The sequence below is a fragment of the Pogona vitticeps genome, chromosome 3, assembly GCF_051106095.1.
Source record: "Pogona vitticeps strain Pit_001003342236 chromosome 3, PviZW2.1, whole genome shotgun sequence".
Lineage (NCBI taxonomy): Eukaryota > Metazoa > Chordata > Lepidosauria > Squamata > Agamidae > Pogona > Pogona vitticeps.
In genome coordinates this window covers 117,499,931-117,643,212 of record NC_135785.1, presented here as the reverse complement: position 1 = coordinate 117,643,212, position 143,282 = coordinate 117,499,931, and the positions used below count along the sequence as shown (strand labels likewise).

At 46.3% G+C, this 143,282-nt stretch overlaps 2 protein-coding genes and 1 long non-coding RNA gene across 5 annotated transcripts; 1 reads left to right on the top strand and 2 right to left on the bottom strand.

The window, feature by feature from the left end:
- Window positions 1-37,223: 37,223 nt before the first annotated feature.
- PKD2L1 (polycystin 2 like 1, transient receptor potential cation channel) lies at window positions 37,224-81,498 on the bottom strand. The gene is made up of 15 exons (XM_020791196.3): window positions 81,122-81,498; window positions 72,160-72,273; window positions 63,692-63,819; window positions 62,615-62,868; window positions 61,459-61,683; window positions 59,858-60,086; window positions 57,376-57,546; window positions 54,955-55,136; window positions 52,901-53,021; window positions 52,014-52,112; window positions 51,154-51,275; window positions 43,176-43,293; window positions 42,236-42,372; window positions 38,809-38,935; window positions 37,224-38,071 (listed from the first exon to the last, which is right to left on the bottom strand). The coding sequence occupies exons 1-15, from the start codon at window positions 81,432-81,434 to the stop codon at window positions 37,856-37,858; spliced, it is 2,556 nt and encodes an 851-aa protein (XP_020646855.3). The 5' UTR covers window positions 81,435-81,498; the 3' UTR covers window positions 37,224-37,855.
- A 4,159-nt stretch (window positions 81,499-85,657) lies between these two features.
- On the bottom strand, window positions 85,658-115,967 carry LOC140705846 (uncharacterized). Of its 2 annotated transcripts, none has more exons than XR_013543453.1 (5): window positions 115,829-115,967; window positions 101,381-104,925; window positions 100,763-100,820; window positions 90,877-91,052; window positions 85,658-86,093 (listed from the first exon to the last, which is right to left on the bottom strand). It is a non-coding gene; the product is annotated as an uncharacterized LOC140705846 (long non-coding RNA). The 2 variants fall into 2 exon arrangements; XR_013543454.1 differs by lacking the exon at window positions 85,658-86,093 and adding an exon at window positions 88,081-88,470.
- Window positions 115,393-134,352, top strand: SCD (stearoyl-CoA desaturase). 2 transcript variants are annotated; one of them, XR_012085416.2, is made up of 7 exons: window positions 115,393-116,098; window positions 121,759-122,032; window positions 123,190-123,320; window positions 125,000-125,205; window positions 125,829-126,061; window positions 128,491-129,602; window positions 129,901-134,352. XR_012085416.2 is itself a non-coding variant. In XM_020791191.3 (6 exons), exons 1-6 carry the CDS (start codon window positions 116,072-116,074, stop codon window positions 128,688-128,690), a joined length of 1,071 nt encoding a protein of 356 aa, XP_020646850.3. In that variant the 5' UTR covers window positions 115,393-116,071; the 3' UTR covers window positions 128,691-134,352. The 2 variants fall into 2 exon arrangements, 1 of the variants encoding a protein (XP_020646850.3); XM_020791191.3 differs by having other exon boundaries at window positions 128,491-134,352.
- Window positions 134,353-143,282: the final 8,930 nt, after the last annotated feature.

Below are 143,282 nucleotides of genomic sequence, written 5' to 3'. Positions count from 1 at the left end.
TAGCGCGCAGGGAAGCGGCTCCCCGGGATCAGGCCGAAAGCCCGCCCCTCGGGCTATTCCAAAAGGCGACATTTTGGGCTGCGCGCAGGGAAGCGCCTCTCCGGGAGCAGGCCAAAAGCCCGCCCCTCGGGCTGTTCCAAAAGGCGAGCTTTTGGGCTGCGCGCAGGGAAGTGCCTCTCAAAAGCCCGCCACTCGGGCTGTTCCAAAAGGCGAGCTTTGGGGATCCGCGCAGGGAAGCGACTCTCCGGGAGCAGGCCAAAAGCCCGCCCCTCGGGCTGTTCCAAAAGGCGATCTTTGGGGCTGCACGCAGGGAAGCGCCTCTCCGGGAGCAGGCCAAAAGCCCGCCCCTCGGGCTGTTCCAAAAGGCGAGATTTTGGGCAGCGCGCAGGGAAGCGCCTCTCCGGCAGCAGGCCAAAAGCCCGCCCCTCGGGCTGTTCCAAAAGGCGAGCTTTCGGGCTGCGCGCAGGGAAGCGTCACCCCGGGAGCAGGCCGAAAACCCGCCCCACAGGCTGTTCTAAAGGGCCAGCTTTGGGGCTACGCACAGGGAAGCGCCTCTTCAGGACCAGGCCAAGAGCCCGCCCCTCGGGCTGTTCCAAAAGGCGAGCTTTCGGGCTGCGCGCAGGGAAGCGTCACGCCGGGAGCAGGCCGAAAACCCGCCCCACAGGCTGTTCTAAAGGGCCAGCTTTGGGGCTACGCACAGGGAAGCGCCTCTCCGGGAGCAGGCCAAAAGCCCGCCCCTCGGGCTGTTCCAAAAGGCGAGCTTTCGGGCTGCTTGCAGGGAAGCGCCTCTCAAAAACCCGCCCTCGGGCTGTTCCAAAAGGCGAGCCTTTGGGCTGCGCGCAGGGAAGCACCTCTCCGGGAGCAGGCCAAAAGCCCACCCCTCGGGCTGTTCCAAAAGGCGAGCTTTTGGGCTGTGCGCAGGGAAGCGACTCTCAAAAGCCCACCCCTCGGGGTGTTCCAAAAGGCGAGCTTTTGAGCTGCGCGCAGGGAAGCGCCTCTCCGGGAGCAGGCCAAAAGCCCGCCCTTCGGGCTATTCCAAACGGCCAAGTTTGGGGCTGCGCGCAGGGAAGCGGCTCCCCGGGAGCAGGCCGAAAGACCGCCCCTCAGGCTGTTCCAAAATGCCAGCTTTGTGCTAGCGCGCAGGGAAGCGGCTCCCCGGGATCAGGCCGAAAGCCCGCCCCTCGGGCTATTCCAAAAGGCGACATTTTGGGCTGCGCGCAGGGAAGCGCCTCTCCGGGAGCAGGCCAAAAGCCCGCCCCTCGGGCTGTTCCAAAAGGCGAGCTTTTGGGCTGCGCGCAGGGAAGTGCCTCTCAAAAGCCCGCCACTCGGGCTGTTCCAAAAGGCGAGCTTTGGGGATCCGCGCAGGGAAGCGACTCTCCGGGAGCAGGCCAAAAGCCCGCCCCTCGGGCTGTTCCAAAAGGCGATCTTTGGGGCTGCGCGCAGGGAAGCGCCTCTCCGGGAGCAGGCCAAAAGCCCGCCCCTCGGGCTGTTCCAAAAGGCGAGATTTTGGGCAGCGCGCAGGGAAGCGCCTCTCCGGCAGCAGGCCAAAAGCCCGCCCCTCGGGCTGTTCCAAAAGGCGATCTTTTGGGCTGCGCGCAGGGAAGCGCCTCTCAAAAGCCCGCCCCTCGAGCTGTTCCATAAGGCGAGCTTTTGGGCGGCGCACAGGGCAACGCCTCTCAAAAGCCCGCCCCTCGGGCTGTTCCAAAAGGCGAGCTTTGGGGCTGGGCGCAGGGAAGCGGCTCCCCGGGAGCAGCCCGAAAGCCCGCCCCTCAGGCTGTTCCAAAAGGCGAGCCTTGGGGCTGCGCGCAGGGAAGCGGCTCCCCGGGAGCTGGCCGAAAACCCGCCCCTCAGGCTGCTCCCAGAGGCCAGCTTTGGGGCTGTGCGTAGGGAAGCGCGGCCCCGGGAGCAGCCCGAAAGCCCGCCCCTCAGGCTGTTCCCGAAGGCCAGCTTTCGGGCTGCGCGCAGGGAAGCGGCTCCCCGGGAGCAGGCCAAACGCCCGCCCCTCGGGCTGTTCCAAAAGGCGAGCTTCTGGGCTGCGTGCAGGGCAGCGCCTCTCCAGGAGCAGGCCGAAAGCTCGCCCCTCAGGCTGTTCTAAAAGGCCAGCTTTGGGACTGCGCGCAGGAAAGCGCCTCCCCACGAGCCGCGCGAATGCCCACCCCTCAGGCTGTTCCAAAAGGCCAGCTTTGGGGCTGCGCGCAGGGAAGCGCCTCCCCGGGAGCCGCCCAAATGCCGGCCCCTCGGGCTGTTCCAAAAAGCCAGCTTTGGGGCTACGCGCAGGGAAGCGGCTCCCCGGGAGCAGGCCGACAGCCTGCCCCTCGGGCTGTTCCAAAAGGCCAGCTTTGGGGCCGCGCGCAGGGAAGCGGCTCTCTGGGAGCAGGCCGCAAGCCCGCCCCTCGGGCTGTTCCAAAAGGCCAGCTTTGGGGCTGCGCGCTGGGAGCGCCTCCCCGGGAGCCGCCCAAATGCCCGCCCCTCGGGCTGTTCCAAAAAGCCAGCTTTGGGGCTGCGCGCAGGGAAGCGGCTCCCCGGGAGCAGGCCGACAGCCTGCCCCTCGGGCTGTTCCAAAAGGCCAGCTTTGGGGCCGCGCGCAGGGAAGCGGCTCCCCGGGAGCAGGCCGAAAGCCCGCCCCTCAGGCTGTTCCAAGAGGCGACCCTTGGGGCCGCGCGCAGGGAAGAGGCTCCCTGGGAGCAGGCCGAAAGCCCGCCACTCAGGATGTTCCAAGAGGCGACCCTTGGGGCCGCGCGCAGGGAAGCGGCTCTCCGGGAGCAGGCCGAAAGCCCACCCCTCAGGCTGTTCCAAAAGGCGAGCTTCTGGGCTGCGCTCAGGGAAGCGCCTCTCAAAAGCCCGCCCCTCCGGCTGTTCCAAAAGGCGAGCTTTTGGGCTGGGCGCAGGGAAGCGCCTCTCGGGGAGCAGGACAAACGCCCGCCCCTCGGGCTGTTCCAAGAGGCGAGGTTCTGGGCTGCGCGCAGGGAAGCGCCTCTCCAGGAGCAGGCCAAAAGCCCGCTCCTCGGGCTGTTCCAAAAGGCAAGCTTTGGGCCTGCGCGCAGGGAAACGCCTCCCCGGGAGCCGGCCGAAAGCCCGTCCCTCAGGCTGTTCTAAAAGGCCAGCTTTGGGGCTGCGCGCAGGAAAGCGCCTCCCCACGAGCTGCGCGAATGCCCCCCCCTCAGGCTGTTCCAAAAGGCCAGCTTTGGGGCTGCGCGCAGGGAAACGGCTCCCTGGGAGCAGTCCGAAAGCCCACCCCTCGGGCTGTTCCAAAAGGACAGCTTTGGGGCTACGCGCTGGGAGCGCCTCCCCGGGAGCCGCCCGAATGCCCGCCCCTCGGGCTGTTCCAAAAGGCCAGCTTTGGGGCTGCGCGCAGGCAAGCGGCTCCCCGGGAGCAGGCCGACAGCCTGCTCCTCGGGCTGTTCCAAAAGGCCAGCTTTGGGGCTGCGCGCAGGGAAATGCTTCCCCGGGAGCGGGCCGAAAGCCCGTCCCTCAGGCTGTTCTAAAAGGCCAGCTTTGGGGCTGCGCGCAGGAAAGCGCCTCCCCACGAGCCGCGCGAATACCCCCCCTCAGGCTGTTCCAAAAGGCCAGCTTTGGGGCTGCGCGCAGGGAAACGGCTCCCCGGGAGCCGCCCGAATGCCCGCCCCTCGGGCTGTTCCAAAAGGCCAGCTTTGGGGCTGCGCGCAGGGAAGCAGCTCCCCGGGAGCAGGCCGAAAGACCGCCCCTCAGGCTGTTCCAAAAGGCGAGCTTTGGGGCTGCGCGCAGGGAAGCGCCTCCCCGGGAGCAGGCCGAAAGCCCGCCCCTCAGGCTGTTCCAAGAGGCGAGCCTTGGGGCCGCGCGCAGGGAAGCGGCTCCCCGGGAGCAGGCTGAAAGCCCGCCACTCGGGCTGTTCCAAAAGACGAGGTTCTGGGTTGCGCGCAGGGAAGTGCCTCTGAAAAGCCCGCCCCTCCGGCTGTTCCAAAAGGCGAGGTTCTGCGCTGCGCGCAGGGAAGCGCCTCTCCAGGAGGAGGCCAAAAGCCCGCCCCTCGGGCTGTTGCAATAGGCAAGCTTTGGGGCTGCGCGCAGGGAAGCGTCTCCCCGGGAGCTGGCCGAAAGCCCGCCCCTCAGGCTGTTCTAAAAGGCCAGCTTTGGGGCTGCGCGCAGGAAAGCGCCTCCCCACGATCCGCGCGAATGCCCGCCCCTCAGGCTGTTCCAAAAGGCCAGCTTTGGGGCTGCGCTCAGGGAAGCGGCTCCCCGGGAGCAGGCCGACAGCCTGCCCCTCGGGCTGTTCCAAATGGCAGCTTTGGGGCTGCGCGCAGGGAAGTGGCTCCCCGGGAGCAGGCCGAAAGACTCCCCGTCGGGCTGTTCCAAAAGGCCAGCTTTGGCGGCTGCGCGCAGGGAAGCGCCTCCCCGGGAGAAGGCCGAAAGCCCGCCCCTCGGGCTGTTCCAAAAGGCCAGCTTTGGGGCTGCGCACAGGGAAGCGCCTCCGCGGGAGCAGGCCAAAACCCCTCCCGTCGGGCTGTTCCAAAACGCGAGCTTTTGGGCTGCGCACAGGGAAGTGCCTCTCAAACGCCCGCCCCTCGGGCTGTTCCAAAAGGCGAGCTTTCGGGCTACGCGCAGGGAGCGCCTCCCCGGGAGCCGCCCGAAAACCCGCCCCTCAGGCTGTTCCAAGAGGCGAGCCTTGGGGCCGCGCGCAGGGAAGCGGCTCCCCGGGAGCAGGGCGAAAGCCCACCCCTTAGGCTGTTCCAAAAGGCGAGCTTCTGGGCTGCGCGCAGGGAAGCGCCTCTCAAAAGCCCGCCCATCCGGCTGTTCCATAAGGCGAGCTTTTGGGCTGGGCGCAGGGAAGCGCCTCTCCGGGAGCAGGCCAAACGCCCGCCCTTCGGGCTGTTCCAAAAGGCGAGGTTCTGGGCTGCGCGCAGGGAAGCGCCTCTCGAGGAGCAGGCCAAAAGCCCGCTCCTCGGGCTGTTCCAAAAGGCAAGCTTTGGGGCTGCGCGCAGGGAAGCGCCTCCCCGAGAGCCGGCCGAAAGCCCGCCCCTCAGGCTGTTCTAAAAGGCCAGTTTGGGGCTGCGCGCAGGAAAGCGCCTCCCCACGAGCCGCGCGAATGCCCGCCCCTCAGGCTGTTCCAAAAGGCCAGCTTTGGGGCTGCGTGCAGGGAAGCGCCTCTCCGGGAGCAGGCCGACAGCCTGCCCCTCGGGCTGTTCCAAAAGGCCAGCTTTGGGGCTGCGCGCAGGGAAGCGGCTCCCCGGGAGCAGGCCGAAAGCCCACCCCTCAGGCTGTTCCAAAAGGCGAGCTTCTGGGCTGCGCGCAGGGAAGCGCCTCTCAAAAGCCCGCCCGTCCGGCTTTTCCATAAGGCGAGCTTTTGGGCTGGGCGCAGGGAAGCGCCTCTCCGGGAGCAGGCCAAACGCCCGCCCCTCGGGCTGTTCCAAAAGGCGAGGTTCTGGGCTGCGCGCAGGGAAGCGCCTCTCCAGGAGCAGTCCAAAAGCCCGCTCCTCGGGCTGTTCCAAAAGGCAAGCTTTGGGGCTGCGCGCAGGGAAGCGCCTCCCCGCGAGCCGGCCGAAAGCCCGCCCCTCAGGCTGTTCTAAAAGGCCAGTTTGGGGCTGCGCGCAGGAAAGCGCCTCCCCACGAGCCACGCGAATGCCCGCCCCTCAGGCTGTTCCAAAAGGCCAGCTTTGGGGCTGCGTGCAGGGAAGCGGCTCCCCGGGAGCAGGCCGACAGCCTGCCCCTCGGGCTGTTCCAAAAGGCCAGCTTTGGGGCTGCGCGCAGGGAAGCGGCTCCCCGGGAGCAGCCCGAAAGCCCGCCCCTCAGGCTGTTCCAAAAGGCGAGCCTTGGGGCTGCGCGCAGGGAAGCGGCTCTCCGGGAGCAGGCCAAAAACCCGCCCCTCGGGCTGTTCCAAAAGGCGAGGTTTTGGGCTACGCGCAGGGAAGCGCCTCTCAAAAGCCCGCCCCTCAGGCTGTACCAAAAGGAGAGCTTTTGGGCTGGACGCAGGGAACCGGCTCCCCGGGAGCAGCCCGAAAGCCCGCCCCTCAGGCTGTTCCAAAAGGCGAGCCTTGGGGCTGCGCATAGGGAAGCGGATCCCCGGGAGCAGGCCGAAAGCCCGCCCCTCAGGCTGTTCCCAGAGGCCAGCTTTGGGGCTGCGCGCAGGGAAGCGCGGCCCCGGGAGCAGGCCAAAAGCCCGCCCCTCAGGCGGTTCACGCAGGCCAGCTTTGGGGCTGCGCGCAGGGAAGCGGCTCGCCGGGAGCCGGCCGAAAGCCCGCCCCTCAGGCTGTTCCCAGAGACCAGCTTTGGGGCTGCGCGCAGGGAAGCGCCTCTCCGGGAGCAGGCCAAAAGCCCGCCCCTCGGGCTGTTCCAAAAGGCGAGCTTTTGGGCGGCGCGCAGGGCAATGCCTCTCAAAAGCCCGCCCCTCGGGCTGTTCCAAAAGGCGAGCTTTGGGGCTGCGCGCAGGGAAGCGGCTCCCCGGGACCAGGCGGAAAGCCCGCCACTCGGGCTGTTCCAAAAGGCGAGGTTCTGGGTTGCACGCAGGGAAGCGCCTCCCCGGGAGCCGGCCGAAAGCCCGCCCCTCAGGCTGTTCTAAAAGGCCAGCTTTGGGGCTGCGCACAGGAAAGTGCCTCCCCACGAGCCGCGCGAATGCCCGCCCCTCGGGCTGTTCCAAAAGGCCAGCTTTGGGGCTGCGCGCAGGGAACCGGCTCCACCGGGAGCAGGCCGACAGCCTGCCCCTCGGGCTGTTCCAAATGGCAGCTTTGGGGCTGCGCGAAGGGAAGTGGCTCCCCGGGAGCAGGCCGAAAGACTTCCCGTCGGGCTGTTCCAAAAGGCGAGCTTTGGGGCTGCGCGCAGGGAAGCGGCTCCCCGGGAGCAGGCCGAAAGCCCACCCCTCAGGCTGTTCCAAAAGGCCAGCTTTGGGGCTGTGCACAGGGAAGCGCCTCCCCGGGAGCTGCCCGAAAGCCCGCCCCTCAGGCTGTTCCAAAAGGCCAGGTTTGGGGCTGCGCGCAGGGAAGCGGCTCCCCGCGAGCCGGCCGAAAGACCGCCCCTCAGGCTGTTCCAAAATGCCAGCTTTGTGGCTGCGCGCAGGGAAGCGGCTCTCCGGGATCAGGCCGAAAGCCCGCCCCTCGGGCTGTTCCAAAAGGCCAGCTTTGGGGTGCGCGCAGGGAAGCGCCTCTCCGGGAGCAGGCCAAAAACCCGCCCCTCGGGCTGTTCCAAACGGCGAGGTTTTGGGCTACGCACAGGGAAGCGCCTCTCAAAAGCCCGCCCCTCAGGCTGTACCAAAAGGAGAGCTTTTGGGCTGGACGCAGGGAACCGGCTCCCCGGGAGCAGCCCGAAAGCCCGCCCCTCAGGCTGTTCCAAAAGGCGAGCCTTGGGGCTGCGCACAGGGAAGCGGCTCCCCGGGAGCAGGCCGAAAGCCCGCCCCTCAGGCTGTTCCCAGAGGCCAGCTTTGGGGCTGCGCGCAGGGAAGCGCGGCCCCGGGAGCAGGCCGAAAGCCCGCCCCTCAGGCGGTTCACGCAGGCCAGCTTTGGGGCTGCGCGCAGGGAAGCGGCTCGCCGGGAGCCGGCCGAAAGCCCGCCCCTCAGGCTGTTCCCAGAGACCAGCTTTGGGGCTGCGCGCAGGGAAGCGCCTCTCCGGGAGCAGGCCAAAAAGCCCGCCCCTCGGGCTGTTCCAAAAGGCGAGCTTTCGGGCGGCGCGCAGGGCAACGCCTCTCAAAAGCCCGCCCCTCGGGCTGTTCCAAAAGGCGAGCTTTGGGGCTGCGCGCAGGGAAGCGGCTCCCCGGGACCAGGCGGAAAGCCCGCCACTCGGGGTGTTCCAAAAGGCGAGGTTCTGGGTTGCGCGCAGGGAAGCGCCTCCCCGGGAGCCGGCCGAAAGCCCGCCCCTCAGGCTGTTCTAAAAGGCCAGCTTTGGGGCTGCGCGCAGGAAAGTGCCTCCCCACGAGCCGCGCGAATGCCCGCCCCTCGGGCTGTTCCAAACGGCAGCTTTGGGGCTGCGAGCAGGGAAGTGGCTCCCCGGGAGCAGGCCGAAAGACTCCCCGTCGGGCTGTTCCAAAAGGCGAGCTTTGGGGCTGCGCGCAGGGAAGCGTCTCCCCGGGAGCAGGCCGAAAGACCGCCCCTCGGGCTGTTCCAAAAGGCCAGCTTTTGGGCTGCGCACAGGGAAGCGCCTCCGCGGGAGCAGGCCAAAAGCCTGCCCCTTGGGCTGTTCCAAAACGCGAGTTTTTGGGCTGCGCTCAGGGAAGTGCCTCTCAAATGCCCGCCCCTCGGGCTGTTCCAAAAGGCGAGCTTTAGGGCTGAGCGCAGGGAGCGCCTCCCCGGGAGCCGCCCGAAAGCCCGCCCCTCTGGCTGTTCCAAAAGGCCAGGTTTGGGGCTGCGCGCAGGGAAGCGGCTCCCCAGGAGCAGCCCGAAAGCCCGCCCCTCAGGCTGTTCCAAAAGGCGAGCCTTGGGGCTGTGCACAGGGAAGCGGCTCCCCGGGAGCAGGCCGAAAGCCCGCCCCTCAGGCTGTTCCCAGAGGCCAGCTTTGGGGCTGCGCGCAGGGAAGCGCCTCTCCGGGAGCAGGCCAAAAGCCCGCCCCTCGGGCTGTTCCAAAAGTCGAGCTTTTGGTCGGCGCGCAGGGCAACGCCTCTCAAAAGCCCGCCCCTCGGGCTGTTCCAAAAGGCGAGCTTTGGGGCTGCGCGCAGGGAAGCGGCTCCCCGGGACCAGGCTGAAAGCCCGCCCCTCAGGCTGTTCTAAAAGGCCAGCTTTGGGGCTGCGCGCAGGAAAGTGCCTCCCCACGAGCCGCGCGAATGCCCGCCCCTCGGGCTGTTCCAAAAGGCCAGCTTTGGGGCTGCGCGCAGGGAAGCGGCTCCCCAGGAGCAGGCCGACAGCCTGCCCCTCGGGCTGTTCCAAATGGCAGCTTTGGGGCTGCGAGCAGGGAAGTGGCTCCCCGGGAGCAGGCCGAAAGATTCCCCGTCGGGCTGTTCCAAAAGGCGAGCTTTGGGGCTGCGCGCAGGGAAGCGTCTCCCCGGGAGCAGGCCGAAAGACCGCCCCTCGGGCTGTTCCAAAAGGCGAGCTTTTGGGCTGCGCACAGGGAAGCGCCTCCGCGGGAGCAGGCCAAAAGCCTGCCTCTTGGGCTGTTCCAAAACGCGAGTTTTTGGGCTGCGCACAGGGAAGTGCCTCTCAAATGCCCGCCCCTCGGGCTGTTCCAAAAGGCGAGCTTTAGGGCTGCGCGCAGGGAGCGCCTCCCCGGGAGCCGCCCGAAAGCCCGCCCCTCAGGCTGTTCCAAAAGGCCAGGTTTGGGGCTGCGTGCAGGGAAGCGGCTCCCCGGGAGCAGCCCGAAAGCCCGCCCCTCAGGCTGTTCCAAAAGGCGAGCCTTAGGGCTGCGCACAGGGAAGCTGCTCCCCGGGAGCAGGCCGAAAGCCCGCCCCTCAGGCTGTTCCCAGAGGCCAGCTTTGGGGCTGCGCGCAGGGAAGCGCGGCCCCGGGAGCAGGCCGAAAGCCCGCCCCTCAGGCTGTTCCCGCAGGCCAGCTTTGGCGCTGCGCGCAAGGAAGCGGCTCCCCGGGAGCCGGCCGAAAGCCCGCCCCTCAGGCTGTTCCCAGAGACCCGCTTTGGGGCTGCGCGCAGGGAAGCGCCTCTCCGGGAGCAGGCCAAAAGCCCGCCCCTCGGGCTGTTCCAAAAGGCGAGCTTTTGGGCGGCGCGCAGGGCAACGCCTCTCAAAAGCCCGCCCCTCGGGCTGTTCCAAAAGGCGAGCTTTGGGGCTGCGCGCAGGGAAGCGGCTCCCTGGGACCAGGCTGAAAGCCCGCCACTTGGGCTGTTCCAAAAGGCGAGGTTCTGGGTTGCGCGCAGGGAAGCGCCTCTCAAAAGCCCGCCCCTCCGGCTGTTCCAAAAGGCGAGGTTCTGCGCTGCGCGCAGGGAAGCGCCTCTCCAGGAGCAGGCCAAAAGCCCGCACCTCGGGCTGTTGCAAAAGGCAAGCTTTGGGGCTGGGCGCAGGGAAGCGCCTCCCCGGGAGCCGGCCGAAAGCCCGCCCCTCAGGCTGTTCCCAGATGCCAGCTTTGGGGCTGCGCGCAGGAAAGTGCCTCCCCACGAGCCGCGCGAATGCCCGCCCTTCGGGCTGTTCCAAAAGGCCAGCTTTGGGGCTGCGCGCAGGGAAGCGGCTCCCCGGGAGCAGGCCGACAGCCTGCCCCTCGGGCTGTTCCAAATGGCAGCTTTGGGGCTGCGCGCAGGGAAGCGTCTCCCCGGGAGCAGGCCGAAATCCCGCCCCTCAGGCTGTTCCAAAAGGCCAGCTTTGGGGCTGCGCACAGGGAAGCGCCTCCGCGGGAGCAGGCCAAAAGCCTGCCCCTTGGGCTGTTCCAAAACGCGAGCTTTTGGGCTGCGCGCAGGGAAGTGCCTCTCAAATGCCTGCCCCTCGGGCTGTTCCAAAAGGCGAGCTTTAGGGCTGCCCGCAGGGAGCGCCTCCCCGGGAGCCGCCCGAAAGACCGCCCCTCAGGCTGTTCCAAAAGGCCAGGTTTGGGGCTGCGCGCAGGGAAGCGGCTCCCCGGGAGCAGGCCGAAAGACCGCCCCTCAGGCTGTTCCAAAATGCCAGCTTTGTGGCTGCGCGCAGGGAAACGGCTCCCTGGGAGCAGGCCGAAAGCCCGCCCCTCGGGCTGTTCCAAAAGGCCAGCTTTGGGGCTGCGCGCAGGGAAGCGCCTCTCCGGGAGCAGGCCAAAAACCCGCCCCTTGGGCTGTTCCAAAACGCGAGCTTTTGGGCTGCGCGCAGGGAAGCGCCTCTCAAAAGCCCGCCCCTCAGGCTGTACCAAAAGGAGAGCTTTTGGGCTGGGCGCAGGGAAGCGCCTCTCCGGGAGCAGGACAAAAGCCCGCCCCTCAGGCTGTTCCCAGAGGCCAGCTTTGGGGCCGCGCGCAGGGAAGCGGCTCCCCGGGAGCAGGCCGACAGCCTACCCTTCGGGCTGTTCCAAAAGGCCAGCTTTGGGGCTGCGCGTAGGGAAACGGCTTCCCGGGAGCAGGCCGACAGCCTGCCCCTCAGGCTGTTCCAAAAGGCGTGCCTTGGGGCTGCGCGCAGGGAAGCAGCTCCCCTGGAGCAGGCCGAAATCCCGCCCCTCAGGCTGTTCCCAGAGGCCAGCTTTGGGGCTGCGCGCAGGGAAGCGGCTCCCCGGGAGCAGGCCGAAAGCCCGCCCCTCAGGCTGTTCCCGCAGGCCAGCTTTGGGGCTGCGCGCAGGGAAGCGGCTCGCCGGGAGCCGGCCGAAAGCCCGCCCCTCAGGCTGTTCCCAGAGACCAGCTTTGGGGCTGGGCGCAGGGAAGCGCCTCTCCGGGAGCAGCCCGAAAGCCCGCCCCTCAGGCTGTTCCCGCAGGCCAGCTTTGGGGCTGCGCGCAGGGAAGCGGCTCGCCGTGAGCCGGCCGAAAGCCCGCCCCTCAGGCTGTTCCCAGAGACCAGCTTTGGGGCTGCGCGCATGGAAGCGCCTCTCCGGGAGCAGCCCAAAAGCCCGCCCCTCAGGCTGTTCCAAAAGGCGAGCCTTGGGGCTGCGCGTAGGGAAGCAGCTCCCCGGGAGCAGGCCGAAAGCCCGCCCTTCAGGCTGTTCCCAGAGGCCAGCTTTGGGGCTGCACACAGGGAAGCGCGGCCTCGGGAGCAGGCCGAAAGCCCGCCCCTCAGGCTGTTCCCGCAGGCCAGCTTTGGGGCTGCGCGCAGGGAAGCGGTTCGCCGGGAGCCTGCCGAAAGCCCGCCCCTCAGGCTGTTCCCAGAGGCCAGCTTTGGGGCTGCGCGCAGGTAAGCGCGGCCCCGGGAGCAGGCCGAAAGACCGCCCCTCAGGCTGTTCCCGCAGGCCAGCTTTGGGGCTGTGCGCAGGGAAGCGGCTCGCCGGGAGCCGGCCGAAAGCCCGCCCCTCAGGCTGTTCCCAGAGACCAGCTTTGGGGCTGCGCGCAGGGAAGCGCTGCCCCGGGAGCAGGCCGAAAGCCCGCCCCTCAGGCTGTTCCCGCAGGCCAGCTTTGGGGCTGCGCGCAGGGAAGCGCCTCTCCGGGAGCAGGCCAAAAGCCCGCCCCTCGGGCTGTTCCAAAAGGCGATCTTTGGTGCTGCGCGCAGGGAAGCGCCTCTCCGGGAGCTGGCCAAAAGCCTGCCTCTCGGGCTGTCCCAAAAGGAGAGCTTTTGGGCTGTGCGCAGGGAAGCGCCTCTCCGGGAGCAGGCCAAAAGCCCGCCCCTCGGGCTGTTCCAAAAGGCGAGGTTTTTGGGCGGCGCGCAGGGCAACGCCTCTCAAAAGCCCGCCCCTCGGGCTGTTCCAAAAGGCGAGCTTTGGGGCCGCGCGCAGGGAAGCGGCTCCCCGGGAGCAGGCCGAAAGCCCGCCCCTCAGGCTGTTCCCGGAGGCCAGCTTTGGGGCCGCGCGCAGGGAAGCGGCTCCCCGGGAGCAGGCCGAAAGCCCGCCCCTCAGGCTGTTCCCGGAGGCCAGCCTTGGGGCCGGGCGCAGGGAAGCGGCTCCCCGGAGCAGGCCGAAAGCCCGCCCCTCAGGCTGTTCCCGGAGGCCATCTTTGGGGCCGCGCGCAGGGAAGCGGCTCCCCGGGAGCAGGCCGAAAGCCCGCCCCTCAGGCTGTTCCCGGAGGCCAGCTTTGGGGCCGCCCGCAGGGAAGCGGCTCCCCGGGAGCAGGCCGAAAGCCCGCCTCTCAGGCTGTTCCCGGAGGCGAGCCTTGGGGCCGCGCGCAGGGAAGCGGCTCCCCGGGAGCAGCCCGAAAGCCCGCCCCTCAGGCTGTTGCAAAAGGCGAGCCTTGGGGCTGCGCGCAGGGAAGCGGCTCCCCGGGAGCAGGCCGAAAGCCCGCCCCTCAGGCTGTTCCAAAAGGCGAGCCTTGGGGCTGCGCGCAGGGAAGCGGCTCCCCGGGAGGAGCCCGAAAGCCCGCCCCTCAGGCTGTTCCAAAAGGCGAGCCTTGGGGTGCGCGCAGGGAAGCGGCTTCCCGGGAGCAGCCCGAAAGCCCGCCCCTCAGGCTGTTCCAAAAGGAGAGCTTTTGGGCTGGGCGCAGGGAAGCGCCTCTCCGGGAGCAGGACAAAAGCCCGCCCCTCAGACTGTTCCCAGAGGCCAGCTTTGGGGCCGCGCGCAGGGAAGCGGCTCCCCGGGAGCAGGCCGACAGCCTACCCCTCGGGCTGTTCCAAAAGGCCAGCTTTGGGGCTGCGCGCAGGGAAACGGCTCCCCGGGAGCAGCCCGAAAGCCCGCCCCTCAGGCTGTTCCAAAAGGCGTGCCTTGGGGCTGCGCGCAGGGAAGCAGCTCCCCTGGAGCAGGCCGAAATCCCGCCCCTCAGGCTGTTCCCAGAGGCCAGCTTTGGGGCTGCGCGCAGGGAAGCGCGGCCCCGGGAGCAGGCCGAAAGCCCGCCCCTCAGGCTGTTCCCGCAGGCCAGCTTTGGGGCTGCGCGCAGGGAAGCGGCTCGCCGGGAGCCGGCCGAAAGCCCGCCCCTCAGGCTGTTCCCAGAGACCAGCTTTGGGGCTGGGCGCAGGGAAGCGCCTCTCCGGGAGCAGCCCGAAAGCCCGCCCCTCAGGCTGTTCCCGCAGGCCAGCTTTGGGGCTGCGCGCAGGGAAGCGGCTCGCCGTGAGCCGGCCGAAAGCCCGCCCCTCAGGCTGTTCCCAGAGACCAGCTTTGGGGCTGCGCGCAGGGAAGCGCCTCTCCGGGAGCAGCCCGAAAGCCCGCCCCTCAGGCTGTTCCAAAAGGCGAGCCTTGGGGCTGCGCGTAGGGAAGCAGCTCCCCGGGAGCAGGCCGAAAGCCCGCCCTTCAGGCTGTTCCCAGAGGCCAGCTTTGGGGCTGCACACAGGGAAGCGCGGCCTCGGGAGCAGGCCGAAAGCCCGCCCCTCAGGCTGTTCCCGCAGGCCAGCTTTGGGGCTGCGCGCAGGGAAGCGGTTCGCCGGGAGCCTGCCGAAAGCCCGCCCCTCAGGCTGTTCCCAGAGGCCAGCTTTGGGGCTGCGCGCAGGGAAGCGCGGCCCCGGGAGCAGGCCGAAAGCCCGCCCCTCAGGCTGTTCCCGCAGGCCAGCTTTGGGGCTGTGCGCAGGGAAGCGGCTCGCCGGGAGCCGGCCGAAAGCCCGCCCCTCAGGCTGTTCCCAGAGACCAGCTTTGGGGCTGCGCGCAGGGAAGCGCGGCCCCGGGAGCAGGCCGAAAGCCCGCCCCTCAGGCTGTTCCCGCAGGCCAGCTTTGGGGCTGCGCGCAGGGAAGCGCCTCTCCAGGAGCAGGCCAAAAGCCCGCCCCTCGGGCTGTTCCAAAAGGCGATCTTTGGTGCTGCGCGCAGGGAAGCGCCTCTCTGGGAGCTGGCCAAAAGCCTGCCTCTCGGGCTGTCCCAAAAGGAGAGCTTTTGGGCTGTGCGCAGGGAAGCGCCTCTCCGGGAGCAGGCCAAAAGCCCGCCCCTCGGGCTGTTCCAAAAGGCGAGGTTTTTGGGCGGCGCGCAGGGCAACGCCTCTCAAAAGCCCGCCCCTCGGGCTGTTCCAAAAGGCGAGCTTTGGGGCCGCGCGCAGGGAAGCGGCTCCCCGGGAGCAGGCCGAAAGCCCGCCCCTCAGGCTGTTCCCGGAGGCCAGCTTTGGGGCCGCGCGCAGGGAAGCGGCTCCCCGGGAGCAGGCCGAAAGCCCGCCCCTCACGCTGTTCCCGGAGGCCAGCTTTGGGGCCGCGCGCAGGGAAGCTTCTCCCCGGGAGCAGGACGAAAGCCCGCCCCTCAGGCTGTTCCCGGAGGCCAGCCTTGGGGCCGGGTGCAGGGAAGCGGCTCCCCGGAGCAGGCCGAAAGCCCGCCCCTCAGGCTGTTCCCGGAGGCCATCTTTGGGGCCGCGCGCAGGGAAGCGGCTCCCCGGGAGCAGGCCGAAAGCCCGCCCCTCAGGCTGTTCCCGGAGGCCAGCTTTGGGGCCGCCCGCAGGGAAGCGGCTCCCCGGGAGCAGGCCGAAAGCCCGCCTCTCAGGCTGTTCCCGGAGGCGAGCCTTGGGGCCGCGCGCAGGGATGCGGCTCCCCGGGAGCAGGCCGAAAGCCCGCCCCTCAGGCTGTTCCAAAAGGCGAGCCTTGTGTCCGCGCGCAGGGAAGCGGCTCCCCGGGAGCAGGCCAAAAGCCCGCCCCTCAGGCTGTTCCAAAAGGCGAGCCTTGGGGCTGCGCGCAGGGAAGCGGCTCCCCGGGAGCAGGCCGAAAGCCCGCCCCTCAATCTGTTCCAAAAGGCGAGCCTTGGGGCTGCGCGCAGGGAAGCGGCTCCCCGGGAGCAGCCCGAAAGCCCGCCCCTCAGGCTGTTCCAAAAGGCGAGCCTTGGCGCTGCGCGCAGGGAAGCGACTTCCCGGGAGCAGCCCGAAAGCCCGCCCCTCAGGCTGTTCCAAGAGGCGAGCCTTGGGGCCACGCGCAGGGAAGCGGCTCCCCGGAGCAGGCCGAAAGCCCGCCCCTCAGGCTGTTCCCGGAGGCCATCTTTGGGGCCGCGCGCAGGGAAGCGGCTCCCCGGGAGCAGGCCGAAAGCCCGCCCCTCAGGCTGTTCCCGGAGGCGAGCCTTGGGGCCGCGCGCAGGGATGCGGCTCCCCGGGAGCAGGCCGAAAGCCCGCCTCTCAGGCTGTTCCCGGAGGCGAGCCTTGGGGCCGCGCGCAGGGAAGCGGCTCCCCGGGAGCAGGCCGAAAGCCCGCCCCTCAGGCTGTTCCAAAAGGCGAGCCTTGTGTCCGCGCGCAGGGAAGCGGCTCCCCGGGAGCAGCCCGAAAGCCCGCCCCTCAGGCTGTTCCAAAAGGCGAGCCTTGGGGCTGCGCGCAGGGAAGCGGCTCCCCGGGAGCAGGCCGAAAGCCCGCCTCTCAGGCTGTTCCCGGAGGCGAGCCTTGGGGCCGCGCGCAGGGAAGCGGCTCCCCGGGAGCAGGCCGAAAGCCCGCCCCTCAGGCTGTTCCAAAAGGCGAGCCTTGTGTCCGCGCGCAGGGAAGCGGCTCCCCGGGAGCAGCCCGAAAGCCCGCCCCTCAGGCTGTTCCAAAAGGCGAGCCTTGGGGCTGCGCGCAGGGAAGCGGCTCCCCGGGAGCAGGCCGAAAGCCCGCCCCTCAGGCTGTTCCAAAAGGCGAGCCTTGGGGCTGCGCGCAGGGAAGCGGCTCCCCGGGAGCAGGCCGAAAGCCCGCCCCTCAGGCTGTTCCAAAAGGCTAGCCTTGGCGCTGCGCGCAGGGAAGCGGCTTCCCGGGAGCAGCCCGAAAGCCCGCCCCTCAGGCTGTTCCAAGAGGCGAGCCTTGGGGCCACGCGCAGGGAAGCGGCTCCCCGGAGCAGGCCGAAAGCCCACCCCTCAGGCTGTTCCCGGAGGCCATCTTTGGGGCCGCGCGCAGGGAAGCGGCTCCCCGGGAGCAGGCCGAAAGCCCGCCCCTCAGGCTGTTCCCGGAGGCCAGCTTTGGGGCCGCCCGCAGGGAAGCGGCTCCCCGGGAGCAGCCCGAAAGCCCGCCTCTCAGGCTGTTCCCGGAGGCGAGCCTTGGGGCCGCGCGCAGGGAAGCGGCTCCCCGGGAGCAGGCCGAAAGCCCGCCCCTCAGGCTGTTCCAAAAGGCGAGCCTTGTGTCCGCGCGCAGGGAAGCGGCTCCCCGGGAGCAGCCCGAAAGCCCGCCCCTCAGGCTGTTCCAAAAGGCGAGCCTTGGGGCTGCGCGCAGGGAAGCGGCTCCCCGGGAGCAGCCCGAAAGCCCGCCCCTCAGGCTGTTCCAAAAGGCGAGCCTTGGCGCTGCGCGCAGGGAAGCGGCTTCCCGGGAGCAGCCCGAAAGCCCGCCCCTCAAGCTGTTCCAAAAAGGCGAGCTTTGGGGCTGCTCGCAGGGAAGCGCTTCTCCGGGAGCAACCCGAAAGCCCGCCCCTCAGCTATTCCAAAAGGCGAGCTTTTGGGCTGCTCGCAGGGAAGCGCTTCTCCGGGAGCAACCCAAAGGCTCGCCTTTTGGAACAGCTGACGGGCGGCCTTTGGGGGGGGGGAGCGGGGCGCTCCTGATTGGCATCTGCCTGGGGAGGAGGGAGGGAAGGAGTGACAAAAGGCCTGGCCCCAATCTCCGGCCGCACTCCTGGGGCGGGCGCCGAGCCAGAGCGCTGCAAAGGAGGAGGCGTCCGCCCGGACTGGGATCAGGGCGGCAAAGGCTGAGAGGGGGCGGCACCCCAGAGACCTCCTCCTCGCCCCATCTGCGCCCCGCCAAGGAGCCCTGGTGTCTGGGGCTGTCTGGCTGGCTGGCGGTCAGTGGCGCGCCCCTTCCCGGCTGCCTGCCTCAGAGCCCTCGCTGGCTGGAGACAGCCGCGCTCCCTCCCCTCGCTCTCACCTGACCATGGAGACTAGGCTTCCCGGGCTGGCTGGCGGCGTTAGGCCGGCGCACCCTTTCCCTCCCCTCCTCCCCACCCCGGGTGGCTGCCTCCCTCCAAGCCCTCGCTCGCTGGCCTTAGCCGGGTGTCTCCCAGGCTAGCTGACTGGCTGGCGAGCGGTGGGTGGCCGGCGCGCCCCTTCCCACCCCCCTTTCCACCCCAGGTGGCTGCCTTCCTCCGAGCCCTCGCTCGCCGGAGAAAGACCCTCCGGCCCACCTGTCTGTGCCCCGGGACAGCCCCGGCAAGGAGGCTGGGCGTCATCCGGGGCTGGCTGGCAGTGGAATTTCGCTTTGCTATGATCGGTTCCGATCATAGCAATGCTTTTACAACAGCTGACTGGCGGTTTCAAAATGGTCGCCCGCTGTTTCTGGGATGGATTCCTCCCTTACCGAACAGCGAAAATGGCCACGCTATGGAGGCTCTTCGCTGAACGGTGAGTTTGAAGCTCATAGGAACGCATTAATCACATTTTAATGCGTTTCTATGGGTTTTTTTGCCCCGTATAGTGACGAATCCGTATAGCGACGATTTTTCCGGAACGGATTATCGTCGCTATGCGGGGCACCACTGTATTGGCATTATGGCTACAAGGAGTGACTTAGGATCGTGTTTAGGCTTTGATCCTTACTCACATGGTAAACGCACATTATGGGAGAATCCTAATATAATACCTGGAGGCATTTGACACAAATGAGTAGATCTGAGAGTCAATACCCCATGACAACTCATTGACAATAAAGACTGCTTTGAAACCGTTGAAGACCTTAGGATGGAATTCAAGTTGCACACAACTGCCTGCTGCCCATATGTACAATTTAGGCCCTGCCTCAGGACTATATTTGATCCAGATGCTTTGGCAACATCAGAGATTGATTGAATTCCTACACACGTTGGAGTCCTTTTCTTGGGCATAAAACCCATCGGTATCTTAGGTGAGTTAGAGATCAAATGGGCAGCTAAGCTAAATACACTTATTCCCCAATGGAGCTCTACCCTTATACGTATCACAGTCTCTTCTGCAGATTAGTGAGAGCAATTAATTCAATCAGAAATAATCCTGCACACATAAACTGAACACTAGATATTCCATCACATGAACAGTTAGGAATATAAAAATATATATAGGAGATACTTTAAAACAGAGGAGACCTGACCTACATGTTGTGGTTTTTAAGGATCAGGGAGGCCAAGGAAACAGCATACACTTGATAGCTCTCACTTCTGCTAGTATCCTGTCCATATCCTTTAGCTGCACAGATTTGAAGTATGTTCTATGACTACAGGACAAACATAAACCAAAGTCGTATCCAATGTAAATGCATCCACCATGGCACCCATGTCAGTGCAGAACGGAATGATTTTGTGTATCATGCTTTTTTGTATCATGATTTTTGTATGATTTTTGTATCATGCAGGTTTGTCAGAGTGATCTATCTGGTGCTCAGGTGCCTCTTGTGTGCAGAGTGTAGTAGACCCTTTCTCACTTGCAGCAGCTCTGCTAGATGACTGCACAAATGCCGTGTGGGAGGGAGTGATGATTTATTTCCTGCCATGAGAATATGTTAATGGGCTGTAGCTTGGGTTCAATCAAAAACTCACCTGGCTTTCCCACCACCATTGCTGTAGTTTCCATCTTATTCATTTCATTGATGCCGACTTCCAAGATGCCCTGGGGCCAGTTTGGTTCCACCTGATCGGATGGGATACTTAAGAGTGATCACGTCCACCACCCTGGCCACTTCCCTGTTTCAAATGTCAACCAGGGCTTTGACAAGGTTGCCTGCTGAGATGACAGGGCACCTGATAAGGAGATGAAATCACAACAAACTACTGCAATTGCACCTCCTGCCCCACAGTTCTTGCTTGCTGCTGAGCAGATTGCCCAGGAAGACAAAACTGAAAGAGATCATGCACACATGATCACAAGATCACACACCCATGCACACACACACACACACACACAGAGAGAGAGAGAGAGAGAGAGAGAGAGAGAGAGATTTATCTTGCCAGATTTCTTTAGCATAGGCCAAAGAACGGGTTTTCTTTCCTGCTGGAGCCTTGTATCCTATGTTTCTTGATGTGCGGGAATGGTTAACTTGCAGCTCTGTCTCAGAGAACAAGCATCTTGAGCAAGGCCTGAGAAACAGGGTGGCACTCTGTCATGCTGTATTAGAAGAGGTAGCCTTGTTAGTCTGTGGAAGCGTATCAGGCAAAAACCAATAAAAATAAAAATAATAAAGATTTTTAAAAGTCTAAAATCTAGTGGCACCTTAAAGACCAAAGCTAGTGGCTGAAAACCTTCTTTGGCTCAAAATGTTGAATTCTGCAGCCAACATTTAATTAACAATTATTTATATTCTTACATGCAAGATAAAAATAATTTCAAGGCGGCTTACAGCTGTGAAAAAATATAGTTGTAAAAACATGCAATATTAAAAAAAATAGTAGCTTATAAGAACCCACTCCCTATGCCACCTGATGGTAGAAGGTCCCTTGAGGGGAAGGAGCAACAAGAGCCTGGGGCCGTCTTTTTTGGTTTCTCTGTCTGCCTTCCTGTCTTACCAGAAGCCTTCCTGCAGGACACTGGGTGTTAACAAGTATGTGTGCATGTAGGTGGAATAGATCCAAACAACGATGGAAGGCATCCTTGCTATGAAGTAATTGTACTCACAGCCCTACTTATCATTCCATAAGAACGCCAGCCTATAGACTGCCAGCCTCTCAACAAGTGTACCAGCTATATCAGCTGAAAAATCCTCCAGACCCTTCAGAAACCCTTTGGAATTTGTAGGTGTCTTGGAATGGATCCTCCTCACTGTCCCTGCACTCAGAGAAAATTAGGTACACCCAGTCAACATTTTACAAGGCCATGGTCTACCCATGACAACAGTATCACAATCATTCCTTTTCTATAGCACCTCACTCCCAGTCCGTGCAGTAAGAGCAAACAACAGATTGAGAATGTTATCTGTAATATGTGTTGAGTCAATGCTATATTGAGGTAGCCTCTATGGTTGCCATCCTCTTCATGGGTTGCTGCCTTGTCGTGGTGAAGAGGCTTGAGTAATTCAGAGAAGGTATGGGCTATGCCGTGCAGGGACACCCAAGATGGACAGGTCATAGTGGAGAGTTCTGACTAAACGCAATCCACCTGGAGCAGGAACCGGCAAACCACTCCAGTATCTATGCCAAGAAAACCCCATGACCAGAAACAAAAGGCTAAAAGATATGACGCTGGAAGATGGGCCTCTCAGGTCAGAAGGTGTCCAACATGCTACTGAGGAAGAGCAGAGGACAAGTACAAGTAGCTCCAGAGCTAATGAAGTGGCTGGGCCAAAGCCGAAAGGATGCTCAGCTGTGGACGTGCCTGGAAGTGAAAGGAAAATCCGATGCTGAAAAGAAAAATACTGCATAGGAACCTGGAATGTAAGTTCTATGAACCTTGGGAAGCTGGATGTGGTTAAACAGGAGACAACAAGAATAAACATTGACATCCTGGGCGTCACTTAACAAAAATGGACGGGAATGGGCAAATTCAATTCAGATGATTACCATATCTACTATTGTGGGAAAAAATCCCATAGAAGGAATGGAGTAGCCCTCATTGTCAACAAAAGAGTGGGAAAAGCTGTAATGGGATATAATCTCAAAAATGATAGAATGATTTCAATACAAATCCAAGGCAGACCTTTCAGCATCACAATAATCCAAGTTTATGCACCAACCACCAATGCTGAGGAGACTGAAACTGACCAATTTTATGAATACTTACAACACCTTCTAGAACTGACACCAAAGAAAAATGTTCTTATCATTATAGAGGATTGGAATGCTAAAGTAGGGAATCAAGAGATAAAAGGAACAACAGGGAAGTTTGGCCTTGGAGTTCAAAATGAAACAGGGCAAAGGCTAATAGCTTTTTCAAGAGAACAAGCTGGTCATTACAAACACTCTTTTCCAACAACACAAGAGGCGACTCTACACATGGAAATCATCAGATGGGCAATACCGAAATCAGATTGATTATATTCTCTGCAGCCAAAGATGGAGAAGCTCTATACAGACAGACCTGGAGCTGATTGTGGCTCTGATCATCAGCTTCTCATAGCAAAATTCAAGCTTAAACTGAAGAGAGTAGGAAAAATCACTGGGCTCATCAGGTATAATCTAAACCACATCCCTTATGAATACACAGTGGAAGTGAAGAACAGATTTAATGAACTCGATTTGGTGGACAGAGTGCCTGAAGGACTTTGGATAGAGGCTTGTAACATTGTACAGGAGGCAGCAACAAAAACCATCCCAAAGAAAAGGAAATGCAAGAAAGCAAAGTGGCTGTCCAACGAGGCCTTACAAATAGCAGAGAGGAGAAGGGAAACAAAATGCAAGGGAGATAGGGAAAGTTACAGAAAACTGAATGCAGACTTCCAAAGAATAGCAAGGAGAGAAAAGAGGGCCTTCTTAAATGAACAATGCAAAGAAATAGAGGAAAATAATAGAAAAGGAAAAACCAGAGGTCTGTTCAGGAAAATTGGAGATATTAAAGGAACCTTTGGTGCAAAGATGGACATGATAAAGGACAAAAATGGTAGGGACCTAACAGAAGCAGAAGACATCAAGAAGAGGTGGCAAGAATACCCAGAGGAATTATACCAGAAAGATTTGGATATCCCGGACAACCCAGATAATGTAGTTGCTGACCTTGAGCCAGACATCCTGGACAGTAAAATCAAGTGGGCCTTAGAAAGCTTGGCTAACAACAAGACAAGTGGAAGTGATGGCATTCCAGATGAACTATTTAAAATCTTAAAAGATGACGCTGTTAAGATGCTACATTCAACATGCCAGCAAGTTTGGAAATGTCAACAGTGGCCAGAGGACTGAAGTCTTGATCTCCTTCAGATTTATTGGTCGCAGTCTCCATTTGAACTGACAACTGAATGAAGGTATATTTTTTTTAAAAAAAATCCTTAACCATTTTGATTTATTCCTTGTTAACATGAAAATCATGTCATTCTCCTATAGTCATGGATTTTGTCTTCTTAATGTTCAGATAAACTGCTATTTTATGAAAGGACAGGGGGAAAACTTTAGGATGTGGTTGTCAGCCCTTCTTTGATGGCCCTTCCTTCTAGAATTTTTCTTGGGTTTAAGATTTTCCTTCCTTAGACAACCCAGGGGGAACTTTTTAACTGGTTGCTATATAACGGACTAACTAAGGCAGGGGTCTCAAACTCAATTTACCTGGGGGCCGCTGGAGGCAGAGGCTGGGTGAGGATGGGCCACATCAGATTATCTGCCAAGCGGAGCAAGAGCCCAAGGAAGCCGCCCAGGAGTTTCCTTAGTTCGGCTGGGGGTCCAAGGAGGAGGAGGAAGAGGGGCACATGAGCCCTCATCACCAGCCACGACCCCCTCCAGCTCCTTCTTTACTACCACCACAACCACCAGCAGCAGGACAAAGAAGCGGAGAAGGGATGGCGCGCCGGCGACCGCCTAGCCAGGGGGAGGAGGGCACAACATATAAAATTTTTAAAACCCTCACAGAATCGCCTTGCCAAAGGAGAAAAGCCCCCATCGGTACCCGCAAAATTAAATAGAATCAGGCGGAGGCCCTCAAAGGTGCATGCATGCACACACAAACACACACACAGAGGTCCGGCAACCTTCCTCTGGTGGCCCCCCTCAAAAAAGACACACTCAGCAGCAGCAGCTACCCCCACCATGACAGAGGAGCAAACTTTGCGAGGTGGCTGAAGCAGGATGAAGAGGAGGAGGGGGAGGAGGAAGCACGTCTGGGTGCTGAGGTGGCCACTGGCTGGGTTGGTGCTGGGGGTGCCGAGAGAGAGAGAGCCAGAGAGCCACTTCCCTGGAGGAGGCAGCGGCAGCTGCTGTTGGCACTGTTGGAGACGCTCTTTGAGGCCGGGCTGGGAGTGAGCTCCACTCTCAGGCATCGCTCTGTGGTGGCTCGGGCGCTCAGGGAAAAGGGCCAGCAGTGCACCTCACATGCTGGTTCTCCCCCAAGACTGCGCCTCTTGCACCCTCCATCTGGAACTGCAACCTGCCCGCCAGCTGGCAGGCTGCAGTTCCGGATGGAGGGTGCAAGAGGTGCTGTCTTGGGAGAGATCCTGTGAGCGAGGTGAGGCTTTTTTTGACTTTTGACAGCAGAGGATGCATGGGGGCTTCTGGGGGGGAGGCAAGTCGGGGGCCACAAACTATCATCTGGCCGTCCGCAAATGGCCCCCTGGCCACATGTTTGAGATCCCTGAACTAAGGGATTAGAAATTAACAGTGGGAAACAATTAGACCAGGGGTGGGCAATTAATTTCTATAGGGGGGGCACATGAAAAATCTGAACAGTGTTCGGCGGCTGAACCAACTTTACTTAAAAATAAAATGCAACAGTGATGTTATGATTGTTTTTATTTTAAATTTGTTAATCTTCACAAATACTAAAGAGTTTTTTTGTGGTATGTTAACGATAAGCAACTGATCTACTTTAAGCCAAAAGCTATAAATGTTTTTGATGTTCAAAACTGTCCGCGGGCCATACAGGAGCAACTCGCGGGCCGTATGTGGCCCTCGGGCCGCACTTTGTCCAGGTCTGCTGTTAGGTCAAGATGAGGGCTGAAGGTGGGTTGTGGGTTATATGACCTGTTTACAGCTATGGTTTCATAGTGGATAGTGTGTCAGGCAGGAATACAGGAGGCCTTCAGCGAGGATCCTAGAGGAGTGGGCAGGAGCTTTGAAAATAACTTATTTCTGAAAGACTTCAAGGCCCCCTTTTACTAATAGTTACCTAACCATTTTCTTTAAAGATGTTCCTGAAATTAATCATTCCTGAGTGTCAGTTAAGCTATTGATAGGGAAAATATGTCCTGTGACTGAGGCTGTCACACTTCAGGTAAGGAGTAATCCCCAAGGTTTGAGATCTGTGTCTTTGCTTTTCTACTGAAAGCCAGCTTTTGGGTTACGCTGAAGGTTTCTTTGGGTATTCTTACGAAGGCTGGTTGTGGAGCCAGATTTTGGGAGTTGGATTTCCTGCTGTGCCTTCAGGGAGGAAGAGCTGGCCTGTGTCGCCTTGGGCAAGCTCATCACATGACAGGCAGAGCTTGATAAAGTTGCTTTCTTTGACTGCAGCTCCCACAATTCTCCTAACCAGCCTAGCCATAGGTCAGAATCCTCCGATGTCAGAATGAGGTCACAATCTGGTCTGTATCTCTGCAAACTGAGAGGCAGTTAACAGTCAGGCTGAGCCTTCATCTGGTCAGGATGGATCTTCCTGGTAGGTCAAGGTGCAGGTTGAAGGTGGGTTATATATGACTCTTTGACAGCTATGGTGTCATAGTGGATAGAGTGTCAGGCAGGAATTCAGGGGGCCTTGAGCCAGGATCCTAGAGGAGTGGGCAGGAGCTTTAAAATTTTTATTCTGTAAGGCTTCAAGGCCCCCTTGTACTAATAGTCAACTACCCATTTTCTTTAAAGATGCTCCTGCATTTATTCATTCCTGAGTGTCAATTAAGCTATTGATAGGGAAAATATGTCCTGTTACTGAGGATGACACACTTCAGGTAATGAGTGATCCCCAGGGTTTGAGATCTGTGTCTTTGTTTTTCTACTGGAAGCTGGCTTTCAGGTCACACTAAAGGTTTCTTTGGGTATTGTTATGAAGGCTGGTTGTGGAGCCAGAGTTTGGGAGTTGGATTTCCCACTGTGCCTTCAAGGAGGAAGAGCTGGCCTGTGTCACCTTGGGCAAGCTCATCACATGCCAAGGAGAGCTTGATAAAGTTGCTTTCTTTGCAGCTTCCACAAGTCTCCTAACCAGTCTAGCTATAGGTCAGAATCCTCTGATGTCAGAATGAGGTCACAATCTGGTCTGTATCTCTGCAAACTGAGAGACAGTTAACAGTCAGGCTGAGCCTTCATCTGGTCAGTATGGATCTTCCTGTTAGGTCAAGTTGAGGGTCGAAAGTGTTTTATATGACCCTTTGACAGTTATGGTGTCATAGTGGATAGCGTGTCAGGCAGTAATTCAGGGGGCCTTGAGCAAGGAACCTAGAGGAGTGAGCAGGAACTTTGTGAAGGAGCGAAGGCTAGCGTGCCGTCCTCTACCGATCATATCCCTGAGGAAAGCCGCGGATGCGTGGAAGGGATACTGGTGGAGACAGGACAAGAGGAGGTTTAATGCAAAGAGTCACTAGAGGTGTGTCTAGCTGACGAAGGGGGTGGGAGGAGTTGGACTTAATTATCTGGGAGGAGGCTATAAAGGAGGAGGAGAGCGTGCGAACATTCAGAATTATAACGGACGGAGGACAACCAGAAAGAAAGAGTCGAGGAGTACAAACTGAGCTGGTATTCGGGCAAGAAAGTGCTACGGGTCTGATGAAAGACTTTCCAAACCTACAGATTGGAGGAGGTTTGTTGCCGGACCCTAAGGGTTTGCCTACAAAAGAGGGTGAATTAGAGCCACTGGAATGGACCGTGGTGGTATATCCTCGCAATCATCGTGGGGGATGGAGGGTGATCTGTCCCAGTCCCTCTTTACTCCATCCACAACACGAGGGAGACTGGGCACGACACCCATGCTGTGGGACAGTTTGTGCCGTGAGGAGCACCTCCCTGAGACCTAGGACCGATCAGGAACGGTTTGGACTGGCCCCTCTGTGAGAAGTGATTTGAGGACGCCAGATGTAAAAATGCGTAGTTGCCAGATCTTACCAGAGTTAAGTTTATTAGATCCATTTGAAGCTGTTGAACTAGGTTTGTTGGACAATAAAAAGACTCATGTTAAACGTTCAGAGCCGCCTCCGCCTCTTCTTCCTGTGCAAACTCAGGGTTTACCTCCTGCAGAAGACGAAACTGTTCACAAGCTTAAAAATAACTTTATTCTGAAAACCTTCAAGGCCCCCTTTTACTAATATTCAACTACCCATTTTCTTCAAAGATGCTCATAAAATTATTCATTCCTGAGTGTCATTTAAGCTATTGATAGGGAAAATATGTCCTGTCATTGAGGATGTCACACTTTAGGTAACAAGTGATCCCCAGGGTTTGGCACCTGTGTCTTTTCCTTTCTTCTGGAAGCAGGCTTTTGTCGTCGTTTAGTTGTACAGTCGTGTCTGACTCTTTGTGACCCCATGGACCAGAGCACGCCAGGCCCTCCTATCTTCCACTGCCTCCCAGAATTGTGTCAAATTTATGTTGGTTGCTTCGATGACACTTTGATGACACCCATTTCACACACTAGCAAGGTTATGCTCAAAATCCTGCAAGGTAGGCTTCAGCAGTATGTGGACTGAGAACTGCCAGAAGTACAAGCTGGATTCTGAAGGGGCAGAAGAACTAGAGACCAAACTGCTAACATGCGCTGGATTATGGAGAAAGCCAGAGAGTTCCAGAAAAACATCTGCTTCTGCTTCATTGACTATGCAAAAGCCTTTGACTGTTTGGACCACAGCAAACTATGGCAAGTCCTTAAAGAAATTGGAGTGCCTGACCACCTTATCTATCTCCTGAGAAATCTACATGTGGGACAGGAAGCCACACTTGGAACTAGATATGGAACAACTGATTGGTTCAAAATTGGGAAAGGAGTACGACAAGGCTGTATATTGTCCCCCTGCTTATTTAATTTATATGCAGAATAGATCATGTGAAAGGCAGGACTGGATGAATCTGAAGCCGAAATTAAGAGTGCCGGAAGAAATATCAACAACCTCCGATATGCAGATGATACCACTCTGATGGCAGAAAGTGAGGAGGAATTAAAGAACCTCTTAATGAGGGTGAAAGAGGAAAGTACAAAAAATGGTCTGAAGCTCAACATCAAAAAAACTAAGATCATGGCCACTGGTCCCACCACCTCCTGGCAAATAGAAGGGGAAGAGATGGAGACAGTGACAGATTTTGCTTTCTTGGGCTCCATGTTCACTGCAGATGGTGACAGCAGCCCCGAAATTAAAAGACACTTGCTTTTTGGGAGGAAAGCGATGACAAACTTCAACAGCATCTGAAAAAGCAGAGACATCAACTTGCCGACAAAGGTTTGTGTAGTTAAACCTATGGTTTTTCCTGTCATGATGGATGGAAGTGAGAGCTGGACCATAAAGCTGACCGCTGAAGAATTGATGGTTTTGAATTGTGGTGCTGGAGGAGGCTCTTGAGAGTCCCCTAGACTGCAAGGAGAACAAACCTATCCATTTTGAATGAAATCAACCCTGAGCGCTCACTGGAAGGACAGATCCTGAAGCTGAGGCTCCAATACTTTGGCCATCTCATGAGAAGAGAAGACTCCCTGGAAAACACTCTGGTGTTAGGAAAATGTGAAGGCAAGAGGAGAAGGGGACGACAGAGGACAAGATGGTTGGATGGCATCACCGAAGTTACCAACATCAATTTGACCCAACTCTGGTACGCAGTGGAAGACAGGAGGGCCTGGTGTGCTCTGGCCCATGGGGTCACGAAGAGTCAGACATGGCTAAACAACAACAACTATGGTTGCCATGGTGGTCATGAAACCCTGAGGTGGCCCCACCAACAGAGCTCCATATGAATGTTGAAATTTCCCAGAGATGCCCTTTGGGGTTTTTCGAGGTTCACACTGGAGATCGTCTCTGCCAGCTCATAGCAGAGTTTATTGGGCAATGGGATGAGCAAGTGCAGCAACAACATTTATGCCTTGTCTTTCTTTCCCAACACATCTGGCTTTTGGGAGAAGTGGTGAGAAAAATGCAACCATTGGTTTCCCTCTTCCATGCCTCCTAGTCTCGCACTGCATTGAGTATCCTGATAAGCAGAATTTATTCAGGCCCAAATGGCCCATGTCATCTTAAGTAGCCTAAGAAAGAGACCTGGGCCCAAGGTCTTAGTCAATCATAGCCAGTCAGTCCCTTCATTGGGGATAAATATGATTTTATCATAGCCAAGAGTATTAGCAGCAGGAGTGTTGTCTGGCACAGCTGTCCATGTCTTGCAGAGGCCTGGGCTGACTAAATGAGAAGGGCAGGGAATCTCAGTGGGCACCAAGAAAACTGGACAAAGAGCACACTGGCACTCATAGGTTCAGCACATGAGTCCCAGGAAACACAGTGTGTAATAGCTAAGGCACAAGTTCATAATGTTTATTAATTGTTCCAAAACAGGAGTTCCGTACCACAATTGGTAATGTCCATTTTTAGAATTCTGACTTTACTTATTAGTAAAAGACACTTCTGTCAACACATACTGTGCTCCACAAATGTCTGGAAAAAGGGGTACAGGAGCCTGTCTTCTTTCACTTCCTGCCTTCCACAAAGAGAAAATGACCAAACCAGTGTTTGGAGGGCAAAGTTAGTACACTCCCCTTCCTCATATATTCACTGGATACCTCATGTGAATGCCCAAAGAGGGTTACCTGCTTGGTCAACATCAAGGGATTTGGCCACCCTGAACACTCTTTAACCACCTTCCTGAATCCACTGTTAGGGTGATACCATAGGCAGAGAAAGGGTCATTGGCATTAGTTATTTGGAAAATGCAATCGGGAGATCCAAAAATCAGAAGGGATCGAGAGAGAGTCAAGCAGCACAGTTCCTCAGTATCGCTGGAGACAGGGAAGATAACTTGAACTGTTTGCTCTCTACCTAGAACACATGACCTCACGTAAGCCAAACATGTCACAGTGTCCTTTAAGATCAGGGAACAAAGATATTTTTAAAAGGCACAGTAAACAAACCCACTTGGCTTATTGTATATATGGAAGCCTGGGAGCTGCCTCTGACATGCCTTCCTTCCTGAGGAAAGAGCTACAGAGAGCGGCGGCTGTTTCCTCTTGCTGTAGCCTGATTAGGGCGGGAGAGGATGTGATACTGCAAACGTTGGCAGAGAGTCACTGGGTTAATTTCTTTAACCATTTCTAGAATGCTTAGAGGCAAAGGTAGCTACCAGGTTAAACTGTTTTGCAGGGGAGGAAATTTCAGCAGATGCTACTAGACCCCATGCACCTGCCTCAAAGAAGCATTTTTGTGTTGCAGTCCCCATAGAATGAAGTTAGGAGCAATCCCACCTGGAATAATTCAGTGTTTTTCCTTCTGTGAGGAGCTAGCAATTGGGCTGCTCGTATATTTTTCCCTTGGCAGGGCTTTTAGGCATTTAACTGCCGCATGACACATGCAAGTACAACAGATGAACATTTTACTAGGAAGCAGTGGTAGAGAGGAAAACCAGTCCCAGTGCTGTGTTTCTGTGCCTCATGCAGCTGTTAGAGTCACATGAGGTGTGGCAAAAATGAAGCTGAGAGAAGCTGTATAGCCAGCCAGTTGTAAGTGGATAAACTATCAATTGCTTGGTTCGTTATGTGTATGTCTCATCTTTCGAGGATTCACAATATTTCCTCAGATAAAATTACAGTACAGTGGGGTCTTGACTTAAGGACGGCTTGAGTTAAGAACATTTTGACTTAAGAACCACTCTCATAGGAAAATATTGACTTGACTTAAGTACTTAGATTTGAGTTAAGAACTGAAAAAACCCCACGTGGGAGGCAGGGAAAGTGCAAAATGTGAACTTTCAGTTAACTGTTGGCCAGTGAAAAGGGTGCCTGTCTGCTTCCTCACTCCTCCCAGCGTTTAGAGAGTGGATTGGGAGACACTCTTCAGACTGCCTGGTACTGTACTGCCTGGACTGTATTTTCCCTGCCTTCCCTGAACCTTTCTTGACCTAAGAAAAAAAGAAACAAAATATCCCCCTCTAGTGGTCGAAGGCAGAATAGCAGCTTCCCATTAGTTTCTATGGACGGAAAAGAGCAGATACGGATCAAATGGTTTTCAATGCATTCCTATGGGAAATGCAGATTTGACCTGAGAACTTTTTGACTTGAGAACCGCCTTCCAATACGGATTAAGTTCTCAAGTCAAGACCCCACTGTACTCTTCTTTCTGAATTTTCAGTGAACTTCATGGCTGATCAAGGATTTCAGCAATGTGTACCATACAGTCACTTACTTCACATAGGCAAGGTTTATTTGGGTGACCCAAATATGATAGACTGGGCTGCACATGATTTTGAAATCACTTATGTTAGTCACCTTTAATCTGTTTTACTGACATCAGCAACTTCTGTAAGACTAATTGCCTCAGGTTCAGAGTTGTGACTTGTGATGAAAATAGGTCTAAGAAAACTCCAAAAGTCTCAACATCTTACTCTGAGGAGGATTTCACCTTTGACATTCTCCTCACCTTTTTACTATTTGGGCCTTGAGTTCTGCAAATAATATGTGTCCTTTTCATGTCTAACTTTCAATTTAGTCCCAAGTAAGATGTGAGCATTGATGCAACATGGAAGATTAGATAGGGGCAGTGTGATGGACAGATCTCAGAACACTCCTGTCAGTCAGGTCAGAGCTCTGATGTGGGAGCCAATGACATGACAGGAGGGGCGGAACAAGAAAAAAAGAGAAAGAAAGACAGTTATTGACAGTTTAGACAGTTAGGGCCATGGTTGTGTTAGAGAGAAGAGTAATAGATAGAAAAAGAGGTATGAATAGGACAAGTCTTAGAAAGTTTATGTGGTTAAGATTGGAAAGAGTTAAAAGTGCTAAGAAATAAAGAGTTGAATATATAAATACATTGATTAAAGTGAATCAACATAAGCTAACATAAATGTAATCAAAGGAATGTTTATTGAATGAATAATAAAAGACCATCCATGATTTTCTTTATATGATTTACCTACAAACCCATAAATAAATATTGTTATATTGGACAACATTGATCTAATAGTCATATTTGGTACAGAGAGAAACATATCCTCTGGTGGCAGTGAAAAAGAGTGAAAAGTACATGTCATGCCTGAAAGGGAACCTGGGTGTGTAGAAAAATAAACTGGGGAACTGGGTATGTGTGACAGGCAGTTACTCAGGTTATCAGGAGGAAAGTCCAAGCTGCCCCAGACTGAATAAAAGTACAGTGGTGCCTCGCATTACAATGTTAATTCGTTCCAGCGAAATCGCTGTAGAACGAAAACATCGTAACGCGATTTTTAAAAGCCCATAGAAATGATTAATGCATTCCTATGGGCTTGAAAACTCACCGTCCAGTGAAGATCCTCCATAGCACGGCCATTTTCGCTGTCGGTGCAGCGAGGAATCCGTCCCAGAAAACAGCAGGTGGCCATTATTTTTACCCGGCTGCCATTTTGAAACTGCTGATCAGCTGTGTGAAAATTGTCATTTTGCGATAATCGGTTAGCGAAGCAGGGAACCAATAATCGCAAAGCGGAAAAAAACCCATAGGAAACATCATTTTGCGATCGCTTTCGCGATCACAAAAACTTCATCATTATGCAATTTCGTTTTAAAACGAAGCACTCATCTTGCGAGGCACCACTGTACAAATATACTCAACTATGTGTTTTGTAAGGTAAAGGTAAAGGTTCCCCTTGACATTTAGTCCAGTCGTGTCTGACTCTAGGGGGCAATGCTCATTCCCATCTCCAAGCTGTAGAGCCAGCGTTTGTCCATAGACAGTTTCCGTGGTCACGTGGCCAGTGCGACTAGACATGGAACACCATTACTTTCCCACCAAGGTGGTATCTATTTATCTACTCACATTTTTATATGCTTTCGAACTGCTAGGTTGACAGGAGCTGGGACAAGCGACGGGCGCTCACTCCGTCATGTGGATTCGATCTTACGACTGCTGATCTTCTGACCTTGCAGCACAGAAGCTTCTGCGTTTTAACCCACAGCGCCACCATGTCCCTTTGTGTTTTGTAGACATTATTTAATTTTTTGCTCTCATCTCGACATGCCAAGTGGGGTGGATTTGATTTAAATAATCACAATTTAAATCATAATGTAATTTTTTTAAAAAAATCAATTTTTATTTTAAACTGATTCAGATCCATTTGCTTTTAAGAAATTATTGATTTTTATCCACTTTGCTGCCAAGGTTCTACTGCAAATGGCTAAAAAATAGTAAAAAACCTCTCTCTGCTTGAAAGGCACATTACATTTTTGAATGCACAGGTCTGTCACAAATTGGGAAAGGGGTTCAGCCCCATTGCTGGAACTAGCTGATTTTATCCATAACCAGCAAACACACTTTCATCTCCATGGGAGGGAGAGGGGTGAGAAGAGCTTGCACAGCGAGATTTCTCTTGGATTCTAAATTGGAATGTACTATCTGTGTCCTGTCTACAAAAAAAGGTTACCACCAGTCTTTCTGGTAGTGCAGACGGATGTTTATTCATTTAGCCTCCGATTTCTTGTCGTTCCCTACCTTTTGCAAATGGTGATGAATAGCGGGATGGATCTGACAAGGGAGATGGGACCTCAGCAGAAACCAGCTTGGGTGAGCCTCGCTTACATTCATACAAAGGGATCACACAACCCCCACATGATTTTTGTGACTTGGTTTGAACTGTATACTGTACACGTCAGCACCTATGGGCTCTCTGTGCTTGGGGAGACCACACAAAACCTCGGAACAGTTCCAGGCTACGCTAAAGCCTCACATGTGCAGAGGTGCGCGACAATGTATCACAGAATGATGTGCCAAAATGTCAAGTAAAATAACTGTGGGAAACAGCCTCCCGAGGCCAGACATGGGGAAGTGGTTCCTTAGGAGCCATTAGGAAGATTCACTGTGCTGTGTGCCCTTGAATAAGTCAGTTTTGCTATGGTGCCACCTACAATGTCACTCTGACAAGCTTCTTATTGCTGCATGTTAGTAGCAAAAGTCAGATGATACAACTCAGTTGCAGGACAAAGGCTTTGCTCAGAAACAAACCCCATTGCATTTGAGATGCTTTATGGCGCCTAAACCAAGTACATATATATAAAAAACGTCTGCCTTATCTGGGGCAGACGTTCCACCACCACCCATTGGTCCTGTTTTATTCCAGTTGGCTGTGGGGCTTCCAGGATTCATATCCATCCTACATTTTAAACAGCCATGTTACTGGAGACCAGCTCTGTTGTGGGAATCTGGAGCTTCACTGTTACTTTCAATGAAATGCTAATTAAAAGGATGCAGAACTCACCCCTGAAATCTTCACTGGAAGCCCCATAGTGCTTAACTCCACCCCACAAAACAAAATAAATGTATACCTTTAGAAGGAACAACAAAAAAAGCCTTGGGAATATATGGGAAAAAGCACTGATGTTGTGGAGACAATATTTTTTATTATCTGAATGGTGGGGAAAGCACCACCATAATCAGTGCAGATGCTGGTGTGTGAGTTTGTGGGAAATAAACGCTCTCTTTGGATAAGCATTATTTTTCCTATTCTATTTTCAAAACATCAAAAGAACACAGGAATTTACAGCAAGCTACAGCTCAGGTTCGGTTTGATTTAAAGAGCTCAGTCATTTTTTTTTCTTTTGGTTAACTTTTTTTTAAAGCATACCATAGTTTAATGTGCAGGACACTACTTAGGTAGGAAAGAAATGGGCTGGATCTGAAAAACCGCATGGCAAAGTCATGTGAAAACTTAGAGACACATTATAACTGCTATGCAAAACATGGGTTACAAAAATACTCTGCAAATGTTGTTGCAAGGTATGAAAAACTGGCAAGAGGCAAGTGTACAATGCAGCTATGGTTTGTGCAACAGGGACATCTAGTGGTTTGTTGAGAGAAGTCTCTCAACCACCTTGAACTCAGAAATCTAAGTATTTTAATGTTATAGCAATAGCACCCAAATAGAGGCTGCTAGGCGGCTGGATAGCTCAGCAAGTTGCGCACTTGGCTGCAGAGGCTGGGAGGTCAGATCTCCACTGTGCTTCCGGGGAGAAGAGCCAGGCTGTGTGGCCTTGGGCGACCTGCACAGTCCCAGAGCACTACCAAAAGAAGGCAACAGTAGACTACTTGTGAATACTCTGTACCTAAAGATCATCATAAATTGGAATCAACTTGGCAGAAAAAGCTTAGTAGAATGTGATTCCATGCAATACATTTGTGCTTTGCTATAACAAGGGCCACTCTTCTGTTATCCTAGAAATGATCCCCCAGATGTTTGCTCCCTTCCAATCTACAGTGAAAAACATTAAGCTTATTCTCCCTGGTTCATGCATTCCCACAGTTTAATTGCATTGGCTTGCTAGTGCATTAAGTTATCAAGATAAGTGGTCAGAGGGGTGGGTGCATGGAAAGCCAAGCTAAGTAAGCAGCAAAGCTGTTCTAACCCAGCAAATGCAGCAATGATCGGCCATAGCACTAGAGTAGGGAGACACTTTAGAAAATTTCAAAGAACTTTGTGGAGGGTGAAAGCAGAGAGCTCACACTGGGCCCAGTTCCATAAGACACCCAATGAAGAGGTCACCTCCAGCACCATCCCTGGACATGCCCCTGTTGCTCTCTTGCAACAAGGTAAACCATTACACATACTAGAAACTGGTGTGGATTAAATTGCTGCCAAAACAAAACAAAATCCTGACACAGAAGAAGACCAGGCCGATTCATGTTTAATTATTGTAGTAGTAGTAGTAGTAGTAGTAGTAGTAGTAGTAGTAGTAGTAGTAGTAGTAGTAGTAGTAGTAATAATAATAATAATAATAATAATAATAATAATAATAATAATAATAATAATAATAATAATAATAATAATAATAATAATAATAAATCAAGAATCCTTTTACTGCTTTCCAGGAAGCAGCAATAGGCATCTAAAAATAATTACTGGATGAGAAGAGGGTTTTAAAAAAACACACACACAGAAATTATAACTTTAAAAATACTTGTCTACCCTTCTCCAAATTTAGCACAGAGCAAGCCCATATGGGCTACAATCACTCTACCAAATGCGGTCTTCATTCAACAACCCGTTCAAAAGTTGTAACTTTTTGTTTTGTTTGTCTTCGTCCCCCATGAGTAATGGCTTATGGAATACGGTTTTGACCAGTTAAGCAATCATTTATTTGGCCACTATTGTAGTAAAAACTTTGTTTCTTCTGTACAATCAAGGGAGAAAGGAAGTGGTGGAGATGGGAAGAAAACTATGTAGACCACATACACATTGTTCCCTGAAAAAGACTTTACTCTTTCCAAATTACATTATGTCATATCACTTGGAGTATAATGCTCTTACAGGAATACAAGACACCATAATGAGAAATACAGCAGATGTCTGCACTGCACAGCAAAAGCCATATAGGAAGAAGGTCTTAAAATGGCTGCTACACTAGCCTGGAGAGATAATAACTGCACATCACTCATTGCAGGGACATCAGATCTAATCTAGTCACCGATCATTTTTGAGATGCACATTTTGGTTCACGTACATGTTGCATGGTATGTCAAAGACATCACAAAATGGAGCTGTATTGAAATGAGGCAAGCAAGACATCTATACAATGTATGAAGATGCTTTAAGCTGATGGTTAGCGCTCACAAGCAAAATGCTCAACAAGAGACCAGAGCAGAGGGACTTTGTCTTCGGAATCACACAAGGGCGAGGGAGGGGGTATAGGAAAATTACATGGCAGGTGCTCGCAGTGGGTCTGGCCTGGGTTTCAGTTAATCCTGTGCACAGTCCTGTACATCACTTGGCTTCTCTCGGGAGAGACGTGCAAGTTACCTTATCAAACAACATATGAAATTCTCCTTTAAAGGTTGCCTCTTTGAGTGCTGTGTACGTTTACTGGGTTAGTTGAAATCACTGGTCAGAAAAAAACCCAGTATGCTGAACTAATTCTCAGTTTATTAACAGCAGCTAGAATTAGGATAGTTCAGACTGTGGAAGAAAGCAACAATTCTGAAAGCTTATGAGGGATAGCTAATATGAATGAGTGAATGGGTCTAATTCTCTTCTGCTAATTTGGCACTTATTTCTGAGTTTAAATCAAATATTTTGTTCATTAAATATTTTGATCATTTTGCCAAAGATCAACAAACGTTCCCATAAGAAATATAATGGACTAGTATATTCAGACCTCTGTAAATGCAAAACACCTGTTCTTTTTCATGGAGAAGACAATGGGTCTGTGTCAAAAGACAGGAAACTGTGCAAAGGTTTCACCTGAAGGTCAAATCAGACACCGTAGTCAGCACATTGGGAGAAAACACGTTAGGGTTTTAGTGACCCCCAGGTCCCTGTCTGAGGAATCAGAATGCATGCGAAGCGTTCTTATGACCCATCACAAAACAGATTGTTTTGGGAGCTATGGGAGATCGGGAAAACTCAAAGGACAGTTTTGAATACTGCCTTTTTTGAACGCCTTCTTACAATATGCTTTCTGCAGTGGCTAATTTGGCACCCAGGCAACAGATTCCAACCATATGCCCATGTGGCAAAATAGATACCTAAGTATTTGTCACATGCAGACCAGAATCCTGTTGCTGTGTGTAAGGGAAATTGTGTAAGTCTTGGTAGCAAATTACAGCTCATTATCATTGCTTTCCTATATGCATAAGTGGGCGCATGCCTAGGAATACAAACAGCATCTTTTTAATGAGAGGCAACTTGACACCAAGACTACAGCTTGCACTGAAGTGCTGGTTGCCTATCACACATACACATAGCAAATTATAGCTAGATTCCTATTGTGACTTAGATTTGTGTAGGAGAAATTGCATAATTTCTGCTGAACAAGTGTAAATTGTAATAGGATTCTGGCCATAATTTGCCATGTGTATGTGTGGTAGGCAACTACCACCCCATGCAAACTTTATTCATTTCCTTGCCTCTTACCTGCATCCTCTTAATCTATTTCTGGAAGTAGTTGTAGGAAATATGGCCATGCCATCCCCCACATGCCACATTACTTCTGGAAGATAAGCTAGATTAAGCCTGGTTAATAATTGGTCAACATAGAATTTTAGGTGCTGTATTGATCAATTGCAGTGGCTCAGTGTTTGAGCATATAATTTGCATACAGAACATCTCACTTCTCATTTCTAAGTAGGTTTAGGAAAGCATCTTGCCTGAAACCCAGTCGATTCCCTCTAAACTGAGAATACAGCATGTCGAGATGGGATAACCTGTGTGAGTTGGTGGTATAAGGCAGCTTCCTAGGTGCTCTGATATTCCCAAACACATTATTTTTGCAGTATCCAGAACAGACAGTAGTTACATTTATTTCCTCCAAAGTGGCAACTCTGAATCAAGACTACTTCCTGGGATTCGGCTAGGAATGGGATCAATTTCAAACATAAAAAAGCTTGCTGCAAAACCTGTACCTAGTTCTGAAAAATGTGTGCCAAGTTCTGAAACATTTCCAAAGCCCAGAGGCTATATTTATTCTTTTCCATCAGAATTGATCAGAGGCAGCCAAATGAACAGACCTGGTGGTGGATGCTTGCATACCTCTTCTAGGGGCCAAACCCGATGTAACTCCATGGAACTGAATCCCATGTTTGGGACTAAATCCATTGCTTTTTCTGTTGAAAGCAGACACAGAGACCCCACAGGCTGCATCACTGTGAGAAGAGGAGAGATCTAGTCCACCCCTTGGCAAAGCTTTGCCAGCACTTTTTGCTGCAAATGTTTTTAAAAAATGCAATAAAAAATAAAATACAATAAACCAGGCCACTTTTTTGGGGGAGGGAGGAAGGAAGGAAAATGGTGTGTGGGTGTGCTTTTCCTCCGCTCTTCTGATCCGCGTTGTACACCCTCTGTCACCTCACAGGTACAATTAAAACCACACCTGGCTGGGCCCTGACTAGCTGATATGCCGCGAAAGAGCAGGGATGGTGATCAGTATTGTTATTCCCCATATGTGGGCTAAAAGTTCAGGTTAGATTGCAGCTGGATATTCTTGGGGATCTGAGAGCCCAGTAGTTCTATCTTGGGCAGGATGGGGTAGACGGCGTTGCTGGTGCTCAGAGAATTCATATTGATGTTGTACTCCTGAACACTTCCTGCTTCTAATCCACCTTCCTTCTTGGTGCTTCCTCCTGTTTCCTGAGAGACTGAGCTTCCTTGGCTGAGTTGCTCTTGCTGCAGGCAAGGAAAAGGGAGAAAAGACTTATCCAGAGGTTTAGAAAAGGGAGTGGTGAGTCAAGGGCTTGCAAGGTCCCCCATTCCTCCAACATTACATACATGGTAGTAAATTAGATGCTCAGACCCTCTCATTTGTCAAAATAATAATAGCCAAAAGTTCTTCCTTTCAGGAGAATGAACTGATCACCAACAGTGCATCCCAGGAACGGCCAACTTTGGCAGGCCCTAGGGGCCCTCTGCCATTCCTTAGAACTTGTGGCAGGCTCCGAACTATCCCCTCATATTGCATCTGGAATGGGCTCGAAACCCCCTTCTGATTTCATATAAAAAGGTAATTTTCACAGAAAGCAAGGGGTGTGAGGGTAGCATGTCTTGGTTTAAGGGGATTTGTACTAGACATGCACAGCAAACATTCTCATATGGCTTTCATTTTGGGTTCTTTCAGGGGGTACATCATTGGTCTTCTTTCACTTTTCATGTACTGGTCTGGTCTTTTTGTTTTATACTAAGAGGAAGTCCTTCCTCAGGCCATTTGTTTGACACACACACACACACACACACACACACACACACACACACACCCCTTCCAATTATATGATTCTACTAGATTACTTCCGTTTCTGAGTCCAAGTTGCAATATATGGAGGTGATCTAATCTAAGACCCTCGCCACTTAATGTAGGGTTTGTAGTGCAAAAAGTAGCTATGTTGGCCTCCTAGCTCCTGCTTAAATACCTCAATCACTGGGTCCTTGTTCTTTAGATTGCTTCTTTCCAGACCCTCCAGTTTAACAACCAGGGCTTCAGTCTTGGGTATGATACTACCAACGGAATGCTCCAACTGTAGCACCCGCTGCAGAAGTCTGTGAAAGACAGCAAGAATATTTGGAAATCCTCTTTAATGGTATGACGCAAGATTTGCTACAAGGCAAGGAAGTAGGCTAGTTCTACATGGCTCAGGTAAAGATAGTCGTTACATGGCTTGTGTCAGTGAATTGTTTGGTTACTTCTGTGTACTGGATAGTTATTACTAGAAACAGAATTTAAACCTTGATTCTGATGGATCTGTTTCAGACTGATGAACTCAGACTAATGGACAAATCCAGATACGGAGATTCACAGAGTTGGTTGTACCTTTAGAAAGAGTGAAGTAGTTGTTTCAGATAGATTTGGGGAGTCCAGATATGACAGGAAATTGTTGATTATTTAATATAATATTGCATTCTATTTTCCAGCTAGCAATGGGCAGAAATGTTCCAAATGACTTTGGAGACTTTATACCCCTTACCTTGGTTGAATGGCACTATTATTGACTCAACCTGTCTTAAACCAGTCCTGTACATGAACATATCAACTTTTTCGACTTTCAGATGTGTGTCTATCTGCCCTGCATTATTTCAATGGGATGATGATGATGATGATGATGATGATGATGATGATGATGATGATGATGATGATGATGATAGCAGATTCAAGTTTTAACCCAAAACATATCTGTTAAATATCAGTGCAGTATGTGTGCTGTTCCTAATATTGCCATTTTTTGGCAGCTCTGATGGTGTGATTTTTGAGATCTGCAACTGCTTATAGTACTGTGCAAAATTTCTTGATATTGTTCCCAGTATTAAAGAATACCAAGCACCGTCAATCAAAATGATAAAAATATTGACTGGTATTACCGTATTTTTCCATCTATAATGATTTTCCTAAAACCATTACAGATGGAAAAATACGGTAATACCAGTCAATATTTTTATCATTTTGATTGACGGTGCTTGGTATTCTTTAATACTGGGAACAATATCAAGAAATTTTCCTAAAATCATTACCCTAAAAATTGAGGGGCGTCTTTTATACGGAGGTAAGCTGAGATAACTGAAGAGAGAACAAAACGGCACATACTGTATTTTTCTGTGTATAAAACAACACTTTTTCCTAAAATAATTAGAGCAAAAATTGAGGGTCATTTTATACACAGAAGTAAGGAGGGGGGAAGGATCAAAGTGCTTTGATCCCTGCTTTCTCCCTCCACGTTTTGCAAAGAAAGTGGAGGGAGAAAGTGATTCCTGCTTTCCCCCTACACTTTCTTTGCAAAGAGCTGCTTTCCCCCTCCACATTTTGCAAAGAAAGTAGAGGTAGAAAGCGTGTTGATCCCTGCTTTCCCCTCCACATTTTGCAAAGAAAATGGAGGGGGAAAGCGACTCCTGCTTTGATCCGTGCCTTCCCTCTTCACTTTCTTGCAATGAAAGAAATTTTGGGTTAGAAAAGTGGGGGGGGTCTTATACATGGGGGCATCTTATATATGGAAAAAATATGGTACCTTGCCTCTGTAAACAGGCTTCCTTTGAGGCTTCGTTTCCTAAAGTCAGGAGACTTAGCTTCCTCCAGTCACGAGCCTTATGGAACTGATGTCAGCTGATCCTGAACAAACCAGTTGGAACACACCTCCTTGGAGGTAGAGTCTGTAGACTCAAGATTCAACAGAGATAAAATGTCCAACGTTCTGAGCCCAGAGGCTGAATCCTCAAAGCTAAATTTTCATAATTTTTGGGTTAGAAAATGGGGGGGGGGGTTGTCTTATAAATGGGGGCATGTTATAAATGAAAAAATACAGTATATAACAGATACCTAAAACTGTCTGGTGTGTTATGTGGAAAGTGTCTATCAGTTTGGATCTGGAAATCCCACAAGATCTTGACTTTGTCATTTTCTGATACCTTCTCTACCTGATGATTCCATGGGTTTTTGGAAGCTAGCAAGTTATATTTTTTGCATGTTGTTGTTAATTCAATTTATATACTGCCTATCTAGCTACTTGGGTCACTCTGGGCAGTTCACAACAAAAGGAACAAACATTAAATCATAGTTGCATAAACGTGACAACTATTCAAAATTAAATAAATATAGCATCAATTAAACAAAAAACAACAGCAACATAAAACAATCAATAGAAGCAAGAAATTGGTGACTTAAGTGCTGAGTTAACCATTGCGCCCTGTAGATGTAAAGTCAGGGAAGGCCTGTTTATATAACCATGTTTTAAGATGTCTCTTGAAAATCCTCAGTGAAAGGTCTGGGCAAATTTGGGGTGGGAGGTTATTCCCTAAATGCAGTGCAGCCTCAGTGAGGGTCTGGGTCCCAGTCTTCTGAATGTATATGTGAATGCATGTCCAAAAAGGGACGCCCATCCCTATTCTAATGTAACCAGTTATGTCTTGGTATACGTGACCAAAGCTGCACTGTGAAAAGGATGCCCAACATACACAGTTGGAGCCTCATCTTTGTATTTTGCTACTGATATTTAAAGAAAAAAAAAACATATTGGAAAAGCTGAGTGGTCAAACCCTGTCTGCCAAATGTTTTTTTGCCCAAACTAGAGCTATGTATCAAAATAACTAAACAGTCCGGTGTCACTTTTAGAATGAACACGTTTGGCATAAGCTTTTGCAAAATGCCAAAGAGTCTTAAAAACACCATGGGCCTCTATTAGTTTTGGTGCAACTGACTAACAGGGCTGCCTCCCTGAAATTTATCATCAGGAAAGGCATTGTTATATTTGTTCTTCTCACTAATAGTTGGAAGTTTCCCAGGCTAAATGGGGACCTGACTGGATATATTGGGTACTGTAAGTGCTTCAGTGCTACAGTGCTACAGCATGTGTACAGTAAGAGTTTACTGTTTTCCAATTTGGTCTCCAGGGGCTGGGCTTATCTAGTTCTAATCTAGATTTAACAAAGATGTATTTCACAAGAAAGTACTAAATGTTGCTGATGTTATGCTAGAAGAAAGATAATTGAAGATGATGTGCACATTACTGGCAAAGATTTTAAAAATCCACAGGTTGTGGGAGAGTCCTCTCAGCAGTATCATCTCTCACAGTGATATCTTCTTTTTGCCTTCTATGCTATAAATCTTTTGGTACCAACTGAACGCTTTCCATTCCCTGCATGCCTCTGGGTTTCTGTTTCTCTTTTTATTTCATACACGTAGGGGGTGCTAAGATTACATGGGATGAGGGAGATGAAATAAGTTTTGCAAAATCAACCAATCAACCAGGATCTTAATCTCTTTCTCCCTCTCTCTCTCTTTTCTCAGGGTACATACTATTCATGTGTTTTGATTTCTGTCTTTGATTAGTAATAAATTAAAATAAAAAGACTGACATTTGGAATGCTTCTTCAGACACCATGCTAGATTTGTTCACTTGATTGTTCTTTGCATCTGCAAAAGCAAGGGTGTCTTCCAAACTGTTGCTCTTGAATGATTTCCCGAGATTCTCAATTTCTGCATTTAATGCAATCTGCAAAATGAAAAGTGATTCATTATTTTTGCCCGTTTAGATATTTTTTAAAACTCAGGATCGCAGTCAAATTGTGCTTCATTCCTGCAGTGACATCCCAAAGTTGTGGGTTGAGTCACTCACTCTCGCAGGGACCATGGGCTGCTGCTATTTCTACCTCAATGCTTCTTTATTGTTCTTCGTTGACTTATTGCAGGAAGAAAAATATCTGATTTGTAGTGAGGATCTTTTGATGCTCTGACACCAATTATTCTAAGTGCAGGAACACATCCTTTAGGTGGATCATGAAACCTCTCAGCCTCATGAGTGCTTCCCAACCATCCCATTTGCTCTGATGATTTCTTATGCCACAACAGTACTTGAACTTCCTACCACCATCCCAACTCTACAACTTCCCACGGCTTCTCCCTCCTGATTCCTGTTTCTTCCTAGCTCATCAATATATTTCAGGTCCAAGAGCTACAAGGTACTGCTCATCCATCAACACCTCACCCAGAATCTAGAAATGTCTTCTTTGAGCCACAATTCCCAGAATCTACCACCCAGTTTGACCAACTTGACTGCCAGTTTTGGGAGTTGTAACTCACCTACAGGTGAGTGATCTCACCTACAGCCTGAAGCCAATAATTTTGTCCGTCTTTCCATCCCTTTGCTCGCCATCTTCCTTAGCATAAATCCCAAAGAGAAACCTTCTCATCATATAAAGTATTGCTAAACACTGATCTTGCAACACGCCCTCAACATGTCACAGTCTAGGGACTTTGCAGTGCATATAAAATTGACCCCTTCCCCTTGATTCCTACTCTTTTCTCCTCCAAGTCATTTCGCATCCTCTTCTGCTCCTCCTCATCAAGAATCTGGTTACCGTCTTCATCAAACTTTGCAAAGGCTGCTGTGATCTCATGCTCAGCATGACCAAGCCTAAGGAAGGAAAGAATTGGGAGAGCCTGAGAAAGTGCTGTTTCAAAGGGAGGGCTCCTTGCATTGCCAAATCATTGCTTTTTCAAAGTCAACCAGAATTATAATGGGCTTTCTATACCTTTTACCTCTTTTGGTATATATTCTGCTACATTCTGTTCACACCAGTGGGATGTGATATAGCTGGATTGGGGGGGGGGGGGAAGAGAATTCCTCCTTCCCCAGATGTATTTGCAGGCTCCCCAGAGAGGTTCTGATGTTTTAAAAATGTCTTTAAATAAGTTATTTTTCATGAATCATGAAGGGGGGGCTTTGCTCCATACTGTCATCTTTAAAAAGATAAAGGTAAAGGTTCCCCTTGACATTTTGTCCAGTCATGTCCGACTCTAGGGCATGGTGCTCATCCCTGTTTCCAAGCCATAGAGCCAGCGTATTGTTCGCAGACAGTTTCCATGGTCACGTGGCCAGCGCGACTAGACACGGAATGCTGTTACCTTCCCACCATGGTGGTACCTATTTATCTACTTGCATTTTTACATGCTTTTAAACTGCTAGGTTGGCAGGAGCTGGGACAAGCGATGGGAGCTCACTGCATTGCGTGGATTCGAACTGCTGATCTTTGGATCTTGCAGCCCAGAGGCTTTGCGGTTTAACCCGCAGTGCCACCATGTCCCACTGTCATCTTTACTACCAACATAAAGAGAACCTCACTCCGGCTTCCGGTTCCGGCTCAGCCAGGCAAGACGCTCATGGCTACACAGCGGTGATTTTATCTTTATTTTATGTAATTTTATACGGTTTTTATAGCTTTTGTTTAGTTGAAGTTCCTATTCTACTTCTTGGCTGAAGGCATGATTTTAACCTTGGTAAAAGTAAACACAGAGATAATGACCACTGGAGCTGCCGAGAGATATTAGAAATACCTCTGTACGACAAAATTACACAACTGCAGCCTTGGGAAGAAAACAGAAGAAAATAACACCGCTATTGCGGACAGTAAGCACCTGCTTGAATCAAGTCTGCAAGAAAAACATTTACTTTGTTTAAGAAAAGCCATCTGCCTTCGGGGGTTGTTTGGCATACAGCAGGGGCTGATCCGCTGACTCCGTCAATCTACAATTGACTCACAGTGAGTAAAAGTCCTCCAAGGAACGGGTGGAACAACCTGCCCTTTAATGGTTTATGCTTGAGTGTTTACCGGAGCTAAGAAGTGTTTTTATACAGCTACTACTGACCGTAACTGTGAAACCCACATTCTTCTCCCTTTGAGTGGTAGTTTGCACCTGCAGAAGTAGAAGGGGACACTAAATAAGCTTAATTTGTGGAGTATAACTATGGTCACCACTAGGACCAAAAAACCCTATGGCAAGTTAAAAAAGGCTCCCAAAAAGCGAAATCAGAAATCTATAGCAGACTTCTGTGTGGTCTCAGATCAACGTGAACATGTACCCTCCTATAATCAAAGGCCGCTGAGGGAATTTACATCAAGTACCCCACTTACTACGGACAATGTAGGCATAAGTAATGGAGAGACATACCAGGGGGCTGCAGTCGGAACTCCGCACTCCGGAGGAGAAATTGGCAATTGGTCTCTGGACCCAGAACTCCTAGAGAAGGCTCTCTCTGCCTCTATGGAATCATTCTATAAATACTTAAATCTATCAACACCTGGGCCTAAGGAGAACCATATGGAAGGAACAGTAGGCCCCCAAGATGCTCAAGGGCCCGAGAGTGAACAAACTAGGATTATTTACACCCAACTACGTGATCAGTGTCTCCTCTCAGCTAAATCCAACCAGACAATTTTCAATAATCTGCATGATCTAAAGAAAGAAATCGCTGATACTAAAGCAATACTACAATGCATTGCTGACATGATAAAGTTGGGGATTTTAAAAGCAGCACCCCCCTCAAACCCTCAGAATACTGAACAGAGAGGACTTCAGGCAAAAAAGGAGCTGGGTACAAAAGATCAAACACACAAAGATAACTCCCTAGCCTTTAAAGGTCAGAGTTACCCACAGTTATCAGAAAAAGCAACTCAAGACCGAATGTCCATCTCTGGGAAGACCCCAAAGGCCTGGGCTGATCCATATGAGCGAAATGAGGACACAGAGGACACAGAGGGACCTGACCTAACATCCTCTAATCTAGAGCTAATAACCATAGAGGAATGGTGGGGAAACACCCCAGAAGAACCCTATCCCCAGCATCCACTTGCTGTGACAACATGCAAGGAAAATATACAGATTAAAAAACCTCAATGGTCAGCAACCTCAGACAGTGAAGGGTCCACCCCTGCTGAAAGCCCATCACTCAAGCCTGTGAACCACATCACCATCTACAACTGGCCACTAAGAAAACCAAATGGCACCTGGGCCTCCAACTCAGAAGTATTGTGGACAATAACAGAAATTCTGGGCAAGGATTGGGATGCTCAAATGAACACAAAATGTTACTGCATCTATCCCAGGAAGCCCGGGCAACTAAGAGGCAGGGTGCACTTGATCTTCGCCAATAGTGAACAGGCCCATCATTTTTGGAGCCTGTTGTACAAGTTTGAAAAAATAGCAGTATCTTTCAAATGGGGAATACATACAACTTACTCAAATATCAACCTAAGACCGATCACAAAATTGGACACCTACAAACTAACAAATACATCCAGAGAAATTCAGGTTCCAGAACAAAGAGATGGCCCCACAGCCGCTTCCATAAGGAGGATAACAGCCGAAAACCCTAGCTATGACCTGTACAGAGATAGGGCTGAAGCTTCCACCATTTACAACAGATCACCTTCCAAAACCAAATCAGATGGCAGAGGAAAGGAAACGCAGATCAATGTTGCAACCTTCCCAAACAATATCCCAATTAACAAGCCTCGTGATCTTACAAGCAAAATCAAAAACCAGAGTAATCAGGTGAAAATGCTCTCAAGGCCAAGGCATCTTTCAAAAGGTATTACATCCTCCAGAAAAAATAGAATATACCATCCATACAAAGAGAAGTTACATCCAGCCTGCTCGATGGGAACTATTTCCGACTCCACCTCTGAGTGGCATATGGGCAATAGATATGCCCCTTTAGTAGCTTATCCCCAGAACTGACTATTGGAAGGCAAAAAATATAAACATCTTAAGAAGCCTTTGTCCAGGAATATTGCATGGGGGGAAAACAAACAAAAAGTCCAACTCCACAAAGATACCACAGTTCCAAACACAACAACGACTACCTACCTGGGTAGAGCTGAAAGATATCCCTTTAGCAGAGAGACACAAAGAAATCAAAACAACAAAGACTGGGCCTGTAAAGATTATCCTTTTCCCACACCAGTTGCTCCCCTCACCTACAGAGGATGTCAGTCATCAGATGTATCCCTGCCTGCTCTGGAGAAGCTAACGTTATACAAGGAAGGGAACCCCATTAAAATGCTCTCTGCCACAAGAGGGGAAATGACCCCAAAGGCAGAACAACTGAACATTCAGGAGCGAAATGAGGCACCAGACACTCAAGAATCACGGTGTGCTCCAGAAAGCAACCAAACATCTGCATCTAAAATTGAACTTTTATCATGGAATGTGGCAGGTTGGACCAGATGTATCTCCCAAACCCATGATACTCCTTTCTTTCGTAGCAAATATGACATCATTCTTTTGCAAGAAACTTGGTCTGACAAAGATATAATTCTAGATGGTTTCAACTCTTTCATGGTAAAGGCAATCCCAGGGCGCGGACCGGGGAGACTGAAGGGGGGACTGAGCATCCTGGTATCAACGGCTCTGAAAGTGAAATCTACGATGAAACCCCCCCTGAGACAGCTGGCCATGGCAGTAGTACTTACAGGAAGTATGAAAACCCTATTGATTATTAACATATACTTACCTCCCACATCCAGAAAAGCTGAAACAGAAGGAAACTGGACAGACCTTGAAAACTATGTAAGAGAGCTTATCATAGAACATCCGGATGCTCTGGTCCTGACTGGTGGGGATCTAAACGCCCGTATGGGACCAGATGATGACTATCTGGGAACCAAATTTAAGATGATAGCCAACATAAGAAATGATAATGTGGGGACCCTGAATCAGGAGAGGGCATCTAAGGACCAACATGCAAATTATGCCGGGGCCTGTCTGTACAAATTTGCCTACAGACTGGGCCTCTCAGTTTTAAATGGCACAATCACAGGTGATACTCCAGGAAAATATACATTTATGGCAGCAACTAAAGCTAGTACAATTGACTACATCCTGGTGTGCAGGGGGCTCCTTTCCATGGTCAAAACTCTCCAAGTACTTCCTTACATGGAGGGGGATCATTTCCCCCTACATCTAAGTTTCCACCTAAACGTCAGAAATTTAGACACAGAACCAAGATATCATACTGAAATTACAGCACTAGAAAGAGTGGGTTGCCGAGTAAGATGGTCACCTAAACTGGCACAAAATTTAAAACAACTTTTAACTTCGAAAAATCTGATTGATGCCCTTAATCCAGTAGGAAGCCAGACAGTCCACTGGAATCCCATAGATAAATATGAAATTCTCCTACAACAATTACAGCCACATCTCACCCATTCATATAGCAGAAACCTTCAGAATTCATATAACCGATCCAAACCTTGGTTCAACCAAAGCTGTAAGGCAGCAAAACAATTAGTTAATCAGACATACCAGGAATACCTGAGAGCAGAAGACCATGTCAAAAAAGAGGCCCTCCTAAAACTACTGGTACATAAGAAAGAATACAAACAGCAGATACATCACAGTAAAAGAGAACACACGAGAGAACTATGGAGGAAGGTGATTGAAGCAGCAAAAGCCAAAAATCCATCCCTTTTCTGGAAACTAATCTCAGGCAGACTATCAGAGCCCAAACACCCATTATCCTCTTGTATTCCACCAGATAAATGGGTATCCCACTTTACAAGTATGTATGAGGATGTCATTGTACCCCCTTCTCCAGTAATGCTTGGAAGCACTCCCAAATGGCCCCCGGTGACCCCAGGTGAAATAATAGCTCATATAGATCAGTTAAAAAATGGAAAAGCCCCAGGCCTTGATGGCATCCCACCAGAACTCCTAAAAGAAAACAAGACATGGTGGGGCTCCTTTCTAGCACCTCTCTTCACCCATATTAATGACACAGGCCAAATCCCAATATCATGGAAAACGGCCACAGTGGTCCCATTTTATAAGAAAGGGAAAAGGGAAGATCCAGCCAACTACAGGCCAATAAGTTTGCTGAATATTATAAGCAAACTATATGCAAGGCACCTCCTAGACAAACTCCTGGAGTGGCTTGAAGTAGAAAATATCATTGGGGCAGAACAAGCAGGCTTTCAGCCAGGGAGATCCACAACAGAACAATGCCTAATTATACAGCATCTTATAGAGAAATACTCAGCCAAAGGAGTAACATCACTCTATGCCGCCTTTGTGGACTTTAAATCAGCATTCGATTCTATATCGAGAACACACCTCTGGGACAATCTATCAAACTCATCTATAGACAAAAGACTTCTATATCTAATCAGGGCCCTACATGAAGAAACATACCTGAGAGTCAGGTGCAGCAGACAGGGACACCTCACGGAATCTGTGCAAACGCACAGAGGTGTTAGGCAAGGCTGCCTACTGGCACCAGCATTATTCATATTTTACATAAACGACTTATCAAGCTGGCTTAACACCGACAATCTCCATTCACCTAAACTTACAGATAGAACAGTGCCAGCCTTACTCTATGCTGATGATACAGTAATTCTATCCAGAACCCCCATAGAGCTGAGGAGGGCACTTAAGAAGCTTGCCTCATACTGTGAATATAAATCATTAACGATTAACTATCAGAAGACCAAGATAGTCGCCTTTGGACAGAGACCCAAGAGTAGGTCATGGCAAATAAATGGACACAGTATCGAGCAGGTGAACAGCTTCAAATATCTGGGGGTAGTATTACAGGCCTCAGGATCTAGGCTTCAGCATAGTAAATTTGTGGCTGATCAGGGAGAAAGATCGGCAAATAGTATAGTAAAATTCCATCTCTCCCAAGGAGGGTCCTTCATACCAGCAGCCCTCAAATTGTATAGAGCAAAGGCATTAGCCCAGCTGCTGTACGGCTCATTCATGGGGCCACCCAGTTCTCACTTCGCACCACAAGAAATAGTCCAATCCAAATTCTTAAGAACTATACTCCAGGTCCCAAGATGCGTGTCAAATGCAAGGATAAGGCTAGAAACAGGATGCCTTAAAGTAGAAGCCTGGATTAGAATTCAATCTATATATATGTGGCTAAAGGGACAGTCAAATCCAAAAGGCCTATTTTCCTTATTATTTAAAGATAACTATCAATCTAAGTGGGTTAAATCGGTCCAGGGCTACTTGGGGAAAATTGGCCTCTCACCTCAGGCGCTTATATCCTCTGGAATAGAGCAGGCAAAACAAATAGTTAAACAAAGAATAGAGGACAATGAATACCAAACAGACCTTTCTAGCATCCAAAATATGGCAGCAAGGACTTACATCAAAAATTGTATGGTACCGGCCAAATACTTAACATCTTTGGAAATTAAAGGAATTAGAAGAGCCTTTACTCTGGCAAGGTGTTTGGCCCTCCCCTCTGCTGTACTAGAAGGGAAGTATAAAAATACCCCTTTTGCTGAAAGGTTATGCTCCTGCCACCTGAGGGAGATCGAGACCATACAGCACATGTTCTTCACCTGCCCATTGTATGAAGCAGTGCGAAAAGAGACTATAACCCCCTTAATAGATAGATTGCCAGGACGTTCGGAGGGAAATAGGCTAGAGTTCCTTCTCTCAGATGTTGATGTCCAGATCACCTGTCGGGTTGCGAGGTTCTGTGTAGCAATTCTTCGATTGCGGAAGTTAAATACCAATTAGATTGCCGTTCCCAGTTGTATGTATGCCAACATGTTCTAATGGAATATTGAAAGTTAGAAATTTTAAGGTTTTATAAGGTTTTATACTTATGTGACTGGTCTAAGGACTGTAAATAAACTTATTGTATTGTATTGAACCTCACTCCTCCACCTTGCTTTATTCAGTGCTTTGAACTACAGATTTTTCTCTGTCAGAGTCTGATAACTGCCTTGTCCTTTCCACCCCCCACCCCCCCCCCATGGATTTAAGACAAAGACTGGGTTGCAGAGCTACTGTGCCTATTCTTTGTCCTAATATTAGAAAGACAGCACGGTCAATTAAACCGCCCCTCAAAAGAAAAAAAAATCCCTTTGCCGCTCCACTCAGCTGGTGTGTTTCCTCCCAGCTATAACTCATAATGACTTTAAAAGAAAACATCAGATTTTATTAAAAAATGAAACTATGGAACCAATCCACCTTATTTTCAGCCTGTGAACAAGAGTGTTCCTGGATGGACAACTTGCTGCATGCTTCAGCCAGTGCTACTCCTTTGAAAATCAAATGCAGTTTTACTGTTGGAACTCTGCATTACTGTGATCAATCCATTATGTTTCTCTGCTTCATTGACGAAGTTACCCACTGTAAATTCTTCAGCTGCTCCCCCCTTGCCCCAGTTCCTCCCCAGCTATCTCTAAAGCATTACTGTCAGCATCCACTGTGTGGCTTCCTTCACTAATTCAGTACCCTGCCCAATCGCATCATTCCATTTTTACAGTATTCCCACTTACAAATCTATTTTCTTACACAAAAATTGTGTACTTTTATCTAACTTGCTTTCCTCTCTTTCTGAAATCTTTCTTCTTCCTGGCCTTTTCAGTTGGATGTCCCTCTCACTGCCCCCCTCCATTCCAACTCTCTAGCATGAAAGCAATGCCTGGTGGCAGATCTCAGCGAAAAGTTGATGATCTCTTAAGCTATTAACCTTCTCAAGCTGTTCTTAAAATCCTCAAATTCTAGCTCTTTGGTCCCTTTTTGCAAAGCTTTTTGCACATCAGAGATCCGGTCCTTTTTCAGCTTCAGCTTCATGAGTGTCTTGTTATAGCCCTGGAGTTAAACAAAAATGCAAAAGAAAAGTTAGACGGTGACATTCTCATACTGCCATGAACCAAAGAGGAGAAGAATTAGAATATATGAATGGTGGCAATAAATTCAAAAGGAAAAAAAATTGAATCTTCCTTCTGAAAAGGTCTATTTTTTTTTTTTCATGCTGGTACTGACGGTGCTCTGGGTGTCCTGGGGAGAGTGAAGGGGGCAGGTGTTCCACCTCCTTCTCTGTGAAAGGATTCTAGGTTTCAGTGGCTACATCTCCCAAGGGCCACTGGGGGCCTTAAGTGCTGACATGCTGCTGTGCTGTATCTGAGTCACTCAACAGCAAGAAGGGAGGAAAAAAACCTCTCCTTTCCCCTTGGCTGCTGAGCACTGCTGTGGTTGGATCAGCACAGGTGGCAGAGTAGGCTAGGTGCCAATGACGAAAGACAGATTGGCTTGGAAATAACCACAAGGCAAAGTGTTTCCCCAAATCCTGATCCCCGAGGCTTTTGGGGAAACACCCTACCTTATTTACAAGTCAGGGAGGTGGTGGCAGAACTCGCCAGTGTCTGTTCTAGAGCTGCCTATCAACCTTCCTGGTCCAGATCCATTGTCATATAAAAAGCTCAAGGCTCTTCCCTCCAATAGCTGTTTTACCCCCCCTGTACGTTCTCTTTGAGACACAACCACTCCATGGGCAAACCATCCCCAGTGATTTCTCCAGAGAAATCTGTTTTAAATGAATAGACAAACCTGCTTCAAGATGTCAGAGAGCTGCAATTCGTTCTTTTGGTTTGATAGTTCCTCTTTGACTTCAGAATAGGTGTCGTTGATGATAGCCAGGAACATGTTCTGTAGAAAGGAAAACAAAGGATCAGGCAGACCCATCCACAGGATTTAGATTAAGTGAGTACTTCTTTGTTCCATTCTATAGGTGAGAATGGGGCAGGTTTGTTACATGATTTGCTTGTTCAGGAAGTAGAAATGATGACTGAGGGTTTTTTTTCTTAACCTCCTTTGAGGAGTCAAATAACAAACAAGACAAAGCTGAAACTGGAGCGGACTGAAGGCCTATCCGCTTAAGCATTCCATCCTTCGTTGTCAGTCAGAGGTCTCTTGAAGTAATTGTCTCTTTTGTCTTGAGTCTGCCAGATGACAGAACCCAGGTCAAAAGGAGGCTCTTCAGAACAGAGTGCTTTTGTGTGGATGTTGAAAAGTTGTGAGAGGGGGAATAAGACAGAGCCCTTTAATATAAGTGCCATGGGCGGAGCAATAGTCCCTGGTGCACTGCCTTCTATAGTTAATTCAAAGTCTGAGCAAAATCACAGCAATACAATAACACATCTGAAACAATGCACAAATATTTGAGGTCATTGCCTAGTGCTAAGCAAATTAAGCCTTGCAGCAGATGGAGATCTGGTCCTCTCCGAACCTTTCAAAGTCATTATCCTGTTATCTTTCTTGGACAGGATTTCTATTTATTTATTTAAAATATGTTTATCTTGCCTTTCTCCTTAAAAAGAACCCAAGGATGACAAACTAAATGGAGGAATAATTCAGTATTCTCCTCATGCAGAATGTTAAACTAGTCCAAGCAATCTCTGTGAATGGGAAGCAATAAAAGAAGCCCAACAACTTACCAACAGCACAAAGAAGACAAAGAAGACATAGGTGACAAAGTATATAGGCCCCAAGATCCTGTTGGCATTGTCAATAGCGTTGTAGTCAAAGTCACCGAGGATGATTCGAAATTGGGTAAAGCTAAACCGCAGAAAGAGAGTGAAGTTGGGTGGCTCATTGAACACAGCAAAAATTATAAGTGACAAGTTCTACGATGGACATCCAAATGATCCTACCCCTCTATGACAATTTATCCTAATCTCAAGCAGGCTGATTACTATTGGAAGAATGCCACCTTTCATGCTTCTTCTTTGACAATAGGTGGTTGGGGGGGGGCATGCTCTGTAACTTTCACTGACCTTAGAGTTCTTTTCCTGTGCCTCAGAATCTTTGAGGCCACCATTCCCTTCCTGTTGCTTCCTTTGTTAGCTGCCTTTCTCCTCTATTTTTCTCCAAAGATAGATGTGTGGAGATATTACTCCACAGTACATATGTAAAAGCACAAAGCCATGAATTGGAAATAAAAGTTGTTTGATTCCTTTTACCCAGAACCATTCGGACTGATTATTTTTTTTCTTTTCTGAGGGAAAAGAGCGAGACCGAGACTCTGTCTTAAAAAAGGGAATAAACAAATTCCAAATGCCTCCATGTACTTTCTCTTCTCACATCTCCCCCTTCTTGCAGCTGGTATCTCCAACATGTCCTTGAAGAGATTTTAGAAATCTTTATCTTTTAGTTTACAAGCCAGGATGCACACCCGGGGTATCCCTGAATTATGCAGAAGCTACCACTTCAGGTAGCCTTGTTTCTAAATATCATTTTTAAAAAATGTAACATCTAATATTTCATCAGTGTTGCCTGTTATTGCCCCTCTTCTTCACCTAAGGTGTCTCGAGGGGGTTTCTGTTTCTTACTGAAAAATAAAATCTTGCTGCTCCAGTGGCAGCTATCTTTACAACAGACCAGAAAACCTATGAAGATATCCACCCTTTGTAGAGTGCCTAGAGAAGGGACGGACAGAGAAGGCACCCAAGGCCACTTTGGCTGCCCCAGATGTCTCCATTCTGGGGGGAGGGGAACCATAGCTTTTTTTTTTCTCGCAGAAGCCCTGAAGCCTTGTTGTCTTGCAATAAAAAGAATTGCAGGCCTTCCTAAGTCTCTGGTGCCTTCTGAAGTAGAAAGCTGGTCTCCAAGTTGTCTAGCATTTACCCACTCCTCTTAATCTAGAGCATACTAATACCAGTGCAATGGGGTGTGCTAACCACTACAGGAAATATGGATGGCTGTTCCCAGAAATCCTGGACGGTGGGAAAGCAAGGAATTCCTCATTGCTTTGAGTGGAATGGGACCATTGTATTCCAATTAAAGACAGAACAAATCTCCTTCTGGGCCTTTTACACAAAGAAAGTTAAGTGGCAATAGGGAACTTTTTGGGTTACTTTGGTGTGCTGGGTTGTGATAATGATGATAATTGTGGCTTTTCAGCACCCAACATATAAATTAATTTTTCAAAGTAGCAAAGTAACGGGTTTTGCCCGTTTAGTATCACAGATAGAGTTCCTGGCTGTAGAATGTAGAATTTTGTGGAGATGGGAGGGTGGGCATGCATGTGGTCTACAAACCATGGTTTCTTCATCCTTAGTGCTAGACATAACATTATACAGGTGGCAGAGCTTAATTATACCTTTTATGGGTATGGCTCATTGTCATCGCCATTGTTACGGGCTGAATCAATCATTTTCCTTTGGTTGTATGTGTGTCTTTTCCTTTCCTTTCCTTTCCTTTCCTTTCTTTTCATTTGATATTTTAATGATGAACAGAAGCAGTGTGGGAGACTGGGGTTCCCTCAAGTAAGATTCACATAATAGAATCATAAAGGTCTGCCCTTTCAATCTGGCATCCGATTTGCTCCTCACTCCTACATATGCCAACTTGCACAACCAGGCCTGCAATACACCATAAGTGGTCAGCTGGTGTGGCACCATACAATGCTGTGCTTGTCAGCCCATGTTTATGACCTATTGCCAAGGATTTAAGAGAAGGAGCTGAAGAGAAAGAGAGGGAGGGCACTCACATGCATTTAATGAAGGTGCTGAAGTTTTCCACTTGTGTCCCAAAAAGAAGGTATCCCAGTTGCGCATAGGCGAAAAAGACAATGAAGAACATGATGGCAAAGCCCAGGATATCCTTGGCACAGCGGGCTAATGTGGAGGAGAGCTGTGTCATCGTTTTGTTAAAGCTAATATATTTAAAAATCTAGATTAGGAGGGGAGGAAAAGACAGGCACGGGTTAAGGGTCAACGACTGATAATACTATACCTATGTGGTTAAATTGGATGATGACAGCACATGTTTGGCAGTTACTGTCTGGCAGAGTGTCAGTTTTCGAGATCAAATGCACATGCCCCTCACCTGCCCCAACATCATTCTATGTGGTTGATGGTTTAAAAGACTAAGGTGTGATGTACAATTCTTCCTGGTGGTGCTCTGATCAGAAACGGAACATAGTTCTCTTTTATTTTACTGAGATCGCTCCTGCATTTCTGGCTGCGTTCTGTCCCATCATTATAATAGCAATTGTAATTTACAGTCATGTGAGACTGAATTCTTTGAATTCTTATTTATAAGGACGTAATAAAAATCATCTAGAGCCAAATGTGAGGCCATCTCTCTGATAGCTAAAGCTTGGCCAAATATGGGTCACGCAACAAGACAAGGATCCCAAGCACACCGGCAAATCTGCAACAGAATGGCTGAAAAAGAAAAAGAATCCAGGAGTTGCAGTGGCCCAGTCAAAGTCCAGACCTCAACCCAATTGCAATGCTGTGGCGGGACCTTACAAGAGCTGTGCCTAAACAAATGCCTGCAAACCTCAACGAACTCAAACAACGTTGTAAAGAAGAGTGGGCCAACATTTCTCTAGAACAATGTATGAGAGACAGATACATTTGTACAGAAAACGATTACTTCAGGTTATTGCTGCTAAAGGTGGTTCTACAAACTATTGAATAGAGATGGGGACAAAGGGATTTTCCCTGTCAGGCAGGCAGCCAGGCTTGCCAATCAGCTGTTTGGTGGGTGCATAGGGCAAGCCTGGCTGGCTGCCCAAAGGGAAGCACACACACCCTTTCTTTACAAACAGCAGCTGGGTTTCACTTCCGCCAGTCTAGCCTTCCCTCTCTGCCTATGCCCCTGAGGAACAGCTGATCCACAGGGGCATAGACAGAGAAGGAATCCCCTACACATGGACGAATATAAAACAGTTATATTCATCTCTTCATATTTGTCAGGGTCTCTGTAACTGATGAATACGAATGGATGCATATCCAACAAATCAGTGATATTCAACTAATATCGTGGTTCGTTTTTATATTCATCTCCATGTCTACTATTTAGTCATAAGATGTACTTAGTTTTTCACACATGGCTTCTCCATTTTGGCTTTATTTTTGTAAAATAATTCATGACATGGTATAATATGTCATATGTTGTTCATCTGAGGTTGTTTTCACATAGTTTTCAGAAAGAGGGTGTCCTTTCTCTTTCACATGGCTGTATAAAGCACATGAGAGGATATTAGAACAGCCATTCTCAAGAGGGGTCATGTGGCCCTCTGGGGGGTCTCTGTCACATTTGAAGCAGGTCACAGACTGGAAATAATTCTTCACACACCACTTTATGCAATTTGTTATGTGACTTATACAATCCTGATTTGGCCTATGTTTCTTTCATATTGCGTTTATGGCTTATGCAAAAAAAAGTTGAGAATGGCTGTGTTAGAATATTCAAATTTTTTCACCCAAATTATAATCCATGTGATGACCGTGCAGAGTAGTACTATGCTATTGTCCCCATACTGCAGAGAGGGTGAGAATGCTGAAACAAAGGGCAAAGTGCTACACCAAGACCTTATAGTGAGTTCAGAATACAGAAGCAGTATTCTGTCTGATTTTAATGTTGGCTACTCCTGGGCTCCCACTGAATAGCTATGAATTCCTTTCTTCTTCCTTTAGAATGGTTAACTGAGCCACTCCCCATCAATTTCCAGCCTCCTTTGGCCTTTTGTTTACATTTTTAGTGCTTCTGTTGAGGCTGAGGGCTCTTATTTCAAGTAATTAAAAAGTACTGTGCAACTATTCCATTTTTATTTTACTTTGCCAGATTTTCACTGGTAAAGAAATCAGAAAGAAAAAAAGGGCATTTTTGGGGGGGAGGCTGTATATTGAAGACTTTCTTACTTAGATCCCTCACAAACCTCAATGAATGGGGCATTCCAAGCATTATGACAGTATCATCTGGAAGTGCCTTTTTTAGTTCTGGAGCCTATTTTGGCTGACTTCCCTTCTTGTTATCTTTTATTTGTATCTGATGTCTTTTCGTTTTCCAATTTCCTCATTTCCTCCTAGCGAGAGGGAGGATGTCAGTCCTGAAATGGTAACTGCTTCCGTAAGCAGCTTGAAATGCTGATGAGGAGTAAAAAGAGCTAGTAAAGTACCTTGATCCAGGCAAAGAATAAGTTCACAGCATTCATATTGTTGTACTGGGTCTGCCAAAAAGCCAGAAACTCAAAGTCTGCATAGATGCTCGGGTTTCTCAGTAGCTGTCCCATCAATCGGTTCACTTCAATCGTACGAAAGATGTGGAATCCAATGGCTACAATAGAGAGCTGAGAAAACATTTGGGATTCAATGAAAATTCTACAGAGAAGAATGAATCAAAGTGGCAATGATCGCTCATTACTGTAGTGGGTGGGATCTCACGGCTGCGCAAGCCCAACCCTGGATCTTGAAAAATACATGCCTGCTCCTGTGCCCTGCCCACTCCCAAATATTTTTCTTTTAAAAACGGTTTTAAAAATGGAAAGAGCCCTCTTGAATCTCTAGCAGCCAAATAAAAAGAAATATTTTGGGGGGCTGTGGGGGAGAGCTACAAAGCATGGTAAAATTACATCTCCTTCACTCTTAAAAGCATAAGGGGACTTTTTGTGCAGCAGCAACAACAATTACTATTGTTCTGGGGGAGTGCAAGGAGGTGGGGGGAGGACAATTGGGCTCCTGGGAGTCCAACTGTGGTCCACAGGCTATATTTGCCCACATAGTGTACAGAACTGTCACACTCATTGAGCTTTTGTTTTGTGCAACTCAAGTGGAACTGTATTTGGGACAAAAAGAAACCAGAGCCTTTTTAGGCAATAAAAGTGTTGCTTGTAACTGATAGGTGATCAACAAAAAATACACATAATAAGGCCTGATTTCACCAGCCAAATGAACCCCAGTTATGATTATTTCCATACCTCTGTTGTATGAATTGCAATAACGTGGTATATATACCAGGGTAAACATTTCCATTTGTTTTAATGTTACCAATTCATTTCTTCCTATTTGAAATGTTATGGTCTGCACCGCTTATTTCCATCTCTGGTGGATAGCCCACCTTGCGCTCCTATCTAGATGTTGGGTCACTCACCACTCTGGTCCATGCGCTCATAATCTTGAGATTAGACCACTATAATGCTCTCTACGTGGGGCTGCCTTTGAGATCTATGAGGAAACTCCAGATGGTGCAGAATGCGGCGGCCAGACTTCTTAGTGGGGTAAGGAAATATCAACATATTACTCCCACTCTGGCCGCCTTGCACTGGCTGCCCATAAGGTTCCGCGTAGATTCCAAAGTTTTAAAGCTTACGTATAAAGCCCTAAACACTTTAGGGCCTCGTTACCTGATGGAACGCCTTCTCCCACCTAGGTCTACCTGTATCACCTGATCTAGCCAGGAGGTGAGACTGAGGAGCCTAATGCCAAGGAAGGACCAGAAGGAAAAAACAAGAAACCGGACCTTCTCGGCTGTGGTTCCTTGTCTTTGAATAGCCTCCCTCCTGAGATCCGTATGGCCCCTTCTCTGGGCATCTTCAAACGCCAACTGAAAACCTGGCTGTTCAAGCAAGCCTTTCCTCCATCCACCACCTGATTTTGTTCTCTGTGCCTTCTCCCATCTGAATCATTGTGCTTTTTTTTAGTAATATGCTGTGATGATTTTAAATTGTACTTAGATTTGATATGTTGTCACCCTCCCAGAGTAGTTGGTATGACTAGATGGGTGGGCTATAAATGTCAACAACAACAACAACAACAACAACAACAACAACAACAACAACAACAACAACAACAACAACAACAACAACAACAACAACAACAACAATAATAATATGACAGAGCATGTTGCCAGTGCTTACATGTCAGTCACAGAGACAAGACACAATTCCAGAGAAAGGAGCGTATCACTGTGTCTTGCAAATAATATTGCTCCTGGTGTGATAGAGCACTTAAACACAGTCCCAGGAGTCCCCTTTTAAAGGATACAAGAAGACAAAACCTACCCTAAGGGGTTTATAATCTAAAACTCTGCACAAAGAAGATAAGAAAAGGGATATTGGCCAAAATCCTGTTGCCTAGTGTAATGTCATAGTAGAGTATGCCATTGAATCAATGATTTGGGGAGTCAGCTCCTCTGTAAGTTCAATAGATTCAAATGGGCTTGCTCTATTTGTGACTTACTTTAGCACTGTAAGTTACAGCTATGGTAGGCGTATTTGAACTTAGAGAACTCATGGAATTTATGGAGTTAACTCATTACATAATTGTGTCAATGGGCCTACTCTAGTGTGAAGTACTGCACTAAGCAACAGGATTTTTTGCCATTACGATAAACAAGAGAGAATATACAGTTGCATATATATTTTTAAATATTTTAAAATTACACTTAAACTATATATATAAGCAATTTTAAAACCTTGTGTTGGTTCTGTAAATAAATGTGAATGTCAACAAATAACGACTGATTTCATGACCAGCAATTTGCAAGATCTTAGCCAATCAATTACTTAATGCATGCTTCTTGGTCCAGTTTCCTTGAGTTTCCTCATTTGCCACTCCACCTCATCCTTTTATTTCTCTAATACTAATTGTAGAAAATCTTACCAATATGACAACTATATCCAAGATGTTCCAGATGCTTTTGAAGTACTGAAGCTTGTGAATCCGCAGCTCCAAGATCTCTTCTACAATGTAGTAGAAGATGAAGACACAGAAGACAATCTCACATGCAACAATGAAGAAATCCCAAGTGCTGACATACCGGAGAAGCTTTACAGTTCGAATCTGCCATGATGGGATGGCACCACCAGTGGCTGGAAATTCTACCACCAGCCTGGGTTGCAGGGAAAAAGGTGAAAGGAAAAATGCTGATGCTGCCTCATCTCTGGACATCCATCCAAATGGAATGTTACATCAAACATATCTCAAAGTACAGGACTAGGTGGCCCAATAATTTGACTTGACCCTGCCATGGCTGTAAAAATCTACAGTCTAAACATTCTGCCCTCTAGGCATGAATACCCTTTCTCTAAAACCATAAGATGTTTTGTTGTTACAGTGGTGCCTCGCTAGACGATGATAATCCTTTCCACTGAAATCGCTGTTTAGCGAAATCATTGTCTAGCGAAAAGCATTTCCCCATTGGAATGCATTGAAACCTGTTTAATGCGTTCCAATGGGGAAGAATCGTTGTCTAGCGAAGATCGGCCATAGGAAAGCCGCTTTGCAAACCGCCGATCAGCTGTTTAAATCGCTGTCTTGCAAAGCAAGACAGGTCCCAAAAACACCTGTTTTGCGAGCGCAGAGGGAGCTGTCAAAATTGTCATCTAGCGAAAATCGGTTTGTGATGCAGGGACCAAACATTTGACTTAGCGAATACATTGGGCCAAACATTGTCCAGCGAAATTCCCCCATAGGAATCACTATTTTGTGAATCGCTATAGCAATCGCAAAAAGTCAGTGTCTACCAAAAAAACTGTCATGCGGGGTAACTGTCTAGTGAGGCACCACTGTACTGTTTTATAAACCACACTGTTGCCACAATAGCAACAATAGGCAGCCTGAGGTCCAATTTTCTATCCTCAGGACCCTCCAGAAAAATGTAGGCGTGGGGAAGCCACTTCCAGTTTCTCCTCTCTCCTCTTTGGTTTTTGGAGAGTTTTGAGGGATCTGGGAGCTCCTACATTCAATTTAATACCACAAGGGCTCCTCCCCACAATTCTTTAAATTATTTGGCCTGTGGACCAGCTGGGGTTCTGGGTTGACCTCTATCTGAGTGAAAATTCCCTGTTTAAGTGCATTATTTGCCATAATTACTGTGTGTGCATGTGAGAGAGAAAGAGAGGCCACCCCAGCCATTGGCAAATGTGGATCCTCAGTTCTGAGAAGTTGCCCATCCTTGCTATAGAGGATATTATCTTATCTTTTATATATGGGGGCCTCCCACAATTTTCTGTTAATTTGCTACAATGAGCAAATTAATAGACAACAAAGAAGGAAGAGATATGACAAATGGCATCATCCCTTTTAACCAAAGTGTCCCGATCCTTTGACCCTGAAAGCCGTAACCACACTACAAAATTTCATAGCAATGAATTAAGAGATCCTTTTAGAATGCTATGTGATGACTAGAGAGGAAATCTGAAAGATGAGCAAAAACACTGTTTGATTGTATGTAACAGAGAAAGAGGAACAACAGCACCTACCTGAGCACACAGAAGAGATTGATGTTGGCATTATAGACAGAGAAATCAATGAAAACCACACGGGTTCCTCTATCCAGCCACAAATTCTCTTTCAAGACTTGGAGAGCTTCAGCACTTTCCTTCCGGGTCATTTCGAGATCTATATAATACCCTCCTCCACTATAACTCGTTAATTTTCCCCAGTGAGAAGAGCCGTCCAGTTCTTCCTCTGTGTGATATTGCCACCTGCACAGGGAAAGATAGCCGATGGTGAAGAGTATGGAGAAAATGCAATCCAGGTGGTCTGAAACTAGCCCTACATTGTAAATAAATCCCTGCCCAAGAGGAGAAAGGGGTTTACTCAATACCTTCAGAGATACATAGAATTATATTTTTTTCCCACCAGGTCACTTTTTGAAAGTGCTTTGTGACACTGAGTTCAATTTTCTCCTTTCCCAATTTATTCTGATTCTAATGAGGTGTATGCAGTCATGGGATAAGGTACATTCACCCAAACTGCCTTGTCCCATCTTCTCTCTCACACAGGCACACATTTGATTGCTCCACAAATGTAACAACTCCACCTTTCAGTTCATCCCTCTTGATCAGGGGTCTCCAAACTATGGCCCGTGGGCCACATCCAGCCCACCACAGGCTCAGGTCTGCATGCTCAGGTCCAATACCCTTCCTGCTGGCCCGGAAGGGGAAACTGCCCAGTGAGTCCCCCCTGGTGGGGAGCAAGGTTTCACTCTGCACCTGCGTGTGTGCATGGGGGTGGCGTTTCACTCTTCATGAGCGTTATGTTCCTTCGGCCTGTGAAAATGTCTAACATATACGACATGGCCCTCATGCTGAAATGTTTGGAGACCCCTGCTCTTGATGTATGTGCTCCAGTATCTGCCCAAAATATTTGCCCCTTTCATCTTCAGACTTGGATCATTCCCTTTACTTGGTGTACAGTACTATACAGATAATGCCTCTAGAGCAGAAAAAAATATCGATGGTTTCCAAAAGAACAAATTCTTCTTGTTGTTGTCATCATCTGTCAACAACAAGGCAAAACACCATTACGTTATTCTGGTCCTCACCTGGGGCCCAAACACATACTCTGGGAGTTGTTTCCTTCCCACTCTGCAGTTTATTGAAGAGAAAGACATAGCAGTCATGACACACTTACGCGGTTCCATTTAAGAGTCCAAAAGGGGACCTGTTCTCCTTGTCCTCACTGTATACATCATAGCAACCAGATATGTCCTCCTTGAAGTCATCATGCACCACACATGAGTTGTTCTGGACCTTCAGTTGGCGCAGTCGTGGGACACCAAGCAGTAAGTTCTCATAGTAGATATATGACTGAATGGGGTGGCCTAGAGGTTTGTTGTTGTACCATTGGGTCCAGTACAAGCTGTTCAATAAAGGACCTTGTGTGTACTATGGAAAGAGGCAGAAAGGGACAGCAAATGCATGTTTTCAAGACTAGACAGAATGACATTAATTAAACCTGCTCCTCTCATGTGGCTAAATGCAAGGGGTTGTATCATCCAATGCTAACAGAGCTTGGAAATGTTTACTTTGTTTGGACAACAACTCCCAGAATCCCCCACCCATTGCAAGTAGCAGGCAGGTGGCTGGAGATGTCTGTAGGAACATTTCCAAGCTTGGCGTTTTAATTATATAGGAAGATATCCCCACTTTCAAAGGTAAGTGTTCAGGCTCTCTGTGCATAATAGCTAGAACATGGTAGGGGGAAAGAAAAACTGCCTAAACTAGGGGTGTGTCTGCAGGTGAAGTGAATCAAGCAAAAGACAGTGGCACCAAAATGAAGGGCTCCTGTATATACTGGAAAAACAGGAGAGGGGCTATTAATAACTGGCTTTGAAACAGATCACAAATGCATGATGGTAAGAGTGAAATAAATTTTCCCACAGTTGATTGTACCTGTCCTGATTCCCACATATACATTTCATCAAATCAGGCAGATTATAAGCAGCATGATCCATGCATCCATCCATCCATCCATCCATCCATCCATCCATCCATCCATCCATCCATCCATCCATCCATCCATCCATCCATCCATCCATCCGAATAGAAATAAGGGATTGTCAGTTACTGTGTGACCATATTTAGAGTGGCCAGAGCAGGATTGTTTGTTTGTTTCATGACAATCAGAACAGCAATATTCAGTTTGCCTGCACAGCCCAATGTGGGATAGTGTGTCCAAAGCTTGTCCTCACTGCCCAGAAATACTTACTGTCCAAAAGTCAGCCATGCTTCCAATCGTCTGGAAAGAGACACCACTGTCCGAAGCAGTTTCCAAGAAAAGTTCGGACATCACTTTGGTATAGTAATAGGCATTTGAACTTGTCATCCCATAGGTCACTAGGGGTGGAAAAAAACAACGGGAGATTATTTCTCAGTAAGGTTTAGCTGCTCGTCTCCCATTACAGAGTGACATGATCTATGCACTGCTGGCTTAGGAAAGCTGCAACTTGTACTGAAGCAAGCTCTGTTGGTGTAGGAATATGCTAGAGTTTGAATTACAGGGAAATCTTAATTAGGCAATACTTAATAATAATTATGTAGCGTCAAGTCAATTCCAATGTATGGCAACCCTTTTTCAGGGTTTTCTAGGATATACTGAGAAGTTACACACCAGTTCCTTCTTTTTGGGGACCTCCGGACTGAAAGCCACGCAGGTTGGCTTTTCTCCTCGAATACATGATGGGGAATCAAACTCCCAACCTTTGGCTCCGCAGCCAGCTACCTGAATCCTTGAGCTATTCAGCCAACTTAGTCAATACATACAGAACCTTATATTTTCCTTATATTTTACAGTAAAAGCACAGTGTTGACAAGATTTGGACTTTTTAACGTTTTAACAAAAAAATTATTTGCTGCAGCCTTTCCTTGCTGGGGGGATCACTGTGTGCTTTTGAGCTCTTGATGCCTTCCATATTGAACTGTCCTGCCTGCTTTCCTGCCTCTGTGCTTCCATCTTGGATTTTTCCCCTCTTTTTTCTTGATGTTTTGGGGATGACGACGGCAATGACGATGATTGTTGCTGCTGCCGCCAGGTAGTCTTCCTGTGCCTGCATGGATTCTCGGGATTATTTCTTCAATTCTTTTCCCCTAATTTCGCTCTTTGTTTTGTTGCCCTTTCCATCCTTGGAGGGTTTTTGTTTTGTTTTGTTTTTCTTCCTGGTTGGACTTGGCCTGCCTGTGTTGGGTTTTTGAAATTTTGCCATCCCTCCCACATGTATGTATTTTCCTTTTTTAATTTTTTTCCCTCCTAAACTTATTGTTTGGTTAATTTAATGTGCATTAATTTTGTTATAAGTGTGCATTTGGATAGGTCTTTAAAGGGGGACTGTTTTTTTTTTTTTTTTTTTTTTTGCTTCTCTGGAGATGTGTTGCCCAGGGAGGTGGACTTTGTAACTGTGTCATTTCTCAGTGGGCTGTGTGCGTGGTCATTAATGCTTGTACTTTTTGGAATAAATCGATTCTTTGTTGCGTTGCCTCTGCTTTAGAGCAGTTTTAAAGGTTTTTTGGGGGGTTTCTTGAGTGCCAAAAGACATGAATGAAGAATCACAAAAGAAATGAGTTGAAAGAGGTAATGTTCACGCAAAACAAAAAGACTAGTGCATCAAAAACACAAAAAGAAATGAGACTCAAAAGAACCGAAAACAGAACAAATATGAAAGTTTTCACCATACACATCTGTAATGTTGACTATATTTACAGCAACAGAAGTATGTTTCCTTGCCTCTTTTCTAGTTTTTATATTTTGAAATCAACAGGACTACTTTCTATGTTGACTAGTTTTTTAAAGAGTATGCAATAGAAAAAGCATAACATCCAGAAGCTCTGTAGTACTTTAAGGTCTCAGAATATCCTAAACACTCCCCAGGACAGATCTGTCAGTATCATACTAGTCAATGGTTGCCACTTTCTTTTGCTACTTGAAGAAGCTAATCTGAGCAGAGTTGTTTCTAAAGCCCCCACTAAGATCATCATAAAGGGTAATGCTGATTTGATGACATGTCCTTTAATGCATCATCAACACTGGTTACTAAAAATGTAAAGTAACCACATGTATTTTCCTCATCCCCACAACACTAGATGCTGGGGGAGGGAGGTGCTGTTGGCGATAATAAGAAGGAGAGATTCTGCACATGCTCTGAGACATGTGCAGGAAGAAACAACACTGGCTAATTCTGTCACTGGAGAAAGATCCCTTTGCTGTTGGTCGCTGTTCAAACTAACTCCTATATTTCTTCCATTATTCTAACCTATTATTATGACCTGGCCTCTAAATGCAACTGGAGAGTATGTTTATTTGTCTGGGTGGGGATGAGTCTATAGAATTTATAAGTCCCTTCCTACTTGCAAATGTGTGTGTCTTTTCATGTAGAGAAAGACTAACTGTGTCTATCAAAGACAGTTGGGCAAGCTGCATGTTTGTCTTCTCCAAGAAGACATAGAACCATAGGTGCATTAGTACATTGATAGAAGAGTGAAAATAATCACCAGAAACAGATTAGCAAACAACGTCATATGGTTTTTACTGCTAGGTCATGATCTTTCAACATTCTCAATTTAAAATCTTGCATTTTTCCCTGATTTGTTTCTGGTGGTTATTTTCATTCTAGCTTTTAAATGGTCATAATTAATGCTGACTAACTGAGATTTTAAATCATGCATAGCTAATATGTTCTATACATAAAACAAAAGTCTTTATGCTTGCTTGTACCCTGTGATTAGAATCATGGAATCATAGAATAATGAAGTCAGAAGGGGCCTACAAGGCCACCAAGTCCACCCCCCTGCTCAAAGCAGGGATACAAATCAAAGGGGGGGGGCTGTCTAAATTTCTCTTGAATGCCTCCAGAGTTGGAGAACTGACCACCTTCGAGGTAATTGGCTCCATTGCCATACTGTTCTAACAGTTAGGAAGTTTTTCCTGATATTCAACCAAAATCTGGCTTCCTGTAACCTGAGCTCATTGTTGCATGTCCTGCACTCTGGGCTGATCAAGAACAGATCCTGCACCTCCTCTGTATGACAGCCTTTCAAGTACTGTATTTGAAAAGTGCTATCATTCTTCTTTTCTTCTTTTCTCATCTTCTTTTCTCAAGGCTAAACATCCCCAGTTCTTTCAGTCTTTCCTCACAGGGCTTGGTTTCCAGCCCCCTGGTCATTCTTGTTGCCCTCCTCTGAACTTGTTCCAATTTGTCAGCATCTTTCTTGAAGTGAGGTGTCCAATACTGGACACAAAATTCAAGATGAGGCTTAAGCAGTGCTGAATAGAGGGGAACTAGTACCTCATGGGATTTGTCTGTTTTGTAGCTGCATCACATTGTTGGCTCATATTAAGCTTGTTAGCTATGATTATACCAAGATCCTACCTACTCATAGTATTGCTTTCTTTTTGCTAGGTGCGGTACTTTGCACTTATCCTTGCTGAATTTCATTCTGTTGTTTTCAGCCCAGTGCTCAAACCTATTTAGATTAGAGATGGGATATTTACATTTGTATCCCGGGAAAAACAATACGAATATTGCAACTACAGGCGGCTTGGCCAATTGGACCCTCTGCCCAGAACCAGGTCACCCCACTTACAGCTTGCAGTGCAGTGTGCACATCCGTCGTTGTTCATGCTTCACCAGTCACAGAAGTAGCCCAGCCTAGGCTTCTCTGCCTCCTTGCACCGCTGACCACTCAGCAGCTAAGTGGAGAGACTTGTCATCCCACCTCTTCACCAGATTGGTCACCAGTGCACAGAGATGGGGAAACTACTTTGAATTTAACACAATTCAGTGGTATTGAAATGCATGTACTTCATGACTTGGGGGCCCAAGAGTAGGTGGAAGCATTGCCAGGGAAAACAATGTGAAGCTTGAGTCCCTTCCCTTGACTTTATCATGGCTAATTTTGCGGTCCAGTGGCTGAATGTGTGGTGGCAGGATGCCCAATTTTGCAGTGGACTGGCTTCCTGGATTTTCCCCATGTCTCAGTTCACCAATGGACAGTGGCTGGGCTGACCAGGCTTCCCCAGGTGGACCTATGTGGTGGAAGCTTCACTCAGGTTCATTGGGAAATTATCCCTGCCCCATGGTGGGCCAAGAGCACTGTCATGTCCAATGTCTGCAAAGCTGTGCCATGTCCAAAACACTTCAGGAAAGGAACAGGTGTGGTAAACAATGCTTCCTTTTTCAAGAGCATTGCTTTCTTGTGCCTTAATTCCTGTACTGAAACAGGAAGAACTGGGCGAGGGGGGAGTGTAGTTTCTTGCCACTCTTCAATGGCCCATGCAACCATGGGATCTGTTGTGAGACGAAACAAACATGTCATATGTTTGTGTGTATGCAGAGACACACAAACACTTGTGAAGGTCAATAACTGCTTTCATAGGGGGAAAAATCCTGTTCTGTGCCCTACACAAACACACTTTCAAAGCTTCTGCTTCTGAAAGGGTCAGAACATCATCACTGTACAAGAAGAGTGATTTGAGCGTTGTCCCCCTGTTGCAAGCGATAAGTATGACTGGCATACCTGCTTCATTGCAGAGTGCATGAAATATAATCTGTTGCCCTATGAGACATCACAGGTGCTCCTTTGAGATAACAATGAATCTCCCTAAAACAAACAGCCATTGTTGCACCCAAACAAAATGCTTTAGTATTTGGCAGAGGTATGCATTAAATCTACCCAGACAGTACAATAGGAGCTATCATTTCTGTTATTGTCCCAGCCACCCATCCTGTATAGACCTTGGGATTTAAAGGTGAAGCATCAGAGTGTTGTGGAAATGTTACCCACAGTTATCTTAAATTCCAGAAACATGAAGGAAAATGTTGACGTCCGTAAGAAATGAAACTGGTATTGTTCTTCCATTCCTAGAACAAACTGTCATATGAGCTGAAGTAAAGGATGATGGAGCCGATAAGTAAAGCTTCACTCATCTCTCACAAAAACTGCTAGAATCAGGCCTGCACCCACCGTGCAATATATACTGGTAAGCTTTGCAAGGCCCATCATCTCTGGGTGTTGCCATTCACAATGCCACGCTGACCATTTTTGGCTGGGTGCCCCCAACAAGATGCCCTAGAAACATGACTGTCCCAGTGCTTTGTTTTGTCAAAGCATCATCAATTTTTAGTATTCCGCTTCTCATCTTTAATGAGATGCCATAAGATGCCTGGCCATATCGGGTGGTTGGAACACTAATGGATAAGCTAGCTAAGTCTGGCTGATGGATATGAGTGAGAGAATTGCTTATGGTGGCCTCAAACAAAGCAAGAGGCTTCTCTACATGGGCTGAATTGAGTCAAGTTGGATTGGGTTAAATTACGGTACCCAAGGTTGGATAGAGGTCTGCTTTCCTATTTGGTGTGATCCATGGATCCAAATATCATATGTACAGAGAGTAGTGAATTTGACTTCACATTTCAGATCCTGGATTTTGAAGATTCAGAGGATGGAGGTCTTATCTCTTTCTTCCCATCTGCATTAAGAACTTTCCTTCCTTTTAATGAAGGATGGCATCAGCTGAAGTTGATCTTTGACGCTGCTCTCATTTTTGAAGCTGAGATGTTTCCATGTTTCAGGCACAAGGAGATGATTCACAAATTATAGCATTAAGGCAGAAGCTAGGAAAATAGTTAACATTATTTTATGCTCCATTCATCTCAACATATAGCAGCAAATCAGCAAATCGTGAAAGGTGGAGGTGCTGAACTCAGTCAAAAAGACACAGCCAAGTAGATGCCCTAATTCAAGGCATTTTAATCTTTTCCGAAGATTCCAGTAAATCTGCAGTAAGCATCATTTTGTGAAGACAAAAACCTCACTGCACACACCTGAGAAGGATTTAAAACCAAGTTTTTCAAGAAGTATCTATAACTTTCCTTTAGCCTTGCATCCAAATTTGGATGTGCCATGGTCCATTGTTGAACGTAAAAGAATATTGGCCCTGAGGAGTGCAAGAAAGGAATCTGGCTGAGACTTCCATTTCAATACAGATGGCTGGAAGGGCTGTGCACTGGGTTGCAAGGGGCCAGAGGCATCCCAGACTCGTATAAATTACACAGGGATTAACAATCCAGTATTTTCCAGATGTATAGAGAAGTACTTAAGTGTACACAGTTGATCTGAATGACAGGTTTCTTCTAGGATTGGGATTGCTTTGTTCCCCAAGTAACAGAGAGAACTCGTTGAAAAACAGCCTTGACAATTGCTTTGTGTTTGGGTGAGATGTGGTTAACTGATTTTAAAAAAAAGGAGTCAGTTTCTGGGATTTTCCCTTCCTTGGTGTCTGTTTGTGAGTGGTAGTGACCACGAGGGCATCCTGCAGACCAGGGGTCCTCAACCCCCCGGTCTGCGGTCCTGTGCCGGTCTGTGGCCATGGCAGGACTGGGCCACGGAGACAGATATCCTGCCCTCTGCACACACTCCCCCATGCACCCCCACACACATATGGCCTGCCCACCTGCACATACAGGTGCACCGCCCACCTGTGAGCGCACCCTGCCCATCCCTGAGCATGCCCTGCCCATCCGTGCATGTGCGAGAGCGTGTTCTGCCCATCCGTGAGTGCACCCCACCCACCCGCAAGCATGGGGTTTGCCCCCCACAGACCCCACTCCCCAACTGGTCCACGGTTCGGAAAAGTTTGGGGACCCTTGCTATAAGCCACCTGGATTGCTGATTCAGGCTGCCCTTTGTTATGCAAAGCCTGGCATCCTTTTGCCTGCAGGCAACCTGGGCACAATATTGTGCAGCAATATTGGGCCATTTCCTAGCATTTTGAATTGTGGATACATAAGCACAATATCCCACATTCATAAACTGGAGGTTTTTTGAATAATTGATTTTTTATGGCTAGTCTTCCTTTATAGCCCATGGGAAAGAGGCATCTCCAAAGATCCTTATGATTTCATATGATTTTTAGGTGCAATTCTCCCTAAACCACTGTCAGATCATAGATTCTGTCTGTGCCCATAGACTACACCACAGAAACCATGGGTTCTTTAGTGCATAGATTTATAGCGGTGTAAAAGCATAAATCCACATGATTTTTATGTAGGCTAAGCCACAAACCACTGTCCAGTCTGTTGGCAGAGATGGGGACCCATGATTTGATAGTAGTTTGGAGCAGTTCCCATGTAAAATTCATGTGGATCCATGAGGATTGATGACTTGAATTGGTAGTCTGTGGGCACAGATGGAATCAATGATTAGATGGTGTTTTGGTGAGGAAACCATATGAAAGTCATATGAAATCATGAAATTCCCCTCTTCCTTCTTTTCCTCCCCTCCTCCTCCCCTCCCTCCCTTCTTCCTCCCATTGATCCCAAATGACTTTCTCTCTGCTGAGTTAGTCTGTGAATCAGTGACTAAGTTATACCGTGGTAAAATAGAAGACTGGGGGGAAAACACACACCTCTGAAATGCTAACAGAGGCATTGACATATGGCAAACTGCTACAAATTAAATTGTTTTGACATCTGAGTTAAAATAAACAACCCTCTGGTGGAAGTTTTAAAAAAAGCTGCTGCTCAAAAACACACGATTCCATGTCAAATTAATCCACTCTTCCATGTACATTGTGTATTTGCCTTCTTTTTTAACCTTGACTTAAGACAAGCTAAAATTGATTCAACAACAGTTCTTTTTCCAAGTAGAAACAGGCTCTAATGTAGCGCCATCCTATGGCAAGAACCAAGGACCAACTACTGCACATCTCACCTGGAATGGCAGCTTGCTGGTTTCTCCAGGAAGCTGGAAGTTGAATGTGAAAATGAAAGTCTTCCCTTCCACTGTTTTATATCCAGTTGCTATGATTGAGGGATACGTGCCCCCTGAATATCCTTTTTACTATAGGGTAATTCAGATACCACCTTTTTGCTAAAACAGATAGTGCTCCATAGAGATGATACTTGCTTTGCGGCATGATGACTTCCCTGAAAACATTTGTCCCTGGGCTCAAGGTGTGGTATTTTACTCTATATTTATTCCAGGCCTATGTCCACAACTGGTATTTTGGCTTGTTTTTGTTAAATGATGTTAGCTTCAGATATCAGCATTTTCTTTCATGTACTCTTTTGCTGCCATGCTTAAAGATCTAATTTAAAAAAATTGTTTTGCATGCTACCTATTTTCTCTACTCCCTTTGTTCTTATCCTAGATAATCTTCTTTATTTGCATCCTGACCATTGACTGAATAATTCCCCTAATCCAAAGGAACCTTCCCACCCACTTGCCAGCCTACCTGTATCCACGCTCTGTACTTACTTAAAGAGGGATTAAAGGGAACTCTAGATAGTGGCAACCAGGACGGCTTCCGAATGATTACTTCCCTACAGTCAGATTAAAGAACAGGAAGCAGAGTAGAAATGGAAAGGAAGGTTTGGACAACAGAAGGATGCTGACTTAACTTAAGACTCTATTTAGCTATGATGGCAAACAGCATTAAAAAGTTACATTTTTGCACAATAACTTCCAGAATTCCCCCAGCCCGCAAACTCTACGACTAATGTCTGATAGTTCTGCTATTCAAGAATTTATCTTTCGGAGATCTAAAAATTTTAGATCTTCAAAAGAGATTTTGGGGGGGGGGGGGGGGATCATATGGCTGATCTTAAGAAGAAGATGCCAACCAGCATTTGCCAAAAAGTATCAATGCACAAGCAGCCCTGGAGGAGCAACAATAGTACTCACATAAACAGATATCCACCAAAAATACAATATAGACCAGCAGTTCACGTAATGTGGTCTTCACATAAAGCTCTCGATTCTCAGCAGTGTTTTCAGTCAGAGTGGTGCCCCAAAGTCCTGGAAAGATGAAGTAAAGAGGAACAAGTAAATACTATTCTTCTGAGTGTACCTGTTTATTGCTGTAGGAATTAAAGCTGCCACTCATTTGATCTATCATCTTACCACTGAAATGAAGAGCAGTGAATGGAAGCTCATTTATCAAAGAGTCCATTGCAGTGGATGTGAATTTGGAATGAAAGATGGCTGCCCAATCAACACCTTAACAAAGTATATTAAAGGTACAATCCCATGTCCGTTTAATTGGGAATAAACAACACTGAGCTCAGCTTTTCGAGATACATTTATAAGATGGCATAGAATCATTGAGTTCCTAAAGAAAGCACATTTCTTAACCTACTGTTAAGGTGTTTTTAAAATTATACAGATAATCTTCTGTATAAACTCTTGCCTCAGTCTTGTTAATACCAGTCCCATGTTGTTATCGGTACCCTTTGACTGTTAGCTACATATCTTTACCATGCATGCTAGTGACTCACAAACTAGGCTCAGAATGAAATACAACAATTGACAGTGAGGCAGAATTGGGAGAATTGCATATTTTCATCTTTATACCTGACCCAAAGCATCGAATTTCAGCCTTTTCAGAGTTCTATGTGGCAAGCAATGCCAAGCCAGCCATCCACCCATTTGCCACACAATGCCAACCCACCCAGTGTAGATGTGCTGCGAGGCTGATCCATGGGGCATTTGGCCTAGATACCATTGTCTATGGCTTCAGGAGTATCATGAGCACTGGTGCAGGTAAAAGGTAGGAGAGTTATTGCTATGGACTCCCAAAGATACTGGAAAATGAAATGAATAACTGTAGGTAGTGAAGACTCGCAACACATCTAAACTGTTTTGAGTAAATTCCCCTGTGAGCAACAGCAAGCGGAGAGCCAACCCTTTTTCTTTTTGTTGTTTTCAGTGGTGCCAAGCAAGTGTCACTTTGTGGGTTCAGTTCCTTTTGAAAATGTTTCAGTTTACTTTCTTTGAACAGCTCTGCTCTGATGAGCTACGTAACACCCTAAAAGGGTCCGGCAGTTTGGACCGTGAATGACTTGTTGTTATCGTTATTTTCACTCAAACTTTCATCCAATGTACATATGCATCTCCACTTGAAAGCCGAGTAGATGTGTACCCACGTCAATATTCAAAAGGTTTTCTGTTCCTTTTATATAGTCTCAGAGGGTTGAGCCCAAAGAATCCCAGATGAGTAGCTTAAAGATAGAGAGAGCGCCACACCCCTAATCGAAAGCACTCAGATTTGAACAGTACACAGTGATCTTTTGAGAAAGGAGACTAAAAGATTGGCTAAGGTGCATGGGTGCACCATGACTGGAGCTCCTTCTGGTTGCAGTTCAAAAGCTTAGTTTTCCTTCTTTTGAAGTTGCAGGATTATTAACGGCAGCAGGCACGTCATATGAGCTTCATGCAACTCCTTTGCTTTCTCCCACGAGCTCTAGGAAACACTTGATACTCAAACAGCATTTTCATTTTGGTCTGGCTCCCTGGTGTATCCCGACAGCATTTAGCTTTAGGAACGTGGGCTCTACTTTGCATTTTTAAAATCTGAAACCTGAAGCCCACTTGCCCACCATGTGAATATTTTTAATATGTATTTTCTGTTCAGAGAACTACAGAGAAAAATCTGGAGAAGTACAAGTTAGCCGCCTAGAGTGGTCCTAACACGACCAGATAGGCGGGATATAAATAAAATAAATAAATAAAAATAAATAAATAAGATAATGATGTTCTGCTTTATGTGCTGGTTCACAGGGTGTGGATTTGGTAAAGTGATCTAAAAATACAACATTTGCATCCCTGTTGTAGGGTTGGTCAGTCCCCGTTTCAGTCACAGCCTAGGGTCCCCCTCCCCCACTGTGTGTTGTTTGATAATTGTTTATTTGTAAAAGGCTAGGCCAAGACACATTTTCTTCATTTGGTTTTTAGCAAATTAAAAATACTGTATTTGCATCCTTCTGCATGCACAGAGTGAGTGTTCACAACTAAGCATAATACACGGGTCGGAATCCTTTGTTGTCACGGAACAAAGTGCTCCTTGCTTAATGATGTTGTAAACTGCCCAGAGAGTATTCTAGCACTATGGGGTGATATATAGGTCAAAATAGCAGCAGCAGCAGCAACAACAACAACAACAATGTCAGATCCAAACTGGTGGCTCAGATTAGGAGACATATGCTAGGAGTTAATGAAGTTCTGTCAACTGTGCCAACTCTACTTTGCTTTCCCTTCAACTCTTCACACACTTTACAGTTATTTCTAGGGATATACATGGCAGAAGCTTGCATTTCCATTTTGGTTTGGTTCCTTTCAAAGAGAGGCATCTTTACTTCATTTTGCCTCATGTACCACTCTTTTGTTTACAAACGAGACTTGTGGGCACAATAGTTTAACTGCAGTACTGCAGTCAAACTCTACTCAAAACTTGGGTTCAATCTCAGGTGCTTGGCTCGAGGTTCACTCAGCCTTCCATCCTTCTGAGGTTGGTAACTTGAGTAACCAGCTTGCAGGGGGGAGGGGGAATTTGTAGCCTGCATAATTAAATTGTAAACCAGCCAGAGCGTGCTTTAAATGCTATGTGGCAGTATATAAACAGCATGCTTTGCTTCATTTGCTTTTACAAGAAAGGAGGTGCCTTTGTCATTTGGATCCCCCCCCCCCGGCAGTGGTGATGAGGAATGGAGGGGGAGGCAAAAGCAGAGCTGGCAGGGCTGGCAATAAGATAAGAGGCATGGTAGTGGCAGCAGATAGGAGAAACAGCAGGTGTGGCAGCAGGGCAAGGAAGATTTCACAGGTGTTTTAGCTGAAAGAAAAGTTTAACCAAAGGGGATCACACACACACACACACACACACACACACACACACAGAGAGAGAGAGAGAGAGAGAGAGAGAGAGAGAGAGAGAGAGAGAGAGAGAGAGAGAATTTTCACATTCCCCTCTTGTTTAAATGAAGCTTAAAAGGCCCTCTTTTGGGAATCCATTAAAAAACCGAAAGCAAAAAAGCCTCTTTCCATTTCTTCCCCTTTGAATTCAATCAGCAAAAAGCAAAACCAAGTATTTCAGTTTTACAGATTGTTAAGATCCTTCCCTATTCAGTCCTGTTCCACTGTGCCAGAAAATAGCCCTTAACCAATGTGTTGCTAAAGGCCATTGATACGGTATTCTATGCTTCGTTATGATTAGTTCCAACTTCACTTCTGCCTTGGTTGTCAGTGGCAGAGTTATTGGCCAAAGACTTAGATTTGTCCATCCACTGGAACGAACGTGCTACCACTCACTGAGAACAATACAGCTGGAGGCAGCCGTCATGGTCATCTAGTCTGTCACACCCCATGGCTCTGTGCAAGATAAAAGATGCAAAGCATATGGCATATTTCTCCTTCTTCCTGTATGTCTCACACCCAAGTATGATTACTTCCATAATCGTGAAAAGCACATTCAGTAGAATAATCTGCCATTATGTCATATTATTACTGATGTAATTATATATCTAATTGCAGATTTCACCAACCTTCCCCAAACACTTTGCACTGTTCTGGGAGGGAGTATGTAAACCTCAAGAAAAATTGCCTCAGTACATATGGTATGTATACTCGGTGTGTTGTAGTGGATAGAGTGATGGATTAAGAGGCCTCAGTTTGAACCCCTGCTCAGCCGTGGAAGCTCATGGGGGGTGGGTGGAACTGGTAAAACCACTCCTTAAATATCTCACTCACTTTGAAAACCCTATTAGGGTTGCTCTAAGTCGGTTCTGACTTGATGGCACATAACAACAACAACACAATTGTACATGCTGGAGTTTTTTTACAGCCTTACATGCTGCCTGTAGGAGCTGTGGACAAGAGGAACGTTTCTAGCCTGGGGTGACTGTCAGTGTATCCAGCACTAACCAGTAGTTAACAATAAAGTTCTTTTCTCTTCTTTTCATATATTCTCTCTCATGGAGTTCTTTTTCTGCCCAAGAGGTTTTTTTTTAAATGCCATAATGGGCTGTATTTGTTGCACATTAATTTTGTCACCCAGCCTGTGTACATGGATGCGACCTATACCTCAGGGAGCGGGACCCTGCGTCTAACGTCTTGTGAGGAAATTCGAACAGTCTGATGCAGTGGAGAACAACTGTTTTTTTGTTAGAATGTTAACTGTCGTGTGCCACATTTCTCAATTTGTCCCTATGAGTTATGGATACAGTCTTACCAAAATCAAGCCCTTCAACAACCCAAAATTAAACCTTCCCTTTGGAAATGACTAGAACTTGAAATTCTGTAACACTGGCATTTTGTGCTCTGTCAGGTAAACCCGTGAACTGCGGTCCAGTGCATTATGCTCTTTTTCTCAGTGACAGGTGCAAATAGTTCCTGGATGTGTTTAGCCTTGCCTTAATCCTATCCCTCATGCTAAAGTTTTTGTACCGTAACCACCTTCAGAAAAGGAACTCCTTAATTAGTGGTGATCTGCTGCTGTACCTGGTAAAGTCACTCTGATGGTGCAGACAGAGCAACGTAACAGGATACCAGCCACAGTCACTTCTTAATACCAGTTACTAAACATCACTACAGATCAACTATCAAAGAGGGACAAATCCCACAAACTGTCAAGTATAAATATTAAATTAATCAAATACAACATACACCATTATATGTATATACATGAGTTTAATGAATTGCATGCCATCCAGTCAATTCTCACTTATGGGGACCCTTTTCAGAGTTTTCTAGGTAGAGAGTACTCAGACGTGGCTTACCATTCCCTTCTCTTGGGGGGCCCCCTGGGGCTGTGCAGCTTGCCCAAGGCTACATGGGCTGGTTTTTCTCCTGGGGGACACAGTGGGGAACTGGACTTCCAACCTCTGGCTCTACTGCAAGATAGATATCTAAATCACTGAGCTATCCAGCTGGCCCATAGGCATATAAAACAGTGAATATTTTGCATAAACATTTGTGGAAGTTGCCTTTCAGGTGGATTTTTGGGAGCAAATTTGTCTTTGCTCTCATAGATGTCCCTGTGCTTTGATGACTGCTCTGCTAGAGCAAATATGTTGCCTCATCTTCCCATCTTTTACCAGACTTGAATGTTGTCTTCTCCACTCCCCTAGAATAATCCAGTGATGGCTTTCAGAGTGATATTAAACGTTGCAGAGTCTTGAGATACAACTGGTTTCACATTCCAACTAAAACCTCAAATTGAAAACTTTGTCTTAAAAAACTGAATCTCAGATTCGAAATGTTGCTGAATTCCTACACTAGCAAAACATAATTTCAGCTCTGGGAAAAATCTTTCCCTGCTTCTACTCAGACTATCCACAATTGGACAGGGATCCATGTACAATCTTCTTCTTCCCATTCTACTGTCAAACTTTTTCTGGCATGATTGTCTTTTCCAGTGAGTCTTATCTTCTCATAATATGCCCAAAGTACAGTAGCTTCAGTTTAGTTATTTTACCTTTCAGTGAAGGTTCTAACTTTAATTTGAACAGACCTTTAAACCATTCTCCATGCTTAAATGTAGAGCTTGAAAATAGCTAGCTATAAATACCTGTCTGCAATAACTGAGGCATAAGTAAGTCTGTCACTTAGGATCATCTTGGAACGACAAGCCAGGAATGTGGGGGGAAGCTGATGGGTCAGGAAGAAGCAACACATTCACTAGCGGTCGTCAGTGGCATAGGCCAATAAGTTGGCTTTTATGTAGCAGGTTAATGACGACACTGTTAAGATTTCAAGATACATAGGCAACTGTGCCCAGTGGGTTGGAGTGCCAGGCTGAGACGCCACAGCTGAGAGTTCAAATCCCCACTGTACCTCCTGGGAAAAGGGCCAGCCCAAATCTCCTGGAACCTGTGGGGCTGATGGGGTTAGATGCTCTGCCACCTGTGTGGCTTCAGCATGCTGCTTGTTCCCAAAGTGATGAGACATCAGCCTGTAGTGTAGCTTGAGTTCAAATGCACTGTTACTGAGTGAGTTGAGTGCCATCTCATTCTAGGCTCTTTATCTGGAAGTGAGCTGTCTCTTGAAGCCATTGCCATGCAAATTTCTTTTTAAAAAGAAAATGTATTTGGTACTTAGGGTATTTAGCTTTAAGCACAAGAGCAATTCTGTACCAAGACAGCAGATCTATAGAGATCACAGCTGTTCAGGAGTTAGTGCTGCTGCTGCTGCTCTCAGGAGAGTTTTAGGCAGGGAGGAGAGATCTGGCCCAGTGATGCTCTGTAAAATGTATCAGTTTGACGAGCATCTCTAAAATACAGTGGAGTGTGCGTTCAGTAACATTTGATATATTTTTGTTATTATTTGCATAATTTAATGGTACAAATGAGCTACAATGATTTCACCAATTCAATTGATTGATCTAATTTGGATCTCGTTTGGAATTTAATTGTTATAATTGTATTCTTTGTGATTTTATGTATATGTTATATTGATGTGTTTTTATCGATGTAAGGTGCCCCGAGTAGGCATAGTCTAGAGGGGCGGGGTAAAAATCTAATAAACAAACAAACAAACAAACAAACAAACAAACAAACAAGAGACCATTCTTCCTCACTCCTTATTTCTTAGGGTGGGCACGTGTCCGCCATTAGGGAAGCTTGTCTTCCATTTAATGGGTTGTCCAGTCAAAACCTGATCTGAAGGTAAAGAACCATAAAGAGGGAGATGAGAGGGCTGGAAGATGCCCCTCTGTGCTTCCACTCCTGGACAGCATGCTCAGTAAGCACACCAGTTACCTGGCCACTTTGTCTCTAACTCAAGTGAAATGCATTGTGGGACTTGCTGTCAAGCTGGACACGACTTGGACTTGACTTGGTTCCCCCCCCCCCCCAAGAGGTTCATCTTGCTGCTTGGAACCCACCTGCCTCTCCCTTTTTCTTGGGGGGGGGGAAGCTTGTTTTTAATATGGATTCGGAATTGGGGCTTGGGACTCAGGACTTGGTACCCAAGACTCGGACTCAGACCCAAAGGCTCACCCACATCCCTGCCTAATTCTGTTTAAATTGTAGGAACCATTTCTAATGTTGCATCTGTACAGTAACCCCTGACTAGGCAGTGCTTTTTGATCATGCCTATCCCCTTTTTTGGTGATGTATAAGTGACCACCTTATTCTTTGCTCCAGGTTCAGCCTCAGCAACTTATCTTGCACATAACCAGGCCGCCATTACGTACACCTTCGCACCTCACCCTCCCCAACTCCGTATCTTCATGAGACAGTCCTAGCCTAGGCAGGCTCGTGTGATTTTCATGCACTAAATGCAGGGAATGTGAAAAAGGCAGATATCCAGGGTGTGTGTCCTCGTGAGGTTGCCCAGCAACTGTAAACCATGCTTTTGTCTTGAATCATAATCTTGAAACACAGCCTGGTAATCTTTGTATGTATACCTTATCTTTCTTTCAAAGAATACGAGAGAGCTTATATTACTCTCCTGCTCCCTGTCTTTACAACTGCTCTGTGAGGTAGATTCATCTGCTGAATGGCAGCTGGAACCTATTGAACAACTACAACACACTGTGGGACAACATATAGGATAGATACCCCACAAGAAAGAAGATCAGCTAAAAAGAATGCTAAGAATCACTAGAGACAGCTTGTGCCAGAGATTCGAGACAAATTGCAAAAGAAGTCACGCAATTCAATCAAGAACAAAAATAAATGTGATCCTTTCTGGATAACTATGACCGCAATAATCTTTATGGGAGGACCTTTCACCCCCAACACATTACCCCTCAGCAATACTGAAACTGATCCATGGAACATTCCAGAAGTTACCCACTATCCATCCCTCTGATAATCTGTCTCGTGTGTTTTTCTATCAATCTTACAGCTTTTTATAAACACTTCCTCCTTTATCAACTTTCAGGCAAATCCTCATCGGTCCAAATTGTGCTGTAATAAGTCCCACATTTTAAAGCCATCACAAACATTTGCAAACATTTTCATCTCCAAAAAAGGGTAAGCAGCCAACAGTGTTAAGCATGTATAATATCACCTTTTCCAGTTTTTCTACACATGGTGTCCAAAACTGATTGTGTTCATCAGGTCCTCACTCTTTAAGTCCAGCTGGGCACATTTACAAGGAACTATACCCCACTGAATTTAGTCGGACTTTCTCCTAAATGCTTGTGTAGTCAACATTTTGGAAGCACATTTACCACTGTTAATAGTGCAATTACCTTCCATATCCTATCTCATTTGGATCCAACCCACCTCCCAACATGTATACTATATACTTAAAACTATAGCATAAATATTGTACTCCATGTGCCTGAAGAAGTGGATTTTAATCCATAAAACGTCACTCTAAAATAATTTTAGTCTAAAAGGTGCCACAAGGGTTTTGTTGTTGCTATCCTCCAACATGAGAATGTGCATAAGATTGCTCCCTTGCATCTCTTGAAAGCACAGGGGAACCATGTGGGCAGGGTTCCTTCATACTGGTTGGGGGGGCTGGGGCTTCAAATTGGGGCTCCTTGGCTGTAAAAGAGGGACACTGGTTCCTGGGGGCCCCTATCATGGCTTGCAAGCATCCCCCTTTCCAACTTCAGTCCTGCTTTCAACCTGTCAGTGACACAATGCAATTGACACGAAGGTAAACCACCAGGCAATCTTAGAACTGCAGAGCTGGAAGGGACCCTGTGGACCATCATGTCCAGCCCTTGTCAAGGAGGCACCGGGGGGGGGGGGCATCGAACTCCCAACCTCGGGCTCTACATAATCATTTTGCTACACAATGCTTCCCCAGTAATTGTTGTAGAAAAGTTGCTTCCTTCTTTCCACTGTCTAGATATGGACTTGTAACAAATGAAATTTCCAAACTCTGTGCCACCTCACCCCACCCACCCGGTTACCTCGAAGGCCTTTCAAAAGGAAGACACAGCATGCAGGAGAAGGCTTCTTCTTCTTCTTCTGCTTCTTCTTCATATCCTCAGCTGGCTTGCTCTCCTTTTGGTAGGGCAGAGAGCCAGTCAAATTCTCAATGTTCTCGTAGGGGTTTTCCAGGATGGATTTGGGGTTGTAGATTGCCCTGATTTTCATGGAGGAGGAGGGCGACCCGTTGTAAACAGGGTTGTCCCATGCCTTCTTTCCCAGAGATTCCAGTTCATGCTCTTCCTGTCCTTGGAAATGGCTCTCAGCTCTGTTGTTGAGGTGGGAAGAGCTCATGACTGCACCTCAGTCAGAAGTGTCCTTCTAGGTCAGCTGCTGAGACCAGTGTGTTCAGAGGAGCACAAAGAATGAATCGAGCAGGCAGGTCAGCAACAGGGGCAGCAACCTGCGTCTCCTGGGCGCCCTGCTCCACGGCCTCTTTTATACCCATTCATTGGGTGACAACTATAGAATGGAGGCACCAGCCATTGTTAGGAGCAGCTGTGAGTTTTATTCTTCAGAGAGCACAGCTACACCCAGAGAATGATTCCTGTCTCCCTCCCTTCCTCCCTCCTTCCCTCCCTGCAGATGACAATCATGAAAACCAGCATGGGGAGCGTAGGCTGCTAGGATATTGCCTTTTGTTGTGGCCTGGCTTCCAGGGAGGGAGGGAGGGGAACAAGAGGCAGGATGATTATTGGGCACCTTGAGTTACAGGCAGCAGTGAGTGGCACCTGGCACATCCCCAAACATTATGGACTAGCTTCTAAATAGAGCTGCACCAGAACAGCATTTGAGATCTTTGAATCAAATTTTAGACCGACTTTCTGAGTCTTTGAACTGGGGCCCTCAAGAACTCTGGGATTCAGCATGACAGCTTTTGCCCTTTTCATGAGAGAATAATTGCAGGTGTTGATGGTGGCACTCACAGCAACAATCTGTACAGGGACGAGCTAGGGAATCATAAGCTGGCTAGCCTCAAACAAGAAAGAGTCAGCTAGAAGCAGAGATGGGAAAAGATGGGGTTGGGGTTGGACTTTAATTCCAGAATAAGCCACCCATCATGGCTGGCTGAAGCTTGCTTGGGTTGCAGTCTGAAAAAGGCAACTTTCCCTATATCAGTCTATATATGCAAATACCATCATGCTATAGAGGCCGGCCACTCATCCTTCTAAGTGGATGTCTCCACTGACTAGGATCTTTATGATCAAAAGCACAACGCTGCCTTGGTGAAGACTGAAGGACGTCTACTGTAAGAGCATGTAGGGCTTGATTCTTCTGTTGTCTCCTTTAGGTCAGAAGAAAGGATTAATACTCGCCCTTGCCACACTTTAGGAATCAGATCTTGCTTCTCAATTCCCTAAGGGCTCAGCATCATGGCTTATGGAAAACTGATTCCGATTACAGTATCTTCTTATTAGAAGGATACCTTTTGGCTGTCCTCTGCCAACCTCTACCTATGTTCTTGGAAATGATTTGCTATCCCAAAGCCTTGATTGAACAAATGGCCTAGAGCAAGTAGAATATATGTCTCGCAGTCCCTGAGAGAAATGGAATGTGCCCCATCATTTGATTCAGATATGAAGCCCGTATCTAGTGATAACTGTGCTACTCATCCTGCTGATCAAGCTAATGAATCATGATGTGACAATGTTTTGGTTCCTGGTTCCTACATCAGCCTTGTTTTCAACCATCTCTTAATGTAAAATATAAAACATGCGATAGTTGGAGTGCAGATTTGATTTCCCTTTCAATGTTTCCTGTGCTTTGGTCATTCAGATTTAATGACACATCTGCATCCATGAAGAAATCTTGATGCATGTCTTAGTAAATCACAGACCAAACCTGCAACACGTTCTGTGTGGCCTGACTTTAAAGAGTGTTCCTAAATTTAGGTTGATCCAGAACTGTATTAGAAATGGGGGGTGTGTGTCATACACTTGCTCTCAAAATGAATCAGACTCTTTGAGGGTTCTGCTTGAATGGTCAGCACCCCTTGAAAGGAGGCGGTGCATGTTTTTCCTTTCACCATGCACTACCTGGCAAGGGGACAAAAAAAACAACGCTCCCATGATGGCCAGAACACAGCAAGAAAAGGCACAGTCAGCTCTCTCAGTGATGGGAGAGGTCCAGTTGTGAGCTCTTTGATTTTCCAATGGCAGGGATAGGTAAATGGGTAGGAGAGCATGGACTCACATGATTAAATGGCCTGCTTCAATTCCTGCCACATCCCTAGATTTGTACCACAACATAAGACCACAGTTCTGCCCTGAATCTTGTCTTCATTCTCATGGAGATGGCAAATTTGAATGTCATTGCCACTGCAAAGTCAGCTACCTTGTGATTTTTATCAGGGAATGTGGCATGAAGGGGGCATGCATGCTGTTTCCCAGAACTGCACTCCCAACAAGATGCCAAGGGCATGATTCTTCTAGGAAATGACATGTGTACTCCTGGCGAGCCATGTTTGCCAGCCAAATCGCTAGCATTTGGGCAATGGGAAGGTGGTGGAAGGTGGTGGGAGAGTACAGGCACCTAAGAGTTCCAGAGGACAACACAGTTTCCCCGCCTGTGGTAAGTTGCCCATGTATTTATTTAAAATATTTTTACCCCACCTTTCTCCTTTTAAAAGGTGGCTTACATCATTAAAAAGCAATATTTAGAGCTAAAAGCAGTAAGTATACAAATATTAGAAAGGGCCAAATACCATATTGTAACATGATTTTTAAAAAGAGAGAGAGAACCCACCGAAAACACATTCAAAGTGGTAAAGGCACAACAATCTGTTTAACCCAGGCAGCCAGTTACAGCCCAAACTAGAGATACGACCACTTTTGGAACACCAGTTTCTCTGTGTTGAAGGAACATACTGGAGAACTGCCTTTTGATCATTTTAGTTCAAAGGCTGGAAATAATACCAATGATCGTGCCGGCTCTGGAGAGGCACATTCTGGGAGGCATAATTCCAAAAGAGAGAGAGAGAGAAGGGGGAAAAGGGGCTTTTCCAGATTTGGCGATTAGTAGGAGTCACAGGATTGAACTCTTTCCCTCTACCTGCTACTCCTCCTCAGCTTGCTGTACTTTCTTGAAGGACCTGTTCTCATTCTTTGTAGACTGTTGGCTTCAACAGTGTGCTTAAAAGGGGATAAAATGTCTGTAGATGGTTAGATACTGTAGGTGTGTCTGAAAATGCTGGCATTGATTTATTGGACAGCGTGTGAAAGCTTGGATGGCCCATTATCTCTAGCTGTTTGGAAAATAAAAGGGGAAAACATATCTTATATAACACAGTGCAAAGCAGTTTTGCGCACTGTGTTTAAAATACCCACTAGGTTTCAGCAAAAAGCTAATGAATGAGTGAAATCTTACCTGATTGTTCTTAAGAAGGCGAGAGGAATTAACACGCAGAGCTATAGAGGGGGATCTATAGAGAGAGATTTTCATTTGGTACATATGCAACCTAGTGTACTGTACTTCCTTTAGGCTCACATCTCCCCACTTCTTTCTTCTTCTTCTGAGACCTCCCCTCCCTGCCCAGTCTTTAAACTGTTGGTTCTATTCCTATTCCTTTCTATGATTAATCCTTCCTTGGCTGCTATTTTAGCCCTACTAAGTGTTCTTTTCTCCTGGACCCCTTTGCTACCAACATTTTCTCTCTCTCTCTCTCCCAGCTGTCCAGAAGCAAAAAAGACAGGGTTCCTGCACTTTTAACCTTATGTGTATTGAAGATAATCTTTACTCAACATTTTGTCAAGAACTTAATCTCCCTGTTCAGTTTCAAGTGTAGGAGGTGACAAAATGCAAACATAGCTGCTGTTATTCCCTCTACCATCCTTGATGGAATTCAGGATGTTTCCAGGATTACTGAAATGCTTTGCAAGGAGGTGCAAATCTCTACATTTCACTCAAATGTCTCTTGGCACTTTGCTCCTGGCCCTGTAGCCGAAGTGGGGCAAATCAGTGCACTGACACCCCCGCCCCCCACAGGTTCTGCTGGTGTTTTTGGTTCTTTTTTTGGGGTGGGGGGAATATTATCTTCTTACATCTGTGACACAACAGACAGTGGCAGTTTCCCTTTTTTTAAAAAAAACACAGCTGTTTTTCCATGTCCATGTGGAGGTTCAAACAAAGGGTTCCTGGGTCCTATTCCATCACTCTGCCCAGTACATCAGTGGTCCCCAACCTCGGTCCTCCAGATGTTCTTGGACTACAACTCCCAGAAGCCTTCATTCCCCACCTCTGCTGGCCAGGATTTCTGGGAGTTGAAGTCCAAGAACATCTGGAGGCCCAAGGTTGGGGACCACTGCAGTACATCACACCAGCTTTGGATCTCAGCATAGGATCTTCAAAAAATGAAAATAAAAATCAGTGACTAAGAAAGCATGAGAAAAATGTACCTGGAACAGCCTCCATAAGCTTGGTCACTCAAAACCTTCCCTGAGTGAGGATGATCACTATAACTTCTTAAGTGCCCCGAGGGATAGAAGAACATTTGGCTAGTGACATAAACCTTGAGGAGCTAAATATTCAAACTTTGCACTATAAGATAGAATTAGACTCCACGCCTTGGACTTCCCTTTGTTTTGCAGTTTCAGTTGTGTTTTCTATCTAGCCACTAATACAGGAGCATATTTGTTTGTCTTCAGTGAGAAACAACAGCTTGTTTATTTTGCAGTTATTATGACGAACAAAGTTTATTGCTGAACAAGGAAGTGAAAAGATAACAAAGTGATCCAGAAAGATACCTATCCTTAGCTACTACTTTTTTTTTTCAAAAAGGGCTCATTATTCTTTCTTCATGGTGGGGCCTCTTCTCCCCTCCTCGTCCTCGTCCTCCTCCTCCTCCTTCTCCTCTTTTTACTTGATGGCAAAGGATGAAAACAGCCCTACAGGAATAGTTCTGCAATGCACCATACAGGTGTGGTGTGGGATCAATCTGAGGCCTTTTCATGGTTCCTGGGCAGAAAAATCAATCAGTAAAAATAAGTCTAATTCAGACCTGGGCAAAGTGTGGCCCAAGGGCCACATACAGCCCGCGAGCCGCTCCAGTACAGCCCGCAGACAGTTTTGAACATCAAAAACACTTATAGCTTTTTGTCTAAAGTTGATCAGTTGCTTACCTTTAACATACCGCAAAAAAACTCTTTAGTATTTGTGAAGATTAGCAAGTTTAAAATAAAAACAACCATAACATCACTGTTTCATTTAATTTTTAAGTAAAGTTGGTTCGGCTCCCAAACACAGTTCAGATTTTTCATGTGGCCCCCTATAGAAATTAATTGCCCGCCCCTGCCTAACAGGAAGATCCATCCTGACCAGATGAAGGCTCAGCCTGTCTGTTAACTGCCTCTCAGGTTGCAGAGATACAGACTAAATTGTGACCTCATTCTGACATCGGAGGATTCTGACCTATGGCTAGGCTGGTTAGGAGAATTGGGGGACCTACAGTCAAAGAAAATAACTTTATCAAGCCCTGCTTGGCATGTGATGAGCTTGCCCAAGGTGACACAGGTCAGCTCTTCCTCCTTGAAGGCACAGTGGGAAATCCAGCTCCCAAACTCTTGTTCCACAACCAGCCTTCATAACAATACCCAAAGAAACCTTTAGCGTGACCTGAAAGCTGGCTTCCAGTAGAAAAGCAAAGACACAGATCTCAAACCCTGGGGAATCAGTCGTTACCTGAAGTGTGACATCCTCAGTGACAGGACATATTTTCCCTATCAATAGCTTAATTGACACTCAGGAATGAATAAATGCAGGAGCATCTTTAAAGATTCTAGGGACGTGGTGGCACTGTGGGCTAAACCGCAGAAGCCTGTGCTGCAGGGTCAGAAGACCAGCAGTTGTAAGTTTGAATCCATGCGACGGAATGAGCACCCGTCGCCTGTCCCAGCTCCCACCAACCTAGCGGTTTGAAAGCATGCAAATGCGAGTAGATAAATAGGGACCACCTCAGGGGGAAGGTAAACAGCGTTCCATGTCTAAATCACACTGGCCATGTGACCACGGAAAGATTGTCTTGGGACAAAACGCTGGCTCTATGGCTTGAAGAGCGGGATGAGCGCCGCCCCTTAGAGTCGGACACGACTGGACAAAAAAATTGTCAAGGGGAACCTTTACCTTATCTTTAAAGAAAATGGGTAGTTGACTATTAGTACAAGGGGGCCTTGAAGCCTTCCAGAATAAAAATTTTTAAGCTCCTGCCCACTCCTCTAGGATCCTCGCTCAAGGCCCTCTGAATTCCTGCCTGTCATTCTATCCACTATGACACCATAGCTGTCAACAGGTCATATAAAACACTTTCAACCCTCAACGTGACCTAACAGGAAGATCCATCCTGACCAGATGAAGGCTCACCCTGACTGTTAACTGTCTCTCAGTTTGCAGAGATACAGACCAGATTGTGACCTCATTCTGACATCAGAGGATTCTGACCTATGGCTAGGCTGGTTAGGAGAATTGGGGGACCTACAGTCAAAGAAAGCAACTTTACGTATCAAGCTCTCCTTGGCATGTGATGAGCTTGCCCAAGGTGACACAGGCCAGATCGTTCTCCCTGAAGGCGCAGCGGGAAATCCAGCTCCCAAACTCTTGTTCCACAACCAGCCTTCATAACAATACCCAAAGAAACCTTTAGCATGACCTGAAAGCCGGCTTCCAGTAGAAAAGCAAAGACACAGATCTCAAACCCTGGGGGCCAGTCGTTACCTGAAGTGTGACATCCTCAGTCACACGACATATTTTCCCTGTCAGTAGCTTAAATGACACTCAGGAATGAATAATTTCAGGAACATCTTTAAAGAAAATGGTTAGGTAACTATTAGTACAAGGGGGCCTTCAAGGTTTTCAGAATAAAGGTATTTTTTAAACTTGTGAACAGGTTCGTCTTCTGCAGGAGGCAAACCCTGAGTTTATGTGGGAAAAAGAGGTGGAGGCGGCTCTGAACGTTTAACATGAGTCTTTTTATTGTCCAACAAACTTAGTTCAACAGCTTCAAATGGATCTAATAAACTTAACTCTAGTAAGATCCGGCAACTACGCACTTTTACATCTGGCATCCTCAAATCACTTCTCACAGAGGGGCCGCTCCAAACCGTTCCCGATTGGTCCTAGGTCTCAGGGAGGTGCTCCTCACGGCACAAACTGTCCCACAGCATGGGTGTCGCGCCCAGTCTCCCTCGCGTTGTGGATGGAGTAAAGAGGGACTGGGACAGATCACCCTCCATCCCCCATGATGATTGCGAGGATACACCACTACGGTCCATTCTAGTGGCTCTAGTTCACCCTCTTTTGTAGGCAAACCCTTAGGGTCCGGCAACAAACCTCCTCCAATCTGTAGGTTTGGAAAGTCTTTCATCAGACCTGTAGCACTTTCTTGCCCGAATACCAGCTCAGTTTGTACTCCTCGACTCTTTCTTTCTGGTTGTCCTCCGTCTGTTATAATTCTGAATGTTTGCGCGCTCTCCTCCTCCTTTATAGCCTCCTCCCAGATAATTAAGTCCAACTCCTCCCACCCCCTTCGTCAGCTAGACACACCTCTAGTGACTCTTTGCATTCCACCTCCTCTTGTCCTGTCTCCACGAGTATCCCTTCCACACATCCGCGGCTTTCCTCAGAGATATGATCGGTAGAGGATGGCACACTAGCCTTCGCTCCTTCACAAAGCTCCTGCTCACTCCTCTAGGTTCCTCGCTCAAGGCCTCCTGAATTCCTGCCTGACACTCTATCTACTATGACACCATAGCTGTCAAAGAGTCATATATAACCCACCTTCAACCTGCACCTTGACCTACCAGGAAGATCCATCCTGACCAGATGAAGGCTCAGCCTGTTAACTGCCTCTCAGTTTGCAGAGATACAGACCAGATTGTGACCTCATTCTGACATAGGAGGATTCTGACCTATGGCTAGGATGGTTAGGAGAATTGTGGGAGCTGCAGTCAAAGAAAGCAACTTTATCAAGCTCTCCTTGGCATGTGATGAGCTTGCCCAAGGTGACACAGGCCAGATCGTCCTCCCTGAAGGCACAGTGGGAAATCCAGCTCCCAAACTCTGGCTCCACAACCAGCCTTCGTAACAATACCCAAAGAAACCTTTAGCGTGACCCAAAAGCCGGCTTCCAGTAGAAAAGCAAAGACACAGATCTCAAACCCTGGGGATCAGTCGTTACCTGAAGTGTGACATCCTCAGTCACACGACATATTTTCCCTGTCAATAGCTTAAATGACACTCAGGAATCAATAATTTCAGGAGCATCTTTAAAGAGAATGGGTAGTTGACTATTAGTACAAGGGGGCCTTGAAGCCTTTCAGAATAAAGTTATTTTTAAAGCTCCTGCCCACTCCTCTAGGTTCCTCGCTGAAGGCCTCCTGAATTCCTGCCTTTCACTCTATCTACTATGACACCATAGCTGTCAAAGGGTCATATAGCCCACCTTCAACCCTCAACTTGACCTAACAGGAAGATCCATCCTGACCAGCTGAAGGCTCAGCCTGACTGTTAACCGCCTCTCAGTTTGCAGAGATACAGACCAGATTGTGACCTCATTCTGACATAGGAGGATTCTGACCTATGGCTAGGCTGGTCAAGAGACTTGTGGGAGCTGCAGTCAAAGAAAGCAACTTTATCAAGCCCTGCTTGGCATGTGATGAGCTTGCCAAAGGCGACACAGGCCAGCTCTTCCTCCCTGAATGCACAGCGGGAAATTCAACTCCCAAACTCTTGTTCCACAACCAGCCTTCATAACAATACCCAAAGAAACTTTTAGTGTGACCCAAAAGCCGGCTTCCAGTAGAAAAGCAAAGATACAGATCTCAAACCCTGGGGATCACTTGTTACCTAAAGTGTGACATCCTCAGTGACAGGACATATTTTCCCTATCAATAGCTTAATTGACAGTCAGGAATGAATAATTTCAGGAACATCTTTAAAGAAAATGGTTAGGTAACTATTAGTACAAGGGGGCCTTGAAGCCTTTCAGAATAAAGTTATTTTTAAAGGTACTGCCCACTCCTCTAGGATCCTCGCTGAAGGCCTCCTGTATTCCTGCCTGACACACTATCCACTATGAAACCATAGCTGTCAACAGGTCATATAACCCACAACCCACCTTCAACCCTCAGCTTGACGTAACAGCAGACCTGGACAAAGTGTGGCCCAAGGGCCACATACAGCCCACGAGTCGCTCCTGTATGGCCCGCGGACAATTTTTAACATCAAAACCATTTATAGCTTTTTGTCTAAAATTGATCAGTTGCTTATCTTTAACACACCGCAAGAAACCTCTTTATTATTTGTGAAGATTAACAAATTTAAAATAAAAACAATCATAACATCACTGTTTCAATTTATTTTTAAGTAAAGTTGGTTCAGCCCCCGAACACTGTTCAGATTTTTCATGTGCCCCCCCCCATAGAACTTAATTGGCCACCCTGGTCTAATTGCTTCCCACTGTTAATTTCTACTCCCTTAGTAGTTAGTCCATTATATAGCAACCAGTTAAAAAGTTTTCCCTGGGTTGTCTAAGGAAGGAAAATCTTAAACCCAATAAAAATTCTAGAAGGAAGGGCCATCAAAGAAGGGCTGACAGCCACACCCTAAAGTTTTTCCCCTGTCCTTTCATAAAATAGCAGTTTATTTGAACATTAAGAAGGCAAAATCCATGACTATAGGAGAATGACATGATTTTCATGTTAACAAGGAATAAATCAAAATGGTTAAGGATTTTTCTTAAATATACCTTCATTCAGTTGTCAGTTCAAATGGGGACTGCGGCCAATAAATCCAAAGGTGATCAAGACTTGGAAGGACAGTGATGAAGGAGATAGAGAAGATCCTCCAGTATTGTAAGGCCAAGGCCAAGGCCAAGGTCATTCTCACCACGGTTGCTGTGCACAGGTGTGAAAGCTGAAGAAACTGACAGGAGAAAAAGATGATGTATTTGAGGTGCAGTCTTGGAGGGGAGCTTTCGGAAACAACAAGTAACCAGACAGACAAAGAAAGGGAGACTAGATGAAATCAAGTCTGAGCTCACTCTAGAAATAAAAATCATTAAACTGAGGGTATGACTAGACAGTGAAGTCATGCCCGTCTGGATTGTGCTGAACAGGGTTGCTTGAAAGTGTGCTCTGAGACTGAGAATGATGTGGATGGAAGGATTGGGGGGAGTTTTTGGGGGACAGGAATCAACAGCATACTTCAAAGCAATCCTGTTTAGACCATTCCTCCTTCTCAGCTCCCACGCCTTTACATTCTCTTGTGCTTCCAACTCCACCTCTCTTTTTTGTTTCTGCCTTGGTGGGGAGTAGAGGAAAGTTGGGTTTTATATATATAACATAGAGTATATAACCTTTCAGTCTCTCCCTCTCTGTAGAGATTGAGAGAAGACAGACTTTATTTTATTATTTTAAAAAATATATTAGTAAATCATATATTATTTCATTAGCTTGCCAGCAAACAGCGCTGGAGTGTGAAGAAAGATAAAATAAAATAAAAGATAATCCTCCATGTTCTCTCATTTCACCCTCAACCCCCGTAGGCAGCAGAGGAAAACTGCATTTTAAAAAATTTATTCATAAGTGACATATCACTTCATTGACTTGCCACCAAAGTAACATGAAATTGTTGGGGAAACACCTCCCAGAGCTCTTTCACTTCAACACTGTGGCGATCCCCTCTGAAGCCCCTGTTCCCCCAGGCCTTCACAAGGTTCTCGCTCTTCTTCCTTCTTCGCTGCCACCAAGTATTGCTGTCTCAATATCATTCACTCAAGGAGACATGTGTACTTTTGAAACTTAAGTTATTTATTTGATCAGGGAGGTTAACATCTGATTAATATACAGTAGGTAAATCACAGGTTGCTAATCACTTGAATCTGAATCAGTTTTACTTTAACTTTAAAGCTCTATCAACTCTCTGTTCCAGTCGGGAGGAGGAGCTTTGTCTTGGTGAAGCTAGCAGCTCTCGGGAATAGCTCCCGGGAAAAGCTAGAACCACTTCGGTCTGGGACCCTCCCAGAAACGGGGGAACCAAGGAAGAGTCAGGAGAGACCCTTCTGCAGCAGTTGGTGAGCCACAGAAGTTAGAAGATTGGGCAGCAACTCGATTTTTCTTTCTTCTGGAAATTCACATTAGCACAGACGAAGACGGGCGCCATTTTCGGCAACTAGCCAAAGACAGCTCCGTTCGCCGAGAATAAGAAAACAGAAGCACGGCGAAAGTATACATCAAAGTAAGTGGAAGCCCTTGTTCTAGGAAAAACCTCATTAAATAAAGAACAAGTGATTGTGTGCAAATTTATGACCAAATGAGATAAGGAGTGGCATTCCTAGCATACCAGCTTTTACCCAAGCTGAAGGTCGAGTCATTTCTAAAGGAACAGCCAGGCAGAAATAGCTCGTGTCTCCATTAAAGGAGGAAAAATAACTCTTGAAGAATCAACTGACAGGCTTTGAAAAAATAAATTCTGTTGCAAGCTGTTCACTTTGGACCCTTTTCCTCTTTGGATATATATTTTTAGACTGTGTGGGACTCTGCTTTCCGTGGATAATATATTTGCCGGGACCCTGATTGCTGGACCTCCCTTTTCGGGGGAGGAGAAGGAAGCCTCTGGAAGTAAAAGGGAGAAGAACAGACTGTGAGCTGTGAACTGGGGGCTATGTGGTTTGAACTGAACTGGGATCTTGACAAATGACATTCTAATAATAGAGTCTTGCCGGGTGAAGGTTAAAACAAACTTGGAGAAGAGAAAAGAAGGGAAAAGAAGAAGCAACCGGTCTGAAAGTTATCAGCGACGTGGAAAAGGACTAGACTACAAAGACACTTGAGAGATTCATGTTTTAGATTCCATCTCTTACTTGAATGTACCTATCTTATTGCTAATATTGTATAGTTGCAAGGTGAAATATTAGAAATATTGGAGGTGTATTGGGGTAAAGGGGAGAGGGAATTTTAAGTGAAAATAGTGGAAACAGAAAATGGAACCTCCCCCCGAGAAAATTACAGATTGGTGGCTAGACTGGAAAACCTCTTTTCAGATGTCACTGTTGCAAAAATTCATGCAGGTAAATTATTATATTGACCAGATGGAAGACGTGATTGGAGGCTCTAGGGGAGGGAAGGTAGCGGAGGTTAAATTACACCAAAAAGAGATCTCAGAACCGGCTGTATTGATGAAGATATCAGATAATATACAAGGGATGGAGGGTCACCCAGTAAGCAATGTAGCGATAGCAGATAAGAAAATTGAGGTTGAAAAGCAAACTTTGAATGATATTGTTCCCCCTTTTAAAATATGGAAGAAAAAAGAGTCGCAGAAACAAAACAAGCACAGGGAGGAAAGGGGAGGGGAGAGCAGAATTTATATTATTTTGGGTCTGTTGAGTGTATTCTGAAGAAAAAAGGAGGGTGAAAGAGGGGAGATATTTCACAATTGGCCTTGGTGTTCTGATGCTGTGGGAATAACATAGATTTAAGCTGTATTACACGTATAAGTTGAAAGCTAAAGAGGTTAATACATAGACAAAATAGTCAAAAGAAGAAGAAGAAAAAGAAGAAGAAAGATGAACCTTTATTGGAACATGAATAGATTAGATGTTTATATACTTGATATGAAAGATTGAATGATTATGCATTTGATGTTTTCTTATTCTCAAAACCCTTTTTCCATCCCTCCCACTGCCCTTTGCCTTTTGTATTCCTTCCCCATTACCCAATAGTTTTGAAAATAAAATTAATTAAGAAAAAAAAACTCTCTGTTCCAGTCAGCGTCCTCACATATCTCTATCTCACTCTCAGTTCACTCTTAAGTTTCACACAGTCTCTCACTACCAGAATCTCTCTCCCTCACAGAATCTCACAGAATCCTTTCATACTCCATACACCAACCTTTTATATCCAGCCCCCTCTCCCCTTGGCACCACCTTCTGTCCACTCATTGGCTCCTTCTCCACTGCTCAGCTGTGATGGACAGGTGAGGGCAGGGCTGTTCGCTGCAAACACCAACCCTCACACGCGGATAAGGGTTGGGCTGGTTCATAATTGTCTGTATGTGGTCACTGAAAAATGGGCTAACCAGCCTGTTCCCAAGGCAGTCCAAAATGTGAGGTAAAGTGCTGCCTGACTGCACCCTCAGCCTATCATGTCACATCACAAGAAAACGGACTCGCTGGAAAAGTTGGAAACTTTCCCAACAACAGTGCTGAGAAAAGTTGAAGACAGGAGTAGAAAAGGAAGACCAGGTATGAGACGAACTGGCTCAGTAAACAAAGCCTAGCCTTTGAGTTTGCAAAACCTCAGGAAAGTTAACACTAGGACCTTAATTTATAAGGTCACCAAAAGTCAGAACACACTCGTGGACAAGTAACAACATACAAAACTCATAATATGACCGTGTTCGAAACCTGACTAATCCAGCATCAAAGGCAAACTTGGGAACTCCCTGTCATTAGCAAAACAAGTAGCAAGAATTACAAAATGAAGAATCAGAATATGAATAAAACCACAGTTGAGTAAATGGGCTCTAAATACAGGGGATGTCAGACTTGGAACCTGGCATTCAGAAAAGGATTAGACAGTTTAACAGTTCGATTTTTTCATTCATATCTGACGAACAGTGAGGGACATAATTTCTAACAAGAATGGATCCAGAAATATATACTGTATACTGTATATAAAAGCACTCTTTATCAGCTAATGAATCTTTCTGCTATTCTTGTTGCAAATTCCAACCCAATATGTCAGAAAATAAGTCTTAATTGTAAAATATTTCAAGGGCAGGAAGTAACCGTGCAAAAAATCAGGAGGGTATCACTGACACACTATATCTATGGTCCATATTTCAGCGTGTCTATATGGTATAGGGAAAAAAGATGATACCTTTATCTCCACTTTAGTGAATACTACTGTTCTTGAAGGCAATGTTAAAATCAATTATTAACATTAGTTTTTAGCCATTAATATTCTAGCAATGTAAGAGTAGTATACAGTATTATATTGTAGAGGAAAAGGAGAAAGCTTGTTTTAGGTGTTTATTGGAACATCACTGGTCAGACATTTGAAAGTTAAGATAACTGTATGCACTAATTACAAAAAATGTCACACAAAATTTTAAAAGTTTTAATCAACACATTATTACTCAAATTGAAAGGCTAATTGTTATAATGAAAAAGCTTAAATTCTGTTTTTGCAACTGTGTTCAAGGGAGATTATAACCTGCATGTAGGGTCTGGCAATCTTAATAGAATTAAAAGACGCTACATAGCCCCATCAGTTTACTTGCGGAAACAACTAAACTACTTCAAGGGAAAGGATACTTTCCATAAAATCTTTCAAAAGGTGAAAAATTTTCTAGATCAGAAGAATGAGGAAGAAACTTGATCCCAAAGGTGTAAGACAATTGTAGCCCTGTGTGTTCTAATAGAAAAGATAGGTGAAAAAAATTAGAAAGCAGAAAGAATGTATTTTGAAGTACAGTAATTGATATTGTTGCTATTGAAATTACAGGAGATTTTTCTGTGAAAATGAAATGAGCAGTGCAATAATATCTGTAGATGAGCCGGGTTCCGGGCAGGGAAATCTGTTGTAGCTTCTAAGGAAACATACTAATAATAATTCTGTGACAATGACTTAATTCTGACACATGGCAACACTTTCCAAGGTTTTTCTAGGTAGAGAATACGGTAGGACTCCCTACTGTATTAAAAGTGTCAGAATTAAACCCCTCCCCATATATTTTTAATGATGAATTTACCAGAACTGGCCATTAGAGGGAGCTTGAGACCATGCTATGTATAGCAATTGCTGGAGAAATGCAGTTCCATGGTGTCATTACTAGAACTGACCAGGAGAGGAAGCCAGATACTATGCTCTGTAGTGCAATGGTCCCCAACCTTGGGCCTCCAGCTGTTCTTGGGCTTCAACTCCCAGAAATCCTGGCCAGCAGAGGTGGTGGTGAAGGCTTCTGGGAGTTGTAGTCCAAGAACATCTGGAGGCCCAAGGTTGGGGACCACTGGTGTAGAGCATTCGCTATTATAATAGCATTCACTATAATCCACAATTTTCATCATCCGTGGAGGCGGGGCTTGGAACTGATCCCCTGTGGATATGAGGAGTCCTACTGTACTCAGTCTACATCCCAATCCCAAATAAGGGCAGTGCCAGAGAATGCTCCAACTACCGTACAATTGCACTCATTTCACACGCTAGCAAGGTTATGCTCAAAATCCTCCAAGGTAGGCTTCAGCAGTATGTGGACCGAGAATTCCCAGAAGTACAAGCTGGATTCCGAAGGGGCAGAGGAACAAGAAACCAAATTGCTAACATGCACTGGATTATGGAGAAAGCCAGAGAGTTCCAGAAAAACATCCACTTCTTCTTCATTGACTATGCAAAAGCCTTTGACTGTGTGGACCACAACAAATTATGGCAAGATCTTAAAGAAATGGGAGTGCCTGACCACCTTATCTATCTACTGAGAAACCTATATGTGGGACAGGAAGCAACAGTTAGAACTGGATATGGAACAACTGATTGGTTCAAAATTGGGAAAGGAGTACAAAAGTCCCCCGGCTTATTTAATTTACATGCAGAATAGATCATGCAAAAGACAGGACTGGATGAATCCCAAACCGGAATTAAGATTGCTGGACGAAATATCAACAACCTCCGATATGCAGATAATACCACTCTGATGACATAAAGTGAGGACTCAAAGAACCTCTTAATGAGGGTGAAAGAGGAGAGCGCAAAAAACGGTCTGAAGCTCAACATCAAAAAAACTAAGATCAGGGCCACTGGTCCCATCACCTCCTGGCAAATAGAAGGGGAAGATATGGAGGCAGTGACAGATTTTACTTTCTTGGGCTCCATGATCACTGCAGATGGTGACAGCAGCCGTGAAATTAAAAGACGCCTGCTTCTTGGGAGGAAAGCGATGAGAAACTTAGACAGCATCTTAAAAAGCAGAGACATCACCTTACCAACAAAGGTCCGTATAGTCAAAGCTATGGTTTTTCTTGTACTGTAGTGATGTATGGAAGTGAGAGCTGGATCATAAAGAAGGCTGACCACCGAAGAATTGATGCTTTTAAATTGTGGTGCTGGAGGAGGATTTTGAGAGTCCCCTGGACTGCAAAGAGAACAAACCTATCCATTTTGAAGGAAATCAACCCTGAGTGCTCACTGGAAGGACAGATCCTGAAGCTGAGGCTCCAATACTTTGGCCATCTGATGAGAAGAGAAGACTCTTTGGAAAAGACCCTGATGTTGGGAAAGTGTGAAGGCAAGAGGAGAAGGGGACGACAGAGGACGAGATGGTTGGACAGTGTCATCGAAGCTACCAGCATGAATTTGACCCACTGGAAGGCAGTGGAAGACAGGAGCACCTGGCGTGCTCTGGAGTTGGAAAGGTCCCATAAGGCCATCGAGTCCAACCCCCTGATCAATGCAGGAATCCAAGTCAAATATATCTAATAGATGGTTGTCCAACTTTCTCTTGAATGCCTCCAGCGTTTGAGTGCTCACCACCACCTGGGGTAATTGGTTCCCTTGTCTTAGAGAAGAAATTACAAATAAAGCAATATTGTACCTTCTGTCAGACAAGTCATTGTGGACTGAAATCTGCAAAAGACAGATTTGGATCTACTGGATCTCCTGGTGGATCTCCAGGGGATTTCTAATAATCCAAGGTTCTTGTCAAGTTTACAGGAGTGGTGAAGGGTTGGCAGGTCTAGGGGCCACTTTGACCTCCCCATGACCTGTCATAAGCACACAGCTCTCCTGTATTCACCATTATTCAGGAGAAGCCGGGGGGGGGGGGGGGAACCATTTAAGGCAAGCATTTGTCTGCTTTAAACTGAGCTCTCTTCCCATATTTCATTGATAATGCAAGACAAGTCATTATGACTGGTTGAAATGGACCTTCCCTCTGGTTGCAGAGTGCTGCAATTTGTTGCCAAATTTCAGTGATGTAGTTTTGGGTAGTGCCTTGGTGATGCTTCACTAAACAGGGGGAGGGCCCACGGCTCACAGCACTTGAGGTGGCTTCTGTGAGAAACTCTTCTGCTAGTGACTGAACATATATTGCTTCCCAGTTTGTAGGCCTACCGTTCTTCTTTTGCCAGGAGCCGAGTTCTGTTTGTGCCTAATAGCAATGTCCACGATCAGAACCTTGCCCGGACAGTTTTGCACTTATTCAAAGAGTGCAGAGCTGCTGGCATACAAAACTGCAAATTTTGCTCATGAGTAACATGTCCATGCCAGTTTGATCATGCATGTCTTAAGAGAGGGTCTTTGGGAAAGCTAGTAAATTCATATTATAACGTGTGAAAAGGACTTTGTCCAGCAGGTGGCAGCAAAATGTTTTGCTTTGTTAATGCTTCCTCTGTGCAGCATTTGTCCTGCTCTGTGATGTGCTGATGGGTCAGGTGAGTCTTTTTTTTCCTGGCATCTACATCTGGATATTACTAGAGTGGAGCAGTTTGCCCCAATCTGTGCAACCCTCTGTTTCTACTGTTATTGTGCTGGTTGGAGGGTTCCAGTTTAGTTTGTTCCCAGCAGGTGTGATTGCCTGGAATGGACCAAACCAGCTATTCTCTACCCCCTTTTTTCTTTCTGGCTACGTCCATATACACAATATGAAACAAATAGAGGCTGAAACAGGATTGTTAAAGTTGCATGACAAGCCTTATAAGGTGGTGTGTGAAGAATGGTTTCCAGTCTGTGCCCCCTTCAAATGTGCCAGGACCCCCCCCCCCTTGAGAATGTCTGAACTAAATTACAGCCTTACAACTCCTTCCGGTGTCAATTTCCAATTTCCTACGAGCCACTTCAGGATATCGAAAACTGAACACTTCCCCTGATTGTCTGAGGAAGCTAGGATGAGTGAAATTATTTTTATTGCATCTGCTAGATCATTACTGATGTGATGAATCACTCTGATTAAATTGTTAAAATTATTTTTCTTTGCTTGTCTCTGTATTGTTGATTGCAAATGCAGCTGCAGGCAGATTCTCAGTCGGCAATGCACACAGGCAAGCAAAGGATTTTTTTAAAAAAATATTAATCAAAGTGATTCATCACATCAGTAATGATCTAGCAGGTGCAAAAAAATAATAATAATTTCACTTACCCTGATTCTCCACCGAAGATTAGGGGAAGCAGTTAGTTGCCATCAGAAGGAGCTGAAAGTTGATACCCTCTTTGGATGGGAGGAACACATCAAATGGCACATCGCTCCTCCCTCTGACATCACCTGACCCTTTGTAGCCTGAGCCAGGCCCCACCAAATTGACCAGTCTGGACAGGCCCCCAGACAGCTTTCTGAAGATCTAGGAGAGCTCTCCTTATCGTTTGTACTGTGTTTGTCAATCCATTGAAGTCTAAGGAGGTTCACCTGCTTCAAGGAATCTGAACACTCCGCGTGCACTTTCAGAATGCCGCCATCTCACCGCTTAAATTCTCAAGCAAAGCAAATGAAGTTGCAGACAGTGGAAGAGAGAGTCACATAGTTTGATGTTTCTCTATTTGTTTTAAAAAAAACATTGTTTTTAGAGAGGAAACTAGATGTCTGGAAGAAAATGCCTAGTCTAGCCTTTTTTGTCAATATGCTAGTTTTCTGTATTTAACCATGGGCTGATTTTTTTTATTTATTTATTTATTTATTTTTGCTGTTGCTTTCCTGTGGAAGGTCATTCAGTCATGTGCTACCCAGTGGAAGTCTTTGCAACATGAATATGCTTTTGAGCACTAATTATGGGCTAACGTCCATCTGTTTGGCCTCATTGTCCCGCTTCTTAGAAACAGGACAGCCCATTAACAGTTTTAACACTTCATTTGCTTGGGGATAATTATGGCCTTGTTTTGCTTGGCAGTCTGGCCAGAAAAACTCTAAATCAGATGCAGGAGTAACCCACCTATGTAATAAGCCTTGCCTGCCACCCTACCAAACAAAAGCCCCCCCCCCAAAAAAAAACCCACCTGGAAGCCAGTGAAGGCATGGCACCCCAGCTCAATCATTCTTGCCCCTTGTCACGATTAATGATCATTGTGTCACTGGGAGTTTCATAACCTCCCTGGGGCTGTTACATGTATTTGGAATACTTACGTACAGTAGTTAGATAACCTTAACTCAGCATTCAGTATGACCCTCTTGCAGTGGGCATATCAATGTGTCTCCTTTATATTCACAGAGATAATTGAAGTCTAAGAAACGGTCACTAAAGAACAGCTTTGAAAGTAATGCCTTCCTTCAGCTGATGATGAATGTGAGAACTATACAGCTCTGAGCGGGGGGGGGGAAAGGGTCAAACACTGATCAGCTCTTCTTGGAGCTTGCAAAAGTTACTTTTTAAAACTGTAACTCCCAGAATCCCTCAGCCACTGGCTCTGCCGGTTGGGGATTTCTGGGAGTTATTTTAAAAAGTAACTTTTCCGAGCTCAGGATCTTCAACACACAAGTGACGTGCACAAAACATGGAATCTTTCTCTGTGCAACTGGTATCCCTGAACACGTCCACTCCCCGCCCCCCCCCCCCCCAGCTTGCAGAATAGCCCTCTTTTTAGTCATCTACACCAGGTCACATCAAAATATTTTGTTGCCTGGAAGTTGAGCAGCAGGTGGCCACATACCCCACTCCATCCCTGGCGAGATGCACGACTTCCGCAAGCAGTCAAGCTATTTCAGCACCTGAAACATAAACACTCATTAAAGCCTTTTCTACTGCTTGGCTGTAAAACAATAATAACAACAAACAACTGAACAACTGTCTGTTCTTTTATGACATTTGGCCAAAGCCAGTTGCCTGAGGCAGCCAACTCCCTCTGCTCGACAGAGCTGAGCCTCCTTACATCCGAGTTGGCTTTTTCCCTATATAAAGACCTAAACAATATTTTTTTAATAAAGTAGTTAAATTTTGTCCAGACAACAAAGCAGTTTCCTGCAGACTCCTCCGAACTTGACAACGTTGAAGTCAGTTCATTGGTTTGAAGGAATGCTGTAGCACCTGGGAGTACCAGGTTTCATTTGAATTTCTGACCTCCCAGCACGACCCCCCCCAACTGCTTCAACCATGGTGGCAATAAGTGAGCTGCAGTTTTGTAATTAAGGTCACGTTTCTGTTTTCCAGTCTTATCTATTAACATGGACTCTTTAAGCAGACCATCACCATTCATGTGGACTAGTGACTTTTACAAAACACAGGGATTCTTTTGGCCAACTCTTAACAGTCTCCTCTTTTTTCCACTCACCTTTTCCCATATGCAGACACCTGGATTTAGATTTTGGTGACAGGCTTGCTAATTCAGAGCATAGAAGGCAGCCATGTTTCTTTGAACCTGTCTCAGTATAACAAAAATTACACTATTACATCTTCTTTCCCTCTCTAAGTGGATCAGAATCAGGGCAGGAAGGCATTCCCTGAATTTTTGAAATGAGCCTTCCCCCAGTCTGTAAAGCACCTTCACTTCCTCACCAGTGAGGTCTATGAGTTATCAGTTTCTTTTTTTAAATATTTCTGCTATCTTGATTATCTTATATAAATATTATTTTAAAAGATTAATTACAAGTTCACTTTCCACACTTGCACTGCTGAACAGGGAAGGAAAATAAGTCCTCTCTTTAGCACGTGATAGTGATTTCATCTTTATTCTCTTTATGATATTTAGGTCACAAGGCTTGTGAATCAGAGACTTACTGGAAGTTTGGATCATTGTTCAGAAACCCCTCAACTTTTTTCATTCGAAAGAAAAAGAATTGATTGATGGATGGATGGATTCATTTATTTATTCATTCATACAAACAAACAAACAAACATACCCTTACTTTCTTAAAAAAAAGGTCCCAAGGTGGCTTACATAATTAAAAGACAATATTAAAGCTAAAAACAACAAGTATACAAATGTTAAGGAACAAATACCACTCTGAGAAATGATAAACACAAGCAATACTAAAAACACAGTAAAAACAGTAATGCATAACAATTAGAGATGGGGACAAAGTGCCAAAATGGTGCTTCATCTTGGTTTGTGGGTCATCAATTCATCTTTTAAAATATGAACCACAAATGCCCCTCCAGTGGCCTGAGGAACCATGAATCAATTCATCAGTTTGTTGCGTTATTTTTTTTAAGACCGCCTGTGGGGCTATTTAAAAAAATAAAAATATAAAAAAACTCCAGCCCTGAACAGCCTTTCTATGCTGTGCGGCATAGGAATGGGAGGGAAGAAGGGATCAAAGCGATCCCCCAGCCCTGCTGCCTTTGCAAAGATAATGGGATGGGGGATCACTTCTGACAGGCTATGCTCCTCTTCTTAACCCCGCTGGGGCATAGGACGAGGAGCAAAGAGGGACCCAAGTGATTCCCCCACCCCTGCTGTCTTTGTAAAGGCAGTGGGGCTGGGGGATCCCTTTGATCTCTTTTCCCTACTCTTCCTATGCTGTGGGGGCATAGAAAGAGGAGGGAAAATGGAACCCAAGCCATCCTGCAGCCCTGCTATCTTTGCAAAGACCGCAGGGGTGGGGGATCACTTTGATCCTACTTTCCCTCCTCTTCCTATGCTGCACGGGCATGGGAAGAGGAGGAACCAAGCCACCCACCCACCCCAGCTCGAGGGGTGGGATTCCTTTTGGGCAGGCTTTAGCAAGCCACCCAAAGGGAAAATCCCTCCCTGCTTAGGCCCCCCAAGGAACAGCTGATTCGTGGGGACATAAGCTGATGGGGAATGAAGGAATGAATATAAAAGGATTATATTCGTTGCTTCGTATTCCTCAGGGTCTCTGTACCCCAAGAATACGAAGCAATGAATATCTGACGAATCAGGGATATTCGCAGAATATCCTGATTCATTTTTATATTCGCCCCATGTCTAATAACAATCCATCTAGAAATCCCACTCAGGCAGCTGGCCACTGAGAGAAGGCTTGCCTAAGAAAAAGCCTTTGTCTGCTGTTGGCAGGACAACAACAATGGGGCCAGCCTGGCCTCCCATGGGAGAGAGGTTCATGAGCCTGGGAGCAGCAACAGAGAAGGCCCTCTCCCTTGTCCCCACCAAATGCACCTGTGAAGGTGACAGGACCAAGAGAAAGGCTTCTCCGGATGAACTTAACACCTCTATCTCTAGTGTGTATGCATAAACAGGGGATAGGCACAGAGTGTGTGTGTACTCAATCCATCCATCCATCCATCCATCCATCCATCCATCCATCCATCCATCCATCCATCCATCCATCCATCCATCCATCCATCCATCCATCCATCCATCCATCCATCCATCCATCCTGTGGTGTAAAAACAACATTGAAAAACAAATTAAATTGTGTCTAAGGCCACTTCACAATGATGAAATCCTCACACGTTTTTCTCCTGCTGTCCTTATGGTGGGGAAGTGGATCAAATTAGCAACGGAACAGACTGAGGACCTCTTTAATTCTAAAGCAATTGCCATTTGGCATGAGCAACTCCTGTGCCTGCCTGTAAGAGGACTCTCTCTCTCTCTCTCTCTCTCTCTCTCTCTCTCACCCCCTCACTCTAACTTTCACTCTTACTCACACACATCCTACTCACATGTCTCTGAGAACTACCGAGGGTTACCAGACATAGTAGGGAACAAGATGACTTTTGCAGTTTGTGGTATAGAGTTGTCAGAAGACCTTCACCTGTTGACATTTCCCTGCTACCACTATTAAAAGCATAAGAGTCCTAGAAGCTGTCCTTCGTATGTTATGTTTTGAAAGACAGGCAATCAAGAGAAGGGAACAAACCACAGCAGTTCCCATCATGACATCTGACTCCTGATGAGGGGCTGGCATTGCTTCTCCTTTGTCAAGCCTCTGGTGGGCCTTCTGCTCAGAATAATTATCTAGCATGGTGAGAGCCCTGGAAATTTTTCTGTGGAAGATCACTATTCTCCTTTCTTGCCGAAGTCCTTCCAAAATAAAAAAGTAGAAAAAAAATCAGTGGGGTTTGCACATGAAAACTTCCTAGCAATTTGTGCAATTGGTAGTTGGTGTGGATAGAAAGATGCTGGCAGAACACAGAACTGCAGAGAGCTGGACTATACAATGAGTACAGTGTTTCCTCCAAGGCTATTTGCTCAGGTCAAAAGACATCATTACAGATCCCGAGGAGCCACTGAAGCAAGCCAAGGGGGCGGATCGTGAGATCATCATGGAGGAGGGCAAACTGCCAGAGTCAACAATGCTGACCATTGTGCAGTTCTGTCGACACAACGCTGCCTGGTTCTTTCCAATGCTCCCAGGTTGCAGTAGATGTTGCAAAGCAAGGCCAGAGTTACTGCTTTACCAGAGAGATGGGCGGGGGGAGGGGGGGAGGAGAAGGAGGAGAGGTGGCATTTTTAACCTAGGACACATTGAAGCGACTGGGCCCTTCTACAAAGGATGACTGAGATGAAAAGGGAGCTGAAAGTGTATTGAAGAATATCTTTTCTCAGTACCTACGTGTTAGTTAAGTAATTTTGTACACTTCTAATTAAGATGGGTTTATTGAGACATGCAGAGAGGGTTTTGCACAGCCCTCTTCAAATACATGGCCACAGACATCACTGTTCGTAGAAAAACTTAATTTGTAACAGATTCCAAAAAATACACAGGGCAGACAGAGAGAGAATGACATTGTTGCAAAGAGTCACAGGATAGTTTAATATTTTATTTTCAACTTCTCTTCTTCCTCCAATGTGTTTTCTTTGCAGCTACCTGTGCCCGGCCTTCCCAATGACAACAGGAGATTAGTGGTAAAAGACTGACAGGAAACCTGTGTCTCCCTCCATTTTCGTTCCTAAGGAAAAAAAAATGTTTCCTCATATAAAGCAATAGATTTAAAAAAACAAAAACAAATTAGAACCATATATCTTATAAATAGCTTTCTACACAGAGTGATGATGATGGCAATTTGGATGAACACAGACTCATGTGAGTCTGTCCACTGACATGGCACAACCCAGACACTGACTAACCACCTCTGTGAGAACTAGGCCAAAGTTTGTGAGTGCTGAAGAACTTCAAGAGAGCAGGAACTATTCAGTCCATTCCCTGGGCCTTTCTTATTCTTAAAATGCTATCTTGCTTCTTGGTTTGTAAGATGGGCTATTTAAATGGCTTTCAGAAATTAGAACCAGCTTTTGAGAAAAGTAACATACACTCAACACCAGTGGAATAAAGTCAACTTCACAACAACGTCAACTGATGCACCATTTTATGACAGAAATGTCTTAAGAATTGTTGTTGTTGTTGAGCTGTAACTGATCTGGCTTTCCATGAGGCAAGATTTCATGGGATGGGTGCTGTGAGGGAAAGGCCCCTGTTCTTTGTGGCCATTACCAAATATTAGGCAGAATGCAAGCAAGGCCTTTTTAGAGGCTATTATTACAGGTGGAGCCAAGTGTACAAGGATACGGTAGCTTTAATTTCTGAAATTAAATATGAATACTGTATTGTATTTTCCAGGCAACCTTCAGCATACAGCCGTGTTGAAACAGATAGCCCTGTGGTTAGTGCTCTTGAAAAGTTTCACATCACACACCAAATCCCTGGCACACAACAGCTGATGATGGGAAATCCATGACTGGATTGTATGTTTGAAAGGCGAAATGTTGTATGGCACCTATAAATTGTGCCCCCTCCCTCACCATGGGAGCAGTAATAGCTTTTGTGACAGTGGAGTTGTGCTTAGAAAAATGGCACAGAGCCACAAGGGGCAATTCCACTTTGCCCAGTGTCACAACCTAGTTCTCTACTGCAGGGAAAGTAGGATGCACAGTTAGCATTTTAACAACCTGTGAGATATTGCAGTCACAAATTGTCTGAGCTATCTCACTTAGTTTGGCCTTAAGTCAAATGTCTGCCCCTGACTTTACTAGTCAGTTCTGGGGGTAGATGTTCTAAGCACAAAAATTAATCTAGAGTCCTATTGAGCTTCCACTGAGCAAAAGGTCCCACCCACACAGCAATGTGGGATTGCTCCTTTAGCATAAGTGCTGCCGTTGGTAAGTGGAAAGCAGATGTTCTTCATGGAGATCCCTGCTTGCACAACGGTAAGGCTTACACAAGTGGCAGGACCCTACAACATTATTCTAACAGCAATTTTTGGAGAGCAAACACTCAGTGGCCCAAAGCCTGCTGCTTAGTGCAGTAAATCATACTATAGAATAAGGCCACTGAATCAATGGAACATTATCTATTGTACTTAAGTGTCACCTAGTAAGCTGTAGTTAGAATAAGCCTATTTTGAGTCAATGGAACTTATGAAGATGACCCAACAAAGACTCATTGATTCAAGAGGCCTACTCTAGCATGAGTTACTGCATTAAGCGACAGGATTTTGGCCAATTGGTTAGTAGTTGTTATATCTCTAAATTGTATTCTTTGTCACCATGGCCCAAAGGCATATTGTGATCAATATCAGAGATGGGATATTGGTACTGAAGAAGAATATCGCCACCACAGGTGGCTGGGCTAATTCCGGCTGTCCACTCACTGTTTGTGGCATACACGACCTGTCATCGCTCACACAGCACCAATTCTGGAAGTAGCCTGGCTGGGGCTTCCCTGCCTTGCGGAGCTGTTGACCACTCAGCAGCTGAGCAGGAAGACTCATCATCCTGCCTCCTCACTGGATTGGTCAGCAGCACAGGGAGGCGGGAAAGATCTGGCTGAGCTGCATCTGTGACTGGCACAGCGCAAACAATGATGGCCGTGTGCACTGCAAGCAGTAAGTGGACAGCCCGGTTCTGGGGGGAAGGTCCAATTGGACCGGGAGAGACGAATATGAATATCCCGTCTCTAATCAATATGCCACCACTCATGACTGCATTGTCTTTCAGTGATCTTCCTGATTTGTTTCTGCATCTTGAGATTGCCTTAGTCAAGGGGATGGTATCCAAGTCCTCACTGCTAAGTTATTTTTGAGATCTGGTAGATAGCTTGGGAATATCTAGTTATAATATGATTGTTGGCAACTAATTACTGTTTTGGTATTAAGCAATGTAATAAGTACCATTAATTACAGAGTTACCATAGAAGTAACATAGCAAGAAGTATCAAAGTTACTTTTAAGATATAAAGCATAACATTTTCTAGTTATTTTAAAAATAGAACTTCAATTTTAAGCTATTTTATAGGCATTGTAAAAGGAATTGCTAAGGTTTTATGCCATTCCCTTGCCAACCTTAAAAAGCAAGGGAAATATTCCTTGTTTTTTTCTTTTATTATTATTTTGTGTGTGAATATTTACAAGCTGTATTATCAGAATTGACTACTAGAGCAAACCAAATATTACATTGTTGCATATGGGGGGCCTACTGGCAAAGCATTTGTAGCAAATGTGATAGCTCAAATCCACTTATCTAGTTATGCTGATCTAGTAGAAATGATGCAACTATAGAGGCAAATTGCCCCAAGTTAAGAAAATCACCATAGAAACTATCAATTGCATATTGAATGTGACTAATAACATCTGCAATGGTTTCTCAGATTAGGGACATTTCCCTCCAAAAGTTACAATATTTGCAAACTACAGAAGAAGATTTTGGCCAATGGGGATTATTTGTGAGTTTGAAACACCAATAATGATAATTACACTGACTACAAAAAGGTAATTAGTTCCTTTTAAAAATTAACATTCCCAGCCTTGATCTGGCATTCAGCTCACTGTTTCTGTGCCTCATTAAGTTCCAGATTCAGTATCCTCTGACAATTAGGCTGCTTCTAATACAAACTTCCATTTATATTGATTTTATACCCCAGTATATTCCCAGCTTGCACTCTACACATCTTCCACTTTGGACCTGCCCACTATATACGATTGTGCTCAGCTTCAATATTACATCACAAATACTTTGGAACCAATGTGGGTAAGTATGGGGCTTAAATTCTTCCCAGTTCTCCTGTGTCTCTTTGCAAGTTCTGAGCCAAAGAAGAACCAAGTTGCAGCACAGCATAGGGAGTTGCCAGATTTCCTAGGTTGCAACGGCTCGTGAGTTGAAATCTGACAGCACAATGCTGCTGGCAACAGCACATCACTGGCTGGAAGAGACGAAATCACCTGATTCTCTTCCAGCCAGTCCTGTACTACATACCGCAACAGAGCACTGGCTAGATGGCAGCAAGGAGGAAATGTTCTCTCTTCCAATTAGCCCCAAAGGCACAGGTGAACTTTGCTTTGCTTTAAAGACACCCCACCGCCACCCACTTGCAGCTTTGACAAATCCATCTGACACAAATGGGAAGCTAGGATTAAAACCCAAGAACTCTATAACTTGGATTGAAGATGCCAAGGTCTGACATCAGCATAAGTAAACCTAAATACCTTGTGTCCTTCTCCTGATTCATGGTGTCAATAGGTCACCAGCTTTCATTTCTGAAAGCAAATGCCCCCCCCCTCACTCCTGGGAAACCTTTTTTCTTCTTATAGTTTTTTTCAATGCTGGCTGGATAGCTGCAGAGCCAAAGGCAGGGAGTTTGAGTGGTGTCAGCTGGTGTGGCTGCTGCAGAGTCCCAGGGCACCCCCCAGAAGAAGGGAGGGGTAAACCACTTCTGAGTATTCTCTACGAAGAAGACCCTGAAAAGGGTCACCATAAGTCAGAATTGAGTTGATGGCACCTGATGATGATGATGATGATACTTTTTTCAACCTCAAGGCAGGACTCAGCAAGGATTAGACAGAGAGGCCGTTATCTGTTTGGCACTCAGAATATGAACGCTGGAGGCAAGCTTATGGAGGACTTCAAATGACTGCTTATTCTTATGACTCATCCACTTCCACAGGTACAAGTGCTAAGCAAATTCAGCAAATTCCCTGTGCCTGAAATGAGTTCCAGAAAGCAAACCAACTTTCCAGTAGAAGAGGCACTCCAGCAGCCCTAAAGACCTTATGAGTACCAGCAGAAGAGGAGCCCTTCAGATATGAGGAAAGAGAAGTTACAGTTTTTACTGTTTAAGGTTTGCATAGGCAGGGAATGTAGAAGTCAACATGAATTAAGAGAGCACAAAATATTTAGCCACAGAAGACTATCTGTACAAAGTAGTAAATGTGGGACTGGTGCCTGTCACATCAGTTAAAGCTCATCTTCTTCACCCATATTTCTATATACATGTCTGCCACATAGTGGGCATTGACTTCCTTTATGGAAAACATTGGATGATTTTTATAACAGTAAGAACATAATGTCTCTGCCAGTTATTGATTAAGCTGTCAGGATGCCACAGAATATTTATAAACTCTGACTGATCAGCCCAACATCATGCAAGGGGTCATGCTGCTGTCTATATTAGGCACAAAATCTGATTGGACTTTGGATTTGGCTTTTGGGGCTTGGCTTTGGCAATTGCACGGGTGTCTGGATTCAAAGGCAAAATGTCATTTGGCAAACAGAACTTTTCCCTTGGAGAATCAGTTGGGAAATGAAATAAAAAAGCCAGAATGATCTCAGACCAAGGATTTTGAAGAAAATATGGGACTGTATAGTGACGCAACCAACCCCCTCTCTCACCATTCTCCTGAATGGGAGGGAGAGGGGCAAAATGAGGGACAAAATTCAATCCTGGGGAGGCAAAACCTATGGATAGAAAAAGAAGGGAGTCCAATTTGCAGGGATCAACAAGGTAATCAAGATTCCTAGTGTTTGAGGTATGACACAGAATGCACACAGTTTGGATTTACAGGATCTCAGCTTTGAACAAGCAACTTCAAAATCAGCATCTCAAAGAATGAGACCAACTGTTCAAATACTAAAACAGAAAACAACATTGCTGTGTGTTCTGTACGTAAAAACAAAATGTAGTGTTGAATAACATCTTTTATTAGGACCACTAAACCTTTACAAGATCCAAGAAATCAAGGGAAATCAAGCAGTGAAAGCTGCTCCCAAAGCACTTGAAATAAATAAATTCCTAGGTATATATGGGATAGCAATAGCTACAGAGACTGAGGGTACAAATACATAAAGAGAGGAATTCAAATTCACTCACATTCATTTGCTGTGAAGTTGCAGCAGGGAATTGGTTCTGTTTGGTTTAAATGAATACACAGGGAGACAAGAGAAAAGCCTTGTTTGCTGCTTATTGCAGTTCTATGGATAGCCCTGCAGATGGCACTACAAAAAAGAACAGTATTAACAAGCTTTGATAAAGCTTTCCTTCCTCAATTTCCTCCTCTTGTTATGTTTTCCAAACTTTTTTTAAAGTCTTGCCCATGGAGAAAGGCATTGCCAAATAATGTATGTGCTGGCACTGTTCTGTGCGTGCACATTTGTGTGTGCAACATGTCCTTAGTTCAAGCAATCACATGCCTGAACCAATGCAAACGGAGCCATTTTTTAAAAAGCAGGAACCCCAGCTGCAGAGAAGGAAAACTACAGACTTGGGGTGAGGGAACTCCAGGCTGATTGGAATTTCCATTGCATCATGTGATTAAGAAAAAGAAAGAAAGAAAACCAGCCGGTCCCAAACCTGTACTATGCCCCATGTAAGCAAAGTGATGCTCAAGGTTTTACAACAGAGACTTTTAACTTATATGGAGAAAGAACTGCCTGATGCTGAAGCTGGTTTTGGGAAAGGAAGAGACACTTGAGATCACACTGCAAATACTGTATATGTTGGATACTACAGTATGCTGAAGAATATCAGAAGATCAACCTATGCTTTATAAACTACAGCAAAGTCTTTGACTGTATGGATAATGAAAAGCTGTGGGTTGTTGTAAAAATATGGGTGTGCCTTGATCGTCCAGATGTGCAACCCATATTGTGAACAAGAAACTTTTGTTAGGACAGAATATGGAGAAATAGAACAGTTTTCCATAAGCAAAGGTCTTAGACGGGTGTGCTTTATCCCTCTGTACGATCTGTATGCAGAACATATCATATGGAAAGCTGGACTGGATTCAGAAGGAGGAGGAGTAAAAATGGCGAAAGAAACATCAATAATTTAAGATATGCTGATGATACCATCTTACTGGCAGAAAGCTGTAGTGACTTGAAATTACTCTTGATAAAGGGGAACAGAGGAAGTGCCAAAGCAGGACTGCAGCTGAACATTAAGAAGACAAAAAACAGAACTATAGAAGAACTACACAACTTGGCAACGAAGAAAGTGAAATTGTTAAAGATATTTTGCAAATCTTGGTTTATTCATTAACCCAAATGGATACTGCAGCCAAAAAATTAAAAGAAGACTGAGAGAGAAAGCAAAAACTATCATCAAGTGTAAAGATGTGTCCCTGTATGACTCTGTTGTATTCCTAATCACTATGTCTGGATATGAACGCTGGACAGTGAAGAAAGCAGACAGAAAAAAGACAGGAAAAATATGGTATTAGCAGAGAGCTTTGTGGATATCATGGACCACCAGAAAGAGAAAACAAATGAGTCCTAGATCAAATCAAGCTTGAACCTTTTCAGTGTGCAGTCTTTGTGCCTGTAAACAACACAACATAAGCAACAAGTAAAAACTGATTGCACTGTTAAAAGAAAAAGTAAGAGAGATTTCAATTACCCTGATATTTGCTAGGAGGCAAATTCTGCCAGATATGGCTTTCCCAAGAAATTCCTAGATTGTATTACTGATAGTTTTCTCCTATAAAAAGTGAAGGAAGAAAGTAGAGGATTAGCTATCCTTGACTTGGTTCTAACCAATAGGAATGACTTGGTGGATGAAATGGATGTAAGAGGAACTCTAGGGGAAACTGGCCAAATTACCCTTGAGTTTTTTTTAATTTCAAAAGAAGTAAAAGCTGGATTTTAGGAAAGCAGATTTTAATAAACACAGAACAATGAGAGGTAAGGTCCCATGGCAGGGGATCCTGACATGAAAAGGAGTCAAGATGGGTAGGAATTTCTTTAAAAAACAAAACAAAACAAAACAAAAAAATAAAAGCACAACTGCAAACAGCTGGGTGAAGTGCCTCGTGACTGGTCGAGGGGTAATATTGTCCTCACTTTCAGTAAGGGCAAAAAGAAGGGCCCTGAGAACTACAGACTAGTCAGCTTGACATCAATCCCAGGAAAATTCTGGTGCAGATGATAAAGTGGTCACTCTGCAAGCACTTTGAAAACAATACAGCTATAACTAGAAGAAACCAAAATTTACCAAGAACAAATGCTGTCAGACTACCCTGATCATATTTTTATCAGGTAACCCTCCCTGGCAGGGAGAGTGAGAATGCTGTAGACATAATATATCTTAACTTCAGCAAAGCTTTTGACAAAGTGCCACATAATGTTCTGATCACCAAACTAAGTGTGGGCTGGGAGTGCTTATCAGTGGCTTCTTCTTAAACTGAGAGGAGGTAACAAGTAGGGTACCATAAGGCTCAGTCCTTGGCCCAGTGCTCCAACTTTTTTATTAATGACTTGGAAAAAGAGGGCACAGGGAATGCTTGGATGTGTGGATGATAGAAAATTGGGCAGAATAACTAATACCTTGGCAGACAGGAACACAATTCAAAAAGTGCTTGAGCACTGGGCTGAAAACAACAGAATGAAACTTAACAGGGATAAGTGCAAAGGTCTACACTTAGGGGCAAAAAACAAATGCACAGTTATAAGACAAATGGCTCAAGATCTTGGAATTGTTGCAGATCACAAGCTGAATATGAGCCAACAATGTGAGGTGACTCCAAAAGGCAAATGCTATTTTAGGTTGCATTAACAGATGGATTATTGGGAGGAAAGTGATGGCAAACCTAGACAGCATCTTAAAAAGCAGAGACATCACCTTGCCGAGAAAAGTCCATATAGTCAAATCTACGGTTTTTCCAGCAACGATGTATGGAAGTGAGAGCTGGACCATAAAGAAGGCTGGCCTCCAAAGAATTGATGCTTTTGAATTGTGGTGCTGGAGGAGGCTCTTGAGAGTCCCCTGGACTGCAAGGAGAACAAACCTATCAATTCTAAAGGAAATCAACCTTGAGTGCTCACTGGAAGGACAAATCCTGAAATTGAGGCTCCAATACTTTGGCCATCTCATGAGAAGAGAAGACTCCCTGGAAAAGACCCTGATGTTGGGAAAGTGTGAAGGCAAGAGGAGAAGGGGATGACAGAGGATGAGATGGTGGGACAGTGTCATCGAAGCAACCAACATGAATTTGACCCAACTCCGGGAGGTAGTGGAAGACAGGAGGGCCTGGCATGCTCTGGTCCATGGGGTCACGAAGAGTCGGACACGACTTAACGATTAAACAACAACAACAACAACAGATGGATAGTCTCCAAATCCTGTGAAATACTAGTTCCCTTCTCTTTGGTACTGGTTAGGGCTCATCTAGAGTAGTTCAGTTCTGACCACACTTTAAGAAGAATGCCAACAAACTGGAGCAAGTTCAGAGGAGGGCAACAAAGATGATCAGGAGACTGGAAACCAAGCCCTGTGAGGAAAGACGAAAAGAACTGGCCATGTTTAACCTTGAGAAAAGAAGAATGAGGAAAGATGTGACACTACTCTTCAAAGGCATGAAAGGTTATTATGCAGAAGAGCGGCAGGATCAGTCATCTGAGAGTGCAGGATATGTATGGTTCTAGAAGCAAAAACATACAACAAACTGAGATTTACTCTGGACACATCCTGATAAGACAAATTTCACCAGAGAAGCCAACAATGCTCAGATAAGTGGAAGGCAACAGGAAAAGAGAAATATCATGTATGAGATAGATTGACTCAATAAAGGAAGCCATGGCCTTAATGATAGCTCACCTTAGAGGTCACTCATTCATAGGGTTGCCATAAGTCAGAGATGACTTAATGGCACAGAATAGCAAGAATAACAAAATGTTATAAAAGTGACACAAGAGGGCATGACCTTTCAAGTTCTTTAGAACTCTTGAACATGGACAGCCACAGGGAGAAGACTACCTTTTCCTGTAGGACCACTGCCCAGGAATTATGATGGAATGTGACATTGCAATATGTGAAGGGAGTGGGGCTCTGTGCACAGGGCAGAAAGGACTTCTATGCAAATTTGGCTACACGGACAAGAGTCTCTACCACTATCTACTGATGTCTGCATGAGTAGAACCAAATACACAGTTCCAGTACCTAACTAGATTATTCAGTTGAGGGTGGCAATAAACACATTTCACACACTGTCCCTCTTCTCCATTCATCTCTTTGTTCTTTCCTTTTTCACTCAATCTCCTGCGGGGGGGGGGGGAATGACCCCCAGGGCATACCCTAATGGTCTTTCTCTTTATCTCTCTCCCAGCCTAACTGCTATGAGAAGAGAACTGGGGGGTGAGTAGGACAGGAGAGATTGGGGCACTCTGCAACACATTGGAGGGGGGAAGGAGAAAGGGTTAAACCTTTGTTCCCTAGCTATAGTGAAAATTGTCCCCTGCATGCCAACCAAGGTATGAAAGAGACCCATCCATTCAGCCCAGGTGTTCTTGTGAAGGGGGAGGGGACCAAAGATCCAGGGCCATGGGAAATACATCCAGACTCCAGAGGCCCAGGTTCTGGGCCAGGGTGCCAAGGTTGTCCTGCCCTGCGTTGTCCCAGAGGCGCTGGGGAACGTGATGTTGCAACTGTGGCGGGACCAGCTCCCTTGGCAAAATCTGGCTCCAGGGGCTTCTCCCTCAGGGAAGGAGGCTGCCTCAGGCTCCAGGGGCTCTCCATAGAAAAGCCTGGGCTAAAAGATGATGGCTCAACTGCATCCAGCACCTCCACTCAGGGGCTCCTCCTGAGGTGGACAGCCAGCCGCCTGCCATTGGAAAGCGCTGCTGATGGCTCCCGTTGAAATCACCAAGAGCTCAAAGCTGCCGGCACACACACACACACACACACACACACACACACACACACACACACACACACACACACATACACATACATACACCTAAACATCACAAAACATGCCGCACCACACGTCTCACACAGGGCAGGTTACACGCGCGCTTGTGCAGGATGAGCACACACACACACACACACACTCGCTCCTCCCCCCCCCCCAGCGCACTGCCAAGCTAGGAACGGCGGCGTGTGCCGTGTGTGTGTGTGTGTGTTACATACACCTCGCTCTATATAATGACGGCACCGGCAAGGTTTTCTCATCACGCGCGTGTGCGCTCGAGCCCAGGAAGGGAAAGGCCTCCTGACCCACTTTGCCTGCAAAAGTAACTGCCGGTCGTTGCCACCCGGGCGGCGGGGGCCACCACTCCTCCTCTCGCGCTGCCCTATCAGGCGAGGCCAAAGGGGCGGCCCGTCTCCCGCGCCGCCGCCGGGCACATGGCCGGCCACGCAGGAGGGATGCGAAGTGTCACGCCGCCGCGGAAGCAACCGCAGGCTCAGCACCGCCATCCAACAGCAGATTGCTGGCAGCCAATGCCGAGGACGCTTTGAAGTGGCACCAAATTCCTCCCAGCCAATAGGAGCCCTCCGCTCAGTGCCAAGGTATCATCCTCTCCTTCGCTCTCTCTCTCCCCCCCTCTTCCCGGCCACTTTAACGTCACCGGCAACCAACCTCCCGGCAGCAGCAGCAGCAGCAGCAGCGAGGCAGCCTCTGGCAGCGTGAGAGCAAAGTTGCGCCACGCATCTGGATCTTGAGCGGGGAGTGGCCCCGTCCTCGTCGGAGGCTCCTGCCTTTAATGTGATTTCGTTATATTTATTTGTTTATTTATTTGAGAGAAGCGGGAAAGGGGGGGGCCTCATCACTGATGGGTTACTAAAGTTCACGGCGAAGGAAGCTTAAATACCTTTGCGGAAGGCTCCGGCCGCAAAACAGCCCAGCCTGCTGCGGGATCCGGAGCATCACCGAAGTTGCGGCGGCGGCGAGATTCTCCTCTCTGACTCAGGGGCGGCCGCGGCTCGGATCACCACTGGCAAAGGGAAAGGCGGAGCGAGCCTTCCGTCCTAGCGGCAAGACCGCCATCAGGGAGCCCGGCAGCTTCCCGGGCCGCTTCGCAAGCGCAAGGGAGCATCCGAAGGAGCCGCTCGCGATGCCCGCCCAGCTGTCCCCGATGGAGGTAAGGAAGGCGATGCCTCGGTTCTCGAGCCGGTCTCTCGCGCTCTGCGCCAAGGCGGGCGCCGAGGAGAGCCCCTCCGGGGGGGGGGCGACGAGTCGCGTTGGGAAATAATCCAGCCCCCCCTCTCCCTCCCCCCCCGCAAGGACGTAGGCGATTGGAGGTGCCCACGTTGCCGGGGCCGCCTTGGACGAGGCAAGAGCGCAGCGGCGCCCTGCCGGGACCTGAAGGCGCAAACGTGCCCCTCATCCTGAGACAGGGGGGCCGGCTTTCTCCAAGCGTTGCCCCCCCCTAACATCTTACCCTGGGCATCATCCTGGCTTCCTATCATCCACCAGGATCCTACCCCCCCTTTAAAAAAATAGAATTCCCGTTGGCGACTTTCGCGACGCAGTGCTGTTCATTTCCACGCCCCTTAAAAAAGGACCCGCGTCTAAAATAACTTCAGCGCGTTTGTCTCTCGTGCCTTTCGCCCCGTCCGGTGGGGTTTTGCCTCTCAAGAGCCGAAGGCGCCCGCGGCCACGAAGGGCGGCGGCGGCGGCGGTTCCGTGAGGTCCGGCCGTACCTGCCTCGGTGCCGGGGGGGCGTGGCTAGCAGGCGCGCCACCGGCCACGGCTTTGTTCCCGAGCGCTTGGACGTCGCTGGGCTGCGGGACTCGCGGCGAGGAGGCTGGCCCGTGGCCTGGGGCGCAAGCCCCGCCGAGCACGCGCACGGGGTGGGGGGTGGGTGGGTATCCCGGTCCAGTGGTAGAAAACAGGCGGAGTGGGTGGGCGGGGATCCAGGATTCCTGCTCTAGAGTCAGCCGTGATGGTGAGGGGGAGACCTTTCCATCCAAATAAAATTGCTAAAAATTTTTTTAAAAAAGAAACAGCGTGAGTTGTGTTCCCTCCCCCACGTTGTCTTCATTGCACCCCATTTCCAGCTGCATAGGCAGCTCTCGACCAGTGTACTGAGGCGATTCCCCATCCCTCATCAGCGTCAGGGGTGGGGAGGCCTCTCCGGCCTCATTGGCATTGAAGAAAATGACTTGAAATAATGGAACCTCAAAACAAGAGTGGTCAGAAGTTTTACTGGACCACTAAAATGCCTCCCACCCCCAAAATTGAATTTGTGAATACAGCAGGACTCTATGGCAGGCTGGGCATTGCAGAACCCTGGAAGGGGCATAGAAAAGTTTTTTTTAAAAAAAATCTTGGCCTGATGTTGAGTATTCAAGATATTCTGTGGTTAGAAATGTCATGGGTGGGGGCTTGCTTGGAAGTAAGCTATGAATTAATTGAGTATGAGTTAAACATGTCTAAGATCAGGAGATAAAGATAACTAGGGTTATTAGGTCTATCCTAGAATAAGCAAATCACCAGGGAGGCAAACTGGTTTTTATGAAAGCTGTTTCCTCTGCCAATTTCACTTTACTGTACCTGAGGGAACATCCAGGTCTTTCCCAAGGGTCCCTCCCGGTGCTAACAGCTGTGCAAAATTGATACCTTTATCAGCTTCAGGCAGACTGAAGTAAATGCTGTGTATAGTACTACACATGATAAACATCCACCTCTCCTAGGATTGAGAACAGAGATCACTGATTAAATTGATCTTAGCTTGTGTTCATGTCTAAAGTTTTATGTTGCTCAGAATCCTCTAGAAGACAAAACAGAAAACTAACAAAACTCCCCATAATATACAGATGGTTCACCTCTCCCACAGGCTCAAAGTCAAATCCAAAACTGCAGTGCATGTCTGTTCAGATGCAAGTCAAGCTAAGTTCAGTTAGCCTTACTCTTAGGTATGTGTGCATATATGATATTTACAGGGACTCTTCGGGGAGTTAGAACAAGTAGGTCTAAAGCTGCTGCAGCCCCAGTCATCCACAGAGGCTGAATAGCACAGTAGGTTGCAGCTAATGGAAGTCCTTCCATGGGAATCTGATGCGTCAACTCTTCCGTAAATTCCATTGATTCCGTGGGGCTACTCTAGCTGTCCCATTTTGGAGTGCTCCATCTGCTGCCTCTGCTGTCTGCAGTGCTTTCTGCTCCCCAATCCCTTGCAATGTGAGCTTTTGCCACAGGAGAGCATCTCCTACTCACTAGGAGAGACCGGTGGAAAGCCTCCTCCATTAGCCATCAACAGCAGAAGGAGGGCAAGGCAACACCGATACTACAACTATTTCAGGAAAAGTTGCAAGCTTTTGGGTTGCATTGAGCTTCTGTTAAGGGGTAGGCTATATAAAAACATTTAGATAAATTAAAACGAAATGATTCTGAATAACAGTGTATCTTTTCCAACAGAAATAAAGAGGGAAAGGATGATACGAATATTTTTGCTGCCTTTATTCTGACAGAGAAAGGGTCTGTGCAGCTCAGAGCCTGGCAGATAAACCCATAACAGCTGTCATTCACACTTTGTTTTTGTTTTACTTCCCTTATAGGATTAACTTTTTTCAAGGAATTCTAGTTGTGTTAAGGAAATGTAGAGCCGAATTTGAATAGGTAACAATATAGTCCTGTAGACTGCTACTCAGAAGAAAGTTTCCATTGAATCCGGCGATCCTTACTCTGGTGTATTATAGGAGTACTACCCTAGTCATGTTTTAGTGCCATTGCAATCAATGGAACAAGCCAGACAGTTTCAAAGGGTCTGAAGTAGAGATGAGCATGAACCAGAAAAAAAGGATGAATCGGGATGATTTGTGGCTTGCTCATGCCTGGATTGGGGTGGGGGGTGAATGTAATGCTATAGGCTTGGGCATGCATGGACAGAGACAGCTGCCTCGGCTCAAGGCCGGCTGCTGTATCTAAAGAGGGCGATGGCAGAGGATGAAGAGGAGGAGGTGGCAGGACCAGATAGGGAGGCGATGGGGAGGGGGAGGGCAGCGGGAAGGGGGCGGGGCATCTGCTTTACTGAAGCAAAATGAAGCACCAAGCAGAAAAAAGTTCAGCCCTTCATTTCGTTTTAGCAAAATGGGATCCCCAAACTGGATCACAAACCACCCCTGTTCATGAGGGGTTTTTTTGGTTCATAATTCAGTCTTTGCCCATCTCTAGTTTAAAGCATGAGTGGATATCCAGAGTGGTGTAGAAGGTAGAGTGCTAGACTAGGTGTCAAGAAGCTCGGGTTCGAAATCCCTGCTTGGCCATGGAACCCCATGAGGGGGTGGGTGTAGAACCAGTAAACCATTCCTGGAAAGCCCTGTTAAGTTCACTATAAGTCAGTTCTGACTTGAAGGCACAAACAACAGCAAAACAGGACTACCTTACTGTGGATCGTGTTCATACAGCCTGTTACTATCATTTGGTAGAATTGACAGGGCAGCAACCCAACAGAAGGCCTGCCTGCCTGCCTGGAAGTTTCAGTCAGGGCAAAAGGTAGTGAGTGGCCGGGATGCTAACTGGTGCAACAATAGTAAGCAGAGCTAAGGGAAATGTTTTTTTTTTTTCTTAGACTGCTACTGCCAAGGATTGTAGTCCATAAAACTAACTTTCCAAGTACTGGAACGGAGATCGGATTACACTAATATTGTACAACCTGCATTGGCAGCCAGCTGTCTTCTGGGCTTGGCTCAGGATCAGACCTTTGGAAACCTTAAATGGCTTAAGGCCTGGCAATCAAAGGAGCCACCTGTTTCATTAGGAACTTGCCAGATTATTATGATCTGCAGGAAAGGCCCTTCTGCTGGCAGTCTCCACAATTTAAATGTAAAAGGACTGTATTGAGCCCAGATTGCAAAACATACTTCTTCCAGAATTACACTTGCACCTATATTCTTGGCCTTCGTTAAAAGTACTAAGCCAACATCTCTTGCTTTTTATATTATTTTTATATGCTGTTGCTTTAGCCAATGTGGTATTGTGGATAAAGTGTCAGAGTAGAATTCAATAGGTAATAAAGGTAAAGGTTCCCCTTGACAATTCTTGTCCAGTCGTGTTCGACTCTAGGGGGCAGTGCTCATCCCCGTTTCCAAGCCATAGAGCCAGCGTTTGTCCGAAGACAATCTTCCGTGGTCACATGGCCAGTGCGACTTAGACACGGAACGCTGTTACCTTCCCACTGAGGTGGTCCCTATTAATCTACTCGCATTTGCATGCTTTTGAACCGCTAGGTTGGCGGGAGCTGGGACAAGCGATGGGAGGGCACTCCGTCATGTGGATTCGATCTCACGACTGCTTAGTCTTCTGACCCTGCAGCACAGGCTTCTGAGGTTTAGCCCAGTGGTTCTTAACCTTTGTTACTCGGATGCTTTTGAACTGCAACTCCCAGAAACCTGAGTCAGGACAGCTGGTGGTGAAGGCTTCTGGGAGTTGCAGTCCAAAACTCCTGAGTAACCCAAGGTTAAGAACCAGTGGTTTAGCCCACAGCGCCACCACGTCCCTGCAAGAATTCAATAGACCTCGGTTCAAATCCTCACTGGGCCATAGAAACGTATTGGGGGTTTCTGATTGTAAATCATTCCTTGAACCTCTAATGTGGCTCAAGGACCCTTTTATAGTCAACATAAGCTGGAAGCTATCTGAAGGCGCCAAACAGCAAGTCAGCAGTCACATACGCAGCGCTCTCTCTTTTCCAGGGTGTCCGCATGTGCTAGTTTTGCAGTGGTTGCACAATGGATTGTGCACCCAGTAGCACAACTGGGCATGTGATAGACACTCTGGAAAACGGAGAGAACTGTTTGTATGGTTGCTATTCTGTGCAAGCTAAACCATACTGCTTTGGTAATTTATTGGCAAAAGAGATTGTAAACAAATGTTATTAAATAAAATGTATGGGTGGACATCTCAACAGACAGACGTTTTGCCCAACTTCTAGATCTTTTCAAGAAGGACATGTATTTTGCTTATTTCTTATTCGTTAATTTTAAAGCTTACCTAAAGAAACATCTGCCAGGTAAATTCAGAAGAGTTTCTTTAGGGCCCTCTTAGCATCTAGTTACCCTTGTATTCTTGTGTTGTGATTTTATCGAGTATGTGTACTCATTATCACCATTCACTAGTCTGACAGTCTGAAAGTGGCAACCTGTAGAAAATGAATCGCACAACACTACCTCCTCCCATTGTGCCCAGGGTCTCCGGTCTCTGAATTCCTTAGTTCTCGACTCACTCTTACAATTAGTCCCGTTAACTTTATTGAAATTCAGGAAAAGAATACCTGCCAATATTGCTTCAAGCCTTTCTACAGATAATTCCTGAGATAATGTGAGGAATGCTGTCTGAAAGTATACGTACATGCAAAACACTGCTAATGTAATAATAATGCTTTGCAGCATTGACCTGGCATTTAAACAAACACTTTGCACCCATGAGGGAAGGAGGGAAGATCTACAAAATTGAAAACAAGTACTACCTGCCTGTCTACACCATGGCACAACATACAAATCAAGAACTGTTTCCTCCTTAGCAGTGTTGTGCTATTCATAAGTAAATTTAATTGCTTAAAAATCATATAATTAGTCAACTCATTTTTAAAAATAGAATAATAGTCCTCCATCAGATGGAGAGGATAACTTAAGTGATGTATCCTGTCCATTACACATCACTCAAATTTGTTTCCTGTGTGCTGAATTTACATTTATAGCTTTAAAAAAATGTTTGGCCGTTAAGAGCACATGTATTCGGAAGTTCTCAGTGCACTTGGTTCTATGTGACATTGTTTTCTTCTTTTTTCTTCCGTACCAGATTTCTCCAGAGTTCTCTGCCACCAGTGCCTTTGCTCATGTGGCCCAGAATGGGGCAGTCCATGTAGAGAAAGTTAATCCCACACACGAGGATATTGGATCTGGGAGAGTAATGACTGATGATGTATTTGATGAGAGCTATCGTGAGAAAAAGGGCCCAAAGCCTGCTACAGTCTATGTCTGGAGAAATATCATCCTTATGTTCCTGCTCCACGTATCTGCAGTTTATGCCCTTTGGCTCATACCTGCAACACATATTCTCACCTTAGTGTGGGGTAGGTAAACGACATGCTGATTTTATGACGACGGTATTATCTGATGACTTAGGTTTGTTCTTTAGCCTTCCATTCTTAGCTCTTCCCATCATAATTCTAACTCCCCCAGGGCCTTTGGGAGGATTAATTGCTACCTGTGAATGCACAAACAAGGCTCTCTGGGAGGCCTTCATGGGGCTTTTAATTGTTCAGAAGCATATTGCAGCAAGCATTAAGTTCTTTGTCAAGGCAACTGGAAGGCCCATCTGGATTGCTACTAGTCCCTAGTCAGTGAAATGTATTTCTTTTTACTGGACTTCTAAGGAGTATTTAGTTAGCTGATTTTTGTAAGGCATTAAACGCTTGAGTTTGTTTGTACAGTAAAAAAACTAAATCGCTGGAAGTGACCCTTTAAGGTCATGGAGTCCAATGCCCTGCAGAAGCAGGCGGCATGCAGCTATGGCACCCAATGTGCACCATCCAATGTGTGCTTAAAAATTCCCAGTGAAGGAGAGTCTAGCATCTTCCATGGTTTCTCTTTTCTGAGTCCACGATGGCATAATTCTACAGGCTGCCCTGATTTTTTTTTCTTGCTGAATTAACAATGCAATATCCCTTTGGCACCATTTCAAGATAGTTAGGATGAATCTGGGTACATCGCAATGACCAGATAGGCGGGGTATAAATGGAATGAATGAATGAATGAATGAATGAATGAATAAATAAATAAATAAATAGTACAACTCTGGAATAAGCAGTGTTATCTTGCTAGAATTTGATTGATTGATTGATTGATTGATTGATTGATTGATTGATTGATTGATTATTTATTTATTTATTTATTTATTTATTTATTTATTTATTTATTTATTTATTTATTTATTTATTTATTTATTTCTACATACCCCGCCTATCTGGTCATTGCGACCACTCTAGAAATGGTAGGATGTGGTATGTATGGATTTTGGAGTGCCAGACCGGTCCATCTGTGGTTCATATTCAAGTAGTCTCAGCCTTTGACAATAATGTAGATGATAGAGTGGTAAACAGTGTCTTCCTGTATCTGAGTATTTCTTTCAGCAAATCACACAGGAATGTTGGAAGTCAGATCTTTATGCTACCAAGATGGAGATGTTTTTTTCTTGACATTCTCTTTTCCCCACCTTTCTTGTCTGCAGCAATGTTGTGCTTCATCTTGAGTGGTCTAGGAATAACAGCTGGAGCACATCGACTTTGGAGTCACCGGTCTTACAAAGCTACCTTGCCTCTTCGAATATTCTTGGCTGTTATCAACTCCATGGCTTTCCAGGTAGGAAAAGGTTAAGAGACGTAGCCACATTCTTGGCTGGCTGGGTGGATGCATGAGCTGCAGTTTTGCCCTGATGCAATCCCATACAGAATTTTGTATCTTACACAGAGTCTGTATTCTGCAACAACCCCCTTCAATTTGCCTAGAAACAAGTTTGCTCTCCTTTTCTAATTCCTTTTAAATGAGAATGTCAAGATCCAGATGGGAAAAAAATACAAACTGATGGCCATTCCTAGCATCAAAAATTTCAAACTACAGTGGTGCCTCGCTTAGCGATTGCTTTGTTTAACAATGTATTCACTTAGCAATGGGTTTTTTTGAGGAATTTTCCGCATCATTTAACAATGTTCTCTATGGGCGATTTTCACTTAACGATATCCGTTTTCGCTTATTTAAAAGTGTCTTAACATGTTTGAAACCTGTTTTAAATGCTTGGAATCGTTAGTGCACCTTGTAGAACATTTGCAAACTTAATTTGGCTTTGTTCTGAGTCTTCGTTAAATTTTGGTGAATTTTGCCCCCCATTGGAATGCATTGAACTGTCCAGAGCTCTTTTATCGCTTTCATGTTCACCTGTACATTTTAAAACTCTCCAGTATATTCTTTAAATGTTCACATGTAACAGTGATGAGTTTCTGGATTTGGTGTGTGTGTGTATATATATGTATACATATATATAAGGCCTCCTTCATAATCTTTTCCTGTTCTCCCCCTACCCTTTAAAACAACAATAGTAAAATGAAATTATTTGCTATGCCTTGTCAAAAGTAATATATACTTTCAGGTGAAAATAAAATACACATCGGCATTTCCATGTACAGTGGTGCCTAGCTTGACGAGGATAATCCGTTCCAGCAAAATCGCTGTAGAACGAAATCGCCGTCAAGCGAAAGTAAAAAAAACCATTGAAATGCATTGAAAACCGGTTCAATGTGTTCCAATGGGCGAAATACCTCAGCGTCCAGCGAAGATCCTCCATAGAGCGGCCATTTTCCGGTGCCTATATAGCGAGGAATTCTTCCTAAAACACAGTGGGGAGCCATTTTGCACAGCGGGCGGCCATTTTGAAAACCCGACAGTCAGCTGTTTTGATCGTCGTTAAGCGAAAAATCGGTTCCCCAAGCAGGGAACCGATTGTTGTTAAATGAAAAACGCCATACAAACATTGTTTTGCGATCGCTATGCTCATTGTTAAGCGATTTCCTCGTCTAACAAGGTAATCGTCAAGTGGGGCACCACTGCATTAACTTTGTTTGACAACATGTGGTATTGACTGGGTCAAGATCAGCTTTCAAGCCCCAATCTGCCGTAAAGTCTCTATTGGTCCAGGCAGCCTTTCCAACCTTGGGTTGCTAGATATTGTTTTACTGCAACCCACCTCATTCCTGACCATTAGACATGCTGAGTATAATGGGAGCTATAATCCAAAATCAGGTGGGGCCTGAAATTTGGAAAAGGTGAGTATAAGGTATGTTGCTGTCCATTGCCACATCAGTCCAGCTTCCCTTTCCATGAAATGTGAATTAAATCTGCCTGAGAGTACTGTGTTCAGGATTAATGAGGAAAGGAAGTATTTAAATATTTGCTTTTTCTTAGGGATAGGCTATAAGCCCAAAAAAAGCATCCTAAAGACATCGGAAAATTGCTAATACGTATATTTGTCTTTTTGTTTCATTTAGAATGATATTTATGAGTGGGCTAGAGACCATCGTGGCCACCACAAATTCTCTGAAACAGATGCAGATCCTCACAATGCAAGTCGAGGCTTTTTCTTTTCTCATATCGGCTGGCTGCTCGTGCGAAAACACCCTGATGTCATAGAGAAAGGAAAGAAGCTGGACCTCTCTGACCTGGAGGCTGACAAAGTTGTGATGTTCCAGAGGAGGTAAGCAAAGGGGTTCCTGCTGACCTGGGAGCTGAAGAAGACAGTAGCCCCTGGGAAGAACATTCTGCTCTTATTAAACAGAGATGCCTTCGTGTCTTCTTTTTCCTACCAGCAGCATTAAGCAACCACCATTTCAACTAATAATAAATGAATCCAGTTTATTATTAAACCAGAAAAAATGGATATTGGTAGGAATGAGACTGAAGGATACACTTTATTTTCCAAACCATTTGTAATGGTAGAGTTGTAGTGACCTTGTTAACCTCATCCTATGCCATCCCCAACTAGAGCCCCTGGTTTCGATTCCCCCCTTGTGTTCTAGAAAAGAAATGGAAGTTTACTAATGTTTAAAATCTCCCCTAAGTTCTCATAACTCATGCTACATTCCAGCTTTGATTCAAGAACTACAGGCTCAGATTTTGAATACTCCATTGGTTTAGGCTGAAACTTACTCAATTCCATCACCAGCCCAAGTACTTGTTATAAAGAGAAAAAAGCAGCAGAACATTTGAGAGAGTACTGAAAGTTCAGATGCTAAAATCATAGAATTCTAATGTGAGTTCTACACACCCACCTACCCAACAACTTTGTTAAATACAGTGCTTTTCCTTCTTTCTTTCCAGATATTACAAGCTATCTCTGTTGATCATGTGCTTCTTTGTACCTTCCATTGTGCCTTGGTATTTCTGGGGAGAATCCTTATACAACAGCTTCTTCATAGCTGCCATCCTCCGTTATGCCTTGATCCTCAATGCTACCTGGCTAGTGAACAGTGCAGCCCACATGTATGGCAACCGGCCGTATGATCGGAACATTAACCCCAGGGAAAACCACTTTGTTGTATTTGGAGCCTTAGGTAGGTAAACAATTGGGGCAGGGGAGTGTGGCCACTATTTTTTTCCTGTCATCGTATCTACCAAAAATTCAGGTAGACTTGGGAGGGAGGGAAGGGAATTAGCATTTACCTCTTATTCTTGCTTCATTTCTGGTTCCATCTTCAGATCAAAGCAGAATTGCATGAGATTGCCCCTCACCCTTTTCCTGGCCTCCCTTTTATTAGTAGTCTACACTGTGCCCTCTCCTTACTCATGAGTACCTAGCCCATTGCCCTTTCTTTGCTCACATGTAGCCAGAGCTTCTTGGAAGAGCATACATTCATCTCCATTTTCTTTTTGAAGAGTCTCTTCTAGTGATATGATGTGATAAAACCTTATGGGAACCAGAGCTCACAAATTAGGATTGAGTATTACCCTGTTTCCCCCAAAATAAGATCTAACCTGAAAATAAGCCTTAGTATGATTTTTCAGGATGCTCGTAATATAAGCCCTACCCCCAAAATAATCCCCAGTTAAGTGAAACCGCACCCTCCACCATTGTGCAGCAACCAGAAGAAGATAACATGACTGTATTTGAGTAAATGTAGATTGTTGTACATTAAAAAAAAACATCCCCTGAAAATAAGCCCTAAAGTGTTTTTTTGGAGCAAAAATTAATATAAGACCCTGCCTTATTTTCGGGGAAACACGGTAGAAGCCACTGTTCACTTCTAGTTAAAATTAGAATCCAAGCTGAAGAAGAATTTGAGGGTTACTCTCAGGTGGGATTGGCAGGAGCAGTGGTCCTGTTTTGGGTCTATGACATGTTGCTTCTGATGAAATTCCCTATACTACATAGTTATAATGTGCCAGAGTCCGAGTCTCCGGTGTATCTGGCTGCCATATCCCAAGCATGAGAAAGAAAGGGAGAAATAAAGAGTCTTTCTCTTCATTCTGGCTAGAGTGGAGGAAGCACTGGTGAAAAGTATTTCCAGTTCCTGTTTAGCTGGAGTTTGGTGACTTTCTGAAACTGGTTAGTTTGAAAATAAGTAGAGTTTTTCACAATGCTATTGCAGGAAGCTGGATAGCTCAGTGGTTTAGATTCCTGGCTGTGGAGCCTGAGGTTGGGAATTCAATTCCCCATTGTGCCTCCTTGACAGGTTAGATTTGATGATCCATAGGGTCCCTTCCAGCTCTGCAGTTTTAAAATGAAGAAGAAGATGATGATGGTTGTTGTTATTCTGAATAATCTAGCTTCAAATCCACTGAATATTGTTTTGTACTGATTTCTGAAAAAGTTGAATTCTCTTAAAAGGTAACTACACCAAATTAAAACAGTTTGCTTGCATGCAAACACTACAAATAAAAGTGTGTTAAACTAAAGGCAGGATCAGGTTAAAGTAAATAAAACTTTTTTTGAGGCTAAGAGGTAAGGATCTAGTCTCCTGCACCCTCACCTGCTTTGTTAGTATAAGAAGAGAAGGCCCTTGACTCAGGCTAGGGGAAATACGTTTTTCCTTATTTTTTCTTGTTTATGTCAGAAAGTGACTCCACATGAGCTACAAGTTGCATCACATGTTGCTGTATTGAGTGACAGTGCATAAAGCTATGAGAACAATCCCTGGTGTCTCTCCCCCCCCCCCCCCATTTTTGAGTTCCTCTTACTGAATCATAAAGGGTGTTGTTCTGTGTGTGCCCTTTTCTTTTTTACTTGTTCACCTCTGGAGCCAATGGACTTGACTGGTGTTTTGGGCAGAGAGGCAGGATATAAAATAACTAAAACAAAATAAACATTTCCCCCCTTCTTTACTGAGATAGACCTGAATTTTCATTTTAGTAAATGGAAGGCTTTGATTGCTTTTGAGGAGGCTTTTCTAGCCATATTCTGTTAACTTCATTCTGTCGAAGCGTTAACTTTTTTTGACTCTGCAATTACAATTACTATTGAAATTTTAAAAAGGTAAGAGAATGCAGGAGTATACACTGTAGCACCATAACTTCCCCATATTGCTAAGCTTTGTTTAAGACAGCTGTCTCCAATATCTGCCTGTTCTTCAGTTATGATGATCCTAAGCTTGTGTATGCAGGAGTGAAAGCTATTGACTCCAGTGCAGCTTGCTTCTGAATAAGTCTGTATTAGGATTGTAGCCCTTAAAAATGACTGCTCCCTCTGTAGCAAGCATATCCCTATGGTGCCTTCTTCCATCTGGAAAATTGCGCAAGGGAACCATCAAGTGTAAGGCACTTGCCCATCTCTAGCAGTATCTGAGGCTGAGAGATATGCTGAAGAACCACAAAGGGCCACTGTGATTTGAAGGCGAGGTGCCCTGGTTTCAGATCAGCATGGTTTCCTGGCTATTAGAGGTGCTGATGAGAATTAAATGTTTTCCAAAATCTAACTGATAGTTAAAATGTTTCTAGATGTGACATTGTCTCTTAACTATTTCTCGTCCTGTTTCTTTGTCTCTAGGTGAAGGCTTCCACAACTATCACCATACTTTCCCTTTTGATTACTCAACCAGTGAGTTTGGCTTAAAGTGGAACTTCACTACAGCTTTCATTGATTTAATGTGCTACCTTGGCTTGGCCAGCGACCCTAAGAGAGTAGCCAAGGAGACCATTTTGGCCCGGAAAATGCGGACTGGTGATGGTAGTCACAAGACTGGCTGAAGGTCTGGTTCCTTCCCCCCCAAGCCCCAGTTCAAAGGTTGCTTTCCCCTTCCTCTTCGTCTTTCAAACAACCTGTGCATACATTTAACAACCAGTCTACTAACTAATAAGCAATGCTTCCAGGATGCTCAAAAGTATGACTAACCTATTTCAGTACAGTGTTTGAAACAATGTATTTAAGGCTGGTAACTTTCCCTTGACTCTTTGGGCACAAGGGGGTTGCCTGTCCTTCTATTTTGTTGCTCCATGGCAAGGTCTCTTTACCGTCTTCTCTGTGCTCTCTTTTCTCTTTCTCTCCCTCATGTTAGAAGCCAGTAGAACATCTCCACCTGTTGGCTTCCCTGGAAACAATTAAGAAGGACTGAGCCGACAGGGTTACACCAAAGTAGGAAATCTTTTTCCCAGGAAGAGCAGAAACTCATATTTTGCTAATTAGTAACCCGTTCTGTTTCCTGGCTCTTGAAGTTAGTAGTGCCTTTGATGAAAAAGCAGAGGCGCTGCCCTATCTGCTTTTTCTTGGAGAAGGCTTCTTAGACCAAGGGTTTCAATAACTGTGGGAGACTAAGAAAGAGGTGGGAATGGGAATGATAAAAAGATTAGGAGTGGAAAGGGGAAGAAGATCTTTTTGGAAGGGTGGCAAACTACGTTCCTGGTTAGACTCAGAATTAAGAGTTGGTTAAACAAATAATAACGAGCCAGAACAGCTTTCTATTCTATCTCCATTTGTGGTCTAATGTCCCGCCTGCTCTTTTCCTGCAGTTAGGCGCTGACCAGAAGCAAGAGGTCTGTGAAGGGTTCTGCAGGCCTGTACAGGCTAAGTTAGGCGAAGGGATTGGGTGCTTGATGGCATCCGAACCAGATTTGGTGGAGAATGTATTTAGAATGAAAAAGGGAAACTGTCATGTTTGGAAGGTAAAAACAGAGGCCCACTCCTCTCTTCCCTCTCCCCTTTCTTCCTCGACCTTACCCCCATACTCCTGAGTGATTTCTCGCCTTTTATCACCAGTCAAGTTGCTGACTTTCTTCTAACTGTTATGAAGACCTCCCCTCCCCCCCTCCCCCTATCCTAAACCCTCTATAAATCTCTTTGAACCTAGCCTACTACAATCCCAACCTCACCCTTCCCCCCACCCGGTATTGGAATGTAACTATCCTGTGTACTCCCTGTACCCTGTAATGCCAATAAAGGTTTCTGTATGTATGTATGTAGGTAAAAACAGATGCGTCAAAGGGGTTGTTTCAAAGAGGAAGCAGGAAGTACTGGAATGGTTTGAACCAAAGCTGTGTGACGGACTCAGGCTGCTTTATGGGCTGGAGGAATGGATGGCTCTTGAGATAAAGAATGGTATGTTTGATGGTTTATATATATAATAACAGGTCCATCCCATTCAGCCCATATGGCAGTTGAAGTCCACACGGATCCCCCCAGAGGTTAATGGAGCCAAGAAGAAGCTACGTTTCCCTTTGGGGGAGAGGGTGATCATGTTCCTGAAAGTTCAAGGCAGTAGTGATGTCTACCTTCTGTTTTACTCCTGTAATTATCAGCTTTCAAGACATCCGCTTTTCACTTACACATTATTTTAATTTTAGCAGCCTTTCTCATCCTAAAAAATGCAGAGAGAGGAAATGGGGCTGGAGTGAGGCCTTTTTTTTGGGGGGGGGTAAGAGAGCTGTTCAGAGGAGAGGGGAGTTGGCTGTCGTGGCATGCTAGCAATCATCCAAAGTACTGTAGTTGCTTCCAAATAGGAGAGCAGAACCTCCATTTGTGCTCTTCTTTTTAACAGTGTGGCAAAGGTTACAGCGTTCACATACTTGATTTGATTGTTTCTGCATTTGCCATGAAGGAGTGACAAGAGCACTTAAACATGGCAAAAGTGTTCACCTGATGTAATGAGAGACACGGCTTTTGGACAGTAGGAAGGGAATCTGGGCAGGTGATATTGGCTTGCTTTAAAAGTTAAAGTTACATAACAGGATTCCTTTCCCTCCCCCCTCCCCGTCACCCCTGCTTGTTACACTAGGTAGCAGAAGCTGTGCCTGCAAAAAGCAAAGCAAAACCCTTCTGAGCATCTTAGCTTTGCTAATAAGCAGAATATTTCAAACAATATAAAATGTTAGCTCAATTCTAACCTGTTTGTTCTAACAAAATGTCAGCAGAGGAGAAGCCAGTTCTTGCTCTTGGTCCTCCACTGCTCGTTCTGGCACAAGTTGTCCAAACAGGTGCCCTATTCTCTCCCAGACAGCAGCAGCAGCAGCGCAACCCATCACTGAAATACTAGCACAGCCTTGTCCATACCTACTAAAAACTGGGGAAGAATCCTATGCCAACTAAGTCCCATTAATGCCCCATTTCCTGCTGATGGCATAATGGGATTATTGGATCATTCCGCTCTACCCACCTTTCAATTTCTTCAAATTTCAATTGCTCATCGATTAAGCACTTGCGCTGAGCAGCGGCAACAACAAAATCAAAATCTAATCCATCAGAAAGTAAAACAAAGAAAAAAACATTAAGGAGTCAAATCCAGATTAAAAACCAATGTAAGATCACTCCTATGCTCTAAAAGCTGGTTGTGCTGGGTTATCCAGTCAGGTTTTGAGGTCTACTTCTGAGTAGGAATCTTGTGCATTTCTACTCGAAAGTAAATAATACTGTGTTCAGTGCAAGGATAACTTGCAAGGCAGATGATGGAGTGCCTCACTCACAAATGCAACAAGTAATGTTGGCTCATGGGGAAGCAGCCCCAGCCCCAGTCACAACTTGCCTATATGGCTCCTTGGCATTCCCAGATACTGGTATTGAAGATTTCAGTTCAAAGGACTCTGTGGACCAAAACCAGATTTTCTTATCTCTTTCAGACAGCCTACGTTTTTCCATGGTAGCATTCATGCTACTTGCATGCAGAGTGGAAAGCTTAGTGCAGGATTTCTCTTTGTCTAAGGTAAAGGTAAAGGTTCCCCTTGACATTCAGTCCACTCGTGTCTGACTCTAGGGGGCGGTGCTCATCCCCGTTTCCAAGCCGTAGAGCCAGCGTTTGTCCGTAGACAGTTTCTGTGGTCACGTGGCCAGCGCGACTAGCCACCGAACGCCGTTACCTTCCTACCGTGGTGGTACCTATTTATCTACTCGCATTTTCACATGCTTTCGAACTGCTAAGTTCTCTTTGTCTACTTGCTCCAATTCTTCAGTCCCCATCAACATTACAGCCTCTTGTCCATCCTGCTTGTTGCACTTCATAAACACCTAAGAGGGAGCATGAGCGGGCTGCAAGGGTACAGGAAAGGAAAAGCGAACAAGGATTGGAGCAGTTTCTTCATGAGGACTAGGGACAGTGGCTGCAGCCTCTAAGTTTTGAAAGAGATATTTGTGGTCTTGGGGAGTATACAATAGTGCTCCAACTGTTAAATGCTAGTTATGCCACTTCAGGCACTTCAGTTTTTGGAGAGCTGTACAAGGGAAAGAGCTGAGAACCCTTACACACCTTACTTTCCCCACTTCATCAGTTTGGTATGGTAGAGGCTGTGACTTCAGGCAGATTTCAGTTTCCTACAAACGCTTCATATTTCCTTTTCTTTGCTTAAATACCTAACTGGAGAGCCACATGAGGTGCTAAATAAGTAGGGGATGTTTTGCGGAGGGCCTGAGTCCTCTATACACACTACATTTTTAGGTGTGCAGTTAATGCTAAACATGTGAAGTATAATTATAACATAGAGTTTTTCTTGTACATAGACTCGACAAAGGTCCAGAACTGGCTAAAAATTCAGTCTGCCCTTCATGGTGGGCTAGAATGTGTTGCTGAATTGCAGGTTTAAGCATTTCTCAGTCTCACAAATACCATTACGGAAAGAGCTGCAGTTTTTGTCCTCCTTCCACGTGTTTGCACTGAATCTGACATAGGCACTGGTGGAATGCCTGCTCATAGTTCCAAATTTATATCTTATCTGTTGCAAGGAGCCTGGCTATGCCTATACACGGTCTTGCCAGGTTGTAAATGTCAGAGGTATGGGGGGAAAAGATCCCTTATCCAAGAAATTAGGGCCAGCAAATAAAAGACATATTTTAGTAACCTTTATGATTGGCTAGCTGTACAGCATGTTTTTTTGCTCACACGCGTCCCAGATTGACACTGCTAATTCAGGTGTTAAACTTGTAAGCTCCACATGGGTTGTGTGAATCTAAATATTTGGATGCAGGGTGAAAATATAATCAATGATAAGTAACCAAACCAGATGCTTTTTGATAACTGAACAATTTTGATGTGCCTTAAGCTTTTGTTTAACACACATAGGAGTATAAAGAGTTCTTTGCAGTATTTTGTTTTCATCTGTTCTAAATTATTTCTGAAAAACCTTTAAAGGGGTATTTTTATATTGATGAGTCACCTATGTTAAATTGTGGGTACAGGGGTTTGTGTGTGTATGCATGTGCATGCATGTTTAAATGTATTTAGTTTCCAGTTAGGATGGCTTGACCATTAAAACAGAGAGATGTTTAGGTGTTTTTTTTTTAGTATGTAGTACAGATTACATTTCTGATAGGCATTTCCCCTTCCCTGGGTGCTTCCAGATGAGGCTTTTTTTATGCAGTGGCCCTGCCACATTCACAGAATTTTTTAAAGGGAGAACCCAGAGAGGATCCTGAATCTTCTGTGCTGTCTCATACTGCTAATTCTGTCCTTTTATTTCCAATAACTAACTTAATAAATAAACCTATTAAGAAGGAAAAGACAATAATTACACAGCGTTTTTTTCCACTGCTAGCGCTCTCAGAGTTATCTGTCTGGAAGCATTCTCTGTGTTTTGCTGGAATGCTATGGATGTTAATTAGAGTGTAATTAGAGCAGCAAGGTGGATGTTGGGTATCTAGGCTGCTGTCCCTAGCTGCTGCTAAGACTCATTGGATGGAATCCTGTTGCTCTGTTACACAGGTAGAAGGCAAAAAGTGTAACATTCAGTCATTCCTAGCCAGGAAGTAACAGGTCCGCACTGGTATTCTTGAGGGCCTTTGCCTGATGGCTTGGCGTGTGCTTGAGAAATACCAGTGGGAGAGTAGTTAAAGCCAGCTAGGGAAAACTTGATGTTAAACCTTCTACCTTCTGCACATGTAACAAAGCAACAGCCTTTCAGTCTCTGTGAGGACAACAAGCGAGTTCTTTCTCTCCTCTTCTACTGATATTTCTTTATACGTAAAAGGGCTGAAGCCCTCACACTTTAAAATAGATATTCATGTGGTTTAATTTTTAAATAAACTAATGCCCCAAGATGTATGCCACTCTGTTGATGATTTGGTACTAAATTGGCTGACATCTTTGTCCTTCAGCTTAACTGTCTGGAGAGTCAAGTAGCAGTGACTTGACTTCTCGCCAGCTGTCAAACCGCACCAAGCAAAAGAGTTTCTTGCCTTTATTTGAATCTGGAAAACCAAATGTCTGAATAGTAGAGACTGTGGAGGTTCATGCGAAGTGTTTAAGCCTTGATGCTCTTGAAGTGTGTGTAGGATCATTGTTTGCTTTTCTATTCCTAATAATTTGCATATTACATACTGAAAAACGATTCCTTCTAATATGGAATTGAGTGTCTGGTTTATGTTGATCTGAACTCTTGTTTGGGTTTTTGTTGTTGTTGTTGTTTATAATAAAACTGTTGATTTTTCAAATTTGATGGGCTTCCGGTTTATTTCTTTTGCTGACATCACTGGACATATGATGAGACCTCTAACCTAACCTTGAGAATTGCAATCATATATCCTGAGGAGGCTGTGAATGCCCAGATCGTGTCTTGCTTCCCTTTCCAGAAATTTTGTCTTGGCTCTTTCCTTTGAACAAGAAAGTCCTATGATGCTGTGATGTTTGTGTAAAAACTTCTGTGAGGTACCCATTTAGAGGCTGAGAAAGACTAGAAAAGCCACAGGTGGCAGTGAAGTTGGGCTGAGCTCCATCCTGAATCAATATCTTCAGATCTCACAGGATGCTTCTACCCTTCTAGCCTTCTTTTCCCACATAAGGCCGCCATTTCCAAAACCCTGCTGTATTTAGGCCCCATTTCACTGCATGCACCTCTTGTATGGTTGCTTAATGAAGCAGCACACGGGAGTCCCTTGTAATTGACTTAATTTGGTCCCCGTAATCAGCAGCATTCACTGACTAAATTGCTTGGGGCTTCAAGGGAAAAGCAGAGCTGATGCACCATTACCAGCACATTCTGGAAAAGGAATAGTGAGGGAACTGCTTGGAATGCTTGTAATTTGTAATAATGCACACCTTTCAGTTCCAGCCTTGTTCATAAAAAGCCAGACAGAGTCCAGGCTGAAGTTTATTTCAGTTTAAAGTTGGTCCGGGACCCATGCCAGGGGTGCGAGGCCAACCTCAAAACATGCAGCCAAACACGTAATACCACCAGCTCAGCACTTTGCAGCCGGCCAAGCCTGAGTCAGTGTGTCACTTACGTTCACTCGCCCAGAACAGCCTAACGAAAGAGAATGTGGAGGAAATTTCCTTCTGCAGCACTGCAGCTTTTCAGTGCAGACCTGTTGAAATGACCAGCTGAAGAGGAAATTGGGGGAGGAAGGAGAAGGAGGGAAAAAGAATATTTTCTTTTCTATTATGTTTTTAAAAACCATTAAAAAACTTGGCTCTTTAGGCAGGCCTTCCCTCCAGTCAATTAATTGATCTTTGTTTCTCAATTATCTCATTTTGATAATCTGTATATGCATCTGTTAGTAGGTTTTATTATTATGTATATTATTGCATTGTATTTTATTTTATTGCATTTTATCACTCATGTAAGCCACCCCGAGTAGACTTTGTCTAGAGGGTCAGGGTATAAGTCCAAATAAAGTAAAGTACTTATAGCACACATACTCTTATTTACCCTCTATGTCCAACCACAGACTGAGTACTAATTTATGTATTCTTTTGCTTTCTCCCAGAGCTGGAAACTCACAACAAGATTAAAAGTGAAAATAATTACACACCATTGAATTAACAAAACAATATTAAAGCACATAAATATAAATATATATAGCATAAATCCACCAAAAGTCCCCTTTCAGCAGTCAATTGCCAAAGTCCTGTCTAAAAAAAACATTTTTTTTCCTTCCTGGGGGAAGGCCAGCCTAACCTCCCTTGGGAGCAGCCACTGAAAAACAAAACAAAAAACCCTCTCTCGCATCCCTAAAAGACATGTCTGTGCAGATAGTGAGATCAAGAGGAGCTTTTCTCAAAGATCATAGAGCCTGGGCAAGTTTGTACGACAATGTGACCTTTCAGGTATCCTGGACTCCAAACTGTAAACACAAACAATTGCTGTAAAAGCTATTGCTAATAAACTGTGTCAAATGAGATCAGGCAGGCTCAGGCAACTGTTAGAGCTAACATACCTTTATTTGACCATTAAGAATATAAAGCTAAAAAAAAAAAAAATCCCTCTGCACTCAAACCTCCTCAACCTCTACCTTACATTTCCCACGAAGGGTAAGTAAAATCAGCTCACTGCTTTTGCCAGTTACGGATATGTCCCTCTTAGCTACGGATATGTCCCTGGCATCCTGACATGCAAGTGCAGGGTGAGTGGATGGTGGCAGCCATGAATGTGATATATGTTGACTGCAAGTTTCTGGTTAAGCTGCAGTTCAGCAATTTGGAAAATGGGCTCATTCTGTTTGGACCAACTGGACTCCTTCACAGGATGTGTGTGCCTTGGATGAGTTGGAAGAGAGGTCCCTTTCCCCCATGTTTAATTTTTCCTTGAATGTAATCTGGATTCTATTGATCTGAATATTCACACCATAAATAAGACAACCCCTCTCTTCCTCTTCCCACCTCTGCCCCTCCTTCCACCACTTGGCTTCCCCATTCTCCATCCTGTCTTCATCCTTTGTCACTTACCCTTCCCAAAGGGGGAGAAAGAGATCAGGTACTCTCACAGAGGACATCACAGCAGATGTCAAAGGAGTTCGTGCCCTATAGAGACTGGGCTTATTTGGAAGAAAGAAGCAGATGAGGCTGACACGTCTAGAACACACTGGGATACACAAAAGAAAGAGACCAAAAGCCAAACAGTTCCTAAGCAAAGGAAAATAACCCTAAACTGGAAGAAATCAGTTCAGGTCTTATGTAACAACATATAGATCCATTAAACTAATCTGAATCAATGTGTGAAGGAACCCCCCTCCCCCTTTAACAGGACCAAGTACAGTACGATAAGCCCGCAGGTGCTACCAAGCTTGGTTTAGGTCCTGAAGCTGAAGTAAGATGTGAAAATCACAACATTTGTGTTTCATGTTGCCAATAACAAAAAATCCACCAATGGCTATAAGCATTTTGACTGCCTAATGGCATGAAATTGGAAGGATCCTTGCCTCCTAGTGTCAAAATGAAGCCTGCCAAATTTTACACATTTTTTAAAAAATTCTGATAACCAACTTTAACATTTTTTTAAACTTAGGGAATTACCTATTGATTGATTGATCGATCAATTGATATGCTGCCTTTCTCCTATAGGATCCAAGAGAGTCATAGTGAACTCTCTTGGGAAAATAAGGGCTGCCAACTTTGTATACAAAAACAGCCTTCACATTGTGAAATGCCCCCCCTCCAACACAAAAGATACACTTTTTGTCCTGTTTTGTTCTTTTCAGGTAGAATTAACCTGTTCTACTATTATTAGTATGACTGGGTGTGAGGAACAGGTAAATCAAGACTCCTACAAAAATAGTGTAAAAATCATTGGCAACAGAGAGCAGCTATGAAAACAACAATTCAATTGGCAATTGTGCCATTTATTTATGTACTTATTTCCTACTTTTCTCCCAGGTGGCTCGCAACGTGACTAAAAAGCCAATGCAAGTTCATGTGAAGTTGAGTTATAACGCTAAAATTTACTTAAGTAAATAAAACTCAGCTGAGTTGAAACAATTTCAAAAGTTAAAGTAATAATACTGTAGTTCAAAACTAAAAATATAGCAGTTCTGCCTTAAAAGACTGATCTGAACAGCTAGTCATTTGCTGAAAGCTTGCTGGGAAAAGAGGGAGCCAGACAGACTAGTATACTTTGGAAGTCAATTTCACAGTCTGGGAGCAGCTACCAAGAAGGTCCTCTCACCTCTTCACTAAATGAGTCTCTTAACATGGCAGGACCACCAAAACAACAAGTGAACTACCGGCTGAGACTAGCTAGCCAGGGCGTCTGCTGCAAGGCTGGATCAGGAGACAGGCAGGCAGAAGCAACTCACAGTGGAAGGTGGCAAAGTGAGGAATGTCAGGTCCAAGTTAGCCTTACCTCTGTGAGTTGGCACCCATTACTCCAGAGGGAAAGTGAGGCCACTATAGAGCACCTAGGTATAAGTAAACAACTCAAAGTATATTCCCCCAGTGTAGCATGGAACCATGTATTTGTTGCAGAGTTTTGAATTTCTAAGAAAATTCCTTTTTGCTGTGCAGTACAATCACAGAGCATCACAGAGGAGAGTATCTGTAAGTTCCCCAAAGTCCACCCCTTTCTATGGCACTTAAAGTCTCAATAACTCTGAGAAATTAGTGGGAGAAAGATTTATTTAAAAAAATCTTTAGTTACAGTTGCTTGCAATTACAGACTTCTGCATTCTGCTTTCCTTATTGCACACATTCTTTGCAACAAACTAAACTGATGAACAGCAAACAACTGCCATCAGCCAAGGAAAGAGGGAAAGAAACATTAAGCAGAGAGCTTTTTGAATTCAAAGGCTGGAAGGAATGATAAACAGATACATATACAATCACCTCTGCCCAGAAAAGCCCCCTCTTAGTCACACAAGTTACAGACAACATTCAAGGTTGCAAACAAAACTCCAACTGTATTAAGTGGCAACTCTAGGTGTTCCAACTAGAGTATTTGCACTTAAAGCAGTAGCAAGATAAGCAATAGGAAGCGTAACTAGTGGTGAAATTTTGTAGGCTCACTACACAGACAGACAGGCAAGGAGAAAAGGCTGGGAAGGACAATGCGAAGAAAAGGCAGGCAGCTGCAGTGGGACGCTCCCTGTCCCTCCAAGGAAGTGGAGTGAGGGCTTGGAAGCGTGACTTGTCGGACTACAGCTCCCAGGTTAGTGCTGATTCTTGTCCCTGATTGCACAGGCTCTTAAGAAATGTTGATGTTAAAATATGAAAGCTAGTGGTGCCCCAGGTGCAGAGTGTAGAGTGTGAGGGCCAGATTTGGGCTGTACCCTTACTATTCCCGATTTTGCAAGTAAAGGGCACCACCGGACATGCTCTTCTCAGCTCAGCTCAAACGTTCTCTCTGGCTTTCCAGGGAAAGGACGAGCCCAGTATCATGCTCCATATGCCATGCAATGGCAGACTTTAATATAAGGCCATGACTCTCGATGGATTCCATCAGGCTGAAATGACTGATCGTCCAGCGCCAGCATCTCACCCCACTGCAGTTGATAATATGTGTAAACATTGGGAAATGTGCCTTTTTAGGCCCATAAATGTTTCAGCCCATTTTCTTTATTGTCTAAGCTTCCTGCACAGGTGAGAGAGGTTAACAGGAGCTTCTCCACTCCCTCTGCCCCTGGGCCAACAGGTGCAGATTTCAGGTGGGCTGAGCTGGTGTGAAGCTTGTGGGATGTCACCTTAAACCCTTTCTGCCTTGAAGGTATATGGCACACGTGTGATCTATAATAAGTTCAGAATACTCCCAGAGGATGCACTTCTTGAATTTTTAATCTATGAAACGTCTGAATCTGTTTTAAATAGAAAATTAATTAACCTTTATGTGCTGTGAAAAAAAAAACAAGGCTAAAAGTGATAGTCAGGCATTCACCCAAGATGTTTGCTAACTTATGCTTTGTGGCTTGGATCTTGACATTGCTGGACATGACTGGACATGGAAAGGGAAGTTCTGGGGAGCAATGAAAACATGAGCCAAATGCCATGATTTAGGTGGAAGGTTAGAACAAAAGACTGGCAGAGAGGCATGGTGACAGAAAGGAAAAAAATCACCACCAATCCAATTTTGAACTGGCACAAGAGGGAAGAAGATATGTATTCAAAGGCCAGCAGTTTATAAACAAAGTAAGATCTTTTTAGCTAATTATATGGTGCACCCAGAGATCATTAAGACCCAGGTCACATATACAACTTATGTTCAAGGGAGTGGCCAAGGTAAGAGGGGCAGGTAACGCAAATCAGTAAGAATAATTAAGTAAAAGCTTAGAATAATGAAGCCTCAAGGGAAAAGCTAATGACAAGAAATTATGTTGGACATGGTTCCCAGTGTCTGCTCTAGTATAAATCTGTCTTCCTCTAAAAATTTCATACCATGCTATCCCTGCTTTAATCTTCATTTTGTTCTACTTCATCCCTTTGCCTTTCTTTTAATCACACTTTTTTTCCCTAAATAAACTTTTAAAAATTGATTTGCCCTTTAGGTATATTTTAAGATTTTTGGCTAGTGGGAAGCAGCCCAGGCCTGGTCTAATAAAGGTGGGAGTGTTAAGACTCCTTCCACCAGCTATTTACTGATCGCCATCTATTTGCCATCTCACACGCTGCGCCTTGGAAAATCAACCCAAGCCTGAACCACTGGCCTGCACTCTGGGTCTCCTAAAACAAGGCAGAAGTACAGGAGAAGGGCATTAAAGGGAGCACTTGGAGGGGCAGTGCCTCCTCCGCCTCCTTTTTGCCAGATAACTTCACCCAGAAAATGCGACAGTATCAGCATTTAACAGGGCTACCCAAGGCGGCTTCAAGACGAGAGAGTCTACCACATCAGAGCAGAGCCATAACCAATTTTGCACTGAAGGAGAGAATATAAAATTGCACCCTTCATCATAGTTACTTTGGAGAAAGTGCAATATGCAAATAACATGAAAAAAACAAAAAATAATGTTGGTTTAGTCATGAGGACATTAACATGAACTGCTTAGTACAGATGTCTTAGAGGAATGTAACTGTCTCTCGTTCAGACTTTCTCAGATGTCGCGAAGCAGCTACTATTCTCAAACAGAGTGGAGACCGCAGGGGAGGAGGCAAGGTGGAACCACAGACATTTCCAGTGTTTGCATTTCCAGTGCTTGGTTCACTTGGAAAATATAAGCCGTATTCAGTTTTCTCCTACTTGGATAAGCCCTACATACTTAAAAGGGAATGGGTAGATCCTCCCATTTTCATCATTTTCTTTTACATGTAGAAAACACCAGGTCTGTAGGTAAGGAGATGCTTCTGCTTGTGTTAGCTCTGTGTGTGAATAAGAACTGATGGACAGTACAAGGTTCACCTGTCTACTACACTGACTCCTCTGTCTCCCCCTAATCACTGCTATTATGGGTCAGATCATAATTCAAGGCAAATGTGTACGTATTTCTTCTTCTTACAAGGTGTTTCTCCAAGCACACAGATCTTTCAGTGCTACACGCTTCAGACAACAGATGTATAAGCACATCCATGCCAGTCAGAACCCTGTTATTTACACAAGCCAATGTTAAATGTGACAACATAAATTGCACTGGTGAATTGACACCAGTTAAAAAGTCTTGATTTTGGGGGGGGTGGCAGGCTGGGCCATAGGCAGCTCATGACCAGGAATAGGGGGGCGTCTTATGGAAATGTTAGGGAGTGGTTCCCCTCCCTTCTTGATCCAGAAGCCACCCCAGAAAGGTAGCTGGCCCCTGCAGAAACTGGCATGCCAGGTCATTCAGGGCTCCTCCTGATTGCCTCAGTTGTACTGAGGGAGAGAGGTGCGCCTGTTTCCTTGTGGGGAGACATATAAACACAAACCATACAAAACATAAGCTGCTCCATCTTGTAAGGGCTCCTCTTGTAATCCATTCTCTCCTTTTATCTATGATCAAGTCTTGAGGTTTGGAAAGAAGGGGAAGACAAACATGGTGTGTCTAATTCCTACCCACGGCTGTGGCTAATAGGTTGCTAGGAAACTGCTTGCTGACAATAGCAGTGTGTATGGCTGGAGCAAGCTCAGAGGCTTCTCTCTCTTTTTTGCCATTGTGCCATGATGACATAAAAAAACCCTGCTGTTGCCATTGTGTGTCTGTGACTGTCCTTGTAAAGCAAAAGCAACGTGTGCTGCTTATATGCCACCCCAAAATGCTTAAAGCACTCTCTGGGTAGTTTACCATTTAATTATGCAGGCTTCACATTGCTGCTGCCTCCAGGAAGCTGGGTACCGACCCTGGAAGGATGGAAGGCTGAGTCAACCTTGAACCGGCTTCATGAGCCTGTTAGAACTGATCTCAGGTCATGAGTAGAGTCTTAACTGCAGTGCTGTAGTTTAACCACTGCACCACAAGCCTCCTTGTTGTACTATTGTCTGGCTCCCAGTCCCTGCTTACTGCTCCAAACAGCCATCCAGGCTCTTTTGCTCTTTCCCTCTGAGCCATGGGCCTGTGCTGCCAAGGGAGATTATATGTGGCTCTCTGTATACTGGTCTTGATCAGGGATCTGTGTTGTCCTCCTGCCCTGTGCTCCAAAAACTGCTTGTGAGAAACAGGAGATATACAGGGTCATAAGCGCAAATACAGTATGCCTGAAGGGCTAATGCATTGTGATGTTATTTGCATATTGTGCAAAATTAAGGCACAAGCGTCCTTGCACTGTGTTCCTTGGCTCATCTGTGCCATATGGCATGCAGACTGGCATGGGTATTTGTTGTGAAGTTTTTGAATTTCTGGTTAATCCCATTTTGCTTCACGGAGAAGTACAGGAATCTATAAAGGAGAAAGGCTTCAAATTGACCAGATTCCAGCCCTTTAAGTGCCAATCCCATTGCAGAGCTAGGTGAAAGAATCTGGACCGCACTACCCTTAACCCTGAAGAAATACTCCAAACTTCATTTTAAACACTTTATTGAACAGATTATGGATTGATAACAGGTAACTTCAATTGGTTGCAGCAGAATAGTATTGGCACAGCACGGAGGAGTAGATACCTGGATCAGATGATCCAGCTGCCATCCAATGTGTGCCTTAGTACCCTTACAAAGTAACCAAGGGTTGGTCAACTGAGCTCGGCATAACCCCTGGGCATGAGACTACTAGGAGAACTAATCAATTCCTGTCTGTGGTGCACTCCCCTCTCTGAGCACAGCATGCACTTACCAGCCCCTCTAGTCCATGATCCTATCTGAGAATCTCCAACCTGGACAGGGCCACTGCCCATCTCCTTCACCTAGTATACCCTTTCAGGTCCCACAAATTGCCACAAGAGGTATGCCGGGACACCCACCCTGCCCACCTCCCACCAAACAATGCCTGCTGCAACCAGTATGAGGCTCCTCTAATGTCTTTGTCCCAAGTCCAAAAGGGCAGAGTAATATGAACACACCCACAAACAACCCATCCAAAATACATCCCCTTCCTCATTATCCAGTATCTTGGCTGGACCTGTGTTCTGGTCTTCCCACACTTCTCCTGGGGCCCTTGTTACAGTTTCCTGTTCTTTTCCTCCTTTTCCGATCCCCTTTTGGCAAAGAGGGAGCCCTGGTCCCAACTATCCAGTAATCCCTAGCCCCCCCCCCATGTCTGAATTGGAGGGGGACTCATCTGAGCAGCTCCTAGATTCTGACTTGGATCTCTCATTGTGTAACTCCTTT

Excerpts from the sequence above, each read along its gene's own strand:
- PKD2L1 (XM_020791196.3), bottom strand. The coding sequence starts at position 81,434 with ATGAGCTCTTCCCACCTCAACAACAGAGCTGAGAGCCATTTCCAAGGA. Across the intron at positions 57,547-59,857 it reads TGGATATAGTTGTCATATTG|CTCTCTATTGTAGCCATTGG; the intron begins GTAAGATTTTCT and ends ATGTTTTCTCAG. Across the intron at positions 38,936-42,235 it reads TCTGAAGAAGCATTCCAAAT|ACTTCTGCAGCGGGTGCTAC; the intron begins GTCAGTCTTTTT and ends TGTCTTTCACAG.
- SCD (XM_020791191.3), top strand. The coding sequence starts at position 116,072 with ATGCCCGCCCAGCTGTCCCCGATGGAG. Across the intron at positions 122,033-123,189 it reads TATTCTCACCTTAGTGTGGG|CAATGTTGTGCTTCATCTTG; the intron begins GTAGGTAAACGA and ends TCTTGTCTGCAG. Across the intron at positions 125,206-125,828 it reads GTTGTGATGTTCCAGAGGAG|ATATTACAAGCTATCTCTGT; the intron begins GTAAGCAAAGGG and ends CTTTCTTTCCAG.